Consider the following 122,404-nt stretch of genomic DNA (forward strand, 5'->3'; position numbering starts at 1 on the left):
GAACAACTCACCTTGATAGATTTATTGATTGAAAACAACCTGTAAATGACTAGATCCATAAGCAGAAATAATCAGTTGTATTTTATGTTTTTCTTTTCTTCATTCCTAATTTTTGGCCTTGTGTCTCTTGTACTTTGATGGTACAGGTAAGGGAGAATTACAACCAATGGGAGTCTGTGTGGACCAATTTCTTCACTTTGTGAACTGTTTCTTTCATACAGTGACACAGTAAGCTAAAGATAATATATATATATATATAAAACCCCAGCCTTTAAAATGAGGACTGGAATAAAAATAATAAAGATAACACAAGTTCTGGGATTTTACACCAGAAATGAAACAGTTTCCTGTCTGGTTTCAAAAATATGTTTTTTGTTTATAACTATAATTCATATTCACAGCAACTGTTTTTTGTTATTTTGTTGTATGGAGGTCACAATTCTACAATATGATGTTTTTTTCTTTGATTGGGAAGGGTCTGGACTTTACATGCCTGTCTCATTTCAGGGTTTGTTTTTCTGAACCCCAAAAGTGACACTATAGTTTAGCCAATCGGCATTTACTCAAACTCAAACTCAAACTTTATTTATTTATATAGCGCCTTTCATTTTGGTTAAAAACACAAAGCGCTTAACATAAAAACAGATAAAACAGTCATAAAGAATGAAAGTTGTTCAAAACAGAAAACAAAGGACAATCCCACAAAGAAGGTACCCCTCCCTCACCACCCCCCGCCCCCATCCCCACCCACCCAGTTACCCCAGTAGAACAGAAAACAGAAACAAATAACTGCAGTTGAAGAAGGTCTGGCTTGGTACTGCTGTGAGGAAACGATATCATGGGGATCCATTCATTCCAAGGCCCAGCCGGACCACAGGGGCCATTACCGCAGCGCCCGCCCAACACAGGGCAGCCCAGGGCCCCATCCATGGCTATTAGACCACAGAGTGGGACCCCAGCCCGCCCAACCAGAACGGGCACCACAGCAACGGCACGCCCTACAGGTCAAGCTGGTGGTGCCCAAGAACGATGGATCCCCCAGAGGATCTACTACTACTAGTCTGTAAAAGCAACCCACCCATGAAAACGACTGTTCTGATTTTCCAGGAATCTTCCATGTCTGTTGAGCTTCTTTACATGTGGATAGCAGTGGGTTGTGACTCTAAGCAGTGAGCCAATCATTTTCAAACCCCTTCTTTCACACTTATCTGTCAATGCTTACATGTGTCAATCCCACAACTACCTGAACACAGATCCAAGAAGAAATGACCATAAATACATTCAATAAGTAGAAATATCTTTAACTATGATATTAGATAGATTGCTTCCAAGTTCCATCCTTTTTAAACCATTTGTCTTAATTTCAACATATTTAGATTTGTTTCATTTGTTGCAAAAAAAAAGTCCAGAAAGAAAGTGTTTGAACTTGTATTTGATTATCTTAACCCTTGTGCCATCCTATGACCCCACCCTTACATTGACGTGTTCTCCCTACCATGACAAAGGTGGATAAAGGTGGAAAGATTTCATGTAATCCATGGACACCAGTGAAGATCACAAATCAGACTAGATGACCCAACTCCCAATGTTAAAGTGCCTTGGATAACACAAGGGTTAAACAACTGAATTGAGAATTGTAAACCTTTTTATTTGTACTGTCTGTATTTTTTTTAAAGATTTCCACGGTTGTCTGACAGTTACATGTGTTAAATGTTATTCTAATTTTCCCTCTTAAATCTTCTGTAACCCTTGTGCTATCCTAGGTACTTTGACATTGGGAGTTGGGTCATCTAGACCCACGAGACAGTGCGCTGAACCTTTTTTCTTCAATGATTTGTGATCTTCACTGGTGTCCATGGATTACATGAAATCTTTCCACCTTTATCCACCTTTGTCATGGTAGGGAGAACACGTCAATGTAAGGGTGGGGTCATCTAAGATGGCACAAGGGTTAATTAAAATGTCATTATTTGAATGATCGAATACCTGGAAATTTGTCAGAAATACAGAATACCTAGATCTTTTTTTGCAAAACATCAGCATGATAACAAATGTCCAGGTGCATACATTTAGATTAAAAATAGCTTATTTTTATGTTAACACCAACATCGAGAGTAAAAACAAAATGGTTTGTGTACATTGAAAGTTTTTTTTTCATTCTCCAGACTGCTGGGGATTTGAGTATGTAGGACTTTAACTGAACCACAAGATGGAGTTTGTCGCCTGGGAACACAAATAGCAAAATCTCAATCTTTCATTTGGTTCCAAGAGTTTTCAGCCAAAGGAATGAGTCAGACTTTTGTGGCACCATTTTTCCTCTTTTCTTCTACAGCAGTGCAGCTCTCCCTTTGATGGAAATGATGGGTATAATGACCTACAATGAGCTTTGCTGGTGTGTGGGTGGCAGTGGGAGGATGGAAATGCTGTGGGTTGGTACACAGGTGTGGGGGCTGATATGATATCGGTACTCAGCTGTTATTTTCTTCAGGTCTTGAATTTTAGAATTGCAACTTGCTGTGCAAGACACAGCCACCTTTTTCCCGACCAGATAAGAAAAGAGCAGTGTATTCACAGTGCTGAAACGGACATAATGTGTATGACTTCAGGTTTCCATGACAACAGTAACGTGGCAACAATCAGTCTGGACAATAATCTGTCCTTCCTTTGCTGCTGGTTCCCTTATTGCCACACAGAGTTCTCTTTAATTCCCATCTGTTCTGGTTGACCTTTGACTACTTTCTGCTTCACATCGTCATGAATACCTAACCGACTTTGATTTCATGAGAACAACAGGAATTGCTGTTAAAGTGTGACCCTGTAAAAGACGTGAGAGTTTGTGCCGTCATGATTTTGTTCTTTGCTTGTCTTTTAAGCATTTGCGTAGTTCTCTAAGGTAAGGAGAAAAAGGAAAATGTGTACACAAACACAACACGTCTCTTGAGACTCAAAAAGCCATTTATTTAGCTCTCAAAACTATGAGGGTGGCAGTTAAATGTCACTTCTACAGCTTATTTTATTTACATGTTTTCTAAATCAGTACTTACTCTGCTATGGTTGGCCTGGTAACAAAAATGCAGTCTTGTCATTCAAAGAAATATCATTACTGACTTTTTCTACTGCTCGTCTTCCTCCTCTCCACTGTGCATGACAATCTCTCACAACATAGAGTACTGACACCCTGTTATTACTCCAGCACCTTCACACCACCTCTGTCACTCACATCCACCTCTCTCTGTCCACTAAGTGTTGTGTCACTCTTTCCTCCTCACCAATGGCAAACTTTGAGTTTTCTCTGCTAACTATCAAACTGTTGCTTCCTCGATCACAACGCCCCCAGGTCATGGCAGGATCTGGACTTTTGTCTCAGGAACTTTCCCACTTCTCGCTCCCGCGGGTACCGCGGCATCAGGTTGGACAGGAAACGTTTGGCCCGCGAAGTGATGCTCTCTCGTTGACCGCCGCTCATGTCTTCTGCACTGGCACCCGGGGGCCACGGGGACTGGCCTCTTGCTAGTCGCACGGCACACTCCAGGAGCTCTAGTGTGCGGTGGTCCAGGGAGGCGGAGATCTCCACATAGAGACCATTGAAAAGAGCAGCACTGGACATGGCCTCTGATGGAGAACAAAGGAAGGAAGGAATGAAAAAGCAAGAGAAAGAAAGTTCTTTTGTCAACATCTTGACAAGCCAAAATACATTCAAAGTGTAACAATGTAAACAATTCTTTGTTGGATGATTAAACTCACACATTTAAAAAACACAACAATCTGGAAATAAATGACAGACTGTGTCAGTGGGAATTTTTGAAGTGAAGATGAAAAATTAAGTAAAATACATTTGTCTTATTGAAACTAAAAGATCACTAAACCTTATGGAACCCACAGAGACTTAACAAATACCATTTTATTGAACAGATTTCATTTAACCCTTGTGCTATCTTAAATGACCCCCCCCCCCTTACATTGACGTGTTCTCCCTTCCATGACAAAGGTGGATAAAGGTGGAAAGATTTCATGTAATCCATGGACACCAGTGAAGATCACAAATCACTGAAGAAAAAAGGTTCAGAGCACTGTCTAGTGGGTCTAGATGACCCAACTCCCAATGTTAAAGTGCCTAGGATAGCACAAGGGTTACAGACCCACTCCAAAATAATGTTTTTCCCCTTTTTCTGACGATTGAGGACAATGAGTATATAAAAAAAATTCAGATTAAAATTGCATTTCTGAGTATTTCTTTATTCAAATCGATGTGAATTGGGAGCAGACGGACAGATGGAAAAAGTTTGTAGTTGTGACATATAACCAACAATAGCAAGCCCCAAGCTCCCTGCTCTGCTGTGTTCTGATGAGTTCTTTGGCAGACAAATAGATCCATGACCGTCTTTGATTTCCCCGTCTGAGCTGGCATGAACTGTACGCAGGAAGAGAAGACCGTTTGGAGAAGAGGAAGTGAGATGAATGCTGAAATCACAGGTGTCCTTTTTAACCCTTGTGCTATCTTAGATGACCCCACCCTTACATTGACGTGTTCTCCCTACCATGACAAAGGTGGATAAAGTTGGAAAGATTTCATGTAATCCATGGACACCAGTGAAGATCACAAATCATCGAAGAAAAAAGGTTCAGAGCACTGTCTAGTGGGTCTAGATGACCCAAATCCCAAAGTTAAAGTGCCTAGGATAGCACAAGGGTTACAAGAAAAACAACAACTTGATTTTAGAATCAGCGCCATGATAGTACACCTGTTTTATTGAAGCCTAACTTTAGTTATTCCTGTCACAAAGACATTGAAGACACTTGCACATATTGTGTTTTGATTAAATTTGTAAACCGTCTCAATCCGCTGCAGGGCTTGTCAGGAACAGATAAAGCAATTGTAGAAAAGATAAACATCAGTGATTGTGGCTCTTCCAACAAGCTCCAGCTGAATATGAGAAATTAAGGAAATGAAGACATCCCTCAAAACATTTTAGTGAGTGCCTGAAGCAAGATAAGCCATTGCAAGAAAGATGAGCCTTCTGCATGTAGAAAGAGCACTTTAAAATGCTTGCAATTGTAAAATGTGCAGAAATGCGTGCAGTTCCCTTTCAGTGATGTAGTATAATGCAGCAGTATTTATTGCAGACACAGCTGTTGACATAAAAAATGGGAAGAAAAGAAAAAAGATGAAGTCTGTCATTTGAATAAAAGCAGAATGTTTTAATGCCATCAGATTCTTTTGATCAAAGACAGAGAAACTCAGGTGTTGGTTCTTCGGGTGTCAGGAACCCTTTTTAAACCAAGCCTGGGGTTGTGATGGGTATAGCGGCACATTCTCTGTGTGGGAGGAAACCATGTGGAGAATAAAAGAACATTGTCCAGAAATTGTTTTAAGTTGTCCTGCTATTATTAGCAAAGATGTACAGACATGTTGACCAAAGATGAACCAAAGCAGTTTAGCCTCAGACAAAGTAGATCTTCTTTTTTGTTTTTGTATACAGAGGAAACACTTGGCAGTCAAATGTTCTGTAATCAGCAGATCAATATTTCTATTAATTTCCCTAACTGTGGAACCAAAAGTAGAGCAGTCACTTGTAACCCTTGTGCTACCCTAGGCACTTTACCATTGGGAGTTGGGTCATCTAGACCCACTAGACAGTGCTCTGAACCTTTTTTCTTCAATGATTTGTGATCTTCACTGGTGTCCATGGATTACATGAAATCTTTCCACCTTTATCCACCTTTGTCATGGTAGGAGAACACGTCAATGTAAGGGTGGGGTCATCTAAGATAGCCCAAGGGTTAAATAACTTTAAAGACCAAGTGTCATTTGTACAGTTAACCAGACCCTCCAGATGTTTGCCCAGTTGTGGTTGGAGGTTGCTGCCCAAATCTTCTACTCATCTTGTATTAGTATCACTTGACAATGTCAGCTACTTTCAGCATACATTCTTGTTACAAACTCCCCGTCACTTGAGGGTTTGCTACACCGGGCCGTTTCCAAAGCCACAACGTAGCTACAAGCTTCTGTCACAGCTTCACTGGTTTTCCCATTTTTGTAAACATTATCTGCTGTGCAGCTTAGCCTTGTTGGTGTTAATGGAGCTTATTGTTGCGCTCCTTGCCGCTAAATTTGTCATAGTTTTTATGATTTGTAACATAGTGACGATTTATATTGAATTCTTTGAGCATTGCATTTACCTGCTTGCAAATAAGGCACGGGACTTTATCCAGCCCTTGAGGTACCACAAAGTAAGCATTTGTCCACTTTTCTCCTCGCCAACACAAAGTTTTTCCTCAAAGGAACCTGCTCTGTCTCTCTTTTATTGAGGGCCACAAAAAATCTTCCCGAGGGCCGCCAGTGGCTCCCCGGGCCACACCTTGAGAACCCCTGCTTTAAGTCAAAATCCGATGCTTGATGATTCTTGTTGCTGATTGCTGTAATGTGGAATGTCTTATCTGATCTGTTCACATTAGTGCACTCTGGAGAACAGCACAGTGTGGATGTAGAACTGCATGAATGAATGTGAGTCGGCAGTGGCTGCAGTCACAGCACCCTTCATTCTCCCACGCAGAGATGAGGCAGGACATTTACAGTTACGCTAATGTTTACTGTCAACACTGGCTGGAAAGACCAACTCCAGCAGTAAAGGAAGACAAACAACAAATTAGGCTAGAAAGGAAAGGGGCGGAGCGCCGCTTACCTTGACAGGTGACCTCACGTGTGCGGACAAGGTCACTTTTATTGCCAACGAGGATTATGGGAGTGTGGGGTTGGGTCTCTCTCAGGAGGAGACGGAGTTGAGCGGTTCGGTGGAAACTGCGCCTGTCAGTCACCGAAAACACCAGGACACATACCTCACACTGCAGGGCTGACAGGTCCTGACAAATGAGCAGACGCAGAAAGTCAGAGCAGGAGGAATTATGGCAGGAAGAAGCCTCCTGCACAGCAGCAAAATATGCAAACACATGCAGTTCTCTCTTCTTTTTTTTAGCAGAAATCCTTCAAGGTTGGAGCCTAATAATGTGAGAATCCTCTGGAAAAAGACATCCTGTCACTTTAATCCCCAATTACCCACTGAGAAACCTCAGAATACTATCAGAGAACCTGCTAAGGAAGAGTCAAGAATGTGGATATTCTGGTAAATAAAACAACACTATTTTGGATTTTGTTCCTTGTGACAAACCCTCCCCACACAGCAGACTAAGACTAAAAATAACCGAAACGTAAAAATCCTTCACAGTTCTGTGTCTCTTCGGCATGTGCTGCCATGGTTCATTGACTTGTAATTTCATTCTGATTATATTCATTATTGATCACACCAGGAGCAAGCTTCTCACCGTAATGACCAACAGTGCTGGAATTACACAACAGAACTCATTGCAGAGCCAAGGAAGCGTCAAAAACAGCACGGACAAAGAGTCTCATTCAGGAAAAAACACAAACATGAGACATGAGGCGCCGCATACCCACTTCAGTCAGAAACAGTAATGCCCGCCCACTCGGTGGGCGGCTTCAGTCACCTCTCGGTTTCTCTTCGGGGAATACTGGGAAAACTAGAAAACAGCCTGAGAGGGAGCTTTCCATGCAGATGTGGCCGATTTGTATACGGGCTTCAGAAAAACAAGATGAGCAGTTTGTGTCCCAAAGGACCCATTATGCTGTAACTGTTATTACAGACACTCTCCAGACCTGACCCAGGATTCTGCTACAGCAGAAACTATACGTCTTTCTCAAAAACTGGGCCACGTTTTGGTCAAAGATATTCATTTCACTTGACAAACGACTTCACTTGTAACGATGACTCCTGCTTTAAAAATGTACTCAGAATGCAGAAAATAAATACTAAATTAATACTTATAAAAAAATACTACAGTAAAAGCTTTTTTGAGCAAATTTCTTAACGCAAACCTGAGCTGACAGACAGAAGAGAAACCTCCTATTCACCAGAAAACCACTCTGTCCTTCGCATTTGAGGGTTGAACCAGCAAACACCAATTCAGTTGAAGTACAACTGCCAAACATGGATCTTTGTTTGACGTATCAACAAGTGGACAGCAATGACAAACATTCATCTCACCGAATGTAGTTTTCAGATACTTTTATGAATAATATTTCAGGTTTAAATAAAGTATTTTTTGCCGGTTCTGTTTCAAATCTGACCTTATTCCACAATGCAGAACAAAACAATCTTCTTCTTTTCAATGTTTGAGTGAATTTGATGAAGTGATAAAGCTATGCTTTGAGTAAATGCTGTTAACGTCTCTAAAAATCTAGAATTTGAACACAGGGATCTTAAAACCTTAACTTCAAAGCCTTATTTCTGCCGCCTGCATGACTCATTCCATTCAGCCCAGTCTGGAGACAGAAACTGGGTTATGCTGTTAATCAAATCTAGTGACAAGAAACAGAGGAAGGAGGAAGAAACAAACCCAAAAGCTAACAAACCTAAGAAACCATTAAACTACAATGCAGATAAGGTTGAACATCAAACAAACTCCACATAAAATACTGTTCAGGTCTGAGGTTTTTCATGATCCTGGCAATGTGGAGATCATTTTAATTTTAGCTGTCATGAATTTTTTTTCATCTCTTCAGTCATCTTTTAAGTCCAGCACCGTCTTCTCCAAGTCACCATGTTGGAGTTTCCGCTGACTCAGCTGTTTGTATTTCCGGTAATCACCCTTCCGTATATTCAAGAGCACAGTTTTTCCCCCACATCCAAGTCCTTGCTTTTCTTCATCCCTTTTAGCATCTTTTGCTTCACGTTTCCCATTTCTCCTGTTAAGTTCATATTTTACTTTTTTGCTTTTTGAAATTGTCTAATTAAATCAGCGGCTGGATGACTTAGCTGGCTGCATCTAGGATTGGCGCATGGGTAACCAGGGTTCAGTCTCCAGGGAGCGCCATGAGCTTCATCCAGTGTGGGTCATTGGGCAAAAGACCTTTCATGCTACTGCCTAACTATGAGCCATGTGCTGCCCCGGCTCTGGGTTTCCCTGGGCCTGGATAAAACCGGGTTGTGTCAGGAAGTAAACATTTCTGCCAAAACCAAGTGTGCGGATCGGTGAAAGCTGGTCTGTTGTGGCGACGTGCTGAAAGGTTTGTAATTAAACAGATTTTTTGATGCTAGCCTCTTTACTCGGATCCTTCTTCAAACTCCATTCCCGATGAGTTTTTCCTGCACCTGGAAGAAGAACTTAATGTAATTCACTTTAGTCCTGATTTTATGAATTCATATCAAATTTCTCCTTCCTTGGCTTCATATCAAATTTAGTTCACTTTTCATATATTCATTGTACATTTTGTTTTAACATTTGTTAATTATATTTTGAAGAATTTTGGAACCTCTAAGTTGATTTATTTATTTTTTAATTACTACATGTTATGGCTTTCCTTTAGTGACAAGGAGAGTATATTTATTTACACATCATCTTGATTATATAGAATAATGAATGTTATTCCTGTGTTTTCTCTACACTCTGAGCTACAAATCCAGGAGTTGTCACGATTCATGTGGCCATTCTGTGAATGAATGAACGCTGTCCTTGACAGCTCGCTAAACTCTTTAAATAAAACCAAACCAGGTCAAGTGGGACAAATCCATACTGAAAAGGAACACTTTGAGCTTGATTTTGTTCATGCAATAGCTCAGTCAATAAGAAGAAAAGCATCTACCAGAGCTGACGAGTCAAGGCCGCAGAGCAAACTGTGTGCAGCGGCAGAGGAGGAGCTGTGAAGGAAAGCGCGGGGAGGTGTTGTTCAGCTCACCTGTCTCCAGTTGTCATAGATAATGATGGTGCTCTCCTCATCATCCACTGTGACTGTGCGCACATAACCCTCCCCTGGGACAAGGACAGGAACGGTTAGGTCTCTGATGAGAGCTTTTGCTTATTTACTACCTGCTGCTGGCACAGTAATGACAAAGCAAAGGCTGCCTTCCTGCTGCATTGACCCTGTCAAAACACAAAACTGTGTACCCTCAGAATCAACAGAAGCAGTTCGGTCCAGGTCACCGGCGAGGGCGATGGCCAGAGAAGACTTCCCCACGCCATTCTGCCCCAGCAAGGCAATCCTTAGCGGCCCATCAGGCCGGCCCTCCAGAGCCACAGTTGGAATGTCATCCAAGGCAGAGTTGAAGCTGTTTGGAGAAGCTGAGGGTCCAGCTGCACCTGAGGTCCATTCTACATCCTCGTGGACGGCTTCTTCTCGCCGGAGCTGGTGCTTCAGCGGCAGAGGAGTGCTTCCTCTGCGGACGGTCGGGGTGCTGGACAGAGTCATACTGTCACACTGGTAGGAGAGACGCAATTGAACAAATGATCAATCTGAAACCTTTTTTGAATTTGAAGACTTGTTGGCCACCTTCCATTTTTGCTTTGCTTACATATGACATATAAAACATCTCCTGTCACAAACTTTAACATGATAACATGAATCCCTAAAAATATTATTGAGAGATAACTATATAATAAAACATTTGATCCAGTTAGAATTTCTTCTCTATATGAGTCCAAGAATTTTATAGACAGTGAATTTGGTTTGCGCAATAATGGAAATAATGGAAACTTGGAAAATTGTGGGGAAAAAAACTTTATTGGGTTAAGGAATTGTTTTAAAGCATATTAATGGGTCTCTGTTTCTTCTTGTGTGTTTTTTATTTTTTTTATTTTTATTTTTTAGCTTTTTTGGGAATTTTTACTCAACCTAGGCTTAAAGAACTTAACTTTTTACCTAACCCAACTTGTTTATATTGCTTAAGTTGGGTAAAAATTTCCAAAAAGCTGGGAAAAAAAACATACAAGAAGAAGAAAAAACATGGAACCTTTAACATGCTTAGTGCCTAATAAATGGCCAAACAATGTATAAATTAGCGTTTTGGACTCATATTTCAGTAGATGAGCCAGCATTGCCATTCTAAGGGGGATTCGAGAGTCCACGCTTGCAAACTTCACATCTAGTAATTTTTTATGCAGGACACCCACATCGTGCAGCACTGCCCACCCACAACATCCACTCTCACTCGACTCGCAAGAAAACGTGACAAATCGTAGCCTCTCATCACGCTTCACGTCCCTTACCTTGTGTGCAGTCTCCTCGGCGCTGAGTCTGTGTTCGGGCACATCTGTCGGCATCTGCAAACTGAAATCAATCAATCTGTGAGGAATCCACACAAAGAGGCACAAAGAGAACAGAGCCACCCCTCTGAACCCCCACCCTACTCACTTGATGAGCCAGGGTATGCAGTTCTGAGCTCTCACCTGTCAGGTGTCTGGATGCAACTGCAAAGGAAGCTCCTTCTCTCCTTATGTCTCTTTGGCTTTCTCCCCGGTGCTCTCTCTCTCTCTCCTCCTCCTCCTCCTCTTCCTCAGTTAACGTATCTCCCTCTCTCCTGCTACTCATGTTAGGGTCCAGTTCTGCGCACGAGTCTGTCAGTCATTACACTGACTGACAGTAATATGAGATAAAATGCCCCCCCCATCATCTGTGAAAGCGTGACATCGCTGCGATCAAAGCAGAGCGGATAAATGCAGGCAGCCTGCAGTTTTCTGCAAAGATGCTCCGTGCCACAAAAGATGGGAGGCGGTACAGAACGCCACCGCTAGGGGGCGGTGTAACACAAGAGTCCTCAAAGAGAGTTGAGGGCTTTTTTGTCCTAGTACTCTATTTGAGCTCATGCTTGATTTATTTCTGTTAAAAAAGTGGAGACCGAATAAAAACATTTCTACCAGAACCACATCTACCATCTGTTGCATTTGTTAGGAATGGGTTCACGGCCCCTGTCCGTCTCCTTACCCAATATTTGGATGTGTTTTCTGTCAAAATGTGAGCAGGACCATGAGCAGTGGTGCGCCCCTCCCACACAATGCCACAATAGACTCCGGCAGTGAGCTATTATAGCCCTAATCCAGGTCCTATTGTACAGGCCAAAGAGAGGGAGGCAGAGCTGGAGATGAGGTCATCCCAAACAGCACACAACCAGGGTCACAGCCTCACTATATGGAGGCTGAGGGATAAAGACAGGCATGGAGCCGGGCACAGAGAAAAGGCCCGCATGGCGCTGAACGTGGGAGATGCTCCGATAGGGGAACGGAGGAGGTCAAAAGCCACGCAGGACGCACAAAACGCAGCCGACACACTGTAAAGGATGTTAAAGAACTTTGTTTATTTCATAGGCATATAAAACCACACTACAACAAGAGCAGAAAACCAGGATAATGGCCATTTTTTGTTCTGTTAATTCTAATTACAACTGAATAAAAGAATAAACTGTAGGAAAGTAAAAATACATGCTAATGGAATAAAACCAGTTAAATAATTAGAATCCGTACATAAATAAACGGTAAATACATCATAAATAAGTGAATAAATAAAAGAACAACTTATTGGAACCTACACCCAAACAAAATAAATAGCTCTAATGCACAAAACCTGGCAAACGTTCCATGGGACATTTAAGAAAGAGTCTCCATGAAAATCTTTTTTTTTTTTTGCATTTCTGTTTATCCCTGCACCTTAAATGAGTCATCAGTATTCCATAGTCACCAGCTCTCTAGTGCCACGTTGAATATAGTGATTGTTCACAAACGTCTGAGCTGTTTGACTCCCCCATAAATATGGTATTTAGGCCGGAGAACTAGACAAAACCACACAAATCATGCCACACCTTTATGTTTTCTTCTGTCTTTATCATTTGTTGTCATCAAGCTCACCATCGGCCCCCGTCTGAGTCAAGAGTCCCACAAAAACATGTTTTTTCAGAGCAAAATGACAAACCTACACCCTGTCACTGTAATGGCTAATAAAGTCTTCAACTAACAAAAAGAACTTTTCTTTGCTGAAACCCAAGAGCTATATTTCCACTATTCGTTTAGCACAATCACTGGAAAATTCCCATGAAAGGTATTCTTTTACATTCTTTCATCTATGATTATTCATCTTACAAAGAATAAGAAGTCTTGGTGAGCTTAAACACTTTGGTAGGCAACTGTGAAATATTAGCTGGCGGATATTCAACTGCATACTGTGGACACTTCCATCCAGGCCCATACCACTCCATGTGTATCACCACTGCACTACTCAGACCTCTGCAGCTTTAGCAGCACATAAAAATGAAAATAATTAACTACAGCGAGCTTCAACCACTCATTTGGAGAGCAGATAAAGTGTACTTTTGCATAGATATCATACTCATCTGTGTTTTTTTTCTCTCTTTTTGCATAATGAAGCGATTCCGGTGCATTCTCAAAGTTACATTTGTCAAATGCTGCACTGAGGAGCTCTGCGCTGGAGAGCTGTGCATTCACAGTGAAGGAAATCTAAGTCCATAAAGCGGCCGAGGCCCGAGTGACACCCCTTCAAACAAAAGTCAGTCACTCACAGGGAGATTTTTGCTGTTGTGCAGCCCCACACACTATCTGCCAAAGCCTGCCTTTTCTCTCTCACGCTCACACGGCCCACACAAATACTATACTCCTCTGAAAGTCTGATTACTCGACAGCTGATGCTCCATTTAGGCTGGTCGTCCTCCTGAGCTGAACTCAGAGGAAGTAGTCAGGTGGTGGGGAGGCTGGGTTGCCTGTGCGTGTTGGAGGAGCATCTCCACCGGCTCCAGGGTTGGTGCTGAGGAGCTTCTCGTACCGAGCCTTGTAGGCGTCTCTCTCCCTCAGCACTCGGGTCAGCTCACACTGTAGTTGCTCAAGCTGAAATAAAGACCCAAGGAACAAAAACACACACTTGAATCCTCAATTTTCTATAGGAGTTATTTGGCACACTCCAAAATACAAAAGAAAACTATTAGGGGTCTAGAAGAAAAACGGGCCCAAGATCCTGGTCATCAATTACTTTTTAAATTTTAATTCTTGAGTTGCAACTCTGTCTGAACTGGATTGACCTCTACTTGTCAACATTTCCCTCTTCTGAAAAAAAAAAATGGATCTTGTTTTTTTGCAGGTGTTCAGATAATCAGGAGAAGATATGAAAAACCCACGATGGGGGGGGGGGGGGGGGGGGGGGGGCAGACTTTGGGCAAAGAGGGTCAGTTTTACAAAAGGTGAAAATGTGAGGGCCAACCATTCGGCCTGCATTCTCCGAACCCTTATAATAGCATTATAATAGAGATATTTAATGAAAAGAAATCTTTCCAATGGGATATTTTTCATTTAAATACATTTTAACCAAAATTATTGTGAATTTCTGATTTGAAGTCCAGAACTAAAATGAAGAAAATGTTTGTCTGGGTTGACATGAAATGTTATACATTATTCATTATAAATCTTCATTATTAAAATCTTACTCAGACTTACAAACCAAAGTGTTTTTGATCAAAGAAAATAATAAATGATGTTCTTCTGGTTTGTCCCTGTAGGCTGTAAAGGTCAAAGCAACAGGTTGTTGCCAAACCTTTACAACAGCCTACAACTAAATTTAGCCAATCACAATGAAAAATCCTACACAGGCTAAAGAAAGGGCTTTGGGCCATTAGGTTAATTTTTTATGACAAGAGCCTGTGGCCGACAGAAATGTCAGCCGGGCCACATTCGGGCCAGGGGTCGGACTTTGGACATGCCAGACTGATGTACAGAAATCCGGTGCTAAGATCTGGCACTTTGATTTGTCTTTTGTATGCGGAGTTGTGAGCAATTTATTTCAGATCATGACTTTACACGAAACAGTGTGTGAGATCAGGGGTTGTTCACCTGTTGTGTGAGCACGTGCTTCTCCGATTCCAGAGCGTGGCGGTGCTGCAGGCGCTTGTAGCGGCACGACTGCGCGTACCCGCGGTTCTTGAGCGTGCGCCGTTTCTGCTTCAGGCGCACCACTTCATCCTTGCTGACGCCGCGCAGGTGTCGGTTCAGCTCCCGCACTGACAGGCTCACCAGCTGCTCGTCAGAGAAACGCTCATTCACTCCACTTTGCTGAGCAGATGGAGGGAACACAAGGAGGAGATGCCTTTCTCACCGTTAATTGGCACAGACACGCGCGGAAGTGACATGAAGTGTGCGCATTTGGTGGAGGAGTGGGAGTTTGATTCTGTCCAGGTGCGCTCCTTTATAAAACGGGGAAGTGACAAGTGTATGGATGATGAGTCAAGTTGAGTGCGCAGGCGCGTGCTGTGTGCAGGTCTGTCAATCAGGGGGCACATTTCAGCGCCACATGTCCATAATCTGTCATGTAATCTGACTAAGTGTGGGTGACAGTTATCAGGATTACGCACAGCAATAATAGCAGATATTATGGTAAGCTCACACTGTGCTCTACATAAAGATTCATCCAGTTAATCAGCCGGAACACAAAGTTTGTTTACTGATTAAACTGCATCGATCTACGAGGACAAGAATGAGTTGTTGGATTTAGTGCAGAAAGAAAAGAAAGATTCCTTAAAGCTCAAGACTAACATCAATAGGAAGTCTTTTAGAATAGATTACATAGACATTTGCAGGAAAGTATGCCTAAAACTATTATTTTTCAATCTGACGTGTAACCCCTTGACACCTATTGATGCAATTACGCATCAAACCACTTTGGCTCCAAAATGACCTTAACTTAGCATCTACTTGAAAGCAAAAGCACAAGTTAATTTGTTTTTCATAGCTGAAACAAAATTCAGGTGATCAATGATAAGAAAACAAAGGGATCTTTTTTTGTTGTTGCTAATAACAGATTAGACCACATGGTTTTTTGAACTGCGTCCCACATTAAAACAAACAATACATTGATTTAGAGATGATTCTATTGCCCACTAAAAGTTTTAAAACTCTACAAGTCACAAAAATAACCCTTTAAGTGGTCCGTTACATGAATAAGGGAAGTTAGTGTGGTTGTGTGATGTAATTTTATTCTGGCATGAACTGATCCTCTTTGTTGTTGAGCATCTTCCTCATCAGGAAGCTTTCACCAGACTTCTGAATTTGTGTGTACCTGGCTGACTTGGTGGTGATGATGGTGATGGCTACCATGCATGGGGTGGTGTGGATGATGCTGATGATGGTGCTGGTGGTGATGAAGGCGGCCCTGGGGGCTGAGGGGCTGTGGGAAGGGAGCTGACATGGGAGTGCCGTTGGACAGTGACGGGGGGGCTGATGACAGAAAAACAAGCGGGCGATGGCACATGTCTGCTGCCTTGGCGCAGGAGATGTCTCCTCCGCTGTCGCTGCTGGAGTCTCCCAGGTTGGAGCTCGAACTTTGGGAAAGACCTGGAAACTGTGGAAGAGATCAGGAAGAAGATGGAGACGGCTAATCTTGGACATGTGGTAAAAATAAAGAGGTCACAGGCATAGTTGTTACCTGTGAGCTGACCGCTGCAGCAGCAGAGTTGAGCAAAGCCTCCACAGCATCCTCACAACCCAGGAAATTGTTGACCGGCCCCCTCTCTCTGTCCCCTCTGTCTTGCACCCCTCCCAAGGCTCCGAGCAAAGAGGCGGGGCCTGCCATCTCACCTCCAAACTGCTGTTGCAGAGCAGCCAACCAGATCAGGTCCTCCAAGGAGGCAGGGGTGGGACCCTGAGGGCCTCCATGAGCTGGACTTCCCTCCACAGTCCCCTGGGAGCCAGAGCCGATGCCAGACGTGAAGCTGTTGGAAATGGAAAGGGGGAAGGAGATGGAGGAGGATGATGAGGAGAGGGAGGAAGAACCTGAAGGTGGTGGGTGGGCATCGCTGAGCGTCGGTGAAGGTGGCAGCGAGTTGTAAGGACTGGAGTTCAAGCTGGAGTCCTGCGGGGGGTGGCTGGTGTACGGAGAGCTGGAGGGGTCTTGACTGATGCCAGCTTTGGGATAAGCGCATGACGGGGGGAGTGGAGGAGTGTCAGATTTCACCTCAAATTTTAGAAGATCAAAGTCGTTCAGGTACTCCATGGCAAGGGGGCTGGGGGGCAGAGAAGGCATGGGGAGGGGTGGAGAGGACATGGTGTCTGGTGCTGTTGGAGGGAGCTTCACCAAGGTTTCTCCTTGTGTCAGGATTGTTGGAAAGCCCAATCCTCCGCCTCAGAGCGGTTCATAGACGGCAGCAACAGCAGGGATGCCAGGAAGCCGAACGGTTTATGAGTTTTCCTCAAACTCTTCACGTTCCTCACACCGTTTGTTTTGCTTTGAAGAAAGGAAATAAAAAGATGGTTATTTAAAATAGGAACGTCTCATGTGACATCTTAGGAAGGATGTCTCCCATTGAGGCATCTCAATGGGAGATGTGTGTCTTACTTCTGGGACACAAAGTAAATCTTCTTCTTCCTAGAACTTAACAGTCTTCCCACAATGCATTGTGACTGCCAGGAGGTTTGGCCAGTTCTTAATCAGAGATTTGATTGACCACTGGTTCCTGCAGAGCAATACTTTTGATCAGGAGTAGCACCACTTTCTCAAGAATCGGCCAAAACCTCTTCATGAGCATCTGGTGAAGCTGTTACAAACACAATAAAATGTTTTACGGGTAAAGTGGTAGCCCTGCATGCTGTCGAGTTACCCTAAACCCATTCAGATGAACAGACCACCCAAATGGGCCCAACAAAGCCAATTCCAGGAAATTTCAAAGCATTTTAGAGCTTAATTGACTATTAGTAAGCCGCCACTTCAAATATTTATTACCAAAAACGTAATCAGTCAAATCCAGTTTCATTAGTTTGCGTATATGTCCGTTATCCAACTTAAAAACTGCATTTGCAACGATTTTACCTCCATTTCTTTGAACAAAATGTTTGATTTTGTTGCAAATAAATGAGATTTAAAGTGTGATCACTTTATGTGACTGCAGTAATCTTTAGCACGCCATCCCCAGCCCTTAACATTCACAAGAGCAGGACTTGAGCACGCTTGAACGTGCTCTGAAAAACCTTTAAAACGTTTGTCGCTTTGGCATTTTTTCTTATATTCATACTCATGGTGCAACACGTTGGCCCCTGTTCGTGTTTTCATCAGAAATATTTCAGAGGATTGTCATCCAGGAAAAGACTGTCAGTCATTCAATGAAGATTCTCACTGAATCACATCCAAATGAAGAAGAAATATTGAGAAGGCTTAATCATTTTTGACAGAAAGATTTTCAAGTCTCAAGAGAGCAAATCCAATTACCAAGAGGTTCTGAGTTTAATCCAGAGCCACAGACTTTCTAAAAATGAAGTCAAATACTTTTATGGAGAAGAAATAAAATCAAAGTCAGTTTTTCTGTTCTCAACATAATAATTGTGTTGTTTTTATGTCCAAATGTCGGAACAGGGTTGCACAAAGCAAACAAGCATCTCCTCACAATTTGAATGAAAAGTTTGACATTTCCCATCATTCTACTCTGGTAACCGCATCAAAGAAAGCTAAGCTTTCCCTGTCAACTCTAATTATAGAGCTTCAGATTTAATTGCAACTATTATCAAAATGAACATCTAATTAAAAATCCACCTTTGACTGGTGCCTCTGCTCCATAGCTCATTAGTTTTGCCCCCCATGGCTCAAAATGGGTCGTAAAAGAAAGCAAACAGTGACAGAGCTCCATGGAGGCCTCAGCCTGGCTCTGGACCACGTTCAGCCGAAACAGCCGCCCGCCACAGGGGAAAAGCAGGAGGAAAGCAGGCGGAGAGGAAGGTCTGAAATGAGTTGGACGAAATGGCCTTACCGTTGGTCACAGGGGTGAAGGATGGCTGCCAGCTCTTCTCAACATCCGCAGCAGACACACACACTCACACTAAAAATAATCGACTGACTGGTTGACTGACACGTTTGGAAAGAGACACAGAGTTGTGTGTTTGTGTGTGTGTGTGTCCATGTCAGTGTGTACAGCTCTCTGTCACTGAGTGCCACTGCCCCCTTTCTGTCTCTCCCCTCTGCTGCAAATCCCTGTTTGCAACAATCCCCTCCTCCTCCTCCCTCTGCCTCCCCCTCATCCGTGGTTCATGTATGCTCTCTCTGGCAATGTCTCGCTCCCTCTGCCCCCCCCCCCCCCCCACTCTTTTTCTCTTTTTTATTCCAGGTGTTCTTTCTTTGATTTGTTTCACACCTAAGAGCCCCCACCTCCTCCTTTATTTATAATTGATTCATTGTAACGATTCATTGTAACAACGATTCCATTCAAATCATACTTTGTGGTTGCCGACACGATTCATAGTTGATATTTATTCATTTTGAACGATCCGATTCACTGATCTAAAATGGATCCAGAACATCTTTATCCAAAACTTCCACCAGTGAGACTCAGAAAGAAATTCCTGCAACTGAACAATAAAGCTTTCCAGATTCTTGGATTTCTTCCAGATCATCAAGTGGAAATTAAATCTGTGTCCAAACAAACAAGTAAACTAGAATGAATGTCAAATCCATTCACATGTTAGTTTCCTAAAGTTCACCACTGTTGTTTTTCCACATCCAAAGAATCCAAAGGGAACATTCTTAGAACATTCTAGAACACTGGATGGTCACATGACTTTCTAAATTCAAAGTCTGTCCACACACTGGACTGGAATGATGGACTGATCAGTTATAATGACATCACATGTGTGTTGTTCACTGTGATGGTCATTTTTACCTTATAGTAAAATAAACCAAGATACAGTTCCAAATGGTATCTTCCAATATAGATAAGATTGATTTTTTTAAAATTTTGAAATGACTGAGTTGATGAATCACTAAACCTCTGTTAAAGACTGATGATCATTGCATCACACAGAAAGTAATTCACAAACAGGCTGCGATACACACCTCACATCAATCATCACGTTCTTCCTCACCTCTCCACCTTCAGATCAGAGTCTGCTTTTAGTTCCTCTTCACATGACACAGAATAAAATAATCTGCTGTTTAATGGTTACTTTGCAGGAAACATTCAAATGGTCTTGGATGAAGAAATGAAGCCTTCCTGTGGCAGCAGGACCCATTGCTTTTACCTGAACATGTTCCCAAAGGCGTTGTCATGTTCTTGCTGTGAGCGGACGATCTTTTTTTTATTTATTTTATTTCCAAGGGGTGTAGTAAACTGTTGAATGTTGAGCGTTGTAGTCATGAATTATTTCTGCAGGTTAACAGTGAGGAAGATGAGAAGCAGAGAAGCCTGCAGGCACGTCTGCTCTGTAATTTACTGTGGAAACTGAAAAAACTGGAGATTATTGTCAAGGTAAGCCCCAGACCTCTGCAGAATTTAACAAACTGTTTAAAATATGATGTGAAATGATCAGATGCTATGACAAATAGCAGGCTGAAAACACTGAAATGATATCCATGCAGGTTTTCTAAAGATTCAGCATCACTCTCAACATGTTTTAATCAAACCAGATTCACAATTTGATACTAAAAGGTTTTAATCCTTTACTTTAATTAAACTGAATTCTTGCAGCATTTTGTTTAGTTCCAGATCAAAGTATCATATGTGCTTCTGCATGTATTTCCATGATTATTACTTTTATGCATTTGTTGCATTTATTGGTGTGATGGATGCCTCGTGAGCTCAGCTGGCATTGGGTTGATCCTAATCTAGGTTTATTGTTATAAAAGCAGAACTGAAATGTGTGAGTGACTTTTCACGTCCGTCTCGACAACAATCATGGGTTTTCAATATTGCTGTTTAGTTTTGTTGTGTGTAGAATATGTTACAGGGTTACTGATTTTCAAAATGAAGCTCAGTTTTACCAAAAAATTATTGTCAGACAAGGTAAAAAGAAACCTTTTACACCGTTTTAAGTGTTTCTAGTCCAGTTTATCCCAGCAACAACAACAGTTCAAAGGATTAAACTAATTTGTGGATTTAATTACCCATGGCTGTGGTTAAGAAATCACTCCTGTTTTCTTATAGAGTAGAGGTGATCAGTCAGAATAATATTCCTTGTATTTTGAAGCATTCTAGGTATAACACGCATCTTTAGGTGCTGGGTACATCTGATCAAGGACAAATACAAATGTATAATATCTGAAGAGAAAAATACAAATAAAGATTAATAACATGAAAAAAACTCTGGCCAATAGGACACATTTTATTCAAATGAACTATTATTAATATTCAAAGTTTTTCCAATTATTTTTTTCAAAAAAATCTTACCTAGTAAGTTATTGTTTCTTAGATCAAGTTTAGTCACTTAGACTCAAAAGTAGACTAATGTATTTGATGAAAAATAGAGTAATGCATTGACAAAATTAAAAAAAACTGCAATGAAAACAGGTTTTTGGAGGAACTGATGAAGTTCTGCATCCTGACAAAAAAAGTGCTGATAATGACACAATGAATGAAAACATTTAGCAGCTAAATGCACCAGTTCAACGTTTTCTTTAATTGTGTTAATTTTTAAAATTTTGCCTCTTACTTTGTCTCTTTTACTTCCTGCTTTCTTTTAGGAAATACACAACTGGAATTTCATTTCATGGGTTGTCAGTCATTTCTAGTCAAATTTATTTAATTTAGAATTTCTTTCATATCTGGTCTAACTCTAAAGAAAATAAAATTAATTTTTTGGTGTGTGCTTGTACATGTTTTATGGATACGTAAAAAATCTTTTTTGTAGATGTTTAAAACACTAATTTGGATGGATTCTAAAACTCTTGAATCATCTAAATCCACAAACCAAAGAAATGCTCAATAAGCATTTCTCAGTGCTCCTTAAAAGCTAAACTTGTTAATCCAGAGTCTCTATGTGTCTTAGTGGTGTCTCGTTGAGGAATCAGTGAGTTAATAGCGCCTTCACAAATCTGATTTATATAGTAAACAAACCCTTAATGCCAGCAAACATGCTGAGTCATGCACAAAATGTGCAAAACTAAAAACAAAAATGTTTTATTTTGAAAAAAAAGTGGGATTAGTTGAGCAAAATTCCAACATTTAAAGGAAGAAAAGAAACACACATCTCAAAGGTTTATTACGAAAAAAGACCCCTCAAAATTGTGTTCCTGTTACCTCTGCTCCGTTTTAACCTCTCTATCTGACCATCATTTGTGCGTCCGGGGAAAGCTTAGCAGCTAAACCAACAGGGCCTCCCGTGAGGGTGAGAGACAAAGAAAGGCAGAGACATGGACATACTTACCTCATACTTTGTGACAAACACCACCTCCTCTGCGTCTGCAGCGGCTAACATTTGTCCTGCAGCCTCTCCGGACTCCTGAGCCTCGCCAACTGACTCCATGGCGTTTGTGCAGACTCATGACACAACCTGCATTTAGGTAATTAGATCTTTTCACAGAGCCACACTGCTGATGACAGTGTTGGATGGAGACAGTGTCGGTCGTGGTGGCTGTATTGATTGTTTTAATACTATAGTTAATCCGTTTTACAGCCATTCACTGACTGTTAAGAGATTCTGTAAAGCTGTAGATTAAGTATAAAAGGTAGAATTAATATCACATATTGCTTGATTTTAAAGCCCAGCGCAAATTAGTTGAGCTGAACATGAGCCAATGTTCAATTACATATTTCCTCAATTGGTAAAACACTAAACCCTATTGTCTGAAACAAATGCTCAGTTGCCTGAACCCACTGATTAAATCAAACATTTCCTTTGGCAAAACCATAAGCACTTCTCACCTGTTTAGACACAACTAGCCAACACATGTCATTGTGATACACCCGTGCTGCACAAAGGTGTGCACAGGTGACAAAAGTCAAACATGAAGAAAGCACAGGTGTCACCGCTTGAACACAACAACTCAAAACTGATCACACTTGTGAATAATGGAGTTGAGAGAACATTTTCCTCAATCACATGTGAGATGCTCTGTGAGGGCAGCAGGCTGAGCATCACAACTATGTTGTTTGGGACCATGTGAGTTTTCACAGAGCCCTCCAGGTTAGAGAGCGGTTCAATATGAACCAAGGTTTGATCAATCTTTGCCTTCCCACGTACTCCGCTTTCCGTAACAGGGGGGTGGCATGCCAAGCCTGGATCCGGCATGCCAGAGGTTTTTTCCCCCCGTTGCCAGCCAGACAAAACCTTAGCCTGTGGTGTGGATGAAGTCCTGTGGCCTGACCCAGTTCGGAGACATGATGCTCTGGCACTTAATTTTTACTTGTAAACAAGTGACAAAATTGTTTGTTTTAACAAGTGCTACCTGTGAATGCCCAAAATGTCTGTTTGCTTTTTTTTGTACAAGTTTTCTGCAACATGCATTTAGCGTACAGTAAACAATAAACTTTGTTTTTTCCAGCTTGATGTCCTGTTGTGTTGTCTATTTTTCTACGTAGTGTTTACTGACTGTTAGATGTTGCTCTTAACCCTTGTGCTATCCTAGGCACCTTAACGTTGGGAGTTGGGTCATCTAGACCCACTAGACAGTGCTCTGAACCTTTTTTCTTCAATGATTTGTGATCTTCACTGGTGTCCATGGATTACATGAAATCTTTCCACCTTTATCCACCTTTGTCATGGTAGGGAGAACATGTCGATGTAAGGGTGGGATCATCTTAGATAGCACAAGGGTTAATCTAGACTGACTCAGGGCACGATTGTACAGAAAAGTTCAGTTTTGAGCACAACTGTTTTGAGGTGAAAGTTTGGTTTTGCAGGAAGAGTTTGACGTTTTGTGACTGTAGCCTGAAAATTGGGTTTTGTGTTCACAGTTTAGAGAAAAAGGGGAGCAGCTTTCAAGAAAAGGGTCTTAAAAATCTAGAAACGCTGTAAATTAAGCCTTTGGTTTAAAATAAACAGAAGCAAATATTAAAGAAAACTAAAACATGAAAATATCAACTTTTAATAAAACAGCTTAGGGTCTAAAAACATATCTTTGTAGAAACTTGAGCATTTTCCTAGAATGCTAATCTACTATACTTGCATTTGCATCCATCTCAGTTTGGAAACTGTCTGTTCCACGGGTCCCCCAGCTGAGCAGCAGGAACACCAAGAACTATGTTTACCATTTATATCCAGTCTCAGTCTGGTAAACTTTCAGGTTTTATGGTGAAACTTGTGTCTCTGCAAACTACTGACAGCTTCTCCAAGCTGTTCTATTTTCTTCTTTTCCTGCAACTAACAGCAGATAGACTCCAAAATTGAGAATAACAGTTTACTTTTACAAGTTTTTGAGCCTGCAGTGAAAACAGGATTTGTCTACTGCTTCTCCACAAAAACGGCATAATCTCCAGGGCTAGACTGAGATAAATGAGAAACTATATCTTGTTAATTGGACTGAACTGACCCTTTAAGCTTCAACATCAGCCGTTATTGCTCAAAACCCCATGAATGGGACGCTGACCCCTCTGTCACCCTGCTAGCCTGGGTTTCATAGCCTTCAGCTTTTATCCTCTGAGAAGATCTTGAGGCCATGATAGGTCAAGATACATGATCTGCTCATCAGGGAGAACTCCAGGCAGATCCAGGTCCAGCTCAATGCTGTTTGCATCTTTAGAGTAAAGATCAAACCTGCGATTTCGTCTGAAAAAAAACAAGACATGACTGGAGGAGAGCAGGCAGACAGCACAGAGGGAACGAGAGAGTGATGGAGATGAGTGGAGGTCTGCACTGTTTGGACAGATGGTGTGGGGTGGAGGCCTGTAGGGTCCCACTAACTCTGTCTTATTCCACAGATACATGTCCTAATCCCAGCTAACTCTGTTACAAGCAGCCGGCTTACACGTCTCACCTCACACTCCCCCTCTTCCTCTCCTACCTCTGTCCTCTTCACTCTTTAGTCACAGCATCGGCTGGCCCTCCGGAAGAGAAGTTAGAGCCAGCAGGGAAGCTTTTTCGTTTGATCTTTTTACATTTTTAGCTTTCAAATAATACAAACAATATTTAATTGATGAAATAAATAAACAAAGGCATTTTTACACCTTTATCCACTCAAAAACCATTTTAATGTTTAATGCTGAACATTTGTGCAGCATCGCCCTTTCGGTTGTTGGAAGATGATGATGAGTTATGGAGTTTCTTGGTTTTGTGTATTGGTGTGGTCTGCACACAGGTTGGTTCAGAACTTCTGGGTTGAATCCATACTGTGGTTAAAGCTGCACTCTGTGGGTCTGAAACGCACAAGGCCTTCCCTGAAGCACATGTGGAAGGAGGTGGTGCTGCAGAACTATTTTATCTTCCAGAATTCATAGTTTCTTCAAAATACAAACCTGCTCTCACGAACATTGACTGTATATGAGAACTGGACTGGGGAAGGACCCCCCCAAACAGGAAGTACCCACTGTTTTCAAGAAGCCAAAATCCCATAGACTTTCATAGAGAAATAAACAGTCATTCTATTAGTTAGAGTGAACCTTCTTACTCTGATACATTTTTTTAACATGTTCTTGGTAATCTTATTTTTTTCATGATATTTTGCTTCTGTAGTTTAAGTAATTCAAGTTATAAACTGACCAATCAGATGCCTTAATAAAAGCATGTGGCCCCCACGTCCAATGGGCAAAACGTTTGATTGACAGATTCTCCAGAGCCTGCTTTCAGTGGAAGATGTGTGGAGTTCCAACAAGGGCACTGTCATGTCTCGTCAGTCTTATGTTATGTCCTAATGTGCGTCACCTGTGTCGTCTCTAAAACACTAACTCTCTTCTCATTTCAAGCCTTGTTACTTCCTGCCTTAGTGTGTTTCCCTCCAGGTGTGACTGTCTAAGCCTCCCTGATTGTTTCCACCTGGGATTCCCACCCTTGCATCTTACAGCTCTAAACTCTGCATCTGAGTCCAGCCTTGAGTTCTGTCCTGAAATGCACTCCTGATTGGTGGGAGAGGTTGCCGTAGAAACAATGACTCCAACCGACTCAGATCAATCACTGCTTACTGGTGACGTCTAGTTCCAACATGGTGGCGTCCGTACCACATAAAAATGGCGACTGAATTGACCGAAATTGGTTGGAGCCTGAGGTGAACCAGTTTTAAGGGTGATGTCACACGCACTCAGTTCTGTTTCATATAAAGTCCATGCCCCCCCCCCCCCCCCCCTTCCACTAAGCCCTGGAGGACACAACGTTGGTAAACACCAACCTCAATGTCAAATTTGGACCTGTCTGACCACAGGACTCCGTCCCACTTTGAAACAGTTCATTTGAGATGAATGCTGGCCTCCAGGACGCCGCGGTTCTTCCAGACCCTGTTTAACTATGGCTTCTATTCTTCATGAAAGGGATTTAGTTTTCATCTACACAAAGATTGTATTTGCCCACAGAGGTTTGTGAAGAATGTCTGGATCATTTTTATTATCAGTGACACAATTGTGATGCAGTCATCTGAGGACCCAAACGTTTCCAACAAGGAGTTTTAGCCTTGTCCCTGACACACAGAGATTTCTCCAGTCTCTCTGTGGCAAAGTTCTGCACTGTGGGAATAAACAATAAAAATCCTTAGTTGTTTAATGTCAAGAAGCTGTGATTTAAAAATGATGCACTACTTTCCTGTTCCCCCCATATACTTTACTGAAACATCATCCGGACACCTCGTGGCTCTCTGAGGGTGTACCGTCGTTCACAATTCTCCAGTTTGAAGGATTTAAATACAATCAATGACCAACGTTTCAAAATTAATAAACATCTTAAGGTAGTGTCGTTTTCTTTTTCACAGAAACATTCTGCACATATGTGGCCTTAATAATCAATAATTATGATTTACTTCTCTCATGTTTGTTTAATCTGAGTGTTTTTGTAACAGCCATGTAATCCATCACTTCAACTCTTAATCTGAAAACTGCCCATTCAAATCTAACTTTGAGCTTGTGGAGCAATGAGATTACACATTTTATACCTCTTAAGCTATTTACTAACGTTTATTGATTTTGCTCCAGACCATTATGAAGAAGCTTTTTGTGTGTGTGTGTGTACGGATGTGTGTTTAATCATGTTTTCAACACGTGGGGTCTCACTGTGAGCGCCCTTATCAGGCTAGTCATGGGATTAGAGCTGATTCTCCCCCTGACACCAGTGTCAGATTAACAGATACCACATAAACCGTCTGTAATATACGCATAAGCTGTCAGTACTCCTGCTATTATCTCACCCACTGCAGCTTCCACCCTCATCTGATCAATGAGCACCCTCAGCACCATTGATTATTTTCTGATGGATACTGGTTGATACTAAGATGTGAGACTGTGGGCCTTTGATGGAGTTTACTTAATAATTTGTCCAGATATGACAGTTTACACAAGATTCTATTCTTAGCATCAATCCTAGCTTTTCAAAAATAAATGTTTCAACTGTTCTGTATTTGAAAAATAAAATCTAACTTTGCCTGAAAAGACAATCCCAGGTTTTTGGTGTGGATTTAGTGCAGCAGCAGTTACGGCAGATGTTTCTATGGATCCAAGCAGACAGCTTAAAGTGTCCAAATGCCCGTGTCAACACTGATCATAGGAACAAACAAAAAGTATTAGACGACTTTAATCTTAAAAAACACACTCACAGACAGATGAACAGAGATAGAAATCTGGGATGGCAGCAGGGCGAGAGACAAGAGACATGGATGGGGAGGATGAGGAAGAGAGGGATGAATGGATTAAGGTGGTCGATACTTTGGCTGCTCTCCCAGACTGAGAGATGACACTAAATCTGTTAATTCACTCACCCTCTCCGCCCCTCCCTCCTTCCTCGCTCTGATTCTCGTCCCCCCCCCCCCTCCTCCCAGGATTAAGACATTTTTACTGTCATTCTGATCATCACACCAAGTCTGTAATCTGTCAGAAGTTTGGATGCTTTTTCACAGAACGTGTCATGAAATAGTCAACAGGTTGTTTGTAAAACACTAACAGTTAATGGAGGCAGTAAAACTGCAGATCTGTCCGCAGTGGCTACAGAACCGGTGTATTCTTTGTGTTATATTGTTTCCTCATTTCAAACTGTGGAGACAGAAAACATTTGTCAAAATCAGCTTCAATACATAATATTGAGCAGCTTCAAATATCTGTTTAGCATGCCTCATAGTGTTCTCAGCAGCTCAACTGCTTTGAAACTTTAAACACAGTACAAATTTCACACTTCCTCTCGCGGTTTTTTGAAAAAGTTCTCCATAATTCTTACAAGATTGTACTCTTTTTGAAATAAAAAAAGCATGGTCAGTAAAGCTTGTTGTTCTTAAAGCATTAACTCTGCCTATTCATTGCAGCTGTAAAACAATAATTTACAACTTTTCAAATGGGCTAAAAATTGACATAAACATTTTTTTAAACGCTAATACTTCCAATTTGAATGGGAAATGGGGTGTCGTTTCTAAAGTTACTAAGTCAAATGTTAACAGCAATATTTTTGGTTATCTCTAAACTGATTCTCTCCGGACTGTTGCCCATTAGCTAGTGTTATTCTGATTCAAGACATGTCCAACTTGCTGGCTAAGCCGTTTGGTGGCTATTCTTTTGTAAATTGGCTTCTTCTCAGGGCATTTCTACAATTCAGAGACCTGTCGGTAAAGCCCATTGACTGTATATTATAAGTGGACTAATCGTGTTTGATGTCACCCATAGAAAATGCCTTTGTTCTGGTTCCAACGAAAGGAAATCAATTCAGTTGCCATTTTTCCATGATATGTTGCTTGCCATGTTGGAAGCGGACATCCTCAAAAAGCCGTGATTGGACCGTCTACAGTTTTTTGGCAACCACTTTGTCCAAACAGGAGTGAGCACATTAGAAGACCACACCCTTTCCACTAAAATACGGGGTCTGGAGAAGCTGTCAATCAAACGCTTTGAGCGTTCGACGCGTGGACACCTACTTTTATGGAAGCATCTGATTGGTCAGGTTATGACTTGAATAATTTGCGCAACAGCAAAAATATCATGAAAAAAAATTAGTATTAGCAAGAACATTAGCAAAAAAGCTATCAGAGCAAGAATAGAAGAAGGTGGCTTCTTACTCTACCCTTGAGTGTTGCATAAGTCTTCACTGCACCTGTCACTCGCAGAACGTCCGTAGAAAAAATTTGCATGAAGGTTTTCACCCTACAAGTTCACCAATGACCATGATATATTGTTGGGACCACCTGCATACTAGAGGTTTGATCAGTTTTCTCCTGTAATGACTGCTGTGACTGGGGCATTACTGAAATATTACCTCTAATGTGACCCCCCCACTTAGATGACATAAATGGGAGACTTTAAACTGAACATTATTCCTTTTAATGAACCCCTACACTGACCCTTTTAATGAAAATGAAGCGTAAAGGAAAACAGTGTAGAAGATAATGGCATCAGCTAATTGAAACTTTGATTCTCTTTGATGTGCCACACAGAAAGCTGGAGAAATGACACTAATGCCTAAACCTTGAAGCAACAAAAAACCTGCAGTGATGACATACATATGATCGTATTTTGGCGGCAACAGGATGAAACGTTTTAAAATAAAAGTCAACATTTTAAGGTATTTATTTAAATTGAATTCAATTAAACGGTAACGCTTTAATAAACGTCTTTAATAAACTATTTATAAGACATTAACAGGCACTAGTAATGTTTTAGTAAGCCGCTTATAAGTACATTAGTTAGCATTAGTAAATGTCTTACAACTGACTAACAAGTTTAAATAGGCTGTTTATAAATACATAAACATGCATAAGTAATGTGGTATTAAGATGCTCATAAACACATTTATTAGCATTTTTTAATCCTATTCACAAGCTATTTATAAATTACTTGTATTGGTTTAAAAAATAAATTAACAGTTCTCTTACGAACCGTTTATTAAGTGTTTTGCAGCCCCCCCAATCTAAAGCGTGACCAAATAGGAGGTGATTTTTACAAGCCATTTATAAATTGCTTACAGAATTTACCCAGCTAAAATGTTTATTTAAAATAGATTTAGATTAAACATTGATTCACTGTAGTTTTTGATGCAATTCCCCTGAAACAGTCATCCATCTCTTTTGGTATTGTTCTAAAGTTAAAGTGTTTTGGCAGAAGATGTGTGATGTCATTAATGATAACATTGATTCTTGTCTTGTTTTATTCTGGAAAGATGTCTTTTATCAAATATGTCTAATCTCCAAAAATATACAAAAGGACTCTGGTTTACTTTTACTTTTAAATCTCTTGTTCATTTTGGCCAAATTTTATATTCGTAAATGTAAATTCTCTGGTCGAAAACCCTGTTTCATTGTGTTCTTTTTTGAGTTAAACCAGGATATTTATAGTATTTCGTAATTCTGAGAAGCACAAAGCAATCAAAACCTTGTCCATGTGATAGATTCAACATTTTCTCGTAGAGTTGAACCCCCTACCTTATTTCTATTTCTATTCTTGTTTTTTTTTGAACATGTGTGTATTTGATATTTGTAATTATGTTCTTATTGCATACCTGCAAGGAAATACTAATAAAATAAGTAAATATATAAATTGCTTGTATGGCATTAATAAATATATTAACAGTTGCTGTATTTAACAGCTGGACTTACATTTTTTTAAGTCCAGCTGATAAGACTCAACCTCCAGACTACACCACCTGAATGAACGAGAAACCTTTATTGACAGTTTGAGTGTTTTGCAGCCTCCTAAACTGTGGGATATGTTTTGTTGCAAAGAACCATAAAGTACAGAATATGAACAGTGACCTTTATAACACCAACCAAAGCCACAAACATATAACAAATCTTCAACACATCAAAACAAAAATGTGAAATGTGAGACTTAGGTACTGTCCATTACAGATTGGGCCTTAGTGTACGGTGGCCCAGAAGGGTCACAACACAACACATTTCAAAGTAAACAAATTTTAATAAGCTTCAAAATGTTTGCACTCAGAATTTGCCCTTTCCAAGGGGCAGTAACTGTCCACAAGCAGTTTATAAATGGCTCGTAAGGATCAACCCATATTTGGTCACGCTTTAGATTGGGGGGGCTGCAAAACACTCTATGTACTGAAGACACTTTATCAGCTGAATTCAGATGCGATGATTGCTGGGGTGGACAGTGTTGAGCGAAACTATATCAGTGTCTACTTCTGAGAGAGTACAACAGAAAATATATTTGCAATTGTGTAAAAGCCAAAGGAAAATGATTACATCTAACACTTGAGAGTATAAGAAAAGTGTTTTAAAAAAGCTCAGATAACAACATAAAGAAGCAGACATGCAGAAATGTCCCAAGAACCACCTCATATCAGAAATGAAGGGGGGTGGGGGCTTAAAAATCATTAGATTGTACACTTCAGGAGGACCTGAATGGGCTGAAGCAGTAGCTAATGGTGGAAGTTGTAAAAATAACACAACTCTCCAAGTGGGTTAATAGTTGTCAGTCCCTCATGATTCAGTTTTGTTTGTCATGTTTCTGTGTAGTTCTTTGCTTTTTGCTCATGCGTTCAGCTGTTTAAACATTTATTAAGTTTTGCTGTTGCTTTCCTCCAGTTTCTAGCATTCCTCCACAGCCTCACAGTGTGACCTTCACAGTGAAATGTGGCAGAAACTGGTAACAACACAGCTGTTTTAATATGATGTCAGAGAATCTAGTCAGGTAATTTGTCAATGTATATGCATTAGTTTTAAGGGCCACATGATGTGTTAAATTGTTAAAGCAGCGTTGCTCCTACAAAAGGAGAACTGAGTAAAAGTGTGTGCTGGGTTGCGTGCAGCAAATGCTGGGCAGCTTCGTTAAAACAGTAACTGTCCGCACTTGAGCCACTTAATCTGATCAACAGGCTGCTTGGCCAAAAGGTGACTCCAAAGGCAGCCCCTCCTGTCACTTGTTGGGGAAACGGTTCCCATGACAACTCAGCGGAACAGCTCACTTGTGACTTTCTGTAGACATATTTCCTAATTGCATAAAATTACATAGCACCCTAATTTTCCCTGTAAAGTGATGTTCTGACAGCTTGGGGAACATTGTAATTAGATCAGTGCATGCAAAGGAAGATGGCTTTTAAGTCAGATAACAACACAGAATGAATCTTTTTGCAGCTCTGAGGAGCGATCAGAATTCTAAGGCCCTTTTAATTTGCCATGAGGCGGTGGATTACTGTACGAGGACAGTCCTGTGTGTTTCTTTGGTTTGCCTGCATCCATTTTTTCAAATCCATTTTCTTCTCTTCCCACACATTTTCTCTGGCTCTTTTTCCTTGGCTTTTAGGCGACCATGTTGCTTGGTAACAAGCGGAAGAATGATGAGAAGAGTGGGACGTGTTCATATGCCTCCTGTGGGATGTAATGTGTCCCCACATCAGCTGAAAAGAAAATACTCGGTTGGCCTTGTAACCACAGCAGGGCAGTTTCTGTGTGTTTGAGTTCAGAAATTAGAAAAATTTTGGAAACATCAACTCTTCGAACACATTTCAAAGCTCAGCCTTGCTGTGAATTGTTTTTTGCATTTGGGAAAGGAAAAATGTTATCAAGTTTGATCCAAAATAGACAAAACTTGAGATGAGTTTTCACACCTAAGTTAAGTTTTTATTAATCATTTTTTTGTTGCAAGTCAGAGATAAGAAATCCCACATTTTCTGTAGGAGTGATGCAGAGGCTCAGCTCATATTCAGGTTTTAAAGCTATGATCTGCTTTAAAAAGTGGTTTCAGGCCATGACACTTTACCTTTGAAATAAATCAGAGATTCAAACGTTATAATGTCAGACATTAACAACCCTTGTATCATTGAAAGCAAAATCTTCTGGGGGATATTCCTGATATGAAAAGCAGTGATGAACTACAATATTTGCATGTGCAAAATGAATGCAAGGATGAATCTCAGTCATTGGAAACGGCTTCATCATCTCCTCATACTCCTAAAACATTTCTCACAGCAAAATAAAAAAAACAACCTTTTCCTGCATCTTAGCAGCTGAAACACAAATATATATATATATTTATTTAAATTAGGGAAAAAGGTCACAGCCCAGTTGCTAATGACAACCTGTGAGACCGCCTCTTTTGTGTTTGTGTATTTCTGTGAGTGATTGCTTCATCTGCAGGAATCAGACGCCCCCTGCTGTTTCACATTCTTTGACGTGACGGTGCCCCACATCGCCATGCCAACTGGAGGGGGATTTCTGAAGACAGGAGGTAAATTTATCATCAACGCACGATCACACCAAATCAAAGCAGGGATTTGGAGGCTTGTTACAGTAAAACCAAAATTGGGTAACCTGTCATTTTAATGACTTCTGTTTTTAGGGATCAAAGTGAGAAATCACAAGATTACTGCACTAATTAGAAGCAATTCCATTATGATGCCTTTTTTTCTAAAACGTCTTTTTTTGTACAGTATACAAATTTTTGTCGGTTTTTCTTTTTTTCAGCATTCAAAAAGCTGCAAATGGTAACAGTTCCTTTAGAAAATAGAGAGTTTAGACTTAAAATCTTTGTTAATTCCAGTTTTTAAGGCACTTTTATTGTTGTACCAGTCCACTCTTATGTAATCTTGCTAAAAAATTGAGCTACGTCCCTCTAATAACAGATCCCAAAGATCAGTTTTTGTTTTCCGTCCATCCATCTTCCTCCTCCTTTCCGGGACCGGGTTGGGGGGGCAGCAGTCTAAGCCCAGACTTCCCTCGCCCCGGCCACTTCCTCCAGCTCTTCTGGGGGGACCCCGAGGCGTTCCCAGGCCAGGAGAGAGACATAGTCTCTCCAGCTTGTCCTGGGCCTTCCCTGGAGCCTCCGCCCAGTTTTTGCTTTGTTCCCAAAAACATGTCTTTAGCCTTCCAGAAAGGAAAAATCCCTTCTCTATATTATTCAATATCCCCACACAATAAAAAATGTGGCTGCTGAGGATGTGCATCATCTTAAAGTAAATCTGAAACAAACAATAAAAGAAAATGTAGCTTTAAGTCACAGGTTTTTTTTCCTTGTGTTTTATTCATACAGTGAAGGAGCTCATACATAATATTTGTTTTCTCTATAAAATATATCACCTTTCAGTTCCTGAAAGCAAAACTGTGTATAAATCATCAAGTTTTATTTAATAAGAAGCAACTCATTTTAAGTGTCAATCAAGGCAACCAAACCAGATTAACGATCAAATGCACCGCAAGTTTAAGAAATCACATTCTACTGAGGAAACCTTTTTATCTTTCTAGCAAAGCATCGGAGCACACCTAGGCTTTGCTGAAGAAGCAAATGCTGATAAATGACTGACGCCACAAAAAAAGTTGAGCAGGTGAGGGCAAAGCAAAAAGACAAGACGTGGTTGGGATGAGAAAGTGAGCGTTGGAGCAGGGATGCATGACTGCTGCTCTATAATGCCTGTCGTGTTTTCTCCCAGACCCGCCATCCTGTTTGTTTATCTGCTGCATGAAATTCTCCACTGATGTCATGACAACCATAGGCGGACGTCTCAAGCATCACAACAGCTCACTCTGATCAGGCGGCGAGGGGATGCTCTCTGTGAGGGGAAAAAAAACCACAAAAAAGCCGATGTTAGTACTTATTAACGTTGACTTTGCAGCTGTTAGAAGCCTTCCTTCTATTCATTAAGGGTTTTATCTCACTGGACATTTGAGAGCAGACATTCAAAACGCCTTCAAATCATCGTAATTTTGTTGTAAAATTTGTAACAAACATTCCCTCTAAACAGTCCAGAAGTGTCTGACTGTGTCCACAATTTATCTCAAAGAGTTGGAGACTGAAATGAGAATTTCCTTTTTTACTTAAGTTATAGTAATCTCATTTCAGAGTAATAAAGCTCACATAGAAGTAAAAGAAAATCTATGAAATAATGAATAAGAGCAAAATTTAACAAGTTAAAAAATTACTTAAGTAATGCGTAACATTTTGACAGGAGCATATTTGTTTTCAATTTGTTGTTTTGAATTATGCCTAAGGAATTGACCGAATTGGAAACATCTAAAATAAAGCCTTTGTTTTATTTGTAATAAAACGTTTGTTTCATTATCTTAGGTTAAAAAGCATCTCTTAGCAGTCAATCTAAGAGATGTAAAGTATAATGGACAGTATACAAAAAAGTAAATGTACTCAGCTCTGTTCACAAAACCAAATGAAGATTTTTCATTCATTGATCACTTTTGGGGTCACGGGGTCACTGGAGCCTAACCCACCCACTGTTGGGCAAAGGCGGGGTACACCCTGGGCAGGTCGACAGTCAGTCGCAGGGCCACAGTCACGCACATTCACGCCTAGGAACAATTTAAATTAACCAATTAACCTATGAAGCATGTTTTTGGACAGTGGGAGGAAGCCGGAATGCCTGGAGAAAACCTAAGCAAGCACGGGTTAAACTAGCAAACTCAACACCCCATTGGTGATTGTGTTTCAGGGCACCAGTCAGTCCCCAGCCAGGACTGGTGCCCTTTTTGCTGTGAGGCAAGAGCGCTAACCACTGCGTCACCATGCAGCCCAAAAACTAAAAAAACTTGCAGAGATTGAATGCTTTGGTTGAATAAACATTAAATGTAATTTTTAAAACTGTCCTGTGACACCAGACATGTTAGAAAATCGGACGTGTGTGGCAACAAAACTGTTTTCTTTCCTCCTCTTTTTACTAGAACAAACACAAAATCTGTCTCTGTTACTTTTTTCAGCATGAAAAAGGGTTTTATTGTAATTTAGTTTACAACAAAAATGATATTTTCCTGAACAGAAAGAACATTTCTGTTAGGACCTTATCCGATCCTTTCACTGGCGGGGAGTGGAAGCTGCTCAGCAGGTTTCTGAAGCCCAGCTGTGTTCCAGCTCACAGGAAGTGACAACTAGGCAAAAGCCGCTCAGGGCCATCTCAATTAAGAAACAACTTTTTTGTAATTTTGTGCCTCCACTCGGTGAGATACCACCCTCATGTCAGTGACACACAAACACACATAGAAACATGGAGACGTGTACCAGACAAGTCCAGAGACTTATTTCTGTTCTGTGGCAGTCTAGGTTTTTTCACTGGGGGTTTGCGATGTTGGGGCTTCTCAAGGTTATTAGGGCTTTCCCTGTCAGTGCCTGAGTTCAATGAGCGACAGGAGACACAGATAGACAGTTAGATTCAGACGCACACACAAACAAAAGCAGAACACACAAATCTTTAAAGCTCAGGAATCTGACACAATGCAAAAAAGACACTGGATGCTCAAGAAATCTCAGCAGGAAATACACATTTCAAGCAAATCTGGTTTTAAAATCGACATTCCTTTTATACATTCTCAGTCATAGCTTTGTAAATGAATGTAAAGTATTGCTCTTACTCTTTGGAAAGGAAGGATATGAAAACGTGATGGTACCTGCATCACAGGACATCGCCTTCCTGTTCCTCTGAGGTTTCACTGGAGCCTGAGGCCTCAGCCCCTCATCACCTGAGAACAAGCATGACACACTTTTAGGAAATCCTCTATTCCCGCACTTTTACATGTTCTCCAAGCATCAGATATTTATTTGTTCATATAAATGTCTTCACAGCATCTCATGGCTCTGCATTGACATTTTTTGAATCACGGCAAAGTCTAAGCTTTTTTGGGTCAGAACCTTGACTTGCAGCTCTGTCCGGCAGCCCATGCTTGTTGATGGGAGGTGGAACAGGAGGGGGAGGCAGGTTCCACTCCGACTCCTTTGGAAAAATGAAATGCGAAGAGCTTTTCGACTGAGAAGAGAACTAGAAAATACAGAAAACGGAGAAATTCATTAAGAATGAGTGCACAGAGGAGGAGTGTGGAAATAGAGATTCCTTAAATTAAATTCTGGTCTCTAATAATTTATTGTTATAAAGACCCACTCGAATGAAAATGGTGTTTTTGGTGTTTTTAACGTGTTCTTGTAGTATTTTTTCTTATGATGGAGGACCTGTATGAGGAAAATTATGATTGCCTTTCTGAGGATTTCTTTATTCAAATTGATGTAATCAGGAGCAGATGAAAAATGTCATTAAAAAGGATGTAGTACCATCTACAATCGGTGGGCCACCAGCTTCCTGCTCCGCTCCATTCTGATTCATCCACAAATAGATCCATGAACATCTTTGTTTTTCTTGTCTGAGCTGGATTAAAACTGTATGACTGCATAGCTCCAGTATTGCCTATTTTTGGTTTTTGTTGCACTGGTGATGTAAGGTTGGGGTTTTGAGGGGCTGTAAGCTAGCGGTAGAGTGTGTGAACAATGTGATGATGGAAAATGAGTGCAGGCTAACTCCTGCCCACAACTCAGAGGTGATTTTTTAATGAACTACTGCTCCTCTGCAGAAACTATGTCCTAGAAAACAATACAGGTTTTTGGATTTTGGATAAAACGGCATCATCATAATTAAAAGATCACTGGGAAAACTTTTATAATACATCAAAGGATGATCAGAACAGGAATTAAAAGTATTCTGATTATTTTCTATAGCAGATCAGGTAATATTTCATGTACATAAAATGTTTTTAGGGTTAAATTAACCTTTTCAAGAGCTGAAAGGGGTTGACCGTCAGAATCTTGTAGTTTTTCTTTCTCTTTCCTCTCAACTCTTTCACAATCCGTCCCCTCATCTCCGTCCTCCTCTGAACCAAAAAACAACAACAACAACAAAAGATGATATTGTCATCCGGGCATGAGTAGAATGTCGCAGTGACAGGCTCTGGAGGAATCTGTCGTACCTGGAAGAGCGTCTGAGCTCTCTCGTCGGGGCCTCTGCCTCAGCTTGGACAGGTTGGGTTTACTACTTTGTGGTGGAGGATCCGGTTTCGATAAACAGACACGACTGACACCTCCTCCTGTACTGCTCCTCCATCCTTCAGCTGGACCTCCTCCCGCATCGGGACTCGCGCCTTTGTGGCCGTCCATGTTCTGTGGGGACCAGTCTACTGCCTCTTCCTCTCTTTTCGGGGCATCGTCCTCCTGGTTTGGCGAGGGCGTCCTGTCCGACGGATACGGAGGCAACGGCCTTTGGCACAAATGAAACGCTTTGACTTGTCTGTCTGTCTTTCTGCTTAGCTGTCTGCTCTCCGTCCATTGACCGTCCACTTGTACGTCCATCTGTTTGCTCTCTGACCACGACCTTTCCATCTGTCTGCCACCCATCCACTGTCTCTCCATTTTCCTGTCAATCTGTCTCTGGGTGTGTCTGTCCACTGTCCACTGTTTCTCCATGTGTCTGCTCTCAGTCCAGTACTTCTCGGCTTGTCTGTCTGTCATTCTGAATTCTCCAAAAGTTCTGTCTTTGTCCCTTCCGGGCCGGGCCTCCATCATCCACTCTTTGTCCGCCAGAAGCACTTCTGTTGCCCTCTGTTTGTCATCAGCCCAGTACTTGTCCATCTCTCCCGGCTGTTCAAACACAGCGTCTACTTCAGAGATCTGTCAAAGACAAAACACCGTTCAGTCAAAAACCTCAGGGGGGTTTGCACTAATAAGTATCGAAGCGAGAGTACCTCTCTGGGAGAATAGAAGGGGTGTTTTCCTGGGTGAGGGATGCTTGGCACAGGTGGTGGACTCACAACAAGACCACTTTTCCCCTGATAGTCGTTCATTTTCCCATCAGACCCCTTGCTGGGAGATCCCACTCTGGCAGCAGGGCGTGGAGGCTGGAGGAGGGTGTAAACATTCTCCAAGGCTGTCCTAAAATACATCATGTGTGTATCATGAGAGATCGACCACTTTTCTAGTCAAATTCCTACTTGTTGAGGTCCTAATTTGTGTTACGCGAGCATGTTTATTTCTAATCGTTGTTGATTTCTGGGTCCAGAACGGAGCAAAGGAAGCAGCCAGCTGCCAGCTAGACCGGAATACACACTGATGTCAGCCAGGTCTTGCTGTGGCAGCTTTGAGACGTCTCATTTCTATAAAGACAACAACGAGATTCAGAGCGCTACTCGCCACGCATTCATGAGCCTCGGTCGGGCAGAAGGATTAATCCTAAATATGCAGCGATGGAGGGCAGAATCTGCTCTCTTCTTTGTTTTAAAGACACAGCACAGTGTGTTAAAGCCACATGTTCCTGTAGGGGTGTGTTCTTATGATTCACTCACCCTGTGGGGGCCGTGGCAACAGTGTGACACCCATCGCCAAAGAGCTCTGCTTCCGACTCCGGGCCCTGATTGGACAGAGTTTGGTTGCGGTTTTTGCGGAAGCCAAAGATGGCCAGCATGTTCCTCCTCTTCTTCCGCCTCAGAGAGTGTGCTTTGTGCAGAGACGAGAGCTGACTGAAAGAGTCGAGAAAAGTCGAATGTCACAAAAAAGGTGTCCAGTTCTGGCGCGTTCACACATGAGTCCCTTTGGCTGGGAAGCGTCTGCATTCTTCCCAGCCATCTGTGCCTCTGTTTGCTCTGCTGCTGCAGGCTGAGCTCTGCTGGGCTGCATCTCTCTGCGTGCGCGGTTAAAGTCTAAGCTTGCTTTTTAATCACAACAGCTCTATGAGTTACAGAGAACCACAGAACACTGACACTGGAACAACTAAAACCTAAGACAGTAAAAATGACTGGTTTTGGACGATTACTCATGTTTTCTGTCTTTTGAAAAGCAAAGTTAATTTTTTATCAAAAAAGGTCTTGGCTAACGTAATTTTTGTTAAAATTACAATTATTTGATTTCTAAATTAATCTTATTTGGTGTCAGGCTTCACCGCTGTTTAAGTTTGGATACAATCAAGAGAAGAACCCTCTTTTTCCTATTTTAACCATAATGGCACCTCTCTAACTTCTAACTACATTTATGAGGGTTACTTTTGTTTGACGCTCTTGATAAAAGTAGAGACATTGGTATTTATTCCAAACACCAAAACGGTTTGTTATTTTTGGTTCTTCCTCAGAACCAGCAGAGACAATCTATCAGCTGTAATGTATGGTAATCACCATAAGTTAATGGTGCAAAAAAGGTAAGAAAAGGCTCGACACTGACAACGTTTTGGCACGACATTACACACCTTCCTCAACCTAACAGCCCTCCTGTAGTAGACAGCCCTCCTGATGACAGTAAAGTAAAATTAATAACCCACAAGTACAAAAAAAAACAAAAAAGCAAATAGAGAAATGAATACAAATAAAAGTAAGAGCTGAGTCTGCAGACAGACTTTGGGTCCAGCAGCCTGCTGAAGCTCAGTCCACAGAACTGAAAATGCACCTCACAAGGGTATCTGACTGAACTCTGGTAACCATAAAAAAACACACTGGGGCTTCAGTGAGGGTTTGTGATTTAAAGCAGCGGTCCTCAATCCTTGGGTCGCAGACCGGTACCGGTCTGTGGGTCATTTGGTACCGGGCCGCACAGAAAGAAAAAAAAAAACATACATTACTTCCGTTTTATTTCTTTCGGAATCTGAAAGATGTTTTATTTTGAAAAATTGCCAGATTCTACGTTCCATCCGTCTTTGTCACTCTTGACGCAGGCCAAGGCGCTCTTATCAGTCACGTGATGGGATACCGCTAAAATAAAACCCAGGAGCTAGCAAACTGAGTAAAAAACAAACGTCTTTGGAAAGTTTCTTTGCCAAGGGGAAAACGCCCAGCCAGGAGACAGAAGATGAGCCTTCCACTTCCAAAAAAAGAAAGCTACATTTAATAGACAGTACTTCTTTTTTGCACCATGAGTGTGGGAAGGAGAGAGGATGATGACACCTAATCCCTGTCAAATTAAAATGTCAGAGTTTGTCTCGTCATGTCTCTGTGTCTCCGTCATCGAAGCGATCGTCAAATTAAATTTAAAGACTGGTCTGTGAAAACGTTCTATGACGTCGTACCGCTCCGCGGCATAAAAAAGGTTGGTGACCACTAATTCAAAGCAAATAGGATAAATTAGAAGACGAAATACACTCTAAAAACATTAAAAGAGCATGAAAATGATGAAAACACGCACAGGGCAAATGCAGCTGTTATGAAGCCGGTGTAAAGGGATCAGCTTCACATCAAACTGATCTTAATCCTTTACTCAGCAGAGGCGATCAGGAAACGACCATAATCTCAGAAGTTGAAGGATGTGAAAACATTTGCAATGAATAAAAATCCAGTGAACCACATTTAAGTGACAGCAAACATAATTAAGAAGTTAGAGAACGTAAGAAATGACCAAATAAATCACCATTTTCACAGACTTCAGCTTCAGTTCAGCTTGTTCAAAGTGTCTCTTTTTGTTGTGTTTCTTTGTAAGCAAGTGACTGCAACCATATTTGTTATATTTTAAATAAGAACAATTCACATGATGAGGGGACATGTTGTTTATAGTAAACCTGTTTGTGCCAAATGCTGGTTTAAAGTCTCCTCAGAGCCACTGCCGACTATCCAGTGAGTTTTCTCAAAGTAAACTTGACATTTTTAAGTATTTGCTGCACTGGAGTTCATTCATCTAGAAAACAATTCATCATCTGTCATATTTGAACAGCTGTCCCTGATGCAGTGAAAGACTCTGGTTTGTTGATTTTCAAAGCTCTGCCAAATGATCCTGACATGGGGCGGAGCTCGGTCATGAAACTGTCAGAGGAAACGATGAAGGTGGGGACATGAAGGCAGATGTCACCTGTCAGGCAGAACTCTTTTGGTGTAGAAATCCGGGAGTCCATCATCCAAAGGGCTTATCCCTCCATTTTCACTGCAGGGCTGCACACAGACACACACTATGAGGGGACACCTGCTCTGTGCCCTTCATTGTAAAATGTTATGAAGGCTATAAAACACATTAAATTCATCCCATCAAAATGATGCTTTTATATATACTATAGCGCAGTTTGGTTAAATTCTGATCCTTTCTAGTCAATATATGTTTTTACACTTGATATGCGACATGTTGACTTAACAAGAAACATTACACTGTGATAGAATGACGTTTTCAGAAAACAAAAGTTGAAAATAACAGAAAATAAGGGTCAGTCAATACAATAAGAAGAAAACAACTCATATTAAAGCAAATACAATTGTTCTGAAAGAAACGGGGGGAAATTTCCTTGTTCAGTCTCTGTAGTGTGGTCCGAAAATAAAGATTAGAGAATAATAAACTTGGTAAGTTTAATAGCGTAATGTTTGCCCACCGTGTCAGCAGGAATGTGGCCCCCCTTGTGCCTCCGTGGCGGCCTGGGTCGAACTCGTGTCACATGATGGAGCGGCAGACCCTGGGTGGGCAGCTCAGACAGCCCGTCACAGGATGCCGAGTGGGACAGGGGCGACGAGTACGATGGCACAGACGGGGGCGGAGAGGAGCTGGAGTCATCACACAGACCTGATGGAAGCAAAGAAATAAAAAACATTTTTTAAAGATTTGAAGGCACGGAGGAGAGACAGAAATATCTAGAGGAAAAGAAGCCTCAGGCTTAGAGGAAACCTTATGACATGAAAAAAAAATCCATGACCACTCAGGGACACACTAACTCAGGCTTGGAGGTCAGGACGGATTGAAACAGCCATTAAAAGCCATCCCAGATGAGGAGGTGAGAGACAACAAAGGATCTTGACGGAAAACTTCAAAAGGGAACAGTGGGAGATGGGATGATGTTAGAGGTGAGAGTGGAGAATGGGAGAAAAACAGCAGCCCTCACTCAGCCTGGTGGAGACGGGTCTTATTCTCCTGGTTCTGGAGCTGCGCTTCTTAATGGCTATTGTGTCCTGGAACCAGAGGAAGAGATGAGTTCAGATGTTGAGAAGGGAATGAAAGGAAAGTTAAATTAGGACTAATCTAACTGCCAAAATGATGGATTGGATTCAAACTCAATTCTTATTTCTATTTTGAAATAAATTCTGTATGATTCTATAAAATATGGATATCTATATTTAATAAGCTAGTAATTTAAATTAAATAAAGGTCAATCTTCCATTGCTCTTTTAGTCCAGTTTGGACTCATGGGGAGCTACAACTGATGCTGTAATTCTGTTTGTTAGTTTTTGTGTACTTTTGAATAGTTTTTGTGTCTTTTGTTTTCTTGTACATCTTCTGTTAGACTGGGAGGTTTCCTGCCTCTCTTTGTTCGTAGATTTGTGCCTGATTAATCAGAGCACCTGATTGGATGAGGACCTCCAGGGCAGCATTTAGATACTGAGCATCTTCTGTTGGAACCTGTCACAAGAACAGACAGACAGCTGGTTCCAGATGCAGCAGGTTTATTAGGACAGCTAAAAGTCCACAAAGCTAAATCAGGGTAAGGCAGGCAGAGGTCAATAATGAGCATGGGGGCAACAGAGGAGAGACAGGAGTAGTCAGGATCCAGGCGAGATTCGGGGCAGGCGACAGGCAAACAGAGTCAGAGACAAACAGAGTGAGGGAATCTGGATGTAACGTTCAGTAATGCAGGCAGAGTGGCACAAACAATACTTCACACTGAGTGAGGCTCAGTGCAGTGTTTAGGTGTACTGTGATTGATTGCAAATGAAAGTCAGGTGTGGGTTGCTGGGAGATGTAGTGCAGTCAGTACTCTGGAGACGGTTCCCGCCGGTGACCAGAGGGGAAGACCGAGCTCTGACTTCTGACAGAGCCCCCCCCCCCCCCCCCCCCAAAAGATGGCAGCAACAGGGCTAAACGTTCTTCTTTGCTCATACAGGCTTTGGTCTTTTAATTTGTTTATTACTGTGTAAATAGTTTTTTTTCTTCTGTAATTAAATCTCAGATTAACTTTAACTAGATACTTGGTGAGAGTTTTTGAGTCGTAGCATTTCAGTTATGTTACAAGGTGTAGCAAGGGTTGCTGGAGCCTATCTTGGATCATTTCACGTTAACAGATTTATTAACAGTATATTTATACAACAACAGACAAAACCAAGAGGGAAAAAAAGCATTTACAGCATAGAAAGTGTGGTAGCAGAGGTGGTTCATGGGCAGCTGCTGATCATGAACTCCTTTGTTTCCAGAGGTCTGGAGTCAGATGTGAGGCCAGCTGTCTGACAGCTGAAGCTTTGCTGAAATTGGGTCATGGAACCGGACAATGATCCAGCAGCAAACCAAACAAAGGCTGGAAAAGGTCAAGAAACATCATTTAAGTCCAGACCCAAAGCCAGACAATCTCTTTACGAACCATGTTGACTGGTTCATGTCAAATACACGCAGTGATGTTTAACTGCAGCCTGATGCTGCTGAAGCTCAACATTTCCCAAATGTGTTAACTGTTATTTTTAATGAACTATAAAAAAAAATGATAATGACTCCTCAAATGTTTTTGATGTTCTTTGAGCTTCAGAGGAGCATGACTGAACAGAGAGATAAAAAAAAAAAAACATCTGCTGGTTTTTAAATATTTAGAGCATCTTCCTGCAGCACAGACACTAAAACACACGTCTATTCCAGGGTTGGTTTCTCCTGGAGAACAGAGAGATGCGTGATTGTAACTGAGTAAAAAGGAGAAAATGGGAAAGAAGGCTGCGGTTAACTGTTATTTAGAAATGAGCTGAAGGTATTTATGAAAACTGAAAAACAGGACATTTTTAGCTGTGAACAAGAAGCTAAGAGGCCTCATTGCTCCTACTAATGCTTAGAGTTCCATTTAAGTCATCAGCAGTTGACTACACAGTGTCTCATACGGATCTGTCACCTTGAGTTTGGTTGTTCTTGATCACAGTTCACCTCTGTGACACTTTTAGAAGCTGTAAGAGGTCTTTAACAGGATGAAAACATGCTCATGTTAGCCTGGGAGGAAAAGAAAAAAAAGTCTACAACAGAATTTGAAACAGTCTTTCAAATCTCTGGGATTACATTTGAAGTTAGAGAGTATTAAGTTCCTTTTTTCAACAATTACAGGATTTAAAGAAAGTTCCCGACACAGCTCATCCAATAATCTACATTTGTACGGTAAATAAAGTCTTGCTTGATTACACTAGATTGGAATTAGAAAAGTCTAAAAAAAAAAGAAGAATTATTATATATTTTTAATATAAAAAAAAAATAGGAATACATTTTACAAAGTATGATTGATGAAACATCCAAGTTCTTTAGGTGTTATTTGTGAGGAGTTTAAAGAAGATTATAACTTTTTTAAGCTGAGATGTTGCTATTCTTTAACCAACAGAGAAACTGCTTTTGTTTTCCCAGTTTGCTTTTCTTCCTTTTAGCTTCATGTCATACAAACCTCATCCTAAATTAACTCTCCTGCTAAATCATTGATAAAAAACATTTTTCTTCATTTATCTTGGAAAAAAATCAATTTAAACTTTTAAAGAAAACGAATAATCTCAATTTCTGTGTTTAAATAGGAGCTCAACCATGGCAGATTTTTAAAAAATTTGCTAATATCAAATGTGCTACATTTTATACTAATAATCATAGACAGGAGTTTCAGTGAAGATTTAGATTAACTTTAGAAAACATTGTGCTTTTGCTTATTTCACAAGAAACTAGACTTGTATGGATGTGAACCAAAGCCAGTTTTTCATCAAAAATAACAATTGTTACATTTGAAACAGATAAAAGATAAAAAAGGAAAAAAGTTTTCTTAATATAGAACGGAAACAAACTTTGGAAGACAATTACTTTATAACGGTTATATAGTTTAGCTATGAAGCAGCACAATTTTACATGATAAAAAACTTAAAAGAGGTTTTAGAATGGAGGAATTTGACATAGAAGATTTGCTAACTCTTTTAAAGTAAACCTAATTAGGCAGAACGTATTCCTGAGTCCAATGGACCTGCAGAGAGGTTGACCCCTATGGCCTTTGAATGGTCATAGAGGAGCAGTCACATCTTAAAGGGAGCGCAGTGTCTCGGAGTTCTCTTCGGACTCGTGCAACCACCTTAATGGAAGTCACGAAAAGGGAGCATGTTATAAATGTTTTTGTGAGGGTAGAAAAAGCCACACACACTTATAAAGTACGGTGCCCTTAAGCCGCATACTAGCCATTGCTGAGGTGCAAATACTGGGCCCTTACTGACAGCGTATAAATGCTGCACACAAGGGGTGTGCAGGTGATATACATCAGTGCCCGCAGGACACCTGTATGCCCACACAATTTGACCACCAAAACCTGGCCACAGAGAGGTCTACTTGTACAGGTTTGCCCACTTTTGACCCACCTGTAAGGGCAGTTGGGACTAAGGCCAAGTCTTAGGGCAGCAGCAATTATTCCTGAACCAGTTGTGTAAAATATCTAAAAACATGATGTTTATGAAGTCAAGTTATGATTTAATGTTTATTATACAATTACTGGAATGAAGCCCATTGTAATATTGTGCGATATATATTAAACTGAATTAAATCATTGTCAAACAAAGCAAAAATTTGCAGGAAGTAACAAAGTTTGCATGATTTGATGTTTATCTTCTATTAGAATCTGTTTTATTAACTTGAGCACAATCTATGATTTCAAAGAAGATCAAACACTGATGTTAACATTTTTTACAAATAAAAAAAAAAGAATCCACTTGGTGTCCTGAGCTTTTTTACGTTTTCAGATATCGACATCAGGGTGTTGTGCGTCAATCAGTGCAAACCTCTGAAGGCCAACAGAACTGACAATACATCATCAAGTGAAGCGTTGCTTAAGTGTTTCTGGTGGAGGGGCTGTACCTTGTTGACCTTTAACTGTAGAGTTCTTGTCAGAAAAGTCAGAACAATGTTTCAATACAGGAGCCCAGTGAGAGAAGCCCTCATGTTCTCCAGCTCTGTCAAGATTCAACCACTCGCTCTGATTAGTTGTGATGCTTCAGTTTAATAACCAGTCCAGGGAGGGGGGGTGTCTTATTCAGATAAGTCAGTCTTTCCAGAGGACAGAGGGATTGTACAAAGGGTTTAAAATAAAACATGTTAAATCAGGCAAAGCAGAGGAAAACATTTCTGTTATACTTATGGATGCAAGTTTAGGTCAATGTTTATTATGTGTGTGCACTCACGATGCTGGTGCCCAGCTCTTCGTCCGTGATGTCCAGAGAGTCTCTGTGTCTGTTAAACCTCCAAGCTGTTCCCTCCTCCCAGCATTTGAGCTGAGACACCTGCTGGCTCTGACACACATGGCACGCTCTTTGAAACCCGCCTCTCTCTCAATTTGCGACCACACTTCATTCAAAGTAAGATGTTGGTGGTTTACCAGAGTCTTATGAGTGCTGTAGAGCTCCTGCAGGATTTGGTCCACGATGGAGTTGGTGAGATAGGAAACCACAGACAGCTTTACTTCTCTAGGAAATGAGAGGACATGGGTGAGGTGGTGATGGGGGGGTAAAAATGAAGAATGTTAGTGGAAGTGAGAGCAAATCAATATCTTATTTAGCAAATTCCGTCTTTCATTCCCATCTTACTCCAGAGCTCGGTGAATGTCCTGTGCTGCCCTCTCCATGAGGGCGGTGCGGATTGCAGAGCGAGGGATGGACACGCGCTCGGAGACGGATGAGAGCGGGGGAGTTAATCTCTCTGCTGCAGAAGAAGATAACGGACAGAGCTCGCGACAGAGAGACACCATTGAGTCCACGATCACCTGCAACAGACGCCACTTATCAGCAACTCTGTCAGCCGAGGCGCATCGTTTTTTGACTCGTGGCTGTACCTGCAGCTCCTTATCAGCAGCTCTGGCGAGTTCACCGGCCAGCGAGTCCAGCCTCTGCCGCACTGGACCGTCCACAGACAGCACATGAGCCAGCTCGCACAGTGACGGGTACAGCTAGGTGGAGAAGACAGATGGATGGATTCTAATAACAGAAACTAAAAAAGTGGAAGGCTTCACCACACTCACAGCGCGGGAGTTCTTGGCCTCTTTCAGGACTTGCTTTGCAGCCTGAATCTCTTCCTTCTCTCCGATGCCTCGCAACAAACACACCTGCTGCTGGACGCGCACACTGAGACGCTCCATCACCTTGGAAACAAGGCAAGCCTTAGAGTGACAGGCACTTGGCAAGCGCTGACAAACGCACCCGGAGGATGAGCTCTACCTGTTCAGCTGTGCTGGTGACCAAGCCTTGGTGCAGCCGCAGCGCCTGTTTCTGGGAGAAGCGCTGGGTTTGGTTGTTCCTCACCAGAGCACGCTGGATCTGTGAGGCGGCATGAGGCAGATGAAGAGGAAGAGGAGGACTTTAGTAGCTGTTTTACATTACAATTTTTAAGCAAAGTATTTATTTAACCAATTCAAGGCTATGATTGTTAAAGAATCTGATTTTAAAGTATTCACCCACATTGCTGTTCATCTTCTTTGTAAGATCATACCCTTTGTTAAAGCACCAATATTCAAAGAGCAAACAGAAGAAAATCCTTATGAACCAGAGTATGTTGAGACAAGTGGGATCACAGCCCCAAATCTGTCAGTGACAGCGAACAGTTGTTTACTTCATGATAACCATTTGATGTTGACAATAAAATGTTGACTTTTTGTGTTTTAGATCTTTTTCTGTTTAGTTTCAATGTATTTTTTGTTTATTTATGTGAATTTCTATTGTTGTTGCGACCATTTTATCTTCTATGTTTTGATTATCTTTGTGTACAAGAATGTACCTCTTCATGCACAAAAGAATTCAAATCAAATCAAATCAAAGGTTTCTTTCTTACATTTGTGAAATTAATATATCTAGGGGGAAATGTCAAATAACTTTAAGACTTTCTTTTGGCTTCTCTGTTTCACAATGAGTCACCCAAACAGAAACGATGTCAGCTGTTTGTCTGGGGGCACTATTGGCTGAAAAGTTGCTCCAAGAAAGAAAAAAGGCTCCAAAAAAAGGCAAACTAGTATTTGTAGAACCCTGACCGTTATTTCTTGATGAATGCTTTCATCTGCTTCTCACACCATGTTTACTGCTCAGACATATTTGAAACATTTTTGTAAGTTGCACTTCCTTGGATTCACACTGGACTGCACTGTGGTGTAGCGGTTAGCACTTTCGTCTCACAGAGAGAGGGCCCTGTTTCACATTCTGGCTGGGACCTTTCTGTGTGGAGGTTGCTTGTTGTCCTTGTGCATGACTGGGTTTTCTCCAGCTGCCTTCCACAGCCCAAAAGCATGCTTACTAGAAAGTTGTCAAGGCAACAATGTTTTTTCTTTAGTAAGTCTGATTTTGTCTGAAAATGAGGACTCCTGTTTACTTTCAGGTGAACCCTGGTCTGCTTCACTGCAGAATGAATTCAGATGGACTGTTGCACAGATCAAGGAGTGGAAGAAAACCAAATAGAGTTATTTTCTGTACATGTTAGTAAGAAAAAACTCCACAGCGTGCTTCCATTCAGCCATCTTTAGAACCCGCTGAATCACGGGGCTACTGAAGCCAACCCAGCTAATGTTGGATGAAGGCAACCCTGGACATGTCACCAGCCCGGTGCAGAAACACACTCAGATAAACACCCAGGGACAAATTAAAAATCCCAATAAAGCTATTTTATATATATATTTACAAGTACTATTTTCAAATGTGAGTAGCAAGAAGTGTTTAACATATTGAAGGCTTTTTGTGAACATTTTGCACCCACAGCACTGCCTCCTTTTCTCTTGGTTAAATGCTGCAGACCGAAGCTCCACCTCTCAAACAACACTCACTCTAAAAGCATCCTTTGCAGATCCATGCACATGACACAGCTGTGCATATTCCTTATCGGTAGCTGCTTCGAGAAACTCTTACAAGAGCAGCTTATTTTGTCATGATCCTGTTTCTACCTGTGACGAGCTGGCTGACAGGTAATCAGCACTATCACTCTCCCCCGTCTTAATGCTTTTTAAAGCAGGCTCTTCCCAGAGACCCTCTACTGGAAGTCATCTGCAGCCAGAGACTCTCCAGCTGCCTGTTCATGGGTTCCAGTCCTCGTTTGTTCTCTGGCTGTGGATTTTCTTGCTTCATGTTCTGGACCACGGAGTTTGCCTGCCCCTTGCCTGTGCTTCTAATATTTGGACTTTCATGTGAGACAGTTTCTAGCGTTTTGGCAGCGCATTGTGACCTGCTCGGGTGTTGCTGTGTCTCTCCTCCTTTCTCCTATCACTCCTCACTGCTGCCACCCAGAAGTGGCTACATGTCTTCCCCTCCTGTTGTGCCTTTTAGATTGAGGGTGCAGCGTCCTAGTTCCATCAGACTCTGACATATAAACTATTTACTATTTTCTGAGCCGTGTGCTTCCTGGAATCTGTTTCTCTCAGCCTGACAAGGTTCCTTAATGAGGAAATGACAACAATGAAACAAACTGTGTTGCGGACCAAACAGCAAAGCGTGAAAGTGCTTTAAGTCCCAATTGCTCCTCACAAAGGAGTGCACGAAAAGCTCACAGGCTTGTTATGCATGCCGGAGGAGGGGCAGCGGGCTTCAATAGGCTCTTCATGGCTGCTGCTCGCAGCTAAATTAAAGCAGCACCTCCGGAAGGTTAGCATAAATCAGTCTTTCCTTCTCTAGATTACTGTGACCTCAGAAAAGATCGATTACATCAAAACAAAAGTTTTCGGGACTCTTTTCAAAACTGCATTAGTTAAGCAGAATCTATTCAAGGTTTAGGCTTCATGCTGATTCACTGTAAGGAGTGTTACCGCCTTTTGCAAAAATCACAAATCATTGCTGTATTCAAGCTCTGTATGAGTTTAAATGAGGGGATTCTGGGTAGACTTCCCTGACATTGTCGTGCTGCTGCTCACCTTGGTGAGAGCCAGCTCGGTCCTCTCAGGTGCGCTGCGGTAAGCCTGGCTGATGTCGCTGAGAGGCAGAGGCATGTACTGCAAGGTGAAATTACTAAGAGGGGAGAGGGCAAAGGAGGAGCTGCGTTACCCAAGGACAACGTGCTGAACTAAAAAGAGAAACGGAAGTGGGTTACAGATTCGATGGTTAGCAAAGGTTAAAACCCCCACTGGACAGAGTAAATCCCAAAATATTTCCCCTGCAACTGGTAGCACATTAATCTGTGCAACCGAGTCATCCCGGGCTCGAGGGAAGTCTGGACTGTTAAAGATAAAACATGAAATGCAACAATTTGTTCCCCTGAAGTTCAGAATTTCAGTGACGTCAAACGTCTACACTTCCTGAAGGCGAATGAGGGAACTCATCATTCACAGAAAAACACCCGCTTACATGCAACAGACCGTGTCATAATCGTCTTACTGTTCAAGAGCTCGTGCCACATCCAGGAACCCCGCTGCAGAAGTGTTGTTGCGATCCCATGTCACACTCCTGCAGGGCATCCACAACCAGTTATGGAAAAAGCATCAGAGAAAAAGAATAGCACCCCCCTCCCCCCAACATTTTCTTCACCTGAGAGTGGTGTTGATCTGCAGGGCTTTGCTGAGCATCTTGGCTCCGATGTCCTCCATGCTGTTCCCGCTCAGGTCAACCTTTCTCAGGCAGGTGTTGCTGCCTAAGGCATTGACCAGCACAGTTCCCCGAGAGCGCAGACGTGAGTCAGACAGGGACAGCGACTGCAGGGCCTGGGGTGGACAGTGGAAAAATTACTTTTTAGGAAAAAACTGGCAGACGACCCCAGGATGAAGAGGAGGAGGAAAGATTTACTGAATACTGATGTGCAGCTTGCCAACATGACCTTACAAGCTGCATTCATGAATTAATCACAACATATGTGAGTAGTGATGTAGAAATTGTGCCACGTATGTTGACAGAGGGGAAGAAATAATTCATCATATAGACATATCTAAGTAAAACATCATCAAATAATGATGATGTTTGATTTTTTATGTGAAATGACATCACACGTTTTCCCTCACTCATCTTTTATTAATTAAATCTTTTCTGAGTTTAACTAATTTTAACCCTGTATGACCATTGCTTTCATATTTGGTACATGCATTTCTGAGACCCCTATCTCATTAGCATGATAAGACCTTTTCTTAAAAAAAAGTATTATACATCATTTGGTCTGTTTTCTGCCATGTAGTTCATCATTATTCCACTAGGGGCAGTAGAAGGACTTTCCCCGCTGATTTCAAAATGGATGCTTCCATGAAATCTCCAAAATATGTTTTTAAGGGAAAGTTTTGCTAATTTTCAAAACATCAAAGTGAGAGTTATGATGTGGTATTACGCTCACCAAAAAAGGGGAAATTAAGTTATTAGAAAAAAAGTCAAAAGATTCTGCCAAAAAGTAGTCAAAACTTTACGAGTGAATAATGCTAAATGTATGATTTTAAAGCCATAAATTCTCAAGGAAAAAGTCATGTTTTATTTTTTTTAATAAAGTTGCACTTTTATGAAAATAAAAGTTGTACATTTAGAACAAAGTAAAGCAAGTTCAGCGAGATCCTTGAGTACCAGTCTGATTTCCATCGGAATAGTCTGCAACATACTATAATTCAAACAAGTAATGTTTGTGGAAAAATATTCAAAAGGTAAATGTTATTTTATTTTTGAAAAACCATGACTTTTTTCTACCAAGATTAAAAACTCTAAAGCATGACTTTCTAACTTTTTTTTTGTAAATGTGAATATTCTTTTTCCAGATTGGATGACTTTCTTCTCATAATTTTTCAGCGTCATTCTTACATGTTTGGTTTTTTTCTTTCTTTATGGTGGCCCTAATACTCCGACGTAAAGAATAACTCGTCTATTGTTATTTCTTTTGTTAAATGACAACTCACTGTGTTGAAAAATGAAAATTAGTCGATAGTTGTTTTTTACAACATAGTCAAAAACTTGAGTATCCTATTTAAGACAGTGGTTTAAATAAGGCGTTTTTTCCCTGGAAAAGTCATGTCACATTTTTGCCTCTTAAACTGACATTGTGTGTGTGCGTGTGTGTGTGTGTGTTTGTGCGTGTGTGTGTGTGTGTATATATTACATGTTATCGAAAAAGTCTCTTGTGGATTTCATCAAAGGGTTTTAAAAAAAACCCAAAATGTTTAATTTTCTGTCTTTGTTTGCATCACAACGTCTTCTTCTGAAAGTGCATCTTTCCGTGTCTTAACTTACACATTCTTCCTCCTGTATTAGTTGAACAAGCTTCTGCAAGACTTCATCCAGAACCCTGCCGAGCAAACATGGAGACGCCGCTGTGTGAGCTGCCACAAACTGCTTTATCTGCTTACAAGCGTTCCACTCAAGCAGTCAGATAAAAAAAAAGTCACAGATGTGTTTATTCGAGCAGCCATATGGAGCATATGCAGGCTTGTGTTCAAATAAACTCCAATATAAATGCAGTGGCATCTCACGGAGAGGCAGCACCTGTTTTTGATGTTGAAGTTTCGGCCCATGTGGAGGTGTTTCAGGGAGGGGTGTCTGGACAGGGCAGGCAGTAGCGTGAGAAGGTCTGTGTCCAAACCTGCAAACGAACACACATGACCCGTTTAACCGTCAGGCCAGCTCATCAGGTCAAGGTGAGTGTGAGCTGCAGCGTGTCCTGGTACCGTTGTCAGAGATGTCCAGCGTAGCGATGGATGAGACTCTGGGGAGGAGTTCCTGGATTACAGAAGCCCCCGCAGATCTTAGCTGAAGAAAAATGGACAGAAGTGAAGTTTAGTCATTTTTATGTTCAGTCTTTGGTAAAGTCTTCTGTTTTCCTGCAGGAGGGAATTCTATAGATGCTTCCTCAATTGCTGAGTGGAGAGCTGTCCTTCTGATCTGCAGGTAAAAACTCTCTGCAAAACCCTCTCTACTCATCTTTTGATCTATTGTAAAAGCGCTCCCAGAGGTATTATAATGATAAATATTATAACATAATATAATTATAACAATATTTTTTATCCAAAATCAACAAACCAATGTTATTTTCTCGGACATAGATTCTGCAGAGCGGCAAAAGTTCATTAGAAATTCACCTCCGTCTGGGTTGTGGATGGGAGTGAAACAGTAAAAGACGAGAAGCAAGCTCGCCCCATATCTCGCCATCCATCTGTTTACACACTCCACCGCCAGCTTACAGCGTCTCACACCCCAAAACACCCCAAAAAAAAAAAATGGTGAGCAATACTGGAGCTATCCAGTCGTACAGTTCTGATCCAGATTCCAGCTCAGACCAGGAAAACAAAGGCGTACAAGGATCTCTTTGTCAACAAGTGGATGGAGCGGAGCAGGGAGCTTGTAGCACCGACATCAATCTTTTTCCAGCAACATTTTTGCAGAATAAAGAAAATATTCAGAGATGCATTTTTAAGTTTAATTATCTATATTTATGTCTTCCATCATTGGAAAAAGGGCACAAGAACATGTAAAAAACAAAGTTTTGTTATGGGTTTTTAAATATTTCTCTTGAGGATCTAAAGTCAAATCTATGAGAGTTCTCTGCATATTTTCAGAGAAAATGGATCTTAATATAAAATCTCTCATAATATGAATGTGAGGAATATTTATGAACCACTTTTTAACCAGCAGTCTAAGCATGGAGGGAGTGTTTGAAGATAACAGCAGTTATTTGCTTCTTTTTTCTTACTGAAGAAAAGCCTCCCTGCAGTAGATAACAGGTCACTGAAAGCTGCAGAAGCAAGTTTTCTTCTCTAGTTCTGCCTCCTGTTTGGATGCAGCAGAAGTTCTTACCTCGCAGCTGCTGATGTCCAGATGAAGATCGTTGATATGAGGATTGGAGGTCAGCCCTGTCAGAAGAGCCCTGTGGGAGCAGCAAGAGGAGCAGTGATTGACGCAGACAAGAGGAGGAGAACTAAAGTCCCGGGGCCGTATTCATAAAGCTTTTAAGAATCCTCTCACAAATCGGCTGACTTTGCATTAAAACTCTCAGCAAGGAGTCTTAGTTTTAGAGCGATTCAATATGAATTTTAAATCTGAGCAAACTGGTTCAGAACTGGGGCAAAGCAGAAGCAAAACCTTGATTTATTTATGGAAATAGAGAATTTTTCACTCAATTTTTTTGGCTAATTTATTTGCTATTATAAGTGAAAATATGCTAGGTAAAGTGTTACATTTTTGCATCTTATATTAAATGTGTTTGATAAGATTCCTCTAATTTGGCAGAGAAATAACGGTTTGAGGTGGCAATGACAGCTTTTTACATCAGAATGTTACGGGTTACGTTTCTTTGCTTTTGTGTTTTGTTCTCTTTTTGTTCTGTCATGTTTTGAGTTTTGGTTTCCTGTTTTATTTTGAAAGGTTTCCTGTTTTGTTGTTGTATCGAGTTTTACTTTGGTCCCCATCTGCCCTCATTGTTGTCACCTGTGTCTCGTTTGTCTTTATGTATTTAAGTCCTGTCTTTCCCTTCCTCAGGTGCTGGTCCAGAATCTTTTGTAGTCGGTTGTGATTCTATTGTTAGTCTGTTACAATAATAATCAATAATTGATACTTTATTTAACCCACAATGGGGATATTTTTCTCTGCATTTGACCCATCCCCTGAGCAGTGAGCTGTAGCGTTAAGGGTCTTGCCCAAGGGCTTGATATGGTTATTGTAATTCCCATTATCCTATTTCCGGACTGTAAGTCACTACTTTTGTCACGAACCTTTGACCCTGCTGCTTATTTAATGATGCGTCTTTAACAGCCGCCAGGAGCACTCCTGCAGTCTAAGAGGGGAGACTGCCTGCGCAGTTCTATGTCTGGCATCAAGCGCAATTGCTTTGACACACACAAGCAGCCAAGCAGCATGGACCTTACTTCAGCTCTTAGACACTTCAGTCATGGTGCAATAAAAGAAACACCCATGCTCAGCCGCATCCCACCATCCTTTAGTACCGTTAGACCTGACGTGAATGTGACCGCCACTACAATATGACACAGCTTTCAAGTTAAAAGCATTCAAAAGCAGTGTGAAAAAAATTCACCATCATCAACGGGTTTGGAAAAGCCGGTCTGCTGCGTGCCAGAAGTTTTCCTCACTGTTGTGATAGGAAACTTCTGGCACACACGCTGCGCCAAGGCGCGCGCGTGCAGCGCACTTATAAGTCACTGCTGCTCTCTTTTACTGGAATGTTTTTTCAACCAGCCCTGTTATTTCCAAATTGCTGCCGTGTTACTGCCGGAAGGAGGGGAGAGCTGCCCTCGCGTTCCGCTGCAGCTCCCTGCTCCTTCTTAAACACACATGCGGTTTCAGCACATATACATCCCCAATCTACAACACAGTGTGGCGAACCGGGGGTTAGCCCCGCCTTAAACCCCTAAGACTTGTGGGGAATCTGAGTGTGAATTTTCTCACCATAACTCAGGGAGCTGTGAGCTGAAGTCAGGTCCATGCTGTTTGGCAGATGTGGGTGTGTTCAAATAAATAGGCTAAACTTCTAGTTACTTCTCCCACACTGAGACTACTAAGGTCTCTTAGTATTTGGGCCAAGGTAATCATTGACGCATCAGATGAAATGCCATAACCTGCAGATTGTATGCAAGTGAAGCTTCTGTATGAAAAAAATGGTTAATCCTCATTAAATAGGAAGAGTGCAGCATGTAATCAGGTGCGCTCTATAGACCGAACATTACAGTACCCAAGTTAACATTGTTCATACCCCTCCGGGAATTGTTCCCTGCGTGGTAGCCTTTCACCTTACCAACCAAGCTACCCAGTATGAGTCTGTTGGGAGTCTGTTGTTAGTCTTTTAGTAGTCTGTTAGTAGTCTGTTAGTCTGTTTCTAGTTTTGAGTTTGCTTGCCTGCTGCAGTGGTCTTTTATTTTGTTTTTTTGGAGCATTAAAAGACCTTGCTCTCCTGGAGCCTCCTGCCGCCTCCTCAATGCACCTGGATAGTCCCTCAACCCCCCTTTGTGACACAGAATTGTCTGAAGGCACACTGACTTGGACGTAGCTTTCATCAAGCAGAAACATGCAGCTTCACAAAGCCTTTGAGCTGCAGGAGAATTTCAGCACAGTTGTTTCACACCAGCCTAAAGTGTTTCTGTGGAGGTTGATTTTATTGTTACAGCATGGATATATTTGCACTATTTAAGTCTGCAAACAAACCAAATAAAAGCCTTCTTAAAATGCACAGAACTACACATTATATTCATGATTAGTAAGCGGCTGGGGTCCTGTTAGGAAGTAAAAGCATGTGTCTTTATGTGGGAGTGTCAAGTTGAACGCAGCAAAGAAAATGGAGGGACAAGAAAAATAGCTGAGAGGAGGAATGTTTACTATTGGCTCGGCTGAGGAACATGAGGTCGTCTTCAAAGGAACGTCTGGGCAGGATTTCACAGCAAGACTTGGGTGAAATACTCCTCAGTGTTTTCAAAGCAAACTATTTGTTTCTGTTGTGTGTTGTGTTGTGTGTTATTGTGTTCTGTGTTATTGTGTTGTGAGTTATTGTGTTGTGTGTCATTGTGTTGTGAGTTATTGTGTTGTGTGTTATTGTGCTGTGTGTTATTGTGTTGTGTGTTATTGTGTTGTGAGTTATTGTGTTGTGTGTTATTGTGTTGTGTGTCATTGTGTTGTGTTATTGTGTTGTGTTATTGTGTTATCAGTTAAAGTGTTGTGTTGTCAGTTAAAGTGTTGTGTTGTGAGGTAAAGTGTTGTGTTGTGAGTTAAAGTGTTGTGTTGTGAGTTAAAGTGTTGTGTTGTGAGGTAAAGTTTCGTGCTGTGAGTTATTGTGTTGTAGTCCTGCACAATAAATCTCAAATTTATCGTTATCGCGATATCAAGCTGTGCAATACGCATATTGCAAAAGTCCGCATAAATCGATCTCAAATGTGCTAAAACAATCTAATGGCAACTTGAAGTATTTAACAAATCAAAAAAAAATCCCTTTATGCATGTGACCAATCGATGGAGCCCTTCAAGTTGTTGACCAATCGATGGAGCCCTTTTATTTTAGATGTTTGCCTCCTGTGTAGACGAGGGTCATTTGGATTATAATTTAAGTTATGTTGACTCTTATTGAAATTAATCTGTTGCAGTGAAATGGAAAAGGAAATGTTTTGCTATTTGTTCATACATCGCTAGTTATATCGTCATTGCAATATTAATCACTGATATCGCACATTGCGAGTTTTCATCATATCGTGCAGCCCTTTGGTGTTTTTTTAGTGATGTGACGAATTGAAGTGTGGTATTTTTTGTTGTGTTGCGAAATCTAAGGTGTTGTGTGTGACCCCTCTGGGCCACCGTATATTTGACACTTGCAAAGATTCCAAACCTTGTTTTTTGGACATTCTATGCATTTTCCAGGTTTTTCGTCGTTTTAACTCTTTTTTTCTCTACTACACCTTTCCCAGCTTTCTCAAAATCAGCACAGTTTTGAATTGTTCGTCTCATTATGAGCTAAGATCTAGAAAAACGTAAATTATTTTAAAAAATAAGTCCAAATTCTTGTGCTCCAAACTCTTCACAAAATTGATTTAAGACTGAAAAAAGCCTCAAACTTCAAGACTTTAGACTGACATTTATTGTCAATATGTTGGAAAGAAAAATGTAGATTTATGTTCTGAGAATAAGCGCTAGTTTTAGATTTTGAGTTTTCTCACTTTGTTCACATTTTGCTCTAAAATGAGTAATTTCCACTTATTACACTAGTTTTTTTGGTCACTGTAATCAAAATGAACTACAGTTCAGTTAATAAAAACCCATAAAATACAAGTTGTTTAGATCTAATAAAAATATTATAATTTCTGGTCTGTTTAGCATTCAGTTCAAGTTAATTCTGTCTAACAGTTAGGTTTTTTACCTTCTGTCCCCTTTTTTGAACGCTTGTGCGGAACTCCTTGTTTCTGACATCTTATTATGAGGTTTCTTGTTTAGTAAAAATGACTTTCTGTATGGACAGATCATTTTAAAATGTGCTTTTCTTCCTAAGATGAGTGTTTTCTTTCTATTTTTAGGCTACCTCTTGATGTATTTATCTTTTCATTCATAGACAACATTTGTCATTTTGTTTCACACAATCAACTTTAGTATCACAGCAAATATGTTCATCTAGTGACAGTCATAATCTTTGAACGGTCTGCGATCATTTTAAAAACTCATCGTCTTTCAACAGCATTTTCTGCAAGCTATTCTATTCGAGAACACAGACACAGATGAGCATCTTCATGTTCGTACAGCTTTCAATGCAGCAATTGAGATAAGAAAAGATCTTCAGATCTGAGCGGGAGAATAAAAGGTGGACGGACCTCAAGACATCAGGAGGCAGTTTCATAGAGGAAAGGTTGACGTGAGTGAGGCTGAAGGCTGAGCTGAAGAACTGTCGAAACAACGGCAACGTATCCTTCAATTTCCTGTTATAGTTAAAAAAAAAAGCAGGATCAAGACAGGGAAAGATGATCACAGCCACACACTGGAATTGTTAACATGTTTGATGGATACGCACTGAGAGAAGCACGTGCAGAATGATAAACAAATTCAGCTTGAGCGCGAGCGACAAGCAAAAGATTTCAATTGATAAATACAGATTCATGAGCTAAATCTATGCAGACACCAGGACTGCTCTGGGTTTAAAAGACAGCATCATCTTTTCTCAGAGCCACTAACCAAAAAGAAAAGACAAGAATGGATGGTAGATGCGGGAAAAAATAAATAAATAAAGACTTTTCTATGATGGAATCACTGCATACATGTATCTTCATGGATCTGGATTTAAAGCACTCTTTATGGTTCAGGTGATCGTAAACATATGACTAACCTGTGGGAGAAGGCATTTTTGGAAAGATTCAGAAAGGAAAGATCAGCGCAACACCCCCTTAGAAGAGCCCCAAATAGCTGCACGGACACAGGGTGGAGACGGTTAATCTGAGCTGAAGACGGCACAGGCAGAAATGTCACACACCAACGCGGATCCGGCCGTTAATACTCACAGAGTCAACACAGCAATCTGTGCCTGACAGATCCAAGTGGACCAGGCAGTTGGGCTGAGACAAGAAGACATACAAGTTCTGCAGGCAGCAGAGCAGAGGGACGGCGTTAGGCTGGAAAACTAAATCTCTCTAAATAATTGTGTGTTTGTTTCCAGATGGATTGTGCCGTCTGACCGAGGCGTCCTCCCCTGAGAGGATCCCTGGGTTTTTGCTCAAGTCCAGGTGCAGGAGGGAGTTGGAGTATTCATCGCTGGAGCACAGAGCCTGAGACAGACACACCAGACCTGACATGGAAGAGACAGAGGGAAGCAGATACCAGGGGTCCAGATGGCAAAATGGAAAAAAAAAAAATTAGAAAAACCAGAGCATGCGATATTGTGTTCCTACATAATTCACACAGATCTGGGAACTGCAGGTATCAGAAGATGCTACATGAAACTGCACAGTTCAGAGCAATAGCTTAGTTCTTTGTGGGTTAGATGAATGAATTGAGTAGCATGAGACACCTCACGTCAATGTGGAGTAATGGCAGAGCAAAACATGAGGCCAAGCTCTTTGGAGCGAAATCATCTGCAGCTTAGGAGGCTGTACATCTTCAAACCCAGAGAAGGAGCCAACCTGCTTTTCTCCTATGGTCGGCAGGGTTACTGTGCCGCTTGGAGATGAAGCACTTCTTAAGTCAACAGACGGAGAGGAAGCAGCAAGGAGGAGACAAACCTTTCGAGGTGAGAGACGTCTTGGACAGGTTGAGGAGACGAAGACCTTTGCTGAGACGACACAGCTGCTGGATCAAGTTGGACACGCCTGCACACAAGTGATGCGATAAAAGGGATGGTTCTGTTTCTACATACAGAATGAGCTTTGAAAAATGGTAAGAACATACCAGGGGAATTGTATTCAAAGTAAATATTCTTTTGATAATATACTGATCTTAGAAAAAGTCGGCTTCTTGTGATCATTAAACTGTAAGCACCACTAAAAGCAAAGGCTTTCTTTCTTTCTAAGTTCTTTCATGTCATCACATCAAAGCAGCTCCAGCAGTGAGAGACGAGCGCAGTGCGAGCACGTACCTTGGTTGTCCAGAGAGTTGTGGGACAGGTTGAGCGAGTGGATGACTGAGGAAGGGTTCTCTGAAAGAGCTGCTGACATCTTCTGTGGAAAGTCTCTGCAGCCACACACCCACACAGTGCAGAAGTTATTCCTTAAAGATGGATTTTTGTCAATAAAAATACCTTTTAAAGAAAGACCCACTCTAATCCCTCTTTCGATCTTTTGTAAAAGGGTTTAGAAATGCAGTTTTAATATTAATTTTCTCCTCAGTAATCAGAAAAAATGCCACAAGACATTTGTTAAAGACACCAAAAACAACCTTTCGATCAGAGTGAGTCTTTAAAAGTCCAAAAGTGGATTCTGAGTTATAGAAAGATTGACACATTTTTCAATTTGAAGGAAATAAAAAGGCTTTCAAATCATTAGAACCAATGTTTTACTCACAACAAAACACAGAAAACACAGAAATGTTTAAACAGAGAAATGAGGCACTTATACCAATGACACGTGCTCCTTTGAAACGTCACGGGTCTTGTTTGTTGGTGCATGCCCTTGTTTTAAGGGGCCTATTTCAGGCTAAATCAAGTTTTTGAGCTTTTTCCTTACAAAAACAGAAACAAAAACAGAAACCCCAAAGCGGTTTTTTGATCTGTATTTCTGAGCATTCCTCTGAGCACCAGCTCCACCAAATCCATGAAAACAAGCGGCCACTTCTCCATGGGGTTATAGGTCATCGGCTGAAAAAAGCAGGATATAGGCCCTTTCAATAGTTTGAAGACCACAGGTCATGAGCTTGTGGGGTAAACTCGTTATTTTCTGATATCCAGCTGCTGACGAGCTTCTGGTCATCTTTGACGTACTTTCATTTATCAGTGTTCTAAATGTTCTTGAGCTGAAAAAGCTAGACGGTGGCAGGAAAGGAGTGCATGTTGCTGTAAAACTTTAATGTTAATGTTTAATGCTCTGTCCAGTCTGTCCATTATGTCCAGTTGGTTCAGATGTTGGTTCTTATGAAGTCCATATTTGAACATGGTCCAAAATTTTAAATGTTTATTGTCCTGAATCTTTTCAAAATATCTATGATTTTGAACCTTCAGTTAACAAAAAGTAGTTTATTTAAGTGTACTACAAAGTCTGAACTAAAAGTAACGCTTTCTATGTATTGTAAACAAAAAAAATCTATTTAGTCTGAAGAAGTATTCAGTTATGATACCTTCAACCCTACATGTACATGGTCTATAGTCTACTTGTTATGACTACTCAAGTTTATCCAATAGAATAGACTTCAAGAGTGCTACTTTCTGCCACAGGTTTGTTCCCTTGTCCAGCTATTTTGAAACCTGCAGCTGGCATCAAAGTTGCCATGAACTCATTTAGAGGTGTACAATTTAACATTTTGAACATTATTTATAGTATTTATTTTATGCTTTGAATTAAATATTTATTCCTGTTTATTCAAATGTAAAAACTCATCCAACTTTTCAAGGTTTTCTGTTATCTTTCAACCAAAGATACTATTATCTTCATTCAGATAAAATTAGCAGCTTTTTGACTAACAATATTTATTTTTATTTTTGGGGGGCCTGTGTGGCTCAAGACTTTAATTTCTAAGCATTTATAATGAAGTCCGTTAACTCAGCAAAAAGTTCAGAAAAGTTTTAAAAACTCACGATTTTAGCCCCGCATTCTCCAGGGTCAGTTCCTCCAAGCAGGACGATTTGCTGACCGTGTGCAGGACCTGCTCAGTGACCTCTGACCCCTGTTAAGAAAAAACAGGTCGCACTTGCTGCGGGTTGTGTGACTCATCAGAACCTGAGCGTGCATAGTCAGGGGTGTTTATGCTCACCAGGCGAAGGTCTTTGCAATACAGTTTGGTGAACCATGTGTTGTAGGCCATTGATGCAACAATGACGGCCAAATCTCTGTAAAAAGTAAATAAGATGAACAAAAGCCGTTTTCTGGACCTAATAGTGTTTGACCGCTTCTCAGTCATCACCTGCTTTCCAGGTGGCTGAAGTCCAGGAGGTTAAACTCTCTGTTGTCCTGGGAATGATAAATGGTGTCCACATCCTAGGAACATAATCACACATGAGGCCGTCTGATGCAGCGTGACTGTTCACTTTGTGCTGTACGGCGTGTAGCGCTAAAAGCTCTCACAGTGGCACAGACACAGTCCCACAGCTCTTACCCACTGCACTTCCTCCTTGCAGCTGATGCCATTATAGTCACACAGAGCGGCATAGGTCTCCGAGAAGCCTCCTGAGAGACGCAGACGGGAGAGGAAAACAAAAGGGGAAAACAGAAAAGAGGAGTCAGAGAGGATACGAGCAGCTGCTTCTGACACAAAATCGGGGCAAATTCACACGCATGCATTCCTCGAGTGGATCGATCTTTTGTCTGCACGACAGCTTTAAGCTGAACATCTGGGGGAGCATTTGCAAGGCCTACATGCCAGGTTCTCTTCCAGCCGGCCAAGCAAAGTACAGCAGACAGCACATGCTAAATGAGGAGGTCTGTTTTACCACAGGCTCTCTGAGTCTCCACCGAAGTCTCGGAGCTGGGCGAATACTTCCTGCTGCCCTCGGAAAGGTCACTGTCTGAGTGACATATGGACGGGCTGCCAACATAAAAGGACCACCAACACTGTAAGCAAGCGTGCACCTTTTGACAACCGCCCTTATAAAGGTCACCCTTAGGATTCTCCGTTAATCAGCCAATGCATCAAACATGGGACGGTATGAAGGCTGGACACTCACGCAAAAATGGAGTTGTTGAAAATTCGAGACAGAGCAAAGTTGATATGGCTGACCACATGGCTGAGATGATCGCGGGACTCAAACCGCAGAGAGTGGCTGGACTTGTCTGTGTCGATGATAACCTGGAGACAAAGTGTAACAGACTGTGTGAAACAAACAACAGATGGGGGTCAGTGTTACAGAAATACATTGATTTGATGTTTACAAAAGCACATTTGGGCTCTGCATGCTTTGCCTTTCTCTCCTTTGAACTAGGCACTGACCTTAGCTTCTTTATCCAATGCAGCTCTCAGAGATTTTGGTCTATTTTGTTTGCTAAATGATTTCAGAACTCAACTCAGGTTTTTTTTAATTTTTTTTTAACCTCCAGCATTGAAATAATCCTTCTACGTGTTTCACTCAATTAAAGGATTAAGGCTTGTTTTAATTTGCTGCATTCTTCTGGTGGTAAAGTGGTCGTTTAAGTGGTCAACTTACAGTACTTTCTTAAAAATATAGATTATAACTATATAAATAAAAGATTTCCGACTCAGCCAAGTGTCTGATAATGGTGTAAAAATTGAAAGCATTTCAGGATTTTTTATATATATATATATATATCTTCTTCTTTCACATTCGGCTTCTCCCATCAGGGGTCGCCACAGCAAAACAACCCTCCCACGAGGATGAGTCGCATGGTTAACTTGGCAATGTTTTACGCCGGATGCCCTTCCTGACGCAACCCTGCCGTGGCTGTCTGTGGTTTTTGTCTGTGGTGAAATTAATGAAATCTAACGTAGGGCTCCAGTACATAGAACTCCAACAGCCACACAGCCTGATTTAGTCTGCTATTATATTTTCATGACAAACCCGCCGACCGATCCTAAAACAGCCCAAATTATGCCTAACTGCCTAAAGCCAATTTTACCCGCAAATTTAAAACCAAAACAGCACAATTAGGCGGAAAACTGCCCAATCTGGCAACACTGACACGCAGCTGTGCCGAGAACAAATGTCACACACCTGGGTGTGTGACATTTGTTCTCAACGATGGGACCTTGACTTTGATAAATGCTTATTTCCAATGTTTCAATTCAAAGTAAATTAGGATGTCTAAATGCAGAATTCTCAATGAAAGAATGCCCAAATAAGGTTGTTTTGACAATAAGAAAAAAAGAAAAGAAAATATACCTGGTGTTCAGGATGAGAACTCAAAGCTCTGATCTCCAAAAAATTGAAGGTTGTTTCCGCCTGTTGTCCAAAGCACAGTTTGAAGAGCAAAGATGTCAGATGACGTCAGGAAAGGAGACATTAGAAATTCAGATATCATAAAAACATTGTTTTTTTTCCACAATAGATTAAGAGGAGTACCTTAGCGGGGATCTTCGGAGCCAGGAAATACAGGCGCCATGTTGTGAGCACCTTAAAAGAAGGAAATAAAGTAGAAGATATAAGTGATTTTAAGTGGGACTGCGTAGTCACAGTCCAGGGGGGGAGGAGGAGTTTCCATGGTAATGATGAGAGGAAATTCTGCTGTATTGATCAGGCTAAAAGCAGAACGACAGTATTTATTGTCAAGCAGTGATAGATTACCAATCCTGTGCCAAGGGATAATAAATGCAGACTTGTTGAATTGGTTGAATCCCAATCCCTCAAATCACAAACGATGAACAATAATCTGTTTGGGTTGTGGGCATATGCTGACGTGTGCGATATGTGTAATTTCAGACGGCGTTGGGTCAATGAGCAATTTCCTTCAGCCATTTGGCTCCACTTTGATGAGAGAACTTAAAAGGGAACAACTGCAGATTTTTAATCTTCTTCATCCTCCAGCTCCTCTCAAAGCATAATCTTTCTGGTCACACTGGGTTGGGATGCCAAGTATTCATATTTTTTTTCTACATCTTCTCAGTTGAGTGAGGTTTTTTTTTTAATCCAAAGTTGAGAGGGATTTAGATAAAAAGAAAAAAAAAGTGTTCAAGTCCAGAAATAATTTGTGCATTTCCATCTGAATGAACAATCCCAGCACTTCTGTGCCTGCAGCTAGGTTTTTTCAGCATGAAAACACTTGATTTTTCCTTCCGATTCCTCCCAGTGAGCAGTAATTTCTTATTTGGCAAACAGACCCTTAAAAAAGTCAGTGCCTCTCTCTATCAGGCCAAACAAAAGGCTACCATTCCTTGGCATTTTGTTGCTCTCCACAAAGCCCTGAGTGCTGCCCTCTGCTCTTCCTCTTCTTCTGCTCCGTCAGTCCCGATCATTTACTACCTTCCCTTAAATGGACCTGCTAAAACAGCCCCAGAGGAGAGAACAACGCCACCAATCCCACGTGTCGCCCCAATGAGAAACATCAATTAAATTACTGCTCCAGTGTCTTTTTTGACACGGGTTTGTCTGAAGCACACTGTGAGACCGAGGCAAACGCTTACTTCAAAGGCTCTCAGGAAGGGGTTCATTAGAAAAACCAGATCATATCACATTACCTTGATGACTCCAGGCCACTGCTGGTTCCTAAAGGAGCTAGTAAACAGAAGTAAATCCTGCTGATGCAGGCAGGTGGACAAACCTTTCTACCAGTAATTCACTTCAAAGGGACGGCGTGCAAACATCCCGCTTCCTGTATAAGAGCTGCTGCAGAGCAGCATTTTTGGTGAAGTTTACATAAGAGATAATGAACCCTTCAACTGATCTGACACCATCATTCTGCCCCAATATCTTAATGAATTAGTGAAAAAAAAAATGTCAACACATGGACATATAAGACTTGCAATTGCCGAAATTAAATATGTGGTCCGTGGAGGTGTGATCTTTTCTGTCCTCTGCCTGGAAGCAGCAGGAGAAAGAGACATTGCTTTTGAGATTAGCTTTTTGAGAGGAAGCGGTAAATGGGACACGTTTTTTTTTTTTCTGGCAGATAGACATATAAATATCAAACAGATCACTGTCATTTCTCCCAATCCTTGCTGTGAGATGAACCATTAAAGCACCCAGTGAGTGAGGCACTCTCAGCCAAGAGGAGACCTTTTGGAAAAACTCATTTGCTAATTGATGGGCAGCAGACAAAGCTCAGATAGTAAAGTGAAGATAAAATAAACTAATGTTACAGCAGTTTTTATTATAAATATGCCTTCATATAGGATCCAGTTTAATTTCTAGCTCAGTGTGAAAACTAAATGGCCCAGATTCAATTCAGATATATGGCAGAGCTTCATTTTCCCCCACAGTGGCTTCACATCTCTGTCCCATACTCTGCTCTGAAAGCTCCCATTATCAAAGGCTGTTCAGCTCCCCAACCGCTTCCATGTGGCCCATGAAGCAGGGGACCCTCCCACAGATCCACTCCATCCAACATGAGACCCACACTGTTAGTGGTGCAGTCGCAAAGTGATTGTAGAAGCAAGACGTTCAAGCTCGCTGCTGACGTAGATATCAGCGCTGTGACGGTGGAAGACTCAGTGGAAGTTGACATCAAAGACTGCAAATGCATAAAACAAGCCCCTCGAATGTGTCTGCAGCAGCAATATGGTGTCTATCAGCACAAACTGGGAGTTAAGAAAATGTGAAGAGACAGAAAAAAAATCCTTACCAGGAATCTGTCCTCCGTTTTTCCACTTTTAGTGTCAAGCTTAATTCCACAAACGAACTTAATCAAAGATTTATCAATGATTTTCCTGATGCTCTCTGTGGAGGAAAACACACATTTACACAGATTATCTTTCTGTGGGTCTGAAAAGATTCAGTTCATCAGCGTGAATCCGAAATGTGCTGTTAGAATCTTATGGTGTGTCTCAGTTATAGGGCACTTCAATAGACTGACACCTCGATGAACACAAAATGGGACGTCGCGTTCGCTGTGCAGGATTATTTGCAGAACGTCGTGTCTGTTCAGATCTGTTTTTAAACAGCTGAAGTCTGCCTGGAGGTTGAGGTGGAAGTATGCACAAGTCCAAGGCTTTTCAGTGTTTTTGACAGACAAACACAATACTGACTAAACTAGAAAAATGGTCATTGAAGTTAAAGCCAGTTTTCAAAGAGCAGGACAGACTGAGAGTTGCGTCGAGCAGGGAAACGCATCTGCAGCTGCTTTTTGGTTTGATTCAACAAACCAAGGAAAGATGGGACACTATAAGCTCTTGTGAAACGATGCCGCCTTCAGTGTGTGTCTAACTGGCCCATCCCACGGAGTCTCCACAGCTAAACTGAACTTCATGTCCCCCTATGCTCTATCTTTCTTGTGGGGCGAAACATGCATGTGATAGTCACTGATTCAGTCTGTGCTGTGACCCCTGCTTGAACAAGACCCGCCTGCTGCACCAGCGGAAAATCGAGCCATCGCTGAAGCAGACACTGGCCAGCAGGAATGATATGATTCAGCCTCTCAATTACTGTATCAGCTCAGCATGCGGCCTGATGAGTTGATTGAGGAAATCAATACTAAAGGCTCTGGGATCAACTTCTTGAGCCAAAATGAAAGCATGGACTGCAACCCCTTTATTGAGTGCACATCAGTTTCCAGAAAAGCACCAACAGCCCTCCGCCATCTGCATCATTTAAGGCTCTTCTCACACATGTTGCACTCATTGTTAGATATAAAAGCTGCTGCGCTCTATCCTTTTTCAGGTGACCTTGCAGACCACCAGGTGCTCCATGCTGGCAGCGTGCGCCGGTAGGGCTGCAGGAGGCGGAGCCGCCCGGCAGGTGTCTGAGAGGAGAGGCAGGGATTCACATCAGCGCCTAATAGAGTCATTAGGAGTAATTAACGCAGCGGCGCGCGCTTGCGCGTGTCATCCGTGAGTTTGTGGGCATTGCTGCGACTTTGACACGTGGAAACTGTTGCTTTTAAGCACAGAAACAGGTCCAGGGTGGGATTCAACATTGGAAGAGTGAACATCTGCCTCATCACTTCTTCATCCTTCTACACTTTGACGCGCACCTGCACGACCGGACCAGAACCGAGGCTGCAGGAACGCAAACAGACAAAGACGAAGTGGACCACGTGAGGGTCAGAATCAGGCTGAGGAGAAATCAAACCCACGAGTTCAGCATCATTTCCACAACGCCCCTTTCCTCCCCTGGCCTAAAGCTGATGTTAGATTTTTTTCTTCTTTTTTTTCAAGTCCCTGTAACCCCCCTCCCTTCAGGGCAGCCCCCCTAAGCATTGTGAGATATTTTCTTTCCCTTAAATAATTCATCTGCACAGAATATAATTCGCGTGCACTGAGGGGGAGACAGCCCCCCGGAAAGCCTCGGGACTCGACATGAAGGTGGATCTTTTCACAAGCATCCGTGCTCGGTCGCAGCCTCCAACAGCCACGCGGAAGAGAGGATTCCGCGCGCGGCCCCACGCGCCGCTGGCGCACGCGGGGATGAGAAGGAGAGCAAGAAGAAGAAGCGAGCGTGAACCCACCTGTAATGTCTTTGCTCACACTGACGAAACCAGAGGCTGTAAGCTCTTTAGAAGCCATGTCTGCTCCTCTCTACTGCCGCTTCCCCCTTTCTCTCCTCCCCCCGCTGGACCTCTCTCCCTCCTCCCTGCGCTCCCTCTCGCTGCCTTCCTCCTCCTGCTCTTCCTCTCTGTCACAAAAGGACAGATAGGATTGTCTCTCTTCTCGGCATTTCAGAGGAGCATCGGACAAGCTGAAGCTTCCTGGAAGATGCTCTGTGAAGAATGAGAGGCTGGATATGGGAACAGGAGGAGGAGGAGGAGGAGGGAGGATGATGAGGAGGGGGAGGCGGGATCAATGAGATATAATGAGGCTGCTGTACTTACCTGTGACGAAGGGTATCAGATGGACCTTTACAAAGAAGAAAACCTATTCCAAAATGTATTTATTTAGTTCTGCACGTGCTTGTTGGGTTTAAAATTTGGAGGAAGTATTGGTTGGTGTTTTTTTTTACTAGAGATGTAACGATTAATCAACTTAATAAAAGAATCAATTTGAATTCTTACATCCAACCAGATCAATCAGTCTGAGACAAATTGTTAATCGACCTATGTTTTTTAAATTGTTTGAAAGAAAACCCTTTTATATCGACATAGATGCCATTTGTACAGATATGGTAGGTTTATTTTAATGTATAATAAAAACAACCAAGTGCATCACAGCAGACAACACACATGTGATGTCATTAAAACTGATCAACTATCAGTCCAGTCCAATGTGTGGAAACTCTTTGAATTTAGAAAGTCATGTGACCATCCAGTGTTCTAGAATGTTCTAAGAATGTTCTTTGGATTCTTTGGATGTGGAAAAGCAACAGTGGACTGAACTTTAGGAAACTAAAATGTGAATGGATCTGACATTCATTTTAGTTTACTTTATATATTTGGACACATATTTCATTTACACTTGATGATCTGGAAGAAATCCAAGAATCTGGAAAACTTCACTGTTCAGTAGCAGGAATTTCTGTCTGAGTCTCACTGCTGGAAGTTTGGATAAAGATGATCTGAATCCATTTTAGATCAGTAAATCGGATTGAATTCCAATTATATAAAAACATTCTTGAGTGTTTTTTCCATTCAAGGTGAATCTAAATTAAATGGAGTCCTGGATGAAACGGTACTAAACTAGCGTTCGTGGCGTGAAGGGGTCAATGCCCTCATGAGTCCAAATGTGACCCTCTTGTCGGCAATCACAGACGTTTGTACCCTTCAGGCTAAAGGTGACGGAGGGTAATTATTAATAAGTGAAAACCCAAAAAAGACTGTGAGATCAATAAAATACAAATAAAGTAGCATCAATAAGAATTACCAAAGTACAGAATATTTAGTACAGTATATTTTAATTAAGTTGTGAAGGTCTCCATTGATATTTTTTAACTCAGGTGTGGGGGTAACACCTCAACTTTCCACCCAGATGTTTGGTTCAGGGTCTGAAGAAGCATGAACAAAGTTAACAGAAATATAATTTCAATTTTTGCTTTAACTTTGTTTGTCTCATTCAAAACTAGTAACACTCACTAAATGTTCCTTGAGCATCAGTTGTGTTTCTCCTATCAAGTCAAAGCTTCTTTTCACTCACGGGACTGATGGCCTTCATCCCTATTACAAAACATTGACACTGAGATTTGGAACAGATAAAGACTTCAGAAAACCATGGCACCTTTCTAAATACCCCTTGTGCTATCTTAGATGACCCCCCCCCCCCCCCCTTTGCATTGACATGTTCTCCCTACCATGACAAAGGTGGATAAAGGTGGAAAGATTTCATGTGATTTTTCATGGACACCAGTGAAGATCACAAATCATTGAAGAAAAAAGGTTCAGAGCTCTGTCTAGTGGGTCTAGATGACCCAACTCCCAATGGTAAAGTGCCTAGGATAGCACAAGGGGTTACATGTGTAGTAAATAATATTTCTTGTTTGATGGAGCCTGGATAGTCTGAGACATCAGGAGATTTGAACATAAATGACAATGCCTGTTTCAAGAGTTCCTAGAAGGTTCTGGAGATGAAGAAGATGCTCAAACCCAAGGTTTTACAGTCTTTCATTGGTCTTAATAGCTGTAGAAATGTCTATCAGATAGACTCTATCTGATAAGAGACAGGAAGCGGTCAGTATTTATCAAAAAGAAAGAAGCATGTAGAAAACAGAAGCGGAAAAGAACTTAAATAAGAACTTCTTTTGATATCAAATAATTAAGAAAAAGTTTTAAAGACTCAATCTGATGAAAATGTGATTTTTTAAAATGTTTTTAAGTAGTTCTTGTAGTTTTTTTTCTCATGATGGAGGGCACGTGTAAAGAAAATTTAGATTCAAATTGCATTTCTGAGTATTTCTTTAATTAAGTTGTTGTGAATCAGGAGCAGACGGAAGAATGCGGTTGGAATGAGATCCTACTTGTGATGTAGAAGCTACAATCGGCAGATCACCAGCTCCCTGCTCCGCTCAGTCTGATGCATTCACTTGCAGACAAATAGATCCATGAATGTTTTGTTTTCCTCGTCTGAACTGAGATCTGGGTCTAAACTGTTTGGCTGGATAGCTCCAAAATTGCTCACCATTTTTGTTGCACCGCAAATCTTAGGTTGGGGTTTTGAGGGGCTGTAAGCTAGCGCAAGAGAGTGTAAACAGATGGATGATGGGAAGTCAGGGCGGGCTTACTGGGCCCCAACAGTCCTGCCCACAACTCGGAGGTGAATTTCTAATGAACTCTACTGAACTGTCCTAGAAAACGACACAGGTTTTTAGATTTTGGCTAAAATGAGCACAATTATAAATAAAAGACCACTGGGAACGCTTTGAAAGTAGATTTTTCAAAACGTTTTTTCAAATCCAATCTTCTCTTTCAAAGAAGATTGGATTTGACAATTTATGCATTTCTTTTAATTTGATCATGTTTTTTAGAAAGTGAGGCAAAACACAAGATACAAACCCAAGACAGGGTTTAGTGAGACAGCTGGTTTTTGACATCTGTGTGCGAGTCAGAATAAATAGTCCTAAACCGAACCTCATGTTTACTTTATCCCACATGGGATTGTTTTTTTAAAAGTCAAATCCATAGTTTTTCACTTCATACTGAGGAGGGTCAAGAAAATGTTAGCTTAACCATTCTGGTTGCTGTGAAGGAAGACATTTCCGCCTGAACTGCAAATGTCAGCCTGCTGGAGGCGCTACAGGAAAGGTCGGGATCAGCAAAGTCATTAGGGTTCATCCTTGGGGGGGGCATTTGCACAAAACAGAGTTCCAGTGCTTATCAAACTATTTGGTGGGTTACACAAACAAAAGGTGGCAAAAAGGAAATGAAACACTGCTTTCCTTGGAGTCAGAACAATTGGTCATTTCAGCACCAGAGCAGGAAGCAGGACTGGTGTAGGAACTGGATGATGAATTGGTTTTATTATGGTTTGGGGATTTTTCAGCCCTCTCCTTCATGGTGCTCAAATCTGCCCTCAGATGGCTTATTATGAAGTCCACAGAGGAAGGAAACGTCTCCACCAAGATGACCATCTCTGTTTGTCGTGTTCTGTGACAGTCACTCCTCTCTAAAAAAGGCACCCTATGTGAAAAATAGCTGCTGGATCTTGGGAATATATGTGTAGTCTGCACCAGAAAAGTGGCATTTTTCATTGATTTATTTTTCTAAGATATAGCAAAGGAGACGCACAGCTGCTTCTGGACTTTCAGTCCTGGATAGAATGAAGACCATCCTCGTTCCCTCGCTGCTGGGTGAGTTCCTCAGACACCTACAAGAGACAAATTTGATGACTTGGCATCCAAGTCTCTTAAAAATGCCTTCAGCTGTCAAAGCGGAGCTGATGTCAGCCCAAAGCTGGGCTCCTTTGCTAAAGTCGATGCAGATAACTGTAGAATGGTTTGCAGGCTCGTAAATTTAACAGCTGCAGCTGGGACTGTCAGTCTGTGCTAAATTAAAATGATGTGCAGCGTCCAGAACGGAAACTGGGCTAATAGAAATGATTGGGATGAGGCCGCCAAATTGTTGTGTTGGCTATTTTGTCTGTGACAGTCTTGACTTATGTGTACATGAACCAAAGCAGCACTAAGTTTCATTGCCGGGTAGTGTGGTTGTCTAGCAGCTAGAAAATGTGCATTCCTTGCTCTCCCATGGGGTGGGTAACAGTCTAAACAGCCTCATTAAAGAATGGGAAACTCAGCTATCTGATACTAAAGGCAGTTTGGATGTTGGAGCCACATTTCTCCTGAAAATGTCAGCGTTTCAAGTCTAAATCAAAGGGTTGTGTGGTACGTCACTGAGGGCAAGCTGTGTGTTTCTGTGTTTCAGGTGTGGCTGCATTTATTCTTCACGCTTTTGCTCTTGAAGGTAAATTAAACAGAAAAACACCTGCCCCCTATACACACACCGCAATTACACAAGTGACAAAGGCATGATTAAAATCCGAAACGTTCATTTTATTGTAAGTTGTCCTCAGTTGTCTTTTTTTTTTGTTAGACTCTTAAACTAAAATTCAGACTCAGATTATTTGTTTGTCATTTGTGCATAGCTAAATGACAAGTCACCAGCCAGAACAGAACAGCATCTAGACATCAGAGTAATAGAAGGAGCACATACCGGGTTAAAACTCAACAGTAAGGCAGGTGCAATTTAAAAATGAACAAGAAATACAATAAGTGCAACTAAACAAGAGGTTTGATGCAATATAAACTGTTGTGCAAAACGGGATTTGTGTGGTGTGTGCAAGGTGTGAGATAAGAAAAACAGGGGAAGACGTTGGTGAACAGGTATTTTTAGAAGCCGAGGTCTTTGAAGGAGTTGAGGAGTCTGATGGCAGAAACTTTCATGCAGCCTCGCTGTTCTGCATGGCAGGCTGCGGTATGAGTTGGGCTGGTGGATATATATTACTGGATTGGCCTTTGCATATTTGCTGTTATACACAGTGATATGCGCGTGCAGGTGCCTTTGCTATGCACTAAGTCACGTCAACAAAAACCCTGCTGTTCCAGTTTACGACAGGCAGGAATCAGCCACAAAAATCCAGCTAGCTCCTTCATTTCCTAACTGATTTTCACGAAACATAGCTCAAATTAAAGCTTGGAAATCCTGGTATATTTAGATATTTACTATCTCCAAAGACTAATCTGTGAATACTGCAAGACTTTATATGTGTTTTATTATAAACCACATAACACACTTTGGTAAATGTTGCTCTCTTTAGTCCTAATCAAACAAAACAAATAAATGAACAATTTGCCATTAATTAGTGTAACCAACTAACTAACTAACTGCTGTTTTGTAGGTTTTAAACAGGTGTGTAAATTATCAGCAAGGTAGTTTTGCTTAGTTATTAGAAATTAGTAGCTTGGCTGTAAATTGTCTAATCTTCAGCTACAAAGGCTTTTGTGAAAGTTGTAGTTCAGGTTGTCCCTGCACTACATCCCAAACACGTCTTCAAAACAGCAAGTATGTCAAATTTGGAGGTAATAAAAATTTAATTTTTTACTTTATTTGATATGATTTGAAATGGTTTATTTAAAAAAAAATCAAAGCAAGAATAACGCACGAAACAATACAATCAGCATTTATACATTGATACAGATACAGTTTGATACAGATGTATCAAATTTAGGATGATTAGTTATTAAATCAAAGATTGCTTGAAAGGGAGTGGAAGGAAGCAAACTTATATAATCCCACCTCTGTTCTACCGTAACCATTTTATTACATGTTTTATCATCATCCGGTTCCTACATTTTTATGAGATGCCCATGCCTTACCAACAGTTTCAGGTCATTAAGAATCCTTAAGTATCAATGAATCACATGACAACGATGAATTACCTAATAATTCTGTAAAATAGACATAACTCTATTTTGGATATCAACATAGCACATCAGTTATCTAAAATATGTTTAGGTTAATTTCATTAGAAAAATCATCACTATGATTAAAAATAACACTATATCAGAAGAAATAAACATAACAGTGTTTCAGAAATCTTCATAGCATTTACAGATCAAGTATCAAAAGTGAAAAATATGTGCGAATTATTTTTCATTAGAAAAATCATGAATCAGTTTTTGGGGTAAGTGAAGTGATTGGAGATCAATAACTTTAATCATCTTCAAAAATTGATAAGTAATTTTAATGTTATGATTATAGGGTATTTGCTGTGAAATAAAAAAAGGGTCCATACATACATAAATAAAACATTAAAACACAAATTGTTAATATGCATGGATGACTCAAACTTTAACATTCACATCACGCTTCTCAGCCTGATTTCTCTCTGTCAAAATGTGATCACTAACCTCTGAGAGGTGATTCCTCTCCATCTGATTATTTTGTTGTCATTTTTGCAGTTGATGGCCAAACATTGCGTCCCCTTTTGTGATTCTTTGCATACCTGTGTGGACCTCCTCATTACTTCACTTGGCAAGACTCAATGCATCACAATGGCGCACGTTTGTAACGTCATATATCGCGTGACGGCCAATCCAGTGGTATATATGTATGTATGGTGGAGCCCCTGGTGATCTGTGTTGCCCTCATCAGTCAGTGTTGTTTTTCCGGGTCCCAGATGGTTGGCAGTGTGACCCCAATGATTTTTCTCCGCCGACCTCAACACTCTCTCCAGTGCTTTTCTGTCAGTAGCTCTGCTGCTCTCATGCCACAGAGAGATTCTAAATTCAACAGAGGTTCTCCTAAAACCTATTTTCTCACATTTAAAACCTGACAGATTTGCTAAAACAACTTTTTCTTAAGGAATGAGTTCTGACAGAATGTATATATGATTGGCGGTGTAATGATTAATCAATTTAAATGAATTGTATTGATTTATATTTTTGCAGTCCAATCAATCTGTCTGAGGCAAGTTGTCAATCAAATCAACCTTTACCATTATAAAATTGTTTCAAAATGAAATAAATCAATTATAATCAATAATAGAAAATACCATCTGAATTGAGACACAGTGAGTTTATTTTAAAATAACGTAAAAACGACCAAGTGCATCACAGCAGACAACACACACGTGATGTCAGCAAAAACTGATCCGTCCATCATTCCAGTCCAATGAGTGGAGACTCTTTGAATTGATCAAAGTCATGTGACCATCTAGTGTTCTAGAATGTTCTAAGAATGTTCCCTTTGGAGTCTTTGGATGTGGAAAAACAACAGTGGGCTGAACTTTAGGAAACTAAAATGTGAATGGATTTGACATTCACTCTTACTGAGCCCGTGACCTGACATGGGTAAGATATTGAATATCTCGTTCCCACAAATTAAGATCTCGTTCCCATGCAATAATTAAGTTGTGCGAACGAAATAATCATTCACGTCATTCAAGGCATTCATAAACACTGATGTGAGCAATATTTGGATTTACAGCAGATACCTTCACATTACTGTCTGTGTGTCTCATGACATTACACAGAGTACATGGATGATGTTTAGAGATCAAATTAATTTACTTTAAAAAGCACAAAAGCATTGGGAATCAGGTTTCCATGTCTGGATTCATTTACACACGCACTCCATTCTGCTGCAAAAGCCGCTTTCTGCCGGTACTTTCGTGTCTCTGTGACCCACATTCGTTCAAGACGGGAAACATAAAAACAAGAATGATCGATTTATTATTGTCTCGGAGCTCTTTTGCTTGTCATGCCGAAAAGTCAGGCAGCTGGCTGGACAGCCAGACGGACAGCCAGCTGATATTGGAGTTTAGGGTTAATTAGGAATAGTAATATTCAGGACTTATCTTTTATTAACATACTCGTTAGCAGTCACTCTACATCCGAAGGCTAGTCGGCTACATGCTACGTAGCCTATTATTTATCCTGTTGCATTTGAATGCACCACAGTTACAGGGCCACAGTGATTGGTCGAGATGCGTAATGGGATGTGTGATGCATGATGGGATATGTAGCATGTAGCCTTCTAGCCTTTGGATGTTAAATGACTGCTAACGAGTTTGATGCTTTTGTGCTTTTTAATAAATAAATTTGATCTCTAAACATCATCCATGTCCTCCGTTTAATGTAATGAGACACAGACAGAAATGTGAAGGTATCTGCTTTAAATCCAAATGTTGCTCACATCCGTGTTTGTGAATGACTTATGACGTGAATAATTATTTCGTTCGCACAAATTAATTAATGCGTGGGAACAAGATATTAATTTGTGGGAACAAGATATTTATCATTTTACCCATGTCAGGTCACGGGCTCCATACTTCTTGTTTAACAACGCCACACAAAAATGGCATGGGTCTGAATTCAAATGGGAACAACTAAACAAATCTAAGTGAGAGAATCGTGAAGAAAAGCTCAAACCAACTGAACCCAAACTGACCCACCAACAGGAAATAGGGAGATTTTATACTGGCTGATCACAACACAATAGGGGAGAGAACTACAAATATGAAACATTAAAAATCCAAATATTAACTGAAGAAGTAAATTACTAGTAATTTAAAGCTTTAACAAACAAAACTAAACTTACACTTCAAAACATGTTTGACATATTCCAACAATGCAACCAATGGTTCAATTAAAGAATAAACCATGTCTTCCCCCTCCATCGTCTCCAAATAGAAATGTTCAGGAAGTCGTCCGGCTCCTCCCTTTGCTCCAGCGTCAGGCCTCAGAGAGAACTCAAAAGGATAGAAGTACTCAAAACTATAAGAACAAAATTAACTAAGTGTGTACAAGTCAGTAAGTTAATTTTGTTATTTAATGTGTAAAGTAAAAAAAAATGTGTTCAAGTATTAATGATTTATTCAGCAACAAATCTGAAGAAATATAAATAATATAATATAAATAATGGGCTCCTGCCCTCAAAACCGGATCAGCAAATTATGATATGAATCGGATCGTCTTTACAAGGAATCAATCATTGCAACCCAGTTGTCATGCGTTTTTTCCCAGTAACTTGTGCGGTTGACTTCCTAGACAGAGGAGGATGTCCTGAAGGGGACGCCGTAATGACGCATGTCTGCCTTTGCAGATCTTTCTGTACCCATCGTGTCTGTGTGGCCTCCGGGACCAGAAATCTTCGTCGGCGAGAGTGTATTTCTTTACTGCAGAATGGCATCCAACCTCTCCTTTGCATGGACCTACCTCTGGTACAGGCACACATCCCACGCTGCCTCCACACCAAACCACAGGCACTCGCTCTATGGAGACAGCTATTCCATCACGGCAGTAACAAAGGAGGATGCAGGCAGTTATTGGTGCAAAGCAGAACAGCAAGAGAGCAACCTCACCTCTAAGGCTCAGGTTGTGCTCAGAGTGTCAGGTAAGAAGCTGCAACGCCTCCAGATGAAAGTGCATAGAAATGCTTTAAACTCCAAACGTGTAACCGCCTTTGGAAGTATCTTCAAACTGCAGAGACACACGCAGAACCATCTTTATTTTAGTGCAGATTAAAAGCTTGTTTTTTTTTAACCAGGAGCAAACAGCCAACATAAAATTGTGCCGACTCTTTTTTCTCTTTCAACAGAAGAGGCCCCTCCCTCACTAACGTTGACACCCAACACCAGGCAAATCTTCAAAGGGGATAATTTTTCAGTGCAGTGCCCCACGTCTCCCAAGGGGTGGGAGCTGAAGCAGCTTTCTCCTGTCCATCCGAACATCACGACAGTGGATCAAAGAACACCATGTCCACCACCAGGGGGCGCTGTTTGCCCAGAAACATCCAGTAACTGGTCTTTTGAAGCCACCAGTGAAAGCAGTGGATTGTTCTGGTGTGAGGGTGTTGGAGGCCGCAGCAATTCGGTTAACATCACAGTAAACTGTGAGTCTAAACTGATTACCACATACTGTGTTTGTATTTTAACATAAAACAGATAAAATCATGACATCTGATTATTTGCTTGACAGATGGCAACATGCTTCTGAGGACTCCGGCCTTGCCCGTACACCTGGGGGATGAAGTGGTTTTGTTCTGTCAGTACAGGACAGAAAGGCAAAAACAAGCAACATTTTTTAGGGACGGAATGGATATCGGGACTTTTAATTTTTTCAGCTCAGATGGAGCTGTAACTCTGACCATTGGGGGGGTTAAAATAACAGATGAAGGCTCCTACAAGTGCTCGAGTCCAGACAGGAAGATGGAGAGTCCAGAGAGCTGGCTGTCTGTGTCACCTGACCGAGGTCAGTACAGTGACTTTTAGCTCATCTGGAATGATGAGATTCAGTTTTAGAACAGCATTTACAGAGATTTGTCATGTTATTCTCACCATCAGGCAGCTGGAAGTGGTTTGCCGTGTCGTCTACCATAGTGCTTCTGTGTCTCATTCCGCTCATAGTTTGGATAATTCACAGCAGGAGGTGAGATACAGGATATCCTCTGTACCAGTGACGTGTGGTGGGGTTCACGGCTGGTAAGGCACTGACATCATCAGTCAGATTTACAAACAAATGAACCCTACACAGTAGCTTTCTCACCATTTGATTGGCAGCAGTTAAAATGTGTTGTTTAAAATTTCAATTCAACATTTTTAATCCGTTTACAAGATGTACCGTAAAAAAAATCACCAAAATTGTTACTACTGACTTACTTGCAAAGGAAGTCCATGCGGCGCTAAATCCTCCATTTGAAAATGTATGCTAAACAATATTAAAGAATAACTGGATGGCTACACTTAACTGCTACCACTAATTCTATTATCATTTAGTGTCCCATTCTCTGAGGTCACCAGCGCCCTCTGCCTTGAAAAAAGGGGTACTGCGGGCCTCGCCTGCTGTGTTTCTAATGCGCATTTTCAGCTGATAAAAAAGACTAAATGAGACCGCTGGGGCTTAATCTGCCACTTTCTCGTGTATTTGAACAGGAAATTCATAAATTCACTTATTTTTTTTCACCAAAGAAATGTTGAAAACCCGCACAGAAAAAGTAATAACTGAAAGGAAATGTCTAAAAATGAACATTTTATTTTTATTTTTCATTTAAAAGGGCTATATCATGCTATTCTTAAGCCTTTTATAGTAAACACTATCCATGCAGCTGATAATGGCTCAGGAGGTTGTGCAGGTTGTCCAATATCAAAGGGTCGGCAGTTCGATCCCCGCTCCCCCCAGTCAACTGTCGTTGTGTCCTTGGGCAATAAACATCACCCTCCCTGCTGCCAGTGTGGTTCCACTGGTGTGTGAATGTGTAGGAATGTCCCGCTGATGGTCAGAGGGACGTAGGCGTGAACTGGCAGCCACGCCTCTGTCATCACCTACTATACGTGAGGAGTGAATGAAGAATGGACACATTGGAAGCGCTTTGAGCGTCTGGAAAAGCACAGATAAATCTAATCCATTATTATTATTGATGAACACGTTTTTTTAAATTAAATACTAGTTATTTTCTTGAGTTCTTTTCCAACCCGGAAGTACGACGACTCAATCCCTTTGGCACCGCCTTTCTCTCCTTCTTCTTCTTTTTAGAAGAATACTCAGAAATGTGTGAACAGCTCAAATGTTTATGGTGGGGCATGGACATTATAATACACTTAAAATTGATTTTGCATGATAGGGGCCCTTTAAAAAAGTATATTCATTTCATTTTATTTTATTTATGTATTTTTAAGCTATAGTTTGCCTCCCCTGACTGCACGTCACTGCTTTATACAGTCTGACAGTAATGGTAATCTGATAGTAATCTGGGTTGACTCCTAAATAATCCGACCGTGTGATATTTTACTGATAATTATGTGTTTATTTGAAGCCAGCAGATGGTTTGCTCGCGGAGCTGCTGGCCACTTACTAAAGGCGATGTCCCATCAGTGCCTCTGCCTGAGACCAAGCAGGATGTGACAGAAGTACAGTGGGACCTGTCCTGGATGGAGATGACCAGTCTGATGGACAAGCAGATGTATCCTGGCACTTAAAGGACCTGGCTTGTTCATGCTGACAGTTAAAAACAGTCAGACCGATTTGTCAGACTGTTTTATCCTCCACGTGGAAGCAGGCAGCCAAAGGGCCAAGTATTTTTGACTCTAGAAATTTAAAACAAAAGATTTCTTTTTTGCTGTTCTGATCTCTCTGTCCTGTGTTCAGGTCTGTGATGAGGCCAGTTTAAGAGATGGGTCAGACCTCTGTTCTGTGGACTGTGCTGCATTAAAGTGGTGTGATCGCTGAACAGTCCTGAAACTCTTTAACAACCGAAAATGAAAATGTTTTTGTTTCTTTCTATTGCTTTGAATGAGTAATGAACTCTATTCATTAAAAACAAACTTCTCTGAATGTGCTAAACCATTCAATCAAGCAGGCAGCCAAAGGTTCTGGAGGCAGACCCGTAAGAGTGCTGTGGGTCTTTAAATTGTCCGTGCCCATGGACGGTCATAGAGAGGAGCTGCTGGTTTGTCTTGGAAGTTCACTTGAGGCTCACACCCCCGCCAAGGACATAAATGGAATGAGCCATCGTTGTGTGCAAGGCCGGCCCCAGCCAATTTGGTGCCCTAGGCAAGATTTTCAGTTGTGCACCCTTGCATTACTGTAGTTACTCTGCTAGTGTTTCACAGGAAACGTAATAACTTTGTCTCTGCAAATTTTTTACATTTAAGCAAGGCAATTGCACATCAAAAGAATTAAATGATCAAATACAAAATATGAGTATCCATCTTCTTCCGTTCCGGCAGCCGATCCTATCCCTTACACTCGTGGGCGAAGGCAGGGGACATCCTGCACTGGTCACCAGCCTGTTGCACGGCCACAATCACACACCCATTCACACCTAGGGGGAATTTAGAGTAACCAATGAACCTATGAAGCATGTTTTTGGATGGTGGGAGGAAGCTGAAGTCCCTGGAGAAAGCACACACATGCACGGGGGGAACATGCAAACTGTTTCAGGTCCCCCAGTCGGGACTTGTTCCGGGGGCCTTCATGCTGTGAGGCAAGAGCGCTAGCCACTGGGCCACCGTGTTCCATGGGCTAAAATATGAACAATTGAAGATATACAATTACATACAATATAAATAGCTTAAAGAATATAAGAAAACACGTAAATGAGGGACATTAACACAAACATAGGATTATGTTTTTTTCATTTAAAAGAGGATTTTACAAAGACAAGGTGGTGTTTTGCTGCTGCCTTAACTTGAATTTCTTAAACCACACATCCTCAATCTGACTAAACATTCCACAGATTTACTCTTCTGGTTTTTCTTGCATCAGAGTCATTTACAAGATCTTCACATGACAACTGTTTTGCGACCACATGGTTTACACTTATCATGGCAAGTCCAGTTAGAAGTTATTGCATCTTCGTAAATTTCAAGTGTTTGAATCAATTCTCCCTGTAACAGGAAGGATGGCAGAGATTCTTAATCCTTGTGCTATCTTAAATGACCCCACCCTTACATTGACGTGTTCTCCCTACCATGACAAAGGTGGATAAAGGTGGAAAGATTTCATGTAATCCATGGACACCAGTGAAGATCACAGATCATTGAAGAAAAAAGGTTCAGAGCACTGTCTAGTGGGTCTAGATGACCCAATTCCCAATGTTAAAGTGCCTAGGATAGCACAAGGGTTGCAAGCAGGTGCTGTAGCAGTCACCGTATCCGTTAGAGGAGTGTTTTTCAACCTTTTTTGAGCCACGGCACACTTTAACCCTGACAAAAATTCCGCGGCACACCAGCATCCCAAAAAAAAAAAAAAAAGCAGAAATCCATGGTCTGCACTGATCGACAGCCCCCCCCCCCCCCCCCCCCCCCCGCAATCTCATGTGGATTTTTGTGACAATTGTGGCAGAAAAAGCAGGAAGTTGCGGCTGTTTTTTTTCTAAGAGATGAACCACCAGCTAAAGACGAGCTTTAGCTGGTATTTTTGTTAGAACTGAGCAACTCTATCAGCAGAATTAAGAACAAGGAAGTGAAGACTTTAACCACTTCTGATTGGTCAGACTGATGACATGTGATTAAGCCTTCAAGAATGATTGGCGGAGACAGTTAAAGGGGCGGGACTTTTCCTTACACAGTAATAGCTGCAGCTAAATCGCGGTACCTGCATTCTTATCAAAATGTCTTTAATAGAATTAAATAAACACAAAGAAAAAGTAATTTTAAGATCTTTTATATTCCTAACTACTCAGTGTTTTATCAGGGCCTGTTTGGATGAACACAGAGCTGATATCCTGAAGATGGAAAATGTTTTTAGATCAGTGAATGAGGGCAATTTCCCACGGCTCACTTGACCATCTCCCACGGCACACTAGTGTGCCGCGGCACACTGGTTGAAAAACACTGCGTTAGAGGAGTGAGCTAGGTCTATTGGAGGAGGAGAAGCGCTTGATGCTGCTGCATCACTTCTGGGTTGCACTGCAGAGGTGGAGATGACTGGAGCGGCTCTTTAGCAGCACATCTGAGGACAGAAGAAGAGAAGGCCACACTAGTCTTATAAAAACATTATTTCAAGAATTTAAAAAAATGGGGGGAACATGAATAAATAAAAAATAGCAATGCATTTACAATGTAAATTATACTGTATAATATTCAATGCACTTTTTCTGATTTGCAAATTATATTAGTCACTTATAAACATACATATAATATTTTATTGTCATTACAGTGAAATGCTAAGAATGCAAAGACTCAGTAAAATGTAGTAAAATATAGTTTTTGGGAATGTTATGCATAATGACTTAATAATGTGTACTGTAACCCTTGTGCTATCCTAGGCACTTTAACATTGGGAGTGGGGTCAGCTAGACCCACTAGACAGTGCTCTGAACCTTTTTTCTTCAATGATTTGTGATCTTCACTGATGTCCATGGACTACATGAAATCTTTCCACATTTGTCATGGTAGGGAGAACACGTCAATGTAAGGGTGGGGTCATCTAAGATAGCACAAAGGTTAATACTGACGAAAAGATAAATGATAAATGCACTGTAGACAATCAACTGTAACACAACAGTGCTTGGCTTATGTCTGTGGAAAAATGATTAGCATTTTGATTGACTGCTACATGCTGGGAAAACCCCATCCTGTTGATTACCATCATAACACCTAAACTAATATTTAACATTAACGTTTATTTCACATTCAAACACCATTCATGGTGGTCTATCTTTGCTAATCTAGTGAGCATCAATGCACACTAGTATTTCACAGAGGCCTCTGGGAAATTTCTAGGGCACTGGATTTTGGAATTTTAGCTTCTACAAAATGGCAAAGCCATTATATAGTGGAACATACAGTGATTTTATACAGTTTCCCACTGGCTTACAGCCCCTCAGCCCCCTCCAACCGAATGTTACCGGTGCAACAAAAATGGGGAGCAAAATAATAGCTATCCAGCCCAACAGTTTTGAGCCAGAGACCAGCTTGGATGAGGAAAATGAGGAAATGAATGTGTTTATTTATTTGCAAGTGGATGCTTCAGAATGGAGCAGAGCAGGGATCTTGTGGACAACCAACTATAGCTTCTATGTTACAATTACAAGCTTTTTCAAACGGCATCTTTTTGTATGCAATTTGAATTACCCACTAGGCACGGACATGTATCCTAAATATCTTAATCACAGCTATTTCAAAGCTTTCAGCTGTAGATATGCATAATGAATCTGATAAAGATCACTTTATAGAGGTCTATTAGACATTGCGGTTTATATCTCTAGCAGACGACTTTCCCACATCTAATTGCATCGCGGCCTCTCCAAGCCTTGCCCGTTGTAAGTGAGCCATTTGGGTAGTTTCTTCACGTGATGGAAGAGACTTGATGTCTGTTAGTTGTCTAATATTATTCTAGACATCTCTATTTTGTTTCTCCATCAGAGGTCCACCAATAGTGTTCTGAAAGATGTCTGCATATACAGTAAATGTCTCCTACACGTCTACCTGTAGACATCTAATGATTGTATATTGTTAGACGTCTAAAAGTGAAGCTTTTTAAACATTTCCTAGATTGAAAATAGAAAAGTCAAGTTAAACATGTTTCTTTTGATAGACTTTGGTGCGCCTTCATCCTTTTCCTCCTTTTATATATGTCAATACAATTTCTATACTTTTAGAACTTTGCCTCTGAACCACAACTAGACTCTGTTGTGCAGAAGAAGATCAGAAAATGTGCTATCAGCTCATTCTAATAACAATAATCCACTCTGATAAAACATGAAACCTTTTACCATCAGTTTGTTTAGTCATACGACAAGTTAAAAATCTAAACAGAAATATGTGTTTGATTGTTGTTTTGATGCAGGTGTCTGTAACTTTGTCATAGTTTTCTGTGAACAAATAGCCTCAGTGCGTTCTAAGGATGAATGGATGTTTAGAAAAAGTACTCTGGAAGACAACTAGAAGTATACCAAGATTTAATGATGACAGGTAGATGTGTCGTAGACCTCTAATTTAACATTTAAAAGAGTAGTAAAATAGAGTTGTCAAAGATGTCCTGCAGACATTTACAGTGGATGTATATTAGTTATCTAAAAGACATCATTTGCCAGGTGGGAAAGAGATACTCAGAAATGATATTTTGAGTTTTAACGTCTTTATAAATGTCCTCCATCATTAGAAAAATGCCAAAAGAACATGTTAGAAACACCCAAAACATGATGTCCTCGAATGTGGGCGCCCCATCTCAAGAGGGTATGCATTGAATAGTTTTTGTGAGTTGTGTTCTTGGTTTTCCCTGAGCAATCCGCTGTCCTCCCACAGACCAAATTATAGATTATAGATCACTCTAAACTGTGAATGTATCTGTGCATTGTTGTGCGCTGCTGCGATGGACTCGTGAATCATCCTGGGTGAACCCTGCCTTCACTCAACATTCGCTGGGATAAGCTCCAGCAACCCTGTGACTCCTAAAGTAATTAAGCAGGTTCGGAAAATTGATGGATGGGTGTCTGGATGTGGAATAACTTGTTGTCATAACATGCACACAGGGAGAAAGATCTGCAGCATTTGACCTGACCGCTCTTTCACAGCCGCATGTCCTGCAGGAAGGAGCCTGTAAAGATACTGAAGCAAAAAAGACAAATAAAAAGAACACAAATGGCACAAGCAGCTCCAGTATCATTACATTTGTGCGTTTAAATTTCTGGATGGATACTTAATTATATGAACAATGTGTCCCACACAGGGGAAATGTGTGCTGCCCTTTGAAAAATGCCACAAGTCAGGATTCCATCTGTACAGGATTATCAACAGAACAGCTGACTTTTCTTGCAAATACATTTCAAAGTTTTTTTTCTGTGTACAATCCTCAAATCATCTGACTTTTATAAAAAAATCAAATCCTTGTATCAAGTCTTCATAAAGCATTTGGGTCTTCTGCGTTTTCATCTTAGTGATGTTTTCTTTCACTTTTGTGTTTTTAGTCAAGCACACAAACACTTGTCTGGGTTTGACAGGTTAGACCACATTGCTGCAAACTAGAACTGGGACACACCTCTGCAGTGGGACAGCTCGGTCTTTTCTCTTTTGCTGCAACGAGAGAAGGAATCTGTTCTGATCCTTCCATAGATCTCACAGGAGTTTAAACATCACTTGTGGAAAAAGAACAAACAGAGGAGCAAAATGGGCGATGCAGTTGGTGAGTTGATATTTTGCTCTGAAAATTCATATTTTTTTTCTTTAATGTCTCTAAAACCTTAGTGTGTGTCTAGATTTGGTTGCTGGTTTTAGTTGGAAGAGTCTGCAGACTAAAGTAAAAGAAGAAAATCTGTGAGGTGCTAAGTCAAAACCACCCCAACACATTTTTACATGTAGCTATTGGGGAAATGCGTAACTCTGTTTACACAATTCACTTGCATTTCATCAGTTTAGAAGAGAATAAAGTGATGAAGTTCATTTATGGGCTTTGCTGCAGGAGTTTGGTTGTGCAACACTTCTCTATCAACTGTAAGAATTGTTTGAACCCTGTCTAAAAAGTTTTAGGTTAACACTCTGCAGGATTTTTTTAATGAAATATGCAGGACATTTAACCAACAAAAATTGTTTTCTTTGAAACTTGACTGTTAAAATCTTGCAAACAGATTGCTTTTTTGGTATTATTGCAACAATTTAAACTTTTCAGTTTCAGATAAAGTCATTTTATTCCAGCAACAGTTTTGCATTTAGGCTGCAAAGCCTGAAGTCAATCACTTAAAAGCAGAACTTAGGTACCGCATAAACCAGTCAGACCAGATTTTTTTTTTTAGTTCAAGGAAGACAAACACACTGAGTTCCCGACAGCCCAAAAACACCAAAACAACATTCCGAATGAAAAGGAGGAACAAGGCTGTCATATTTACAGTAAATGTACAAATAAAAAATTTAAAAAGTTGACTTGTGAAATTTTTCATATTTCTTTTGCAAACTCAAACTGTCCTCATTTAGGCTGGTTGTAAGTGGATTTAACTTAGAACAGCAAATGTCATTTTTATGTGCTGGAAAACAGTTTAGTTTTGAGGTAATAACAAACCAGTGCGAAAAATCCTCATTAACAAACATAACTGAAATGTGGTGCTGCGTGCGTCAACTTTTTCACTGTTTGCATGTTTTCATGATTCATTTTCTATTTAGTTTTTGTTTTACTTTTGTTGAATTTTGCTTTTTAATGGGTTACTTAATTTCAAAGTTATTTCAAAAAGACAGTTTTTAAATAAATACCTGAAGGAGAGTGTTCAAGACCTACTCCAATGCAAATGTTGTTTTTAACATGTTGTTGTAGCATTTTTCTCATGATGGAGGACATTTATAAAGAAAATTAAGATTTAAACTGTATTTTTGAATACTTCTATTTTCATATCATGGTGAATCAGGAGCAGACAGAAAAAAAAGATTGTTTTAAACTACAATCCCCTCCTCATTTTTAAATATTATAAAGTTATCCTCTTTCTGTTTCAGCTGAGTAGCCATAAGCTTTCCTGCTTTTGTCTTGTGCAGTTTTTTTTTTTTTTTTTTAACTTGTCCTGTCCAACAGCTGGGCAGACAGATGAGAGCTGAGGGCCTCTTGTGTTGGACATATTTTACTTTAACAAGAGGGGTTATTAATCTTCAGACAAACCAAAGGTATGTCTGAATAAATCCCTTTTGTAATTGAGGCCAAACTTTATTAATTTCAATCATGTCTGAAAATCTTTGGTATTGGACCGGACGGAAAAGGAAAGGAGGGAAGAAGAGAGAGGGATGTTAGAGAGAGGGGGGGTAGGGGGTGATAATAGGAGGGGAAGGGGGATAAGACCATGAAGCAGCATAAAGCAACAAGTTTACTGGTTTTTAATCATTATGGTAAGGTTCAAATGTAGTAAAAAAAAAAAAAAAAAAAGGGCGGAGCCTGTCCACACACACACTCAAATGTTATAAACACACCTGCTAGCTGCAAAAATGTCCACCTGTCGACATGTACACAAAACAGATAGTGTTCACACGCATACTTATGCCTTAAAACCAACTAGTGTGAAATATTTCAGTCAATCAATCGTGCCAACTGTTAGTGCAAAGGTGAGCTAACACCAGTGCTCAGGTGAGTGTTTATGTTCTTCTAAAATGGATGGTGGAACGTGAAAAGAAGGAGGGAGAATGCCCAGCCATCCCCACCCCAAGACCCCCACCGCAGCAGCAGCGGCAGCCGGAATCCCCCCAACGCCACACGGGAACCGGCAGGGAACAACCGCCGCCCGGGCGACCAAGCCCGCCACCCAGCCCAGGGCCAGCAGGGCCGCCGCCAGGCCCCCAGAGCCAGAGAGCAGGGAAGCACGGAGGGAAAGAGAGCGCCGCCCCAGCCCAACCAGGAGAGCAGCCCCCCCGCCGCGCCGGGAGAACCCAACGCAGGGCCCCACCGGAGAAGGACGCCCACAGCCCCAGACGAGCACCCCACCACCACCCAGGAGTTCCGGGCATCCCCCCGCCCCAACCCCAGGTACGAGCCAGGACCCCCCAAGGGAGACCCGCTCCGCACTCCAGGCAGCCATCCGCCCGGCCCACGGCCGGTCCAGGGAGGAGCGAGGCAGGGGCCCGACGCCCCCGCCCAGGATGGGGGAACCCCGGGGAAAAAAGAGGGCCCACAAGGGGTGCTGTAAATATGGCCCGACCAGGCTCGGCCACAGTTGGAAATTTGGCGGGGCCCAGCGCTCAGGAGCAAGGACCAGAACCCACCCCCCAGGGACACAAACACCCCCGGCTCAGATGTAATGTGAACCCCCCCACCGCGCGGAGAGAGCACCGCCGGGCCCAGGAAGCCGGCACCCCGGGGACACGGCCGCCGTTGCAAAGGGGCCCGTACCCCCCACCAGGGAAGAGGCAGGGGACAGATGGTCCTAGGTCCCACCTTCCTTGCAAAAAGTGTGTGCGTGTATGTGTGTTTGAGAAGGTGTGTGTGTGCATGTGTTTGTGTTTATGTTGGGATGTATATATTGAGGGGGGAGGGGTGTGTGTACTAAGGGGGGTGCAGTTAAAATTGGCGGGTAGGGCACTAAGGGGACATCTCCTGATTACTCACAGTGACGTCCCCTCACCCTCCCCACCAAGGGACCCTAAATGGGGGTCCCTGTTGGTTTATACTTGAGCTTATGAAATGACAGATCATGAATTAATCTTTGTGTTTCAGACAATGGGAAATGTGTTTCACCGAAGAGCCCCTTCCTGTCAGAGGTCAGACTGGTGCTGATTGGTGGGAGATGGGCAGGAAAGAGTTCATCTGCCAACACCATTCTGAGGCAGAAAAAGTTCGACTTCGGCCGGATCAGGACGCATCAGTCCAAAATGATTGAGGGGGAGGTGGGGGGCAGGAAGCTGGCTGTGGTGGACACTCCAGGGTGGAGAAGCTCTCTCTGCCTTTCAGATGTCCCACAAAGAGACCAGCAAAGGTTTAGGCTCAATGTCTCCAAGTGTCCACCGGGCCCCAACGCTTTCCTTCTGGTCATCCCTGTGGACTCGGCTTTCTCTGTGGAGCAAAAGATCACTGTGGAGGAGCACATGAAGCTCCTGGGAGAGCATGCCTGGAGATTCAGTATGGTGCTGTTCACTTTTGGAGATTTCCTGGGAGAGAAGACCATAGAAGAACACATCGAGAGCGAAGGACTGGCCCTCAGGTGGCTGATAGAGAAGTGTGGGAACAGATACCACATGTTCAACAATAAGGACAAAGATAACTCATCTCAGGTGTCTCTGCTGCTGGAGAAGATTGAGGAGATGGCAAGGAACAACAGCGGCAGATGCTACGAAGTAGACCAGCGCATTCTCAAGAAGATCAGACAGAAGCAAGACGAGGTGGCTTCAAGAGCGGAAGAGAGACGAAGAAAAGCTGAGGAAGAGAGACAACGTATGCTGAAACTCATTCAAGGTGAACACAGCAGAAAAACGGTCTATTAAAGAGTTCATTTAATCCTTGTGCTATCTTAGATGACCCCACCCTTACATTGACGTGTTCTCCCTACCATGACAAAGGTGGATAAAGGTGGAAAGATTTCATGTAATCCATGGACACCAGTGAAGATCACAAATCATTGAAGAAAAAAGGTTCAGAGCACTGTCTAGTGGGTCTAGATGACCCAACTCCCAATGTTAAAGTGCCTACAATATAGGGCTGGGAATCACTGGGTAACTCACGATATGATACGATTTGCAATACATTACTCACGATAACGATACTATCACGATATGGCGATATTGTGATAATCGATATATCTTGTCTCTAACAACTCACGATATATCAAACTTTAAGAAAGAAGAACTTGAAAAACTGTTTTTTGGAAAATATTTCCCCATTTATTTTTTAAACAATGATAACGAACAACTTGTGTCCTATTTGGTGTAATGAATAACAGACTTTTGTGTAACATTGCTGATATCAGTAATACTCTGTCTTTGACAAACAATGACAATTTTCATTTGGAAATATCTGTAAAATTTGGTTTAAACAATAGTGAACATGAACAGCAGTGTCATTAATTAGTACAAAATTGCTGTAAACAGGATAAAAAATGAATAAGTCAAGTAGATGCCAGACACATTGTTATTAACTTTTAAAAAACATAACCATAGCCATTTCTTAATTTAAAAGAAATAGCTGTTAATCAGATATTAATTCTGTGAACAAATTATATCGTCTTTGTTAAAAATAAATGACACGATTTAGTGTAAATGTGGAGTAAACAAAAATAAAATTCTCCCAGAAAAATAAAAATCAAGTAGCTAGGACCTTTCCTTTAAGTTATTTAAGACATAAACTGCTTTCAAAATAAATGACCAGGGATAAAATACACGAAGAACTTAAAGTGCATCCAAAAGTAAACATCTTTGTGAACAACACGATTGGGGACAAGCTGCATGCGATGTATGTTTCATGTTTTTCTGGAGAACCACAGGCTTTTAGCGTCAAGCTGCTCGTCTACCGCAGAGGAGAAGGGGGGTCCATGGGCAGGGATGCCTCTTTCTTCCGTTTCCATCTCAACTGTAGCTCTGGTCTGGCCGTACAGCGCAGGGATCCTTTTTTCAGTATTTCCAAGAGGGAATGTCAAAGCGTGGCTCTAATGGATTCAATAAAAACCGAAATCCCTCGTTCGTTCTCCACCTCCCGTTTTGTTTTCCGTTTGTTATTGCCGGTGCTCTCACAGAAAACGGTGGTAGCTTCGTGTGGAAAAAGGTATCCGCGCTGGGCTGTGTCGGCTTCAGGCCAGCAACAGCCACGGCTTTCTCACACAACTCCGTTGATGCAGCTTCCATGCTGCCGGCGCGTCTTTTAAGTTGTTGCTTTCGCTTCTCATTGTTTTTCCCCCCCGCCATGTTTGTTTGAATGTGTGTTCTTCTTCGTCCCGCCCGCAACAGCCAATCTCGCAACGAGCGCCCCCTATCAACCCTCCAAAGAATTGTCTTACCAAAGGATGGTTAATATAACCTTTTACATGGTCTTTAAACGTAAATAAAAGGTCGATACTTGACGAAGACGTCTCGAGAATCAATCCCGGGACTAAATATCGTGATATATCGCCATATCGATATTTTGGCACACCCCTACTATAATAGCACAAGGGTTACAGTCAGTTCATAATGCAGAAGAAGGCAGGAAAGCAAACAAGAAACCACTGAAATTCCAGAACTCCTTCAGGTATTTTCTTAATTTGAATCCATCAGGACTCATAAAAGCTCACCGGTTCTGCAAATATCTGCAGTTGTTTCATTTCAGGTATTGGTTCAAGTTTCTTCTGCCTTTAGACAGACGTGTTTTCTTATGAATAGAAAGTATTTCATGTTTACAGTGATTCTAATCATAAATGGTGTACACTTATATAGCGCCTTTCTTCCTACAAGGACAAGGTGCTTTACAGTCACGGACCCATTCACCCAGTCACACACACATATTCACTCACACATTCTAACACTGGTGGCAGCTCCGCTGCCAAACACAGGTGCCCACCTACCACCAGAGGCAAGGTGGGGTTCAGTGTCTTGCCCAAGGACACTTTGACTCATGGGCGTGCAAGGCGGGAATCGAACCTGCAATATTACGATCATGGGTTGACCGCCCTACCGCTGCACCACGGCCGCCCCCATCATAGCTCTGCAGACAGTTTCAGAAAAACTACGCATGATCAATCCACTCAGATGTCGATCATTTCTGTGCACACATCACTAGACTATTTTCTCACATTTTAATAGAAATCTGAAAACTGTAAATTTTTACCATTAGCATTTATTTTATTGTAAAACAAACATTCATGTATCCCTTGTGCTATTTTGGATGACCCCACCCTTACATTGGCGTGTTCTCCCTACCATGACAAAGGTGGATAAAGGTGGAAAGATTTCATGTAATCCATGGACACCAGTGAAGATCACAAATCATTGAAGAAAAAAGGTTCAGAGCACTGTCTAGTGGGTCTAGATGACCCAACTCCCAATGTTAAAGTGCCTAGGATAGCACAAGGGTTAAATGATGGGTATTCAAACTATGAACTCCACACCTAATCATTGTCTGTTTCGTCTGACAGCAGGAGATGTGATGCCCATCCCAAAACTCCAGATAGTTCTGCTGGGCAGCCGAGGGGTCGGAAAAACCTGTGTCGGGAACACCATCCTGGGCTGCAAAGAACATGATGGAAAACGAACAGTGCACTCGGAAGTGCGGCACGGTTCTGTGGACCAAACTGAAGTAACTGTGGTTGACAGTCCAGGTTGGTGGAAAGGTTTCCCCGCGGAGGACACCCCCCAGGCAGTCAAGGACGAAATGCAGCGCAGCTTGTTTCTGTGTCCCCCTGGACCCCACGTCTTCCTGCTGGTGATAGACGCAGACACCTCCTTCAACGCCAAGCACCTGGACGCAGTGACCTCGCATGTGGAGCTCCTCGGTGAAGCAGTGTGGAAACACACAATCCTAGTTTTCAGTAGAGGAGACTGGCTGAGAACCAGCACCATAGAGGAGTACATTGAAGGTGAAGGGCTGGCCTTACAGTCTCTGATTGAACAGTGTGAAAACAGATACCACGTTCTTAATAACAAAAATGCAGAGGAAGACACACAGGTCACAGAGCTGCTAGAGAAAATCACCGGGACTGTGGCTGCAAACGCATGGCAGCCTTTTATTCCAGACCAGCAGATTTTTATGAGCCTGGAAAAGAAACGAAGAAGTGTGGAAGAAGGAGCCATTTTGAGGCAGAAGCTGGTCCAGACCCAGAGGAATCTCCTTACAGGTGAGTTATTGGGGGGGGGAGGGAGAGACGAGAGGATCCAGTTCGTCCAAAATGTTTTCCTCTTGAGAATTTGAATCTGAGAGTAAAAAAAGGTGAAGTAATGAGTAGTGAATTACTTTTTCAAATAGGTAATGATAATTAATCAGTAACCGAGTAAAGTAATGAAGGATTTTTCATGTTGGCTGGGTGGCTCGGTTGGTAAGGTGACAAGCTACCATGCAGGAATCCAGGGTTCGATTCCCAGAGGGGAATAAGCAATGGTACTGGGGGGCAATTACCATATCAATGGCGGGCAGTTAACATCACCCAGTGGGGGTCCTTAGGCAAGGCCCTTAACACTACTGCCTCCCGAGTGCAGTTCAGCTGCAGCTCACCGCTCCCCCAGGGGATGGGTCAAATGTGGAGAAGAATTTCCCCATTTTTTTTTTTTTTTTTTTTTTAGAAGTAATTTACCCAAAACTGCTCATTATTATGAAAAACTCAAGATGTTTACCAAAGAAAAAGGGTTTTTTTTCTTTGAAAAAAGAATATTTGTGTTCATTTGCATCCCACTCTGAGATGATGGAAGTTATTTTCTCCTCAGGAATGAGGAACAAGCTGGAAGAGATGAAGATTGTGTTGCTCGGGGAGAGGTCCTCTGGAAAGAGTTCAACAGGAAACATCATCCTGCATAAAGAGGTCTTTTCTGCGGGTCAGGATGAGCAGTGCCATAAGGAAGTGAGGCAGGTTGGCGACAGACAGGTCACAGTGATTGACACACCTGGGTGGCGGAGGGAATCCTCCTGCTCTACAGAGCAGATGGACAGAGAAATAGTCCGAAGTCTGTCCCTGAGCGAGTCAGGAGTTCATGCTGTGCTGCTGGTGGTTCCTTTGGATTTGAAGTTCACAGAGACAGAGAAAGTCAAGCTGGAGGAGCACGTCAACCTTTTTGGTGCCAGTATTTGGAAACACACACTAGTTCTGTTCACTCATGAAGACAAACTACCAAACAAATCCATAGAAGAGCACATTGAAAGAGAAGAGTCTCTGCGCTGGTTGGTGGACAAGTGTAAAAACAGATACCACTCCATGAACAACAGGAAATCAGATCTGAGTCAGGTCACAAAGCTGTTTGAAAAGATAGAGGAAATGGTGGCAGCAAACACAGGCCAGCTCTTCTGCCCCAACATGAATGATGTCTACCTGAGAATCTCTGAGAAATTCTGTAGGATTCAGCTGAAGAATGTGCTGAAACAACGGCTGCAAAAAGAATTCAAGAGGAGGGAGCTGGAGCTGATGAGCAACTTCAAAACAACACTCCTCGAGCTGCAAGAGGACCTGAATGAGACCACGTCCAGATCTGAAACTAAAGGATTCCGTGAGTATTACACCCTCAGGTCCTATCACTCTGTCCAATATCATGGTATGCTACACATAAAATGAGGTCTTACCAGGTTTTTTTGCAACAAATTCCAGGTGGTGACCGGGCCAAACCCAGGGGCAGGACTGCTGATCAAAAGAACAGAGAAGTAAAGGAGAAGAAAATGAATGCAAAAATAAATACGGCTGTTGAAAGGCTGGATCAGGAAATCCTGAAATCCACAGAGTTCCTTAGAAGCAGCATGGATGCCTTGATGCCTAACTGTAAGTTCGAAATTATGATCTCTGCTGGTAAACACGTCAACACAGTTTTACCTAAACCGTTTTTGTCCTTTTCAGTCAGTGGTGCAACTTCGGCATCTTCTATCTCTGGCTCCCTCATACGACATAATCCAACCAGCAGTTTTCACCAAGTTCTGGCTTGGGTGGCCAGTCTTCAGATCAGCACAAATAAGGACAACCAGATGACGATCAACTTCCCCAGATCTTCAGGATACAATTCACAAATCTCTCTGATGACTGGTCAGAAAGATTCAGAAAACGATTGAATGGACCTTAGAACTGGTGACCCAGGATTTGGGTTTTGCTCAGACCAGACCAGATAAAAAAGGTCCTGAAGGAAAAGCAGGTCTGTAAAGAATGGTTTTAGAGGTTTTACGGGAATCTTTAAAGTCCACCTACCTAAAATTTAATAAACTGAATCCTCACTGCAGATGAAAATATTTTTTTGTGGTTGGAGAACAGTCTGGCTGCAATGAAATGCCACATTATAAATATACCACCCTTGTGCTCCAAGCTCGGGATCTTTAATTTCTGCTATATTGCCTTTTTCTAAACATGACGATAATAATCAACATGTCTAATTTTAGCTACAGAATACCCATTTTGAGTGATTTCATTCCAGCTGAACAGATGACTATTTACTGTTGTTCAAAATGAGTCTCTTTACCTCTACTACTACTGTTTCAAAAACGTTTTGCATTGCATGACTCCATAGTTGCTTTTAAGTCACCTCTTCAATAGAATCAGAATTAAAATGTAACATATCAGAAAATGTAATGCAATGTATTCAACATTTAGAGGAGGGGTTATGATATCATATAATGAGGGAGGAGTTAGTACACACACAAACAAATGTAAACTGATCACCTGAGGAGTGAGGAGAAAGTCATCCACACCTTAAACTCGCCTGAGCGCAGAGGGGAGCCACAGATGCCAGAGTTCTCTCTCAGCTATAAACAAAAGTCATTGAGAACCCAAACAGGCTCACAGGGTGACAGCATCACCACGCTTGCCAGGAAGCTCAAAGGGTTGGCCACCAGGGAACGGGCGGGGTATCAGTGCCACGCGTCAAGTGCCCATGTGTTGGGCCAAACCATTTTTATATCCCTCTCCTGTAACCAGGGGGATCAGGGGATTGGCTGCAGCTGCGCAGCACCATCATCCTGCTACAACTACAAGTAGAATTAAAGCCACGAGTGGGGTTGTATGGCCCGCAGGCGCTACCCGCCCTCGCCGCCCGCCTTTAGACACCACCGCCACTCTCACCACCTACCTTTGACCCAACCCCACTTGCTAAGCAGCCTCTATGTACTCCTGACTCCCCCTTCTACTCTCTGTAAAGGCTGGTCTGAGCTGCATGTGATGCAATTGATGTCCAGGGCGTACCCTGCCTTTGCCCAATAGTAGGCTCTTGCAGTCCTGTTACGCTAAAAGGGTTCAAACTGATTAAGAAAATGGATGGCTGGATAGAAATTTGAGTTTTTAGGTCAAACATCATAAGCAAGTCATATTTTCCTTGTCTTGTTGCCTCATGTGTGACTGTAAATGTAGTAACTCCTTCAATCTTTTATTGAAGTACAGTTTGTATGAACTTATGAATCCATTCTTAATTGTGTATGGGCCACCAACATTGAATGTTTTCACATATTTGACAAGTATCTGTCTTTGAGTTAAACCTTTCAAATGAAGTGCCAGTGTCATGATCTGGCGTAAGTTCAGAGTGACCCAAATGCTGGAACCCGGAAGGATACTCGGACTGCGAAGTAAGTTTCAGATGGTTTAATTCAGCAGAAGGTGAGTAATGGCTTCTTTCCAGGAGGAGGAGCGTCGGCTGGCTGGAAGAATTTTGCAGAGGGGATCCAGGAGCGAGGCACGAGAGGCCAGAGGAATGCGACCAGGTGAGTACCAGAGGTTTTTTTTCCTGAGACAGAGCGAGAGGCACAATGAGTAACATGAAGCTTGGCAGCAAACAGGAACAAGAGCTGGCCAGACTAAGCCCCATGGGAGGAACAACGAACTGGCGACGAATGATGATCCAGATATGAAAAAGGCTGCAGCGATGATGAGGTGAGTGAATGCAGCTGGTCGCGTCCGAAGCAGAACAGGCGGGGGAGGGGGAGAGTAACTGGCAGAGGCACCATGACAGTACCCCCCCCTCAACGACCGCCACGCGGCAGTCCAAGATGACAGTCAGGATGGGCGTGGTAGAAGTTGTCGATGACGGTATGGTCCAGAATAAGGGAACGGGAGACCCACGAACGTTTCTCTGGACCATGCCCCTCCCAATCCACCAGGAACTGCACACCACGCCCACTGCGCCGGACATCCAATATCTTGCTGACCGTGAAGGCAAGGGCGGCATCGATGGTACGGGCGGGCGGTGGGGTAGCGGACGCCGGGCAAAGCGGACTCTCGGTGACTGGCTTGACTTGGGAAACGTTGAATGTGGGATGCACCTTGAGGGCTGCCGGAAGACGTAGCCTGACACAGGTGGGGTTGATGACACGGTCGATGGTGTGGGGCCCAATGAACTTAAGAGCCAGTTTACGGGACGAGGCTCGGAGAGGAATGTTCCGAGATGACAACCAAACCTCCTGGCCAGGTTGGTAACTGGGACTCACCACCCTGTGACGGTTGGCTATCTGGCAGTTGCTCTCCTTGGTGCGGAGGAGAGCCGCCCTGGTCTGCAGCCAGATGTCCCGACACCGTAGGAGGTGGAGCTGGACCAAGGGCACTGCCAAATCCAATTCCTGAGAAGGAAACAAAGGGGGTGAGTAACCCAGGGAAGCCTCAAAGGGAGATATGCCAGTAGCTGTAGACGAATGGGTATTGTGGGCATACTCCACCCACACCAGGAATTTAGACCAGTCAGCTTGGTTCTTGGCCGCCAGACACCTGAGAGCTGCCTCCGGTTCCTGGTTTGCCCATTCTGCCTGTCCATTCGATTGAGGGTGGTAACCCGACGTAAGGCTGACCGTGGCTCCCAGGGCAGAACAGAAAGCCCTCCATACTTTGGACGTAAATTGTGGCCCTCGGCCGGACATGATGTCACTGGGTATCCTATGATGACGGAAGATGTGGTGGATGAGAACGCCGGCCGTTTCCGAGGCAGATGGCAGCTGAGGTAGGGGAATGAATTGTGCGTCTTTCGAAAAACGGTCAATGACAGTAAGGATTACCGTATGGCCTTGGGATGGCGGTAGCCCAGTGAGCGGGCACAGGTGATACAGGCCGCAATGTACTCCTTAGCATCTCGCTCCAACGTGGGCCAGAAGAAACGATGCTTGAGTAGTCGGGTGGTACGGTAAAGCCCTCCATGGCAGGCAATGCGGGATGTGTACCCCCAAGTGAGGACTTTAGATCTGAGGGAGTCGGGGACATAAAGGGGTGCCTGAAGGACAAGAGGTGCCGTCAGGAATCTCACCTTGGGCTTGAAGTACCTTGCTCTCGATCTCCCAAGTGAGGTTGCCAATGAAACATGACGTAGGGAGAATGGGAGAGTCAGTGGTAGTCTCGGAGGTGTTGTATTTACGGGACAGTGCATCGGGTTTGACGTTGCAGCTGCCAGGACGGTATGTGATTGTGAAATGGAAGCGGTCAAAAAATAATCACCACCGGGCCTGACGGGAATTAAGACGTTTGGCGCTACGGAAATAGGCGAGATTCTGGTCGGTCAAAACTAAGAAGGGTTGTTCTGCTCCCTCCAGCCAGTGACGCCATTCTTCAAGTGCCAACTTGATGGCCAAGAGCTCACGGTTCCCTACGTCATAATTCTGTTCGGCTGGACTTAATTTTCGGGAGAAGAAGGCGCATGGTTTGCGTTTCCCCGTGTCTTCCTCACGTTAAGATAAGACGGCTCCTACTCGGGAATCTGAGGCTTCCACCTCCACAAACTGTATGGTTTGTGGAGGTGGAGGTTCGTAACTGTATGGTTACGTCGGGTTGTATAAGAATGGGAGCTGATACAAAAAGGGACTTGAGTTTCTTGAACGCAGCGTCAGCCGGCGGATTCCAGGAGTAAACTTTATTGATGGAGGTGAGTTGAGTGAGCGGAGCCGCTATACTGCTGTAATTGCGGACAAACCGGCGGTAAAAGTTGGCGAACCCCAGGAACTGTTCAAGTTTCTTTCGAGTCTGTGGTACTTCCCACTGGGAAGGACGGATATTGCCAGCTTCTATGATGTACCCCAAAAAGGGGACGGCGGAGACGTGAAATTCACATTTCTCGGCCTTGACATACAGCCGGTTTTTGAGCAACCTCTCAAGAACTAGACGGACGTGATGTTCATGTTGGGAGGGATCGGTGGAGTAAACGAGGATGTCGTCCAAATAAACAAAGACCAATCTGTTTAAGAAGTCCCTTAGGACATCATTTACTAGGCGTTGAAAGACAGCGGGGGCATTGGTGAGTCCAAACGGCATAACCAGGTATTCATAATGCCCTAACGGGGTGTTAAACGCTGTTTTCCATTCATCCCCCTCACGCATACGTACAAGGTGATAAGCGTTACGGAGGTCGAGTTTTGAAAAGATCTCAGCTTGCTGTACTGATTAAAAAACGGATTAAAGAAAAGGCAGGGAATATTTATCCTTGACAGTTATTTGGTTGAGCTCGCGGAAGTCAATACACGGTCTTAAAGACTTATCCTTTTTTTCCACAAAAAAAAACCCGGCGCCGACAGGGGAGAATGAAGGGCGGACATGACCCAAGGAGAGGGCTTCTTGAATATAGCTCTCCATGGGGATCTTTTCGGGTCCCGAGAGATTGTATAGCTTTCCTTTGGGGAGGGGAGCACCATTTAAAAGCTCGATGGAACAATCATAGGGCCATGTGGTGGCAGAGCGCTGGCTTTGGACTTACAAAAACTGAACGGAGGTCGTGGTAACAGGTAGGGACATTAGAAAGGTCAATGTCCTTACCCAGGCCAGGGTCAGGAACATTAGTGATGGGCATGGCGGAGTGCAGACAGTTAGCCATACAATAGGTGCTCCAGTTAACAATGCGAGGTGAGCTCAAGTCAATATGAGGATGTGACCCTTTTTATTTTACTTCATAGCATTACTTTATCATAAGAAAAATATAAATAAAAATACAAAAAAATAATAAAACAAATGATTAATCAATTATTGAAAATTGTCAAATTGATTGACTTTTAATGATATTACTTCACTTGCTCCAAAAAATTGATAAGCTGATTCATGAATTTTTCCTAATGTAACATAATTTTGCACATATTATTAACTTTTAAAACTTGATCAAATTTTGCTATGAAAATTCCTGATACAGTGTTATGTCGATTTTACTGATAAAGTATTATTTTTTAATCATATCAATGACTTTTATAAGTAACATAATCTGCATATATTTTGGATGTTGATTTCTAAAAGTTATTTTTTACAAAATAATTTAAGTAATTCATCTTTGTCATGTGCTTTATTGATACTTCAAGATTCTTAATTTTGTCTGATAAAAGCTAGGAACCAGATATTGATAAATCAAGTAATAAAATGGTTACGGTATAACCGGGTGGGATTATATAAATTCGCTTCCTTCCACTCCCTTTCAAGCAATATTTAATTTTATCTCTAATTATTTTAAGTTTGATTAGTTATTGTATGAATGTGTAACTGATGATTGTATTGTTTTTGTGTATTATTCCTATTTGATTGCTTGAAATCAACCATTTCAAATAAAAAAAATGAATCTGGAGCCACGAGAAACCTAGGATTAAAGGTGCTTGATGACACTGCGTAACAAAAAACTGGTGGTATTCATAGTGATTACCGGAGGTAAGAATGAGAACGGGGCTGGTGCGCTTAGTGATGCGAGTGAGTTGCTTACCCCCCAGTCCAGCTGCGTTAATGGGATTGGCGAGGGTTTCGACCAAGAGCGAGAGATCCTGAACGAGACGTTGATCGATTAAACTGTGCTCAGCCCCGGAATCTACGAGAGGTTGGAGTTCAATGACCTGGTTTTTATTTCTGATCTTGACAGGAACAAATAAGAACTTGGAACTTGGAACTAGTTCAGAATTTTCCCCCCGTGGCCTGTCATCTAACAGGGGGTTCGAGAGTTTAAACGAGCGCTGCATTGTGAGACCAAATGACCAGCCCGGCCACAATAGAAACATAACCCCTTGTCACAACGTTTTTGTCTTTCTTTGGTGATTAGCTTTGAATGACCGATTAGCATGGGTTCATCAGGACTATTGAGTGGTCTTTCTCGGCGGAATGGTTTGTCAACACATACGGGAGGAGCGGGGTTAGCCGGGAGAGGCGGTGGCTTATGCTTCTGCTCCGCGAGGCGTTCTCGCAGCCTGACGTCGGACCTCAGGGCGACAGTGACGAGGTCCTCGAAGTTGTCTGTCTCGGGCTGGGAACATTAGTGGTCCTTAATCCGTTCATTCAATGATTGATAGAAAATCCCTTTTAGTGCGGGATCCGGCCAACCGGCTTCGACTGCTAAAATACTAAAGTCAATAAGATGGTTGCTTACCGGGCGGTTACCTTGTTTGAGACTCAGTTACCGCCGGACGGCTTCTTCCTACTTCCGAGGCTGATCGAATACAAGCCGGAATTCCTCTAAGAAACGGTCGAAAGGGAGGTAAGTGATGGGATGGGAAGCCAGAAAAGCTTGGGCCCATTGTAGTGCCTTGCTACAGAGAGAGTTCACAAACAAAGAAATTTTGCTGTGATCGGCTGAATAGTACCTGGGGGCCTGCTAAAAAATGAGTTGACACTGAAGCAGGAACCCTCCACAGGTTTCAACATCACCGTAGAAAGGTTCCGGCTGTAGACGGACATTTTCCCGGGTATAGGCGGAAACGGAAGCAGCGCTGTTGCCGGAAGCGGGGACTTGGGCAGCTGCTGTGGGATTAGCCGATTGACCGGTTAGCTCTATGATCGTAATATTGCAGGTTCGATTCCTGCCTTGCACACCCATGAGTGGATGTGTCCTTGGGCAAGACACTGAACCCCATCTTGCCCCTGTGGTAGCCAGGCGCCTGTGTTCGGCAGCGGAGTGGCCACCAGTGTGTTAATGTGTGTGTGACTGGGTGAATGAGTCTGTGACTGTAAAGTGCTTTGGGCCTTGTAGGTAGAAAAGCGCTATATAAGTATACGCCATTTACCATTATATATTAGTGGTGTAACAATTATTCTAATCCATTTGTATTCCTACAATCCAACCACGATTGATCTGTCACACGCAAGTTGTTAATCAAATCATCCTATACAATCGTAAAATCCTTGCCAAAAACAAACAAAAAAAAACAACAAAACTTTGGATCTTGGAAAATACCATTTGGACTGAGGTACAGTAGGTTTATTTTACTATAACGTAAAAACGACCAAGTGACATCACAGCAGAGAACACACACGTAATCAGTCTATCATTCCGGAGTATTGATCGAAATTGCTCCCGCTCCATGAGCTCTGCGACAGACCCTAGGGTGCACCCAACTTCGGCCAACAGTAGCAGGGACGGGTTCCAGAAACGCCGAAAGGGATAAAATGGATTAAGAAAATGAATTGAAGTTCAGGAGTAGAATTATCGCATCGATCCACCATATTGGATATTCTACCTGCTGTCACTGTCATTAAAAACATCACGTGCTGCATTTGATGTGCCCAAAATTGAGTCTCTGATTGGTTGAGACAACGCGACAACCTCACTAAAGCTTAAAATTTGGAACTCTGGTCGCAGCACAATTTGAGCCATACCTCTGCGCAGTGTCCATCGCTCAGTCAAGGATTGTTGTTTGACAACAGTGCGGGTTTTGGTTGTTTTACAGCCAGCTAGAGAAGAGCAAGAAATTGGTAGACTAGGCGCGAAAATGCCTGAGTAGGCAAAATATAGGAAATGTTACAGAAAGGATTGGGAAAGCAACAGTGACCTTCGATTGTGGAAAGCGGCATCAACGATGAGAGTAAGGCTCTTTGCAATTTTGAAACACAGACATCTGGGCCCACCTAAAAGCCCTCAAGGACAACGCAGAGACAAAGAAACATGAAGCATGGTGTCTTTCCCCAGTCAGTTTCATCGTGCCATCATTGAGCAATGTGTACTTATTTCATTATGAGTCTGATCTAACTTTTAATTTTGAAAAACAGAATCAGAGTCTCTGGAAAACCCCCAGTTTTTTTTAATGCTAAAAGTTTTACAGAAAAGAATAAAAGAAAACCTAACCCTGACTGCAAATGCTGCCCCACTGTCACCTGCCAATTTTGCTAAAAACCTTGTATTTAGGTCGCTGTGCGGTGGCATTTTGGGATATGTGACCAAGATTTAAACGCGAGTTTGACACACTAGCTGCGTTTACATGGGTAAAAGTAATCGGAAAGAATGCCTGATCGGAAGGAAAATGCGTCATGTAAATACGCCGTTCGGAATAGTTCTGTATCTGCACTCTGTGTAAGAGCAGTGGCGGTTTTTGATACGGGCGAGATGGGCAGTGGCACTTCATAAGAGGCGGCGTTTATCGTACCCACAGTGTTACACAAAAGGAAATATCTAAAACTGAAAGGAAACTGTCAGGCAGCACTTTGCACTTTAATTTTGACACACCTTACACGGAACATCGCACCCATCTCTTCATCCTGTCCCCTCTCCACACTTATGGTGCAAAAAAAAGTCTTTGGAGCACAAGTCAAAAAAATTCAAGAGGGGGGTGTAACTCACCGGTGGCTGTGTGAACGACACACAAACACAGGTATCAGGGAGTCTTTTTCAGTATAACAATCATCTCTAGGCTGCGCGCTCCCGTCATAGAGACGGAGCCGCGTATGTCAGAGGGAAGGAAGGGGAGGGGTAGAGGGTGCAGGCAATGAGGAGCTCCGCCTACATTACGCAACACCTGGATCATTGGTGCTGTTGGATCACTAAGCAGCTCAGTCATTATTTACAAACTATTGTAGATATTTTCATTACATGTCTTTTCCGCGGTTTAGTTGGTGTCAGTATTTGGCATAGAGACAGCAGGTAATGCAGGAAAACAGCTGCACTTTTAGAGATCATAAATAAACAATAGATCATTTTTATGGATTGAGGTTTTTTGGAGGATTTCTACTGTGGGTGTTGCACCAAATAAGGGAAATGCCAAACATTTTTGGAGTAATCCCACTGATGAGTTATATGATTTAATTTATAATGTTTTATAAGACCTAAAAATAATATTCACAATAAGTTTTTTTTAGATCTAATTCCTCTGAAATGTTTCACAAAGACACACAGAGGAAGTCACACACCAAGAAATTATTGCTGAAATGATGCAGGAGTCCAGCTCTAAAAAATGATTAAGAGCGCAAAGAAAACTGAATTATTTGATTTGTAATTTCTTATTATTAATATTGTCAGGCTTTGTTTGTTTTGTTCTGCAGCATGTTCATATTTTTGTATAATTTTGACAGAATATATTTTTTGAGGGCAAAATATTATATGTTATTTAAGGTTTAACTTGATTTATTCTGGATTAATGTTCCTGTCTGTTTTTATTCATATTTATGTTCATAAAGTTCAGTATTAAAGGTTGAAAAGGTTCAAAAGTTTAGCTTTAGTGTGTTCAATAAACGATTATCTTCTTCGGTCCAAAACCTAAAGCGTGTTTTTAATTTAGGCCCCCTGTGACGGATTTTGTGTAAAATGGCCAAATTGAAGATAGGGAACACAAAAGGATGTCAAATTTTGTTTGTGTGCGGGGGTGGGGGGGTTGGTGGGGTTACTCGCCCAGGGAGTAAGTTAGTGTAGAACCGCCACTGTGTCGGGTTGTAGAATGTTCAATTTTAGCTCTAGCTTTTCTTGATGATTTTGTAGGTTTTGTGATTAAATACTTAAGTTCTCACTGTGGCGTGTCTTCTAGTCCTGCATCTGTCATCCTGATACCCCCATGACAGAGTTCTTGAACGCCCGTGGGACAAGCAGGGAGGGGCCTTTTCTTCTATTTCTTTTGCTACTCTTTACAAGCCCATGTCTGCTGCCAACACTTCGAAAAGATTTGGAGTGAAAATTTGTGAATCTATAATAAATAATAATAATAAACTTTATTTGTATAGCACCTTTCCAGATAAAAATCACAAAGTGCTTCACAGTACAACACGATAAAACAACAGTAAAACACAGTAAAAACACATGTTAAAAAGAAATTAAGAAAAAGCCATTTTAAAAAGATAAGTTTTTAGAATGCTTTTTAAAAGAAAACACTGAGTCCACAGATCTGAGGCTGAGAGGAAGAGAGTTCCAGAGGGATGGGGCCACTGCGGCAAAGGCTCTGTCTCCTTTAGTTTTTAATCGGGTTCTCTTCACAGCCAGCAGACCCTGGTCACATGACCTCAGTGACCTGCTGGGAGTGTATGGCTGCACCAGGTCTTTTATGTAGACTGGTGCTTGGTCATTAAGAGCTCTGTATGTTAAGACCAGGATTTTAAAATGCACTCTGTAGTGGATGGGGAGCCAGTGCAGCTGCATTAACAACGGGGTGATGTGTGAGAACTTGGATGACTTGGTTAAAAGCCTAGCAGCAGCGTTCTGGACAACCTGGAGCCGTTCTAGAGATTTTTTACTTAAACATGTGAAGATTGAGTTGCAATAATCAAGACGGGAGGATATAAAACTGTGAATGAGCATCTCCATCTCAGAACGCGACACAATTGGACTCAGTTTTGCAATGTTTTTAAGATGATAAAAACAAGAGCGAACAAGTGACCCGACATGAGAGTCCAGGGATAAAACCGGGTCTAAAGTTACACCTAGGTTCCTGACAGAGGACTTGATAAAAGAAGCAAGTGGACCGAGCTCATGGATTATCTGGGGGAGACAACTGTCAGGAGCACAAACTAGGACCTCAGTTTTGGCTTCATTGAGTTGGAGAAAGTTGTTATTGATCCAGCTCTTAACTGAATCCAGACACCTTTGTAAAGTCTGTATTTTAAAAACATCCTGGGGTTTAAAAGACACATAAAGCTGAATATCGTCAGCATAAAAGTGATAAGAAATGTCATTAAAAGAACTTAAAATATGCTGTAAAGGCAGCAGATATAAAATAAACAATAAAGGTCCCAAAACTGAGCCTTGGGGCACACCAGAAGTGAGGGGAGCAGAGGAGGACTTAAACTTGGAGAAAACAACAGAGAAAGATCTGCCAGTCAAATATGAGGAGAGCCAGTTTAAGGCTGATCCGGAGACCCCAACCCAGTTTTTCAGCCTGTCCAAGAGGGTGTAATGGTCCACAGTGTCAAAAGGCTGCGGTCAGGTCCAATAACAGTAACACAGAGCATTTTCCTGCATCACTCTGCATCAGGATGTCATTAGTGACTCTGAGAAGGGCTGTTTCAGTGGAGTGAGCTCTGCGAAAACCTGACTGAAAATGATCAAGTATCCCATGACTGTCGAGAGCAGCTGTAAGTTGTTTGGCAACAACCTTTTCTAAAATTTTAGACATGAAAGGAAGGTTAGAAATAGGTCTAAAACTGCTCAAGAGGGAGGGGTCAAGCCCAGGTTTTTTAAGGAGAGAAAGTACAACAGCTTCCTTAAAGTGTTCAGGGACTTGACCAGACAGCAGAGATGAGTTCATTATTGACAGGACACAGGGGCCAATGGACTGGAAGACATCTTTGAGCAGAGAAGTTGGCAGTGTGTTGAGGGAGCAAGAGGATGACTTCATTGTGCCAACTAATCGGACTAACTCAGGGAGGGAAACAGGTGAGAATGTGTCTAAAATCACAGGACGAGGCGGACTAGGAATAGAGCCAGAGCCAGGACCAGCTGTGTGACACAGAGAGCTTCTCACAGATCTGACCTTTTCAATAAAAAATGATAAAAACTTTTCACAGTCATCATTGGAATGGATGGGAACGGCAGGTGGACTGGGCATAACAATATCACTAATAGTGTTGAACAGCACTTTAGGATTACCTCTGCTTTTGGAAATGAGATTAGTGAATTATGCAGCCCTTGCATCTCTAACAGCATTGTTAAAAGAAACTAAAAGATCCTTAAGATGAAGGAGATGAACATTTAGGTGAGTTTTTTCTACAAGGGCTGTCACAAAATGTTGACTCAGCGACCACTTCTAATGAAAAAAACGTGTGTAAATACACCTTTCAGGGTTCTGCGTTCAATTCTCCAGCGTTCACAAGTAGCTACGTATATTTTTAACGACAGTTTTGGGGCTCTACTTACAAAATGCGTGTCCACTCAACACACATTGCCACGTAAACCATATCAAACTTTGACATATCAGGGTTAGGATTTGGTTTATCAGGTGAACCCAGACACGCATTTGTTTTTCAATTAGAGATTAATAAAGGTCACTCTACTTGCATGTCTGTAATCCATGTCTGCCATTATAAAGACACAAGCAATGAACCAAACATAATTGCGCCCAATTGTATAAGTGTTGCTCTCTTTTGCCCTCTTCTGGTCAAAAAGTGTATAGCATTTTCAAATCTAAACAAGTGTTCTTTTCTGTTTTTTTTTTTTAAATCATATGAACTAAAAGGGATTTAACCTGTTTATTAAGGCTTCCCAAAAAGATATCTTATACTAAAAATTTAATTTTTAGTATAAGATACTAAAAGAAGATATTTTAGAAGATAAAATAAACAAACCAGTAAAAATATTTTTGGGAAAGCATTTTTTTTGGATTAAAAGTTAGCAAGCTAGCGGAGAAAGAATAAGTAACTTACATTACTTCCGTTTAATTCTTTCGGAATCTGAAAGATGTTTTACCTTGAAAAATTGCCAGATTCTCTGTTCCATCCGTCTATCTCATTTGATGCAGGCCAAGGCGCTCCTCTCGGTCATGTGATAGGTTACCGCTATAATAAAACCCAGGAGCTAGCAAAATAGTAAAAAACAAACGCCTTTGGAAAGTTTCTTTGCCAACGGGAAATTGCCCAGCCAGGAGACAGAAGATTAGCCTTCGACATCCGAGAAAAAAAAGAAAGCTATATTTAATAAACAGTACTTCTTTTTTTGCACCATGAGTGTGAGAAGGGAAGAGAATGATGACACTTGTGCGATGTACAATTTAGTGCGTGTCTATATTAAACTCAGACCATGACTTATCACATATCCGAGGCTGAAGGGCTTCGCAGAGTCATTTATTCCGCTCAGTGTCTTTAAGTCAGTAACGTCATGTGCAAAACTGTTGATAAATTGCTATGTGACTCTGTCTGGAAAAACCAAACTCATCATATCAGGAAATCTGTTATATTTAATGTTTATACTAGTGGGGGTATGAACTTCTTGGATATCAGTTCCTTAAATATGACTTTTAAAATTAATTGGATCAGACAGTTTCGGAAAAATCCGAACTCTCTGTGGAATTGCATTCCCAATTATGTTTTCTCACAGGTTGGTGGCCTCGACTTTTTACTGCTCTGCACCTACGAGCCAGACAAAGTGCCCATCAAACTGTCTTCATTTCATAAACAGATGTTGCTTATTGGTTCATGATTTATAAACAGAACTTTTCTCCTCACAGGTTTTACATTTGGAACAATAGATATACTCTTTACAAAAACAAAACTATCTTTATCCAACAATCATAGTATCAGATTAGTTAATCAATTATTCAATCAACAGGGTCAACTCTTCACTCTACACAAAATCTTTGAAGGACTTTTCAGTTGATTTTGATGCTGTTTCCCTCAAATTCACCTATCTTTTTAAAGGATGTCCTACTTCACCTGCTCCCCAACTACAACTACACATGACTGAAACTGCTGTCGGAAAAGGAGAGTAAGGAGTAAAGTAAGGAGATCATGGATCATTATTCGACGCCAGTTCGTTGTTGCTCCTACGGAATCCGCTCCCACGAGAAGCTCACCTGGTTGCTGTCTATCATCCGCTTGCCTCGCCTTGCTTCGTCTCTGGCTCCATCTTGGAAATCACGGTTGCTGCCATCAAGACCCTCCAGCCTCATCCTCTGGCCGTCCAAGAGTCCTGGGGCCTCATTTATAAAATTTTGCGTAGGATTTGCGTCAGAAGTGGCGTACGGAGGAAACATAGGACGTGCGTACGCACAGAAATATTCGGATTTATAAAACCGTGCGCACGCACATCCTACGCATCTTTCCCTTAATAAATCAAAACTAATTCTAAATGCAGCGCAGCTTTTGCGGCCTCATGACACGCCCATAGTTGCCCATAAATAGTCCATGAAACGCCCACAAATGAATATTCATTGATTGCGAAACCATGGCACACACCGAGAGGAAATGAAAAAAACGTAACTTCACTCAATGTGAAGTAGAAGTTTAAGTTATCGTTGGCGAGGTGGAAAAGAGGAGAAAAGTGTTGTTTGGAGGGCACAGTGTGGGCATTACTAATGCCAAAAAGCCACGTGAGTGGCAAACGCCGTAAATGCGGTAGCCTCACAACCTCGGACCGTGGTTAAATAAAAAAGAAATGGTCGGACATCAAAGTCGAGGCAAAAAAAACGTCTGGCGCTGCATCGCCAGAGTGTGTCTGCCACGGGGGGGGAGGGGGCGGAGCTGACCCCTCTTGATGAGAGACAAGCGGCAAGAATTGGGGAATCCCTTAGTGGAGTGGTGACTGAGGCGCAGGGGGACACGACGCGCCAGATGCACCGGGTGACACACCCCCAAAAGCCCGCAGAGGTCCAACAGGACGGCTCGAGGAAGTCGGAACCGGCTCATAAGCCACTCGTCCTCGTTTGCCAGCACGTCTTCTTGCTGTCTAAGGATGCGTTCACTCCGAATTCTTCCATTTGCCACATCTTCTAAGAGCGCAAGATCAGCCATTGTGCGTCATTACGCATTGTGATGGGGCATTTTATTTCCCTCCATTTAATTACATCTGACAAGCTGCAGATGTCGGTAATAATCCACGTGGAAATTGGAAATTGTTCAGCACAAATGTAATGTCTTGTTGCTTTCTGAATGGTTGAGACATACGCCATACATTGTTTTATCAAAAATAAAACAAACTAAAGGCATATGCATGAATACCATAATTCTGTAGCTTATGAAGAAATGTTTTACTATGAAAACAACTTTCCCCAGTGGACAATTAATGCATCTCAAAGTCAAAGTCAGGTTTATTTGTCAATTTCTTGACATGTGCTTGACATACAAAGAAATCGAAATTACGTTTCTCACTGTCCCGTGCGTAGACATGAACAACAGTAAAGTGCAGATGCACAACAAAGAAACAGGCCTCTCTCTATCTATCCATCTGTCTGTCTGATTGCACCTATATCTGCTCCGCCAGACGGACACATTGACGGGACAATCAGTTTTGTACATTATTTCGTTCTGTTAACTATATTATTTATGAGGATGAATTGCACAACATGCCAATATTGCAGGACATGTTTCACTTTTCTTTTTGCAAATATGTGTTCATTTGAATTTCTGTTGTAATTTTCGTTTGATTTTTTTTGTTTGTTTCACTGCTGATCGATCAAACGGGTGTTCGTGTAGGCTGTTAATTGTAAGACTTGCTTTGTGAAGTCTTCATGTTATTTATGAGAAGCAGTATTGTCATTTTCACTTTCACGTGTTTCTTCCATCTGCCGACGGCGTCGCCGTTTCTCATTTCACCCGTTTTTGTGCGTACGCCTGGGTCAGAGCTTGCGTGAAGGACCGCACATTTTCCCGTCAAGTTTGCTTTTTATAAATCTCAACTATTGCGTAGAGAGTGGCGTACGCCTTCTTTTGTGCGTACGCAACGTTTATAAATGAGGCCCCTGGTATTCATCCGTCATTCATAAATACCTTTCCAGCTGTGAAAAGTATTAAACTTTTACTCACTGACCTCGCCGCCTCCCGAGTCTCCTTCCGGGTTCCAGCATTTGGGTCTGTTACTCTCACGAGATCATGACATACAGAAGGGAACAAAAAAAGAAAAATGTTTTAAAAAGCATTTCTAAAATGTTTCGTAAAGCTCCAATTCAGCTTTGAACCAAACATATCGTTATTTAATTCTGTCTAAAATAAATCAAGCATTTATTTATAATGGATATGATATAAAAAGAATAACTAGAATAGCATTTCTTTTTGCACTGTAAGGCATTCAAGGACAGTTAGATGGACTGGTTTCCACCAATATGTTTGGGAAATAAAGCAAAAAAGTTCTATGTTTTATGGTAAAAAATGACAAATAGGCAGTGAGGTGCGATCAGATGAGGTAAGTGAGGCTTAGCTTCACCTGTCATTGAGATAAAATAGAAAAAAGCACATAAAGTAAATATTATTTTCCACTGATCCTTGTTAAAGATACATTTTCAATTGGCTTGACACGTTTTCCACAGTTTCTGAGGTTAAAATCGCCAAATTTGAGTGTTGTGCGATCACATAGTCACATAGAGTGGAAACTCCTGCTGAGGCTCCCGAGCGCTTTGCCTCATATCTGATGGAAGTACGCAGTTTTACGATAGACAGAGCGCTGACTGTAAGCAAAAAGAAAAGGCAAATGGGGGCAGACGTTAGCTGCCAGCTGCTTTGCAGTAGAAACAGAAAAGGCCCATGACGTCTTTCTTCATTGGCCATAATCTCCATTGAGAGGGAGATACTCATCAAACTAAAGGAAATTAGGGAAGGCTTTTCCAAAAAGATCTTAAAGCTTTTTGCGGAGAAAGATCGCTGCATGGACTCAAAAGGTAAGGCCAAACATGGTTTTCAATTTTTTTTTTTTATAACATGGCAGACTACGGAGCCCGTGTCCTGACATTAAGATATAAAAATATATCTTGTTCCCACAGATTATTGTCTCGTTCGCACAAAATACTTTTCCGTTCCCACAAGATACTATTGCGTTCCCACAAGATACTATTGCGTTCCCTCAAAATACTATTCCGTTCCCTCGAAATGATTAACTCGTGCGAACGCAATAATTATGTCGTTCGAACGCAATAATTAATCCGTTCGAACGCAATAATTATTCACGTCATAAGTCATTCACGCAGATATGCTCTCTGTACGCCGGCAAAAGTCGCTTTCAGCTCACGCTTTGCTGCCAATCATTGGCCAATCACCGTGTCCCTGTGACCAAGGTTTAACAACAAGACCAATGATTGGCAGAAAAGCATGCTGGGAAACGTGACGTACTGCTATTGTTGTTATGCTACGAGCTAAAGATAAGTGCTTTAGGCGAAGCAGCCAGCTTAATATGATATTTTTCAGATTTTCATCGAGACAATAACAGATCGACCATTCTTGCTTTTATTTTTTACCCCTATTGAATGCTCATAGAGACACGGAAGTAGCGGCAGGAAGCGGCTTTTGCAGCAAGATGACTGAGGGCGTACCAGATCATCATCATGTGAATGAACGTGAATACGATGGATGCTTTTGTGCTTTTTAAAATAAATAAATCTGTTCTCTAAACATCCTCCGTGTCTTCAATGCAATGTAATGAGACACACACAGACAGAAATGTGAAGGTATCTGCTGTAATTCTATGACGTAATTAATAACAGCATATGATCGGCTAGTCAGTTAGCATGTAGCCTAATAGCCTTCGAATGTAAAGCGACTGACTGCTAAAGTTAATAAAAGACAAGTCCTGAATATTATTATTCCTATTCGACCCTAAACTACAATATGAGCTGTCTGTCAACCGACCAGCCAGTTGCCCAAATGCCAGCATACATCAAAGAGCTCTGCGGCGGAGCTAGTAGTAGCCTAGCAGGAGCTATCGTATGACAAAACAGCATAGTTATCATAAATTTTTTGATATTTTTCTTATATTCATTGAGACGGTAATAAAGTGATCATTTATGTTTTTCATGTTCCTTTTTTGAAGGAATATGGGTCACAGAGACACGGAAGTTACCGCTGAAAGCGGCTTTTGCCGGCGTACACAGAGCATATCCGCGTGAATGACTTATGACGTGAATAATTATTGCGTTCGAACGGATTAATTATTGCGTTCGAACGACAAAATTATTGCATTCGCACGAGTTAATCATTTCAAGGGAGCGGAATAGTATTTGGTACGGTGGCCGAGAGGTGCAAGACACGCTTACATTTAAGATACAGCAACAAAAAATCCCAGTACAAATGAAAAAATCTCGAAACACAACAGCAAATACTGAAACACAACAGCAAATCACGAAACACAACAGCAAATACTGAAACACAACAGCAAATCATGAAACACAACAGCAAATCACGAAACACAACAGCAAATCACGAAACACAAGAGCAAATCACGAAACACAACACCAAATCACGAAACACAACAGCAAATCACGAAACACAACAGCAAATCATGAAACACAACATCAAATCACGAAACACAACATCAAATCACGAAACACAACAGCAAATACTGAAACACAACATCAAATAATGAAACACATCAGCAAATACGGAAACACAACAGCAAATCATGAAACACAACAGCAAATACGGTACCACAACAGCAAATCACGAAACACAACAGCAAATACGGAAATACAACAGCAAATTACGAAACACAACAGCAAATCACGAAACACAACAGCAAATCATGAAATACAACAGCAAATCCCGAAACACAACAGCAAATACTGAAACACAACAGCAAATCACGAAACACAACAGCAAATACTGAAACAACAGCAAATCACGAAACACAACAGCAAATCACGAAACACAACAGCAAATCATGAAACACAACAGCAAATACTGAAACACAACAGCAAATCACGAAACACAACAGCAAATCACGAAACACAACAGCAAATCATGAAACACAACAGCAAATACGGAAATACAACAGCAAATTACGAAACACAACAGCAAATCATGAAACACAACAGCAAATCACAAAACACAACAGCAAATCACGAAACACAACAGCAAATCATGAAACACAACAGCAAATCACGAAACACAACAGCAAATCACGAAACACCGCAGCAAATACTAAAACACAACAGCAAATCATGAAACACAACAGCAAATCACGAAACACAACAGCAAATCACGAAACACGAAAGCAAATCACGAAACACAACAGCAAATCACGAAACACAACAGCAAATACTGAAACACAACAGCAAATCACGAAACACAACAGCAAATCACGAAACACAACAGCAAATCATGAAACACAACAGCAAATCACGAAACACAACAGCAAGAACTGAAACACAACAGCAAATCACGAAATACAACAGCAAATCACGAAATACAACAGCAAATCACGAAACACAACAGCAAATCATGAAACACCGCAGCAAATACTAAAACACAAAAGCAAATCATGAAACACAACAGCAAATCACGAGACACAACAGCAAATCACGAAACACGACAGCAAATCACGAAACACAACAGCAAATCACGAAACACAACAGCAAATACTGAAACACAACAGCAAATCATGAAACACAAAAGCAAATCACGAAACACAACAGCAAATCACGAAACACAACAGCAAGAACTGAAACACAACAGCAAATCACGAAACACAACAGCAAATCACGAAACACAACAGCAAATCATGAAACACAACAGCAAATCACGAAACACAACAGCAAATCATGAAACACAACAGCAAATCCAAAACACAACAGCAAATCACGAAACACAACAGCAAATCACGAAACACAACAGCAAATCACGAAACACAACAGCAAATACTGAAACACAACAGCAAATCATGAAACACAACAGCAAATCCCGAAACACAACAGCAAATCATGAAACACAACAGGAAATCACGAAAGACAACAGCAAATACTGAAACACAACAGCAAATACTGAAACACAACAGCAAATCACGAAACACAACAGCAAATCACGAAACACAACAGCAAATCATGAAACACAACAGCAAATCACGAAACACAACAGCAAGAACTGAAACACAACAGCAAACCACGAAATACAACAGCAAATCACGAAATAAAACAGCAAATCACGAAACACAACAGCAAATCATGAAACACAACAGCAAATCACGAAACACAACAGCAAATCATGAAACACAACAGCAAATCACGAAAGACAACAGCAAATCACGAAACACAACATCAAATCACGAAACACAACAGCAAATACTGAAACACAACATCAAATCATGAAACACATCAGCAAATACGGAAACACAACAGAAAATCATGAAACACAACAGCAAATACGGAAACACAACAGCAAATCATGAAACACAACAGCAAATACGGAAATACAACAGCAAATTACGAAACACAACAGCAAATCATGAAACACAACAGCAAATCACGAAACACAACAGCAAATCACGAAACACAACAGCAAATCATGAAACACATCAGCAAATCATGAAACACAACAGCAAATACGGAAATACAACAGCAAATTACGAAACACAACAGCAAATCATGAAACACAACAGCAAATCACGAAACACAAAAGCAATTAACGAAACACAACAGCAAATCATGAAACACATCAGCAAATACGGAAACACAACAGCAAATCATGAAACACAACAGCAAATACGGAAATACAACAGCAAATTAGGAAACACAACAGCAAATCATGAAACACAACAGCAAATCACAAAACACAACAGCAAATCACGAAACACAACAGCAAATCATGAAAAACAACAGCAAATCACGAAACACAACATCAAATCACGAAACACAACATCAAATCACGAAACACATCAGCAAATACGGAAACACAACAGCAAATCATGAAACACAACAGCAAATCATGAAACACAACAGCAAATCACGAAACACAACATCAAATCACGAAACACAACAGCAAATCACGAAACACAACAGCAAATCACGAAACACAACAGCAAATCACGAAACACAACAGCAAATCATGAAACACAACAGCAAATACTGAAACACAACAGCAAATCACGAAACACAACAGCAAATCACGAAACACAACAGCAAATCATGAAACACAACAACATATCACGAAACACAACAGAAAGAACTGAAACACAACAGCAAATCACGGAACACAACAGCAAATCACGAAAGACAACAGCAAATCACGAAACACAACATCAAATCACGAAACACAACAGCAAATACTGAAACACAACATCAAATCATGAAACACATCAGCAAATACGGAAACACAACAGCAAATCATGAAACACAACAGCAAATACGGAAACACAACAGCAAATCATGAAACACAACAGCAAATACGGAAATACAACAGCAAATTACGAAACACAACAGCAAATACTGAAACACAACAGCAAATCACGAAACACAACAGCAAATACTGAAACACAACAGCAAATCAAGAAACACAACAGCAAATCACGAAACACAACAGCAAATCATGAAACACAACAGCAAATACTGAAACACAACAGCAAATCACGAAACACAACAGCAAATCACGAAACACAACAGCAAATCACGAAACACAACAGCAAATCACGAAACACAACAGCAAATCATGAAACACAACAGCAAATCACGAAACACAACAGCAAATCATGAAACACAACAGCAAATCACGAAACACAATGTAACTGGAGTCACCTGAAGGTGTCGCTATACCCATTGTTCGGAGGGTATAAAAAGGAAGTTGAAGTGTGGTTGCTATGGTGCTAACTTCCTGTGAGAAAGCCGGTTAGCTCAGGGAGCAGCGTGAGTTGGCTTGAGCAGAGTGCGGTAAGACTGCTGTGATCTTTACCTGTGGATGATGTTTTTAAGCAGTGCTTGATGTTTTATTTTTTATTTTATGACAGGATCACGGCAGAGGTAGATCCTGTTTTACTGGGGGTTTTAAAGACTGGGCGTGAGGTTTTTGCGACGCACCAGGTATTTTACACTTTTATTGCAGCAGAGGTATATTTTAAACAAATGGTAAATTATTTTTTATCAAATGTTTTTAATATGGTGCTTCTTCTGTTTTTAGTGTTGGAATACTGTGCCCTGCTGTCCTGTGTTTAGTTTTTTGGTTTTTTTGTGTTTTGTTTATCCGCTCCTCACGGGCTCGTGCGGCATGATTGACTAATCAAGTGCAGGAGCGGACTATTTCTGTCTATTTTGTTTGTCATTTTGTTAAAGTCACTTCCTCTCATTTATATTGGGCATTATTTTGAAGTGACATATCTGACCGAGTGTGCTGTGCATCACAGTTTTCTTGCATGTTTGAAATTTTTTTTTTTTTGGTTTTGCATTAATTGCGAGTCTTCCTTTCTGCACGTTTGCTGTGGTGTCATCGGTATAAAGGTATTGTACTGCAAATAATGATCCTGTGTTAATAAAACTTTGACTTGCTTTACGGCAGTTATCAGTCTTTACTCGGTGCAACAACATCAAGTCATGAAACACAACAGCAAATACTGAAACACAACATCAAATCATGAAACACATCAGCAAATGCGGAAATACAACAGCAAATCATGAAACACAACAGCAAATACGGAAACACAACAGCAAATCATGAAACACAACAGCAAATACCGAAATACAACAGCAAATTAGGAAACACAACAGCAAATCATGAAACACAACAGCAAATCATGAAACACAACAGCAAATCACGAAACACAACAGCAAATCACGAAACACAACAGCAAATACTGAAACACAACAGCAAATCATGAAACACAACAGCAAATCACGAAACACAACAGCAAATCATGAAACACAACAGCAAATCACGAAAGACAACAGCAAATCACGAAAGACAACAGCAAATCACGAAACACAACATCAAATCACGAAACACAACATCAAATCACGAAACACAACAGCAAATACTGAAACACATCAGCAAATACGGAAACACAACAGCAAATCATGAAACACAACAGCAGATCACGAAAGACAACAACAAATCACGAAACACAAAATCAAATCACGAAACACAACATCAAATCACGAAACACAACAGCAAATACTGAAACACAACATCAAATCATGAAACACATCAGCAAATACGGAAACACAACAGCAAATCATGAAACACATCAGCAAATACGGAAACACAACAGCAAATCATGAAACACAACAGCAAATACGGAAATACAACAGCAAATTAGGAAACACAACAGCAAATCATGAAACACAACAGCAAATCACAAAACACAACAGCAAATCACGAAACACAACAGCAAATCATGAAAAACAACAGCAAATCACGAAACACAACATCAAATCACGAAACACAACATCAAATCACGAAACACATCAGCAAATACGGAAACACAACAGCAAATCATGAAACACAACAGCAAATCATGAAACACAACAGCAAATCACGAAACACAACATCAAATCACGAAACACAACAGCAAATCACGAAACACAACAGCAAATACTGAAACACATTAGCAAATACGGAAACACAACAGCAAATCACGAAAGACAACAGCAAATCATGAAAGACAACAGCAAATCACGAAACACAACATCAAATCACGAAACACAACATCAAATCATGAAACACAACAGCAAATACTGAAACACAACATCAAATCATGAAACACATCAGCAAATACGGAAACACAACAGCAAATCATGAAACACAACAGCAAATCACGAAACACAACAGCAAATCATGAAACACAACAGCAAATCACGAAACACAACAGCAAATCATGAAAAACAACAGCAAATCACGAAACACAACATCAAATCACGAAACACAACATCAAATCATGAAACACATCAGCAAATACGGAAACACAACAGCAAATCATAAAACACAACAGCAAATCATGAAACACAACAGCAAATCACGAAACACAACAGCAAATACTGAAACACAACAGCAAATCATGAAACACAACAGCAAATCACGAAACACAACAGCAAATACTGAAACACAACAGCAAATTAGGAAACACAACAGCAAATCATGAAACACAACAGCAAATCACGAAACACAACAGCAAACCACGAAACACAACAGCAAATTACGAAAGACAACAGCAAATTACGAAACACAACATCAAATCACGAAACACAACATCAAATCACGAAACACAACAGCAAATACTGAAACACATCAGCAAATACGGAAACACAACAGCAAATCACGAAACACAACAGCAAATCACGAAAGACAACAGCAAATCACGAAACACAACATCAAATCATGAAACACAACATCAAATCACGAAACACAACAGCAAATACTGAAACACAACATCAAATCATGAAAAACATCAGCAAATACGGAAACACAACAGCAAATCATGAAACACAACAGCAAATACGGAAACACAACAGCAAATCATGAAACACAACAGCAAATCATGAAACACAACAGCAAATCACGAAACACAACAGCAAATACTGAAACACAACAGCAAATCACGAAACACAACAGCAAATCACGAAAGACAACAGCAAATCACGAAACACAACATCAAATCACGAAACACAACATCAAATCACGAAACACAACAGCAAATACTGAAACACATTAGCAAATACGGAAACACAACAGCAAATCACGAAACACAACAGCAAATCATGAAAGACAACAGCAAATCACGAAACACAACATCAAATCACGAAACACAACATCAAATCACGAAACACATCAGCAAATACGGAAACACAACAGCAAATCATGAAACACAACAGCAAATACGGAAATACAACAGCAAATTAGGAAACACAACAGCAAATCATTAAACACAACAGCAAATCACGAAACACAACAGCAAATCACGAAACACAACAGCAAATACTGAAACACAACAGCAAATCATGAAACACAACAGCAAACCACGAAACACAACAGCAAATACTGAAACACATCAGCAAATCACGAAACACAACAGCAAATCATGAAACACAACAGCAGATCACGAAAGACAACAACAAATCACGAAACACAAAATCAAATCACGAAACACAACATCAAATCACGAAACACAACAGCAAATACTGAAACACAACATCAAATCATGAAACACATCAGCAAATACGGAAACACAACAGCAAATCATGAAACACATCAGCAAATACGGAAACACAACAGCAAATCATGAAACACAACAGCAAATACGGAAATACAACAGCAAATTAGGAAACACAACAGCAAATCATGAAACACAACAGCAAATCACAAAACACAACAGCAAATCACGAAACACAACAGCAAATCATGAAAAACAACAGCAAATCACGAAACACAACATCAAATCACGAAACACAACATCAAATCACGAAACACATCAGCAAATACGGAAACACAACAGCAAATCATGAAACACAACAGCAAATCATGAAACACAACAGCAAATCACGAAACACAACATCAAATCACGAAACACAACAGCAAATCACGAAACACAACAGCAAATACTGAAACACATTAGCAAATACGGAAACACAACAGCAAATCACGAAAGACAACAGCAAATCATGAAAGACAACAGCAAATCACGAAACACAACATCAAATCACGAAACACAACATCAAATCATGAAACACAACAGCAAATACTGAAACACAACATCAAATCATGAAACACATCAGCAAATACGGAAACACAACAGCAAATCATGAAACACAACAGCAAATCACGAAACACAACAGCAAATCATGAAACACAACAGCAAATCACGAAACACAACAGCAAATCATGAAAAACAACAGCAAATCACGAAACACAACATCAAATCACGAAACACAACATCAAATCATGAAACACATCAGCAAATACGGAAACACAACAGCAAATCATAAAACACAACAGCAAATCATGAAACACAACAGCAAATCACGAAACACAACAGCAAATACTGAAACACAACAGCAAATCATGAAACACAACAGCAAATCACGAAACACAACAGCAAATACTGAAACACAACAGCAAATTAGGAAACACAACAGCAAATCATGAAACACAACAGCAAATCACGAAACACAACAGCAAACCACGAAACACAACAGCAAATTACGAAAGACAACAGCAAATTACGAAACACAACATCAAATCACGAAACACAACATCAAATCACGAAACACAACAGCAAATACTGAAACACATCAGCAAATACGGAAACACAACAGCAAATCACGAAACACAACAGCAAATCACGAAAGACAACAGCAAATCACGAAACACAACATCAAATCATGAAACACAACATCAAATCACGAAACACAACAGCAAATACTGAAACACAACATCAAATCATGAAAAACATCAGCAAATACGGAAACACAACAGCAAATCATGAAACACAACAGCAAATACGGAAACACAACAGCAAATCATGAAACACAACAGCAAATCATGAAACACAACAGCAAATCACGAAACACAACAGCAAATACTGAAACACAACAGCAAATCACGAAACACAACAGCAAATCACGAAAGACAACAGCAAATCACGAAACACAACATCAAATCACGAAACACAACATCAAATCACGAAACACAACAGCAAATACTGAAACACATTAGCAAATACGGAAACACAACAGCAAATCACGAAACACAACAGCAAATCATGAAAGACAACAGCAAATCACGAAACACAACATCAAATCACGAAACACAACATCAAATCACGAAACACAACAGCAAATACTGAAACACAACATCAAATCATGAAACACATCAGCAAATACGGAAACACAACAGCAAATCATGAAACACAACAGCAAATACGGAAATACAACAGCAAATTAGGAAACACAACAGCAAATCATGAAACACAACAGCAAATACGGAAATACAACAGCAAATTAGGAAACACAACAGCAAATCATTAAACACAACAGCAAATCACGAAACACAACAGCAAATCACGAAACACAACAGCAAATACTGAAACACAACAGCAAATCATGAAACACAACAGCAAACCACGAAACACAACAGCAAATACTGAAACACAACAGCAAATCACGAAAGACAACAGCAAATCACGAAAGACAACAGCAAATTACGAAACACAACATCAAATCACGAAAACAAACACAAACAATCAAATCACGAAACACAACATCAAATCACGAAACACAACAGCAAATCACTGAAACACAACAGCAAATACGGAAACACAACAGCAAATCACAAATCACGAAACACAACAGCAAATCACAAACACAACACAAATACACAACAGCAAATCACGAAACACAACAGCAAATCATGAAACACAAACAAAAAAAAGCAAATCAGAAACACAACAGCAAATCACGAAACACAACAGCAAATCACGAAACAAACAGCAAATACGAAACACAACAGCAAATCACGAAAACAACAGCAAATACTAAAACACAACAGCAAATCATGAAAAAAAAAAAAAAAAGAAACACAACAGCAAATCACGAAACACAACAGCAAATCACGAAACACAACAGCAAATCACGAAACACAGCAAATCACGAAACCACAACAGCAAATCACGAAACACAACAGCAAATCACGAAACACAACAGCAAATACTGAAACACAAAAAAAAAAACAACAGCAAATCACGAAACACAACAGCAAATCACGAAACACAACAGCAAATCACGAAACACAACAGCAAAAAAAAAAAAAAAAAAAAAAAAAAAAAAAAAACAGCAAATCATGAAACACAACAAAAAAAAAACAGCAAATCACGAAAACACAACAGCAAGAACTGAAACACAACAGCAAATCACGAAAAAAAAAAAAAAAAAAAAAAAAAAAAAAAAAAAAACAACAGCAAAATAAAACACGAAAATACAACAGCAAATCACGAAATACAAACAGCAAATCACGAAACACAACAGCAAATCATGAAACACAAACACCGCAGCAAATACTAAACACAAAAGCAAATCATGAAACACAACAGCAAATCACGAGAACAGAACCAACACAGCAAATCACGAAACACGAC

General features: G+C 41.3%; 5 protein-coding genes and 2 long non-coding RNA genes across 10 annotated transcripts; 4 read left to right on the plus strand and 3 right to left on the minus strand.

Moving 5' to 3' along the window:
- Nucleotides 1-2,937: 2,937 nt before the first annotated feature.
- LOC101155178 (GTP-binding protein REM 2) lies at nt 2,938-11,583 on the minus strand. Of its 2 annotated transcripts, none has more exons than XM_011473766.2 (6): nt 11,239-11,583; nt 11,059-11,119; nt 9,961-10,270; nt 9,752-9,825; nt 6,684-6,861; nt 2,938-3,612 (listed from the first exon to the last, which is right to left on the minus strand). In XM_011473766.2, the coding sequence occupies exons 2-6, from the start codon at nt 11,110-11,112 to the stop codon at nt 3,323-3,325; spliced, it is 906 nt and encodes a 301-aa protein (XP_011472068.1). In that variant the 5' UTR covers nt 11,113-11,119; nt 11,239-11,583; the 3' UTR covers nt 2,938-3,322. The 2 variants fall into 2 exon arrangements, with proteins under 2 accessions (XP_011472068.1, XP_004067676.1); XM_004067628.4 differs by having other exon boundaries at nt 11,204-11,551.
- Nucleotides 11,584-12,121: 538 nt separating this feature from the next.
- Nucleotides 12,122-18,773, minus strand: LOC105353878 (transcription factor MafA). Its single transcript, XM_023954018.1, has 5 exons — nt 18,576-18,773; nt 16,265-17,062; nt 15,899-16,180; nt 14,677-14,895; nt 12,122-13,680 (listed from the first exon to the last, which is right to left on the minus strand). The coding sequence occupies exons 2-5, from the start codon at nt 16,880-16,882 to the stop codon at nt 13,519-13,521; spliced, it is 1,281 nt and encodes a 426-aa protein (XP_023809786.1). The 5' UTR covers nt 16,883-17,062; nt 18,576-18,773; the 3' UTR covers nt 12,122-13,518.
- Nucleotides 18,774-33,600: 14,827 nt separating this feature from the next.
- LOC101171983 (capping protein, Arp2/3 and myosin-I linker protein 3) lies at nt 33,601-68,649 on the minus strand. 3 transcript variants are annotated; one of them, XM_020701861.2, is made up of 40 exons: nt 68,368-68,649; nt 66,547-66,641; nt 64,332-64,382; nt 64,152-64,211; nt 62,982-63,103; nt 62,748-62,842; nt 62,414-62,484; nt 62,222-62,295; nt 62,072-62,147; nt 61,896-61,984; nt 60,246-60,340; nt 59,893-59,979; nt 59,350-59,459; nt 59,176-59,253; nt 59,004-59,080; nt 58,495-58,599; nt 53,996-54,065; nt 52,870-52,951; nt 52,688-52,784; nt 52,436-52,490; nt 50,768-50,940; nt 50,618-50,686; nt 50,158-50,251; nt 47,492-47,590; nt 47,296-47,415; nt 47,110-47,223; nt 46,865-47,040; nt 46,657-46,744; nt 46,463-46,570; nt 42,190-42,256; nt 41,686-41,873; nt 41,178-41,257; nt 38,699-38,872; nt 38,102-38,288; nt 37,331-38,027; nt 37,134-37,234; nt 36,228-36,309; nt 35,987-36,058; nt 35,601-35,708; nt 33,601-34,146 (listed from the first exon to the last, which is right to left on the minus strand). In XM_020701861.2, exons 1-40 carry the CDS (start codon nt 68,423-68,425, stop codon nt 34,106-34,108), a joined length of 4,485 nt encoding a protein of 1,494 aa, XP_020557520.1. In that variant the 5' UTR covers nt 68,426-68,649; the 3' UTR covers nt 33,601-34,105. The 3 variants fall into 3 exon arrangements, with proteins under 3 accessions (XP_020557520.1, XP_020557517.1, XP_020557521.1); XM_020701858.2 differs by having other exon boundaries at nt 36,228-36,354; XM_020701862.2 differs by lacking the exon at nt 35,601-35,708 and having other exon boundaries at nt 36,228-36,354.
- On the plus strand, nt 59,424-60,272 carry LOC110014811. The gene is made up of 3 exons (XR_002289808.1): nt 59,424-59,590; nt 59,818-60,046; nt 60,181-60,272. It is a non-coding gene; the product is annotated as an uncharacterized LOC110014811 (long non-coding RNA).
- A 3,295-nt stretch (nt 68,650-71,944) lies between the features above and the next one.
- On the plus strand, nt 71,945-80,609 carry LOC110014813 (basement membrane-specific heparan sulfate proteoglycan core protein-like). The gene is made up of 7 exons (XM_020701873.2): nt 71,945-72,131; nt 72,706-72,744; nt 77,386-77,676; nt 77,881-78,174; nt 78,261-78,533; nt 78,626-78,710; nt 80,095-80,609. Exons 1-7 carry the CDS (start codon nt 72,101-72,103, stop codon nt 80,255-80,257), a joined length of 1,176 nt encoding a protein of 391 aa, XP_020557532.1. The 5' UTR covers nt 71,945-72,100; the 3' UTR covers nt 80,258-80,609.
- A 2,990-nt stretch (nt 80,610-83,599) lies between these two features.
- On the plus strand, nt 83,600-95,056 carry LOC101172483 (GTPase IMAP family member 8). Its single transcript, XM_023954020.1, has 6 exons — nt 83,600-85,907; nt 88,905-89,639; nt 92,287-92,985; nt 93,569-94,342; nt 94,441-94,608; nt 94,684-95,056. Exons 1-6 carry the CDS (start codon nt 85,892-85,894, stop codon nt 94,890-94,892), a joined length of 2,601 nt encoding a protein of 866 aa, XP_023809788.1. The 5' UTR covers nt 83,600-85,891; the 3' UTR covers nt 94,893-95,056.
- Nucleotides 95,057-116,082: 21,026 nt separating this feature from the next.
- Nucleotides 116,083-116,832, plus strand: LOC105358753. The gene is made up of 2 exons (XR_002873122.1): nt 116,083-116,366; nt 116,464-116,832. It is a non-coding gene; the product is annotated as an uncharacterized LOC105358753 (long non-coding RNA).
- Nucleotides 116,833-122,404: the final 5,572 nt, after the last annotated feature.

This window comes from Oryzias latipes, chromosome 4, assembly GCF_002234675.1.
Source record: "Oryzias latipes chromosome 4, ASM223467v1".
Classification (NCBI taxonomy): Eukaryota; Metazoa; Chordata; class Actinopteri; order Beloniformes; family Adrianichthyidae; genus Oryzias; species Oryzias latipes.

Bases quoted from the DNA above. Each gene is read 5' to 3' on its own strand.
- LOC101171983 (XM_020701858.2), bottom strand. From the start codon at position 68,425: ATGGCTTCTAAAGAGCTTACAGCCTCTGGTTTCGTCAGTGTGAGCAAA. The intron at 52,952-53,995 runs GTAAGAACTTCT...ATTTTTCTTCAG, and splicing joins TGGACATCAGCAGCTGCGAG to CTAAGATCTGCGGGGGCTTC. The intron at 47,041-47,109 runs GTACAGCCACGA...CGTCTGTTGCAG, and splicing joins CTGCTGATAAGGAGCTGCAG to GTGATCGTGGACTCAATGGT.
- LOC101155178 (XM_011473766.2), bottom strand. From the start codon at position 11,112: ATGCCGACAGATGTGCCCGAACACAGACTCAGCGCCGAGGAGACTGCA. The intron at 9,826-9,960 runs GTACACAGTTTT...TCCTTGTCCCAG, and splicing joins TGCTTCTGTTGATTCTGAGG to GGGAGGGTTATGTGCGCACA. The intron at 6,862-9,751 runs GTGAGCTGAACA...CTCATTTGTCAG, and splicing joins TCTATGACAACTGGAGACAG to GACCTGTCAGCCCTGCAGTG.
- LOC105353878 (XM_023954018.1), bottom strand. From the start codon at position 16,882: ATGTCCTCTCCACCCCTCCCCATGCCTTCTCTGCCCCCCAGCCCCCTT. The intron at 16,181-16,264 runs GTAACAACTATG...TCTCTTCCACAG, and splicing joins CTGCAGCGGTCAGCTCACAG to TTTCCAGGTCTTTCCCAAAG. The intron at 13,681-14,676 runs GTGAACAACCCC...TCTTTATTTCAG, and splicing joins AGCACGTGCTCACACAACAG to CTTGAGCAACTACAGTGTGA.
- LOC110014813 (XM_020701873.2), top strand. From the start codon at position 72,101: ATGAAGACCATCCTCGTTCCCTCGCTGCTGG. The intron at 72,745-77,385 runs GTAAATTAAACA...CTGCCTTTGCAG, and splicing joins TCACGCTTTTGCTCTTGAAG to ATCTTTCTGTACCCATCGTG. The intron at 78,175-78,260 runs GTGAGTCTAAAC...TTTGCTTGACAG, and splicing joins GGTTAACATCACAGTAAACT to ATGGCAACATGCTTCTGAGG.
- LOC101172483 (XM_023954020.1), top strand. The intron at 89,640-92,286 runs GTGAACACAGCA...TTCGTCTGACAG, and splicing joins TATGCTGAAACTCATTCAAG to CAGGAGATGTGATGCCCATC. The intron at 94,343-94,440 runs GTGAGTATTACA...AACAAATTCCAG, and splicing joins ATCTGAAACTAAAGGATTCC to GTGGTGACCGGGCCAAACCC.